We start from the raw sequence: 144,179 nt of genomic DNA, 5'->3' as shown, positions 1-144,179 counted from the left end.
AAAAATTATTATAATAAAAACATCTGTCAAAAATTATCTTTTAATTGTGTGACAAATATAATAGGAACATGTGAAGAGATAATCAATATACACTTTAGAATTACCTTTACTATGCCTTGTCCTATTACTTGTGACTTTTGAAAGATGATAAAGTTCACATAATTTGCCATTAGAACTTTTAATGAAAAATAAACATGCAAATGTACTTCAGGGTTTTAATTTTACTAGTCTTTTATATCCCTAAAATATATGCTTCATGTTAAATAGATTATATAACATGTATAGGAGTTGTCAGAGTAAATTAATCAAATATCTTGCAACCATAAATTATGAACACATTAAGAAATTTACCTATTACAGTAGGAATCAGCTATTTCAGTTTTTCAGTACTGTAGATCTCAAGAGTTTCTGTGTATAAAATATACTGTTTTCTCTAGAATTTTCAGTTAATTTCTATGCTAGAATTCTAAATATTTGTTAGTTTAAATATGGTTACTATATTATAAAAATATATTTTTGTTAGTATTTATTATATAAATATAAGTACATGACTATTATAAGAAATAGATTACAATAGGAGCTAATTTCTTCTGGTTTCATTTGGTCTCCAGGAAGTATTCTGCAATCCTCCCTCATTTTGACAAAATGACATAAAGTAATATAGTTGAAATATTAAGATATTTTAATACTAACTTCTTCTCTGGATTGATATATACACTGAAAACCACAAATTCTTTAGCAATGTTTGTCAATAATCACTTTATTCACTTGAGTTCCTGTCTCCTAGTTTCAAATTCAGAGTAAGGCTCTTTATTCTCTTAGAGCTTGTCCTTCTTTATGTAACTCCTACTTCGGTCAGTCATTCAGCACAGATCCATCTGACTTATATTACTGTAATTTTTGACCAAATCTCCTAATGTCAGCTACTTACTGGCCATAATGTCTACTTGTGGCCACTAAATCAGAATGACAAAAGGAAATTAGTCTTGCTTCATATGTATTTATACACATTTATCACTTTTTAACTTAAAAGAAAAATGTTCTGTTCTTAGATTTAGAGATGGCTGACTTAAGTAATAAGGTGCATTAATTAACAGTTTGCAACTAGTGTCTCTTTCTTCCATGAATCCAGGGACTGAAAAAGTAATATGTGTAAACAGTAATGTGGCATAACTGTTCTGGTCAAAATGGCAGCCTTAGAATGTAAAGAATATTATCCCAATTTACTTTGTGTTGCTAATTCTGCAAGGGTGATTTGCAAGGGGAAGCTTCCAGAGAGAAAGTCAGACTTCCAGACCTCCCTGATCATTTTACCAGTTGCAGAGGGACTGAAAATAAATTTCCTTTAGTCATCTGAGTAATTTATCACATTATCAAAGATGTATGTCTTGTTCCCACTTTTCCACCTACTGTGTCCACGTTGTCTTTGCTGTTTTTCCTAATCCAAAACTAAAAATATTTTCAAACAGAACATGCAACATTAGCACATTTTGGACTGAAAATGTAATTCAGAAAAGTTGCTCTAATTGATATTTTTGTTGAAAATTTGATTAGAGAGATCCGAGGAGGAAACAGCAAAAATGGAGATCAGATGAGCAACCTCCTCAGTTTAGAGCTAAAATAAACTAAAAGGCATAAAACAGAGCTGAATGGCTAGTCTAGAGTGGAGACAGCCAGACCTGAGATACCAGCAGTCTGACAATACTCCCTGCAGTGCATATATTCCATCAGTCTGGCAGCAATGAATTTATTTAAGGAGGGGCTCGTGATATGTGCCTGATTTCTGTAGCATGCATATGTAATTTGTTTGCTCTTGGCTAACAACTCTTTTTTTTTTTTTCCCCGTTTCTTGTTTTTTGTTCTTTCCACCTTATCTCAATCTTTCTTGAAACAGATGACTCTTAAAAAAATAAACAAAAAATACTGGCAGCTTTCAGGCTACCTTTCCATCTTGAACTTAACAGACAAATGGTATGAAACTTGTAAGCACAGTAGTCAAAGCTGCCTTTGCAATCTGTTGTTTGGCAATTTTCAGTTAGGGGGTGGAAAGATTTAAATATTTTAAGAGATGTAATTTTCTTATCACAGCTCAGCACTTCAGCTATGATCTTCAAAGAAAGGAGTGGGAGAAGCCAAAGAGGAGTAGAGTTTTGGAACTGGCCAAATGATCTTAACACTTCTTTTAAATTTTGGCAGCCTTCATGCCCTGACTCTTGCAGACAGACCTCTCAGCCCAGTTCAGGATTCCTGAGTGCAATATGTGGAAGGATCTTCTGGCAGGAATCATAGCAAAATCAATATCTTAGTTACAAAGGAATTACACATCAGGTCTTGGCTCTGTAGAAATTTCACAGCACCTCTCTCTTACAACCTTAATTCTACAAGATGCTAGAGTATTGGATGATGGCATGAAAACAGCACAAACCAGATCTCTGCATTTAAATCTGGGAAAATGTTGAGACTGAAGCCATATTTGGGTATATCCTGTATTGAAAGCTATTTAAGTTATATTCAGCATAAATAAATCAAACAAAGATTGTCAAAAAATATATCTCCAGATGGTCTTGTTAGGTCCTGCAGTTCTCATGCCCAGAGTGCCAGCTACTAGGAGACGCAGCATGACTGGATTTAGTGCCAACAGCTGGAGTCAGAGGCGGGGCATGGAGAACTTTGGCCGATGGTGATGGTGACTGGAAACCAGCTATTAGGGGCACTGCTGTGAGTGAAGCTAGTGAGGAGGTCAGTGCTGGTGGCCAGAGCAGATCTGCAAGTTGCAACAACTGTGTCCTAGTGCCCCTCCACCTGCTGCTGGAGCAGGTCATGTCTGTACCTGACCCAAAATGATGCATGATGGGGTTTGTGTGCTTCATCCTCTAGCAAGCTTCAAGTTTGATGAGCCAGTAGGTAAATGGCCCTTGGTGCAGCAATGAGTTTCAGAGCAAAGGGTCTGTGCTGGTATTCAGGGGGACCTGTGAGCATGGGATGACCATGAGACAAGTAGAAATTCAGTGTTGTTTCACTCTAATCTTCCCCAAGCAATCTCTTAAAAGCTCAGTTACCCTGCCCCAGGGATGGGTTGTAACACTTGCCCCTACAAGGAGATTGTAGACTGTAGCGAGGTCTCCCCTCAGTCTCCTCTTCTCCAGACTGGACAAACCAAGTGATGTCAGTCATTCCTTGTAGGGCTTCCCCTCAATATCTTTTACCAACCTCATTGCCCTCCTTTGGATGCTTTCTAATAGCTTAATGCCTTTTTTATATTTTGGTGACCAAAACTGCACAATATTTCAGTTGAAGCCTCCCCAGTGCAGAGCAGAGCGGGACAATCCCCTCCCATGCCCAGCTGGCCATGCTTTGCCTGAGGCACCCCAGGACAGGGTTGGCCCTCCTGGCTGCCAGGGCACTGCTGGCTCAGATTCAACTTGCCATCAACCAAGATTCCCAGGGCCCCTTCCACAGTGCTGCTCTCCAGCCTCCCATTCCTCAAACACAGCCTGGGTTGCTCTGTGCCACGTCCAGAATCCAGGTGTTTTCCTTGTTGGACTTCATACAGATGGGATTGCCCATCTCTCTGCAGGAGGTCTCCCTGCAGGAAGGAGACAACTTGTGTATGTTTGCACTTCTGTTGTATATGAATCTTGTATATAGGTGCTGTTGAGGGCAGCACCTCGGCTGTGGTGGTTCATGCAGCTGGCCATGCATGGGACACATGCTGAGCTTTGCTACTGGGTGAACCTGCAGTTTGACACCTCCATGTCCCCAGGTGTCCAGGACTAGGCTCCTACAGCAGGACAGGAGCAATTCCTGTGTAATTCCTGAGTGTTGAGCTGCTGAAACCAATGGCACTCCTAACATGCCTTAACAACTGGAATGTATTTTCATTCAATCCGTGGAATACATAATAAATAATAATACTTTCTGAGTACTTAAAAACTAAACCAGTTACAAATTTTAACAATTCAGAGAACAAAGCAACTGTTTCTTCCTTTGTCTCATAGAAGCAAGTGACAAAAGCTGTAGAAAAAGCCCTGAAAATAAGGAAGCAATTACTGTCAATTTTGAACAGTAATTCTGTTCCAAATATTAGAAAAAACTAGATTTTTTTGATCTAAAATATGAAATCCAATAGAATCATCCAAAATGTTCAGTCAATATAATTGTCCAGAATAAAGGTTGTTAGGATATGGGATTTTAGAAGATTTATCACATTTAATTTGTTTCTGTGTGGGTTAATGACTTTAAAATACTAAAAATAAAAATCTTATTTGCATTTCAAAGTGGACCTCGAATCCAAGAAAATTCAATGTATATGCATGGTATATACAGTATTATAAACAGATTTTAATGCCCTTTTAATTTAAGAATTTTTCTTATTTTTATTCTTCTGTGATGTCTTTCTTTGGGAAACTAGTGAGTTTCATATATCAGAGTGAATGCCTTTGGTCATAACTGAGACAATGTTTAAGGTAGTGGCTTATTGTTCTCAGCATATACGAAGTCATGGAATGTGAGAATTCACTTAAAATTTTTCTTCAAAGCTCCAACCTCAAAATAGCACCATGAGCAGGGAAGGGCCAGAGTCAGCCCTTGGTAAGCAGAAAGACACACAGAATAGATGTGGCTGCAGCTGATAATAAATCTGCTGGAAATCTCACACGGAATAAAGCAGAAGCCAAGAAAACATTTTAAACTTTTTAAAAGTTTATTTTGTGCTTCCTCTTTGGCCAGTCTTGTGTGCAGAATCCTATCCTTAGAGGCAATAAGATCCTATGAGGAGAAGCTGAGAGGACTGGAGTTGCTCACCCTTGAGATGACAAGGCTATGGGCTGACCTTACTATGCCCTTAGCACAGGAAGGGAGACTACAAGGAAGGTGAAGGACTTACAAGGAGAGCATGTACTAACAGGACAAAGAAGAAAGTCTTTAAACTGAAAGATAAGAGGCTAAGATTAAGTACTGGAGAGAAATTCTCTACTGTGAAGGTGGCCAGGCACAGGTACAGGTTGACCGGAGAAGCTGAGGATGCCCCATTCCTGAAAGTGTTCAAGGGCAGGTTGAATGTGACTTTGAGTAACCTGGTCCTGTGGAAGGCAGCCCTGTGTGGTGGTTGGAGATGGACAATCTTTGACATCCCATCTGACCCCAACCATTCTATGATTCTATGGTTCTATTTCATAATAGAACAGGATCTAGAATGAGAAAAATACAAAATTAAGGTTATTCATCTTATAGCTGATATGCATGTATAATCTGGCTTCAGTAATGTAGTTAACACTAAAGATTTTCTCTGGTTTCCCATTAGTAATTGAGTTATATAAAGTTATCTCCTAAATATAAATGCCAAGAAATACAGACAGAAAAAAGCATTATTTGCAATTATAAAGTTCAGTTCCATTTTTCTCTTTAGTGATAACATTATCCAGATTACTCATTAGCAAAAAAACTGTTTAGATCCCTGTACTTGAATCCAGACATATAATTTATTTAAAAACTTAGCCAAACATAATTTATTCTTTCATAGTTTAATCACCATTTTTTCTGTAACAGTTACAATGGCTAATAATTTCAGCTCTGTCTTACCAACATTTTTCAAAAAACAGAAAAAATACTGATGTAAGAGTATAAAACAGTAAATTACTTGCAAAAAAATATTGTGCCTTTCATATAATTCTGCATTTTTATGTTAAAACCTCTGAACTCACTAGCTGCAAATAGTAAGTAGATGTCTTTGAACTACTGCGCTCTGAGTACTTGATATTAGGTTGATATGGTCTGATCTGCAGTAAAAACAGGTGATTGATTTCTTTACAAAAGTTTTTTCAAGGATTTCACTATTTGTTGAAGCCCCTTGAACTGCTTTTTTATTGCATCAGTATGTCCTAAAATAAGCATTTTTTTAAGAAAAGGGTATTTCACATTACAGAAATATTCATATATGGAAAATTATATGCTATTTTTCCCATGTCTGGGAAGTTCAGCCAAATTTACTTTCATATCAAGGTTTCAGAATAGCAGAAATATTTTCTCCATTTTATTCCTCAGCTAATTTTTTTTCCCAACTGGCCATGGGGCATTCTGTCCATGGAATATATAATGCAAAGCCTATTAAACAAAAAAGAAAAAGGTAAAAAAAAAAAAAGGAAAAAAAAAAAAGGAAAAATGCTTTACTTTCATTCCAGTGTCACTAGCCACTTCAATCTGATTACTGAGTAGAATGCTTGTTTAGCAGACATGCCTTTCTTCTGGGGTATTGCACATGCCCTTAAGTATAGTACAGGAGAACAAGATCTGTCTGCGCTTGCTTGAAGCTGCAGGTAACAGTATATTGCTCTTTGATCCTTATATTTCTCTGTGTATTTCATGCTCATAATTTATATATGCAATAAATCAATACCTTGAGCGTTCCATTTTGATAATGTCAAACTGATTTTCTGTAATGCTTTTTTTAAAATAACTTTTCACCTAATTAGACCTGTCCAGTTCAGTTGTCGCCATGAATTTGCAACATTTCTGCACTTTCTCTCTGTTTCTAAAACAATGGGACAAAAAATCCCTCTTAGCCACATGAATAAATATGTTACTGGAATATTTATCCAGAAAAAGTTGAAAGTGTTGCATCCAGAGACTAATATTGTATAATACTAGGCAATGTTGCAAACAGTTGATAAGTATTTAACCTGTCTTATAATGAGAACAATGTAATGTATCATCCTTGGCCGACAATTGTGATCTTTGGATAGTCACATTTTTTTATTAAAAGTGTTTAGTCGTTTTTGTGGGTTTTTGTCGTGGTTTTGGGGGGGGGGGAGTTGTATTTGTTTGTTTGTTTGTTTGTTTGTAGAGTTTTTTAGTTTTTGTTGTATTTTTTTTTTTTTTCAGGGAAAGGCTGTGTCAGGGTTGGCTTACTTTCAGTTATCAAGATTGTATGCTTCCCTACTTGTTGTGCTCCTTCAAAATCAAGCTAATCTTTTAGGGTTAGAAGAACACCCAGAAGTCCAGACAACTGTTGCATCATAACACTTTGTGTTAGTCTCTTTGCGCCCTTACCATGCTTACTATTTTCTTGTAACTTTTTTCTTTTAATTATTCCACTTTGCCTCATATAACATTTGCATTCCACTTCTGCATGGAGAATGTGTTTCACTGGGTTTAGAACTCTAAAGACCCCTAATACCCCTACCAGCCGCCAGTGTAAATGGGAACATGATCACACCCTACCTGGGCGTTCACATGAAAATGCAAGAAAGAAGAATTAACAGAAACAGACCCTTCCTGAGATTCATTGCTAAAAGAAACAAATCAGCTTGTTGTGTCTCACTTCAAATCCTGAATGCTATTACCATTTAAACTGTAAGTTACTGCTAAAGCCAAGTTTAGGCATTGCAACAGTTGCTTCTGTCTGCTCTATATGAGAATGTTCCATTTGACTTTTCACCATGATCTAGAAATAATGAGAAAAACTCTTGACATCAAAAGAATCACCAGTTTTAAAAAGAAAGAACTAGGATTTGTGAAATGTTATAATAAATATAGCCCAAACATAGAAAGGGTAAGTGATTCTTTTAGGTACCACAGTATATCTCCTCCTGTGAAGAAAATAGAAATCCTGAAGAATACAATTTGTTGCCCCAAGAAAGCTATGCACCATTAAAATTTGTTTCCTCCTGCAGAATTAAAATAGGATAAAATCCTTAAAACTAAGTAACAAAAGCATTGCCAAGAAGCTGCAGTTGGATTATGTTTATTATTTTTGTATTTTTTTAACCATAAAAACTTTTTGTATAATTCTCTTTTGAAACCTGTGTAAAACCCCAAATAAATTAAATGAATAATGCCTCCCCAATAATTGCATGACGAAGTACACTTTCATGACTGTGAAATTTGTTTTGGAAAAATTAATCTTTCTATGTGATTGAAAATTTAAAGCCATCGTGTGGTAATATGTATATATTTTTCAGAGTGACATTGAGTTTAAGTATTTGACCTTTATCGCTGTTTTATCAATCTTGTCTTCTTCTTCCATTTTATACTAGTTCATCCATATAAGAAAAAGGCTGAACTGCCCACGATGCACATAATTCTGGCCCCAGAAAGCGAACAGACGCAGCTCTGAACAGTGAAGAATTTTATGATCACTGTGCATGGTTAGTCAGCATGTTACTACTTCATGAAAGAAGACTAATTACTGGGAATAAACCTGTAATACAAATCACAGACAAAACTATGAAAATGCAGGTATATACAAATTAGTAACAAGTCAAAATGAAAATTTCTTCAGCAAAGTAAAAAAAAAAAAAAATTAAGTATCAAATATTTTAAAGTATCAATATCTAAACCTTTCCATTTTAAACCAGAATTTTCTGAATTAAGGTTTTGGCAGGAAATGTCCACTTAACAGTATGGGACAGAACTTTTTTTTGGCATGACAGCTAAAAATGAAATGCATGCATTTTCTGCAAGATTTTTTTTATACATTAAAATTTTGTATATGACAAAATGTTTCATTGTTAATGTGAAGATAGAGTCTTGCATAATTTAAAAAAAGGATGTGTATATATCTGCAGTCTGTGACCTAAAATTAACCAGTTTTTAGTTTAAATCCTTTTGACTTGCAGGGTGTTCCCACAAATAATACTTTAACATTCCTAAAGTGTTATAAAATTTCCAACATTTGCTGGTTGCCTTGGTTGCAGGCAGTAACAGATGTTTCAAAACATAAGCCAGGTCATGAGCTACAGGACTGAATAAACAGCTTTAAAAAAAATAAATATATGAAATGCTATATTAATTATTCTAGCTAAGTTGCAAAATTTCCACTGGCTTGACTCTTTACTTTCTTCTGCTGTAAACAGAGCCAGAAACTTAGTCTGAGTCAGACAAGCCCCAGCTTACATTGTTCTGCCAAGTTGCAGATGTCATTTATTCTCTGCCATTAAATTATAAACAGACTTTTAATTTACTTAATATCTAGAAGGGAAGAAGTGTGGTCCAAAACATTTACTTTGGAGACACAGGTTCTACAAAAGTTTGGGATTTCTAGTAACCTTTGATCTCTAGAGGAGAGGGTGTTTTCCTCTCAAATGTTCAAAAGTGTGTTTTCCTCTCAAATGTTCATAGCATCATTTTTAAAATAAAAATAACCCATTTTCATGTGCTGCATCTTGGGTCATTCTTTTTTGGTTGGTTCTTTCTCTCACTTGCATATATGTATTTGTAAGTGCCAATGGAAATATTTGAATAACACCTGCACTATGTTTTATTTTTCTCCGCTTTTTCAGGTACCTTCTTGGTTCACAATAAAAGCTGCAATTTCTTTGAGTCTTACTAGAGATGAAAGTGTTTATTATTGATATTATATTTTAAACTCACAGTGTTTCTATTGGGGAAGCAGAAATGTTTATGAGGTGCAGTGCTGAATTCAAAGTATTGTAAGTTACTATAATGTTTTTCATCAAGTGATTTTGATATTAATCCTTCTTTGGAATTTATGTCAGGCAGAGGATAAGGTCAACAGAAAATTATTTCATATATTCTCCCTTTACATCTGTCTAAATTTGACAGAGAGTGGTGTTGCAGGGAATGACCCAGGGGTCAAAACTTTTAGAGTGCTTCCCTTCTAATAACTTCTTTTTTTGTATTGATTTTGTTGAAATTTGGAGGAGAGTAGTGGATGCTACAGGTCTGTAGACTTTGGAATGGAACCTAAAGGTGTGTGAAAGAGATTCTTTGAATCCAGTTGAAACAATTTTATCTGACCATTCACCAATTTGTCTTCACTGGTCATGAGCTGCCTGTGACAAAGTGTTTCCTCTTGGGATTGTGAAGATAACTCTCCACAATGCTTCTTCCAACAGTGTGAATATTGACTTGCACTTATAAAGGTCAGGCAGCTCCTACAATTATTGGAAGGGAGAACACTCACTCCAGCGATGTTCTCTGAGAAGAATTTAACCTTCAAATGACAAAAAAATGCTCACAAGAGCCAGGACTTCAGCCAGCTTGAAAGTTAACCTTCTCTCTAAACAGATATGTGAACTTGATTGTTGCCCCAACAAAAGAAAAATAAATAAATCAAACAATTAAGTGTATAAAGAATCCAAGAGTTGTGTACTTCTCAGGCATTTTATTTTTCATTTTAAAAGGTTGGTAGATGGTATGGAAAGAGTAATTTTTGGACTTCTTATCTTCCAAAACAAATAATGTCTTCAACTTTTAAGGGCATTGTGCAGAAAGATAAAGCATCCCATACATTTCTTTTCTCTATTGTTCTGATGTCAGATCAAAGGAGCTGATTCCCAGTGAAGCACAGCAACCTAGTTAGCTCACCTTTGAAAATTCTTCTTTATTTGCTATCATGCAGAGTCAAGCTCGGAGCACAGCTGAGGTAATTTAAGGTCTGTAGGAATCAGGCTGCTACTGATCAGGTCGTGTGGTACAAGGCAAGAAGGATGACAGTGTGATAGCAGAACTGCAAATGAGAATGAAGGCTCACTTTTCATCTTGATGGAGTGTAAAAAATAATATTTTTAATTTTTAATGCAACACATTTATATTGTGTCAGTTGTGGCAGTAGGCTCATATTGCATATAAATGAAGATGATTATTTGGTTTGTAGGAGAGTAAAGAAGACATTATGATGAAGAGTATACCAGGGATGCAATAAAAAGGAAGAAATGTGTGTAAGTCTTGGCTGTTTAGAAAATGCATTGCTTTCTGAGTTTGGGCACTTTTATTTTAGTGCATTATAAGTTTCACAGTTTTAAGTTTGATATCTGGCAGATTCAAGACTCTGTAAAAATCATCCTTAATGGCCTTTCTGCCTCATCAGTAGGGCCACCATTCAAGTAACAAAGTGCCAATCAGTTGCTCTTGTTTTCCTTTAGCTTCAAGATATTGCTGGAGAGCTTTTTGCAGAGATCATGATCTCTCTGCTTGATATACCATTTATTACAACTATAGTTAAAGATCTTCAGGCTTATCCCTTTTAACCCCCTAATTTCTTGACTGATTTTTTTTTCCAGAATAAGGCATAACTTGCTGTGTTTCATTTCCCCTTGACCATCTTCACCTTCCCTCACAGAGCAGGTTTTATTATATCTGAAAGACAAAGATAATAAAAAATAATAAAAAAGATAACTGTGTAGTTTTATTCAAAATATGAAAATAAAACATGAATAAACTGTTTATTTTAAGGTGTTTCATTGTACTGCTACAGACCTAATTAAATTGAATTTTTAAAATGAAAATGAAATTTCATGGTCAATTAGTAAGTGAAATAAATCACTTTATATGAAAAAAAGAATACAGTGTGAAATCAGAGAAAATATGTGAATTATACACAGTTCTCATGCTGAGTGAAGAAAATAACCAAGTTTGTTCCTCTTCTCTGGATGCTTTTTAAATCAATCTGTCTCAGTTATTACTTATTTTTGGCTTATCAAGTTAATTCTGCTTAGTATAGTCTTACAGTGCACTGGATAATACAAGTATTTCTTTTCAAGACTTGCCAAATGGTTTCATGCGCTTCTGAAAATTAACCAAAAAAAATACAATATTCTCTTGGTATAAAATTGAGCAAATACTGGTCTGATTTGCAGCCAATGCAACATGGCAGCCATTGCCATAATAGAGCAAGATAGTGCAGTTCACTGACACTTGAATTAAATGTAATAATCTTTATGATTTTTCATCATATTTGATAACACCTAATTCCTACAAAAATATAGTATTTAAGCATTTGATTAAAATTAAGTTCCAGACAGCTTTTTGTATTTTATTTTAAAACTTGCCTTATGGTTTACTGAATGGAAAGATGTGCTTTTATATACTGTTGTGAATAAAAATATCCTACTCAAATATTTATTTACTTGAGTGTGTACCAAAGAGAAACTAAACCAAACTCTCAGAATAAACAATGATAATAACTCTGAGTTATTCTATAAAGAAAAGAAAAAAAATCTGCAATGTAGGACATTTCAATTTCAAAATTAAAAATAACAGAAAAAAATTACCTGCTTTCTTCTCTTATTTTAAGGCCTAGACTGTTAATTTCTAAATATTTTCATGTTTAGGAGATTACACTGGAAGTGAATATAATAACATTTTATTGTTCCACACAAAAACTATTTATCTGAACCACCTGCCATTTATATTCCTCATCTTGACACCCAAGTTGAATCCAGGCTTCTTCACCTAAACTGTGACTTGATTTGTACTAGGACATACACCAAGAATAGATTATGTGAAGCACAGGAACTAAATTTCTTAATTAGTAAAGAGTTCTGATGCTAAAGAGTCAGCTCAGGATTCCATGAACCTTAAACTGCAAAATCCAGCTGAGAAAAGAGTTGCATCTTCCGTTGAATCCTAATTTCAGCAGCTTCGGTAGTTGATTAACACACCACCCTCTGCCCTGCCCCCTTTAATTATTACCTCACAATTGTCAAGAAGAATGGTAAAGGACAAAGTTATAAACTTTCCAAGAAAAAGGTATAAAACCTTTTTCCAAGAAAAAGGTACAAGCAGGTCTTCCTTGCTTGAATGTCATTAAAAAAAATTCACATAGTGTTTTACCCATTCCTCAACAAACTGGTCTGATATTTCTTTGATTAACCTGATGGCTTGAAGTGGTGGTGCATAAAACTTTGCAGTCTACTGTATCAAATGTACCTGAATTGATCAGGTAAACCATAGTGACTGGAGGAATTACCATCTTCTGTCAAGTGATGCAGAAAAGGTTTCAGAATTGCCATTACCCTGTTAGACAGAAACAGCTCAGAAATTTCGTTTGTAGGACTGCATTTCCTGTTATATTATAGCTTTAAAGTACTCTTTAATTTTAGTTATATTCTTACATCATTAGTTAATAGTACATTAAATGCATATGATTTAGGAAAGATATATCTTAAAGTGTCATTGAAAACTTGTGGCTTCCCTCGCTTTGTAATTAATTCTTAACTGATGAAAAAAAAGAACTGTGATCTTGTAGCAACAATTGAATTGATATACAGGGATATGTCATACTGCTGTTTAATAGATACTCTTGAAATTATTTAGGAAGGATTAAATTGCAACAAAGTCACTTAAGATGTGGCTTTTAGATTCTCTAATAATGTTAGAAAATTAATAATATTATTAGAAAATAAATAATTACTAGCTATTATAAATAATTTTCTTTAAGCATTTTCTAAAGGATAAATCAGTAGGCTTTGGTTCAAATTCTAAACCTGGGGGCTGCTGTTTAAATAGAACATGTGAGGAAGAGGATTATAAGGACATCCTTAATAGCGGAGACCAAAAGTCCATCATGTTCATTGGCTTCAGTCTGGCAGAGACCAGGAGCACATACTTATAGAAAGAATATGAGAACAGGTAAACATATGATAATAATGCTTCAGAGGAAAACTCGACAGTTTTATTAGTTTGCATTTGAGGTACTTTCTGCATGCATGACTGTAGCTGTGTGCTAACTCGTACTGGCTGGATTATTTTTTCTTCAATTGATGTAATTCCTTGAACTTCTAGTTTTCACAATAGGTTACAGTATTTTGCTCCAGTTTAGATATTTAATGAAAATAATAAAAAAATAATGTCAAGGCAATCCTTGATTGTACCATGGGACATTATTTTAATTTGATGTTTCTCAGGATGTTTTATTATTAGAAATAAATAGAACCATAGAATATGCTGAGTTGAAAGGGACCCACAAAGATCATCAAGTCCAACTTGTGGCTCTGCACACCATGGGTCTGAGTGTTATCTAAATGCTTCTTGAACTGTGTCAGTGTTGATGCTGTGACCACTTCCCTGGGGAGGCTGTTCCCGTGCCCAGAGAAGAATATTTTCCTATTCATCTCTCTGCCTCAAAACTTTGTAGATCTCTACCATAAAGTTGACTTATTGCAGTTGCACATCTGTATACTTTTTGGGTTCCTACAATTGTATAATTTCAGTTACTGGAATATCTGGCCAATGTCAATACCTGGAACAGTTTATGCTATCTTTAATGAAAATAGTGCTCTTCAATTTTTCTAAAGAATCTTTTTTTACCCATCAAAAAAGTCCTTTACTATGACACTGAGAGTGTTTTTGAATGCAGATACAAAGTAAAAAACTTCAAGCATTTTGCAGACAAAATGTGTCTCATTTCTATAACAAAACTATGTTTTCATATATAGAAACCAGTCATTCACAACATCTGGATATGAAAAATACTGGTGATTCATTTCATGTGTATTTGATATTTTCATTTTCTTCTTGTATTTGTTAAAGCTGTATTTAAAATAAGAAGCTTCTGATATAAAATACTCTCACTCTGTTTTTTTTTTTTTTTTACCTTTTGCTATTAACAATACAAGATTATTAAGAAAAGTAACTTTAAGTATGAAAAAAAATGGCATTTGAGATAGTACAGCCTTACTGGTGCAAATATGTTTTCATTTCCTTTGGTTATTTTTCCCAAGTGGTAGTTACTAAGTGACTCACTAATAGCTACATTACACCTTTCAACAGTACATCGATTTATTTCATTTGCAATGACAAGTTTATTCTTCATGTTTTTTGGAGTAGTCTACCCAACTTTCAGGTTCTGCCAGTTCAGCAAAACTTAATTTTTCTGTCAGCTACCCCAGAGGTTTTATTTTTTACAACAAATGCGTGGTTTTGTTGCACTAATAAAACAAGTTTATATAGAACTCATTTCAAAAACTACCCAGCATAAAATGCACATCTTTTAACTGACCTGAACATAAGATCTTAATATATTCATTATGTTTCCTTTATATAAATTTTCTGTCTGCCCAAATGGCTGGAGACATTGTAGCTTAAATGTTTAATTGCCCCTGTTCTCATTTATGGACCAGGTGCTTTTCTATGGCCAGGATCCCTTCCCTTGCTAAGCTATGATTTGATATTATGGGAATCCCTTCATATAGGATTGTAGTTCACGTGGGAAACTGGTCTACATAGGCTGTGAACACTAAGACATAAAGACTGCAATCTTTACAAAGGTATTATTTTTCAATATGTAATCTATTATTCTCAGACGTACTTTATCACAAAAACAAGTATTTTCATAAGAAACTTAATTTTATTGAAAAGCTGTTGTAATTTAAACTGAAACCCAGTATAAATAGAAGTTTTCCAACTATGTTTCTTAATCTTAGAGATCCAGGCTTAGCCTGTTAAAGCCTTCGTGCAACCTCATAGTGCACGTTTTGCAAAACAACTCCTTTTTCCTTTGATTTTTTTAAACATCTGTAAACACATAATTTGAAAAGATCTCAGAATACTGTACATATTTTAAATCTTTGTTTTTGTGTGTTCTATTTCTCAGTACACATGTGATTGCACTAAATATTATACCACCTCTATGATGACATTCTATAAGCGTTTGTCTATTCATCAGTGAACTTCTAAAATAACAGTAGATCACCAGTTATTTGGTCTTTTTTTTTTTTTTTTTTTCAAAAAGACAAATTGTTTCTTCCAATTGGAAGAAAATTTATGGGGGCAGGGGACAAGGGGGACAGAGAGAATAGGGAACAGAAATGAACACACCTTCTCTTAGATTTCTTTTTACATTGTTTAGTAGGAGGGTAATAGCTTGAAATCCTTCATTAGTTTTGTGTCTTGCAGATCCCGTGCTCAGAGGAGAGAGTGACGATCATTTTGACATTGAAGCAGTATCATGTACAGGGTGTAAGCAGCTATCTAACACCCCAGGTTCTGAGCTGGAGGAGAGATTTTTATCTGTAGGAATTCTCAAAGAACACTGTTACTAAATGTTCAAACCCTCTCTGTGTTCCCTTAGGCCCATCTCTAATACAGACCCAGCTGCTGAAGTGGAGAGAAAGGAAAGCACAAGGAAGATGTAGAACAGTAGAACTTCTACTGGCAGGAGTAGAACAGTACTCTGCAGCAGTGAGGAGGTGCTGTGGGGTTATTAGAGCTAGACTACAACATGTGCCAACATCAGATGGAGCAATCTGCCTCCTGCAGCATCCTAGAAATATGTATAAACATAGATGCTTTTCTGAGGACTAAAAAATACCAACTTGGCTTAGTGAAAGCAATCACATTACATCAGAAAAAAACATGTTACATTTATAAGATTGTTACACTCTATGCAAGATTGTACATGACTGCTGATTCTGCAAAAAGTAATAATAATAGATTTGCAGGATGTTTGGCCTTTTTGCTGAACAATGTCCAATGACTAGAGGACATTCACCATTGCTAAATACTTTCTGCTTCCTGTGAATACTGGCTTCTTGGTAGGCACAGTTCTGTTCAAATGCAAACAATACAACTTTTCCTCTCATGTCACTCATTGTCTCAGAGGAATCTTAAATATGTTTCTCAGGTGAACTCGATATTTTTTCTCTGCTTTGCACTATGCACTGCTTTGCTCCATAGATCTGCAGTCCAACAATTATTAGCATTAATCTGGCACCCTCACATAGAATATGTCTTTTCAGTAACCACTGGTTGTTGTATTTTTACTTTTATTCTGTTTATAAGTTGGTATTAACATTCCTACTTTCCTCGTCTGGAGAAGGACAACCAGAGAAGGTCCCAGAGGACATGGGACTGAACAGTGCATTTGTTCCTCTGCTGTGAGTAATCGAGGTGTGACCACGTGCAACTCAGCCAGCCACGTTCTGCTGCACTCATCAGCACTCGTGAAGCAAAGACCGTAAGAACATTGTTGGATGAGAAACCATGTATCTCTGATAAAATGCTCTCACTACTGCCTTTGTTTTACACTGAGAACTCAACTGCATCTTGAATAATGTAGATTTACATACAGGTAAAACCCAGGCCTTGTAGCCTCCCTAATGACTGATTCAGCTGATTATTCTGATGCCAGGTATTACTAACTGGCCAGTGGATCCCTCACAAGCTCTGTAAGTCCCTCTGAGAAAGATTTCTCGGCTGTCTTCAGAAATCTCAGTCCTGTGAGTGTTTCATTGTACAATTTGAACATGCACTTACAAATAAATATTTTCAGAAATACATGGCTTGTTTTTCTATTTGTTTTCTATGTGGAACTTCCATTTTAAGGTAACAACATAAAAGAGCTCTATTACAGAATTTACTACAAATTATTAGAGTAGTCTGAATACCAGTGTCACTGTGTCCAGAAAACGACTTGTTCCAAATAAATCTAAGATTCTCTTAGGTCAGTAGAAGAGGCAAAAGCTCTGCCAGACAGCTCCTCAGTGGATATAAGACCCTTGTTCACTACCATAGAGAGGATATTTGCACCACACCAGGTGCAGGCTGCAGGAAGGAGGAAACAATGCTCCCTTGTGAGGTTAAAGAAAGAAATAGTCTACTATCTCCTACGACACTTGTTCTTTGCCAAGAAGACACACTTGTACTGGGACCAAAGTGCTAAAACCAGAGGCACAGAGGGTAGAAGTATAATAGAGAAATCCTTTCAAAAAGGGTTGTTTCTTTCTTGCATTAAAAAAGCCTAGAAGTGTGGAATTGGCTTTTCTACTGATAAAGACCCATCCAGAAACATAATTTACAATGTTATTATGAGGCATAATTCAGGAAGAGATAAGAGAAAGACTTGCAGGGCCTGCCACTAGAATGGAAATCACACAGAGATTGATAATTTTGAGATCAAGTTACCAAATCCTCACAGAAAGAAAAGTTGTAAGAAGTTACACTAATTTCCATTGCAGCAACATTGCAGAATTTATGGTTAGATCTTCTCTTTGGCAGCCACTAGAGGACAACCTGATCACATACTTTTAAGCTAGTCTGACGTTTATACCCACAGCGGCACATAGGCACCAGAAGCCTTTAATCTGCTGCCCCTTCCCTCTGACAAAGCTGATTTCTAAATGCTATGAAAACCCCAAATTTTTAAACATATGAAAAAACAAGTGTCTCACAGGTCTGTGTGAGAATCTGTATGAACCTGACCCATAATTTTTGATCTTTAAAGAAATGTAGAGTTTTGCACATCTGTCAGGAAACAAAGCAAAGAAATTTTCATGAAAGTAAATAAACAGGAAGTATGGAATAATGTGACCTCTGATTTGTTTGGCCTGAACTGATTCAGGTATTTTGAAGTACATTCATCTTATGTTTTTTAATAGCATTTTAAAACTACCATAACTACCATTTTATAACTACCATAAGTAGTCTACTGGAACATATATATTACAGTATTGCCAAAAGGCCTCAATTTACCAGATGCAGCAAAAATGTACAGTGAGAGTTTCTTCTCTAGAAGCCCTACAGTCTGGGCAGTCAAGGCAGAAAAGGTGATAAAAGGAAAAGGATGTGTGGGCAGGGGAGTGAAAGGGTTCAGTGCCATGCACCAGCAGAAACAAGGGGATGAAAAGAGAGACAGTAATAGGAGATGTCCATGTACCTGGTACCTCAGAGGTGTCAGTGCAAGGAATAGCAAACACTTTCTCCCTGTAGAAATTTCTCTTAACTTTAAGGTATTTAGGATATTTATACTTTAGGATATTTATATATTCTGATTTTGAGAACTCATCTATATAGTTTTTAAATATGCCTGGGCTTTTAGTGTCATGCTCATTAGAGAGACTGGCAGAAGGAAAACCACCTGTTCTTCTAGCACCTTGAAACCTTCCAGTTTTCTCCCGTGTACTGTGTCTAAAAGTGAATTTTTCTCTGACTGCAGGTATCTACAAACTGTTATAAGCTAGGACAGTCTTACTTCCATATATTTACCCATATAAACCATATAGTGAAGTCTGGAACTTCCCTATCTCAAATATATTTCCTCCTTCTTCCCATTTTTGTCAGACTTTCCCTTGGAGTAACTTTCATTACATCCAATTTTCATCTGTCTACACTTTGCACACTGGGATCTAAAAAGGGCTTGTGTTTTACCTCATTTTACGTTGAATCAGATTTTTCTACAAAAATCAGGGCTTCTAGCCCTTAAAGGGTTAGTAACTAAATGTGCACTGAAAGCTCACTGGGGTGGGAGCAGCAAAGGCACAAAGCATTAAGTCAGAACAGCAACAGGGAAACAATGTCAGCACAAGGACAATAAACACTGTTATTCTTAGTGCTCCAGGAATAACAGTGATTATTGTTCTGGTTTAAACATCGTGTTGTTTTCATAATTTTTCTGGACAACAGCATAGTGTAACAGGAAGCACTGAGGTGACCTATAAGGAGATTTTAAAATTATAAAACAAAGAGGAAGATAAATGTCTTCTTGCTCATGTTAATTTTGCATTGATGGGACTTTAAGAATGCTGAAACCATAACACCTAGACAGATGTGCATACATATTTATTTATTTCTTCTTGACAATAACAGCTTCTGAATTACCACAGCACACAAACAGCCGTGCGTATGGCCCCATAAAGGATCCCTTTCCTCTCCCTCATCTGCCTCCTTGGTGAAATATCACTCCCTTACACTTTGCCTTTCAATGAGATTGTGAGAATTTGAAAGGAAGATCCTATACATAAATGATGCACCAAGCTAGTTGAAAGCTGTTGAATAAAGCAGCATATTGATAGTGTATCACTATTCCCCACATGAACACCAGTATTGAACAGGTACCAGGGAGGTATCTGCCTTTTATGTGTACCTCTATATTTACATTCACTGCCACTGAATGGGTGCTGTGAATCACTATAAATTTGTCTACACTGATACTAGCACACATTGTAAAATACTTGCAATACCTTCATAGTTAGACCACATCCAATGATGCCTCCCTGCTGCTCAAAGTCCGCCTCACCATTCTAAGGGAGTTTGCAAATTTCAGTACCTTGTTTGAGGTGTCCATTGTGCCCCACTGCATTGCCACTGGAGATGTAACAACACAGTATATAGTGTATAGCAACTGAAAAGTAACAGCTCACTTTTCCCAGTGCTATTCCAGAATGTTCTAATTCACATTTCAGCAACAGTTTGGACAGCTGGGAGCCAAGTGCCAGCTGCAGAAAACACCAGTTTCAGGCCTGAAAGCATAGGTCAGCACAGCCTGGGCTTCTAATTTTCCTTAATATCTTTTTGAAACACTTTTGTTAATGCCTGGTTCTATCAAATAACCTTCCACAGGTTTAATTCCTGAAATACTAAGACATATCTCCAGAGAAACCTATCAAAATAGGTTTTTTTTATAAAATGAATACATATAATATTTTTTTCATGTTTTTCTTGAATTTTGCAAAGTCACTTGATGAAACCAACCCCACAAGATAGGGCAATTAGCTCAATTTATTATCATATTGGGATGCCTGTTTCCCTTAGTCTCTCAAAAAATAGGCATAGGTATGAAGTAAGTCATTACGCATTCCAGCCAAAGGCTACTCTGCTTCTTGTTTCTTTCCAGAAAGTCCAAATTACTCCTACTATCTCATAGTGTTCTACAAATGCTTTGTCTTTGTCCCTTTTTATTGCTGCAGACTTAAAGAAAAGACATAGTGTGGACTGAATTATATTGAGGGAACTTTCACCTCCAGAAATATTCTAGCTTCAGAGCACAGTCCCTTCCATTTCAAGTCCCTGTCAGTAATCATATGAAGGAAAAGTATAACAGCTAAGGCCATGAACAGGGAACAGAAAGAAGCATCAAGGAGAGAAAAACACAAACAGTATAGACTCCACAGGCTTGACCAGAAAGAGCAAAAAGAGATGACTTACAAAAATAATTCAAACAAAAATCAAGCTACCTTTTTTTTTTTTTTCTTTTCACATGAAGCACTTAGACAATCTGAAAGTGGGATGGTTACACAACCCTGCCCTAAGCAGTATGGTCACTGCCATTCACAAGGCATGAAAAAGTCTTTGTGCAGGCCATACTGTTTCAAATTATGGAATAGAGGAAATGGTTACAGACGCAACACGAGATTTCATAAAGAAGGCACTTTATGCTTTTGCTGGAAAGCAAAACCAGCCATTGCAGGGGAAACATGAATCTGAAAGGACACATAACCTACAGCAGATCAGGACTCTATGCACTGGTGTTAAGCTGGACTGTGCACAAGAGGCAAATAACTTGCTAGCTGATAGAACTGCCTTCTCCAATACTCAACTGTTTATAGGTGAATCACCTACAAAAAGAGAGTAGGAAAAAATATTGAGGCTGACTTGCAATAAGTTTTGCCATACAAGAGTTTACTTCAAAATCTTGAGAACTGAGCTCAATCACATAATGTTTGTGAATACAGGACTCAAAAAACACCTGTCATAAAAAACTTTGGAGCACAAGTTCCTGTCTCCTTCAAGGCTACTGTATGGTTGTGGATATAATTGCCTGAGTGAGACAGATGTTTGCAGACAGTGGTCAAGCACATAGGTGTTTCTAACCTTTCATGACTGGAAGATACCCAGCAGACTGTATTGCCAGAAAGAGTACAACTTTGCAGCTCATATAAAGCTATCTGAGCTGGCACTAGACTGTTAGATTTCAATACCACTTTAATCATTACAGATAGTGGATCCAGCAACACGTATTTACCCCAGGGTCTGATGCTACTATTTCAGCTGTCCTTGCAGTTTTAAACTCAGATACAATCACATAATCACACCCTGACAACCCTCAAAACCTAGCAGCAATATCTGTGTAGGCTTCAAAAAAGTTCTTGCTTCCCAATTCATTCAAATTCAAGCATTTCAAAAACAGTTCCCCAGTTTGTACAGTAAATAACCTTGATATTATTTCTGGAGACTGGCAGAAACTAACAAAGGCTGACTTTTCATTTAGCATTTCCATTAGGTTGTGCCCATCTCTTATGATTAACTTTGGTAAGGCTGGCCAGACCATGCCAGCAATCACATGAATAATTATAGACACAAAGGGATTTTACAGTGTTAAATTAGCTAAATTAGCTGTTGGTGGTGAGAGCTGCAAGACATCTGTTATTCTTTCACTTCCTAAAAGCAATTTGTCAAAACCAGTGGTGTTTATGGCTATAAAATGAAACACTGGAATAAATTCTTGATTGCGAACAGTCCAGGAATATTAAATTATTCTGTGTCTACTTAACATTATCTCTGGAGAAATGAGGAAATGGCAATAAAAAACTATTTCTATTAATACAAGCCACTTAATGTTTCTGGCAAAGAAAATACAAAAGTAACTATTTTAGTCATGTGCCTGAAAGTGAATGGAGAAAAACAGAATGGAGGTAGAAAAGTAGACAAAGAGAAAAGAAAGTAAGAGCAATATTACAAGAAAAAGCAATAGTAATTGATTTTAAAATCAAATAAACCCTGGAAAGCTTCCAAATGAAACTGCTTCACAGAAACACAAAAGAGTGTGGAAAAAGAATGCAAATGTTTCAGAAATGACTGCAATAACCCCACTGGATTTTATGTTCCATATATCATGAAGCCATCTGAATAAATAGCATTATTTCTCATTTTTTCAATTGCTTGTTTGCTTTGCTGCTCCTTTTCATGCCAATCTTAGAACTGTGACTTTGGACAACTACCAGAATAGGACTTGAGTAGTATCAGCTAAAATTTTAACTTTAAATCATTATAGAATGTATCAGCAGGAGCTCCAATTCTAAGTATTTTTTTCTGAATCCTGTACTTTTCAATAGTTTTTCTCCTGAAGTGTGGGTGCAGAGGTCAGAGTGTCCTTTTTGGGTTGCTTTTACTCTGTTAACTGTAACAGAAAATGCACCAGCGCTTTCATATGTAGATAGATTTCAACCAGATTTTTTTTTGGTGGGAAATAATTACTGTTCTTTACATCACTTTCTTTCACTTTGATACAGTAAGAAAAAGGTCACATCTGACTTTGAACAATTCTGCAGATGACCCTTGGAACATTTTTTGTCAGACTCACTTAGCATTTCCTACCAAGGGCTGAGCTACACGCTGAGTTTGATGGGCTTTTATTACTAGTGCTATCCCTGTTGGATATCAAGTTCGTGTATCTAACTTCCTTCCCTATGGCAGTTTTTCCCTTAACTAAGTGTGACCCTGTTTGTCCCTACAGACTCCTTTTGGACATATAATGCTTCCTTGGTTTCACATAGAATGAAAAACTAGGCCTTGGAGGCATCCTAATTCATATGCTTATCTGAAAGAGTCCCTCCAGCAGAAATCACTCTCATGGTAAAAATGATACCATGGCATCGCATACCATATAAACATACTCCCAACATAATTTTTCCATCCCAATATTCATTTACTCATCAAAACAATTTTTATCTCGTTTCTTCTTAGTTCATATTCCAGTTCTAGTATGGCAAAGATAAATTCAACATGCATCTGATTTATTTTAGTAATGTGCTAAGTCCTTTTAAGTGACTTTGATACCAACTGAAAAATTGTTTCCCAGTTGCACATAGAGTGGTGTTTATACTTTGGTACCTCAAGGGTTTGTTGCTCTGCAGTGAGTTTCATTTGATTGTGCCAGATTTAGATTTCCTCAAGGCATAACAGGGTTTTTTAAAGACTTAATAAATGTTCACAGTTTTAAAGTTCAAAAATATTTAGATTAGGTATGAAGAATTAGCAAATACTTCTAAACATAAAACACCTGTGCAGGGCAGGAAATTTCATTGTCCCCTGTCCCTTAAATCCCATGTTCATCCAGACAGAGGGAAAATAGGGAACCCTTCATGTCATGCATTCTGTGTGTCTGTTGGCCCTATCAGTACTGTCTCAGGGAATGTAGGGTGGGATTTCAGTAGGCAGCTCTCTCATTCTCCCTTATATTCATCAATCTACTGATCCCCTGAAGCTCTGTCCCTAAGCAAAGTGGTTCTTCTACCTGGACACCACTAGTGCAACCTAATAATACCCTGTACAATCAGATATGATTAGATCAATTTTAACTCATGGAGGTTTTTGTTTTGCTAGAGATGAGTAATGAACTTTCCCCTAAGTTTGATTTTTAAATTTTCTGATAAAAGGTACAAGTACTGAACACTTTCAGAAACTAATGTGGAGTTCAAAGTGTAAATCTACCATATAAAATCTAAAGTATTTTAAACTGAGAAATTTACATAACTGATTATCTCACAACAAGAGTGGTACTTACTAAAAGTACTAGAAAGTAACACAATGAATGAAAGATTATGTGATTTACAGTTGTATTTACTTGCCTTATTCTTTTTTAAGAAGAAAACTGATCACAGAACACAATGTAAAAATTCAAAATAAAGAAAGTATATATCTAGAGCTTATTTCCTTAGGCTGAAAAATACCTAAGGCATATATCTGTGCAGTTTCAAATTCTAATTAGAGATAATAGGTGTGAAATGAAAATCCAGATTCAAACAACATTAACTAGCACAGAATATGAATTTTTATCAGACATTAAGTTTTCTGCAGGTACAAATTTAAATCTGTTCCACTGATAATATTTGAAGCCTTGAAATGTTTGTTTTTTTGGTTTTTTTTCTCAGCCTTTACTTCTACCATGGAGTGCCCTACACTTTTTTGTATTTCAGCATACCCTTGAGAGTTACAAGTCAAATCTCTTCACCACCAGCTCTTTTCCACCAGCTGTGTGTAGAATTTTAAAAGAACTTTTCAGCATTTGCTGATTTTTCTACTTGTTTTGCAGAAGAGTTTAAATACTAAACTACATATCTTAACTCTCATTTGTTATTTGATTTGGTTCCACAAATTTTTTCCTTCTGTCTCACTCCTTTTCATACGAATTCAAAGGATTATCTGGATCAAATGAAGAAATTAATAAATAAGAATAAAAAGTCTGCCAAAAACTCCTGCTGTGCTTTCACAAGCAGATGTCATTTCCACAAGAAATTCTTCTACAAAAGTACTCTTTTTTTTTTTTCTTTTTCTCCATTAGTATTTTTAAATACTTGAAAGTACATGCAGACCACACCATTCTAATACACCTACTGGCTGCAGTAGCTCTCACTGGCAATGAAATATCATCCAAGCTGTGTTTGGAAAAATGCAGCCTCACCCTGAACTTCAAGGCAAAATGGTGTTGAACCATGAAGTAGCTAATCCAGTGATTGCCAAAGCCCTCTCGTTTGCTCATCTCTAGTGGGTTGACCTTGGCTGGATGCCACCAAGCCAATGCATCACTCCCCAGTGGGACAGGGCAGAGAAAATAAGATGGAAAACAACTAGTAGATTGAGATAAAACAAAGAAAGAAAAGAAAAGAAAAAAGTTTGCAAGCAGTTGCTCCAGAGGGGAAACAACATAAAATAACAAATAGCCCTCCCCCCTTAGCTTTTTTATATCTGAGCTGACATCATGTGGTTTGGATTATTCCCTTGGTTAATTTGGGTCAGCTGGCCTGGTTGTGTGCTTTCTCAAGATCTTGCCCACTCCCCGCCCCTTGATGGGAGGGCTGTTGAGATATAATGCTCTGCCAGCCCTGCCCAGACGTAGCCAAGATACTGGTGTGTTATCAACACCTTTCTAGCTACCAGTACAAAGCACAGCACTGTGATTGCTGCTGTGGGGAATGAGCTCCATCTCAGCCAGATCCAATACGGCATTATAGCAGTAAAATGTGTTTTGGGACCTTCCAGAAACCCAGTACCCACATTTTGTTTTCAGCATATTTAACGTCAATGATGCTCTGGCTCATGTGTGTCATGGGCAGAAAAATGTATTGCTAATTTCCTGGAAACTGGAAAGGGATAATTCGAACAACTCCCTACACTTAAAAGGTTTTGGTTTGTGTCACAGCTAAGAGAGGAAGATTCACCAAGGGTGTGGACTATGGAGTCTAGATGAGTGTTTTGTCTATTTTTTTCCTTGTAGTAAGTTAATTCAGAGAGCAATACATACACTGTGAACACTTTTTTCCTATTGAATGGATAATATAATATGATAGATCCAAACATTCATTTGGCCTGCTTTATTTTTTATATTTAGTAAAATGATGAAAATGATTACTCTAGAAATAACAGCTACTTACAAAAATAAATAAATAGTCATCTTTGTGTCCAAATAATTATTTATCAGCATGAATTTGCTCCCAAAGCTAATGTAAATGAAAATAGATTGAACATTCTGTGTTGATCAGAGAGAGACCATGATGTACTTCTAACAAACCATAGACAAATACAGATGGGAAAGGGTCAGTGCATTTATATTCCTAGATGTTATTTAGGCAGATGGCCAGTCACTGCAGCTGAAATTTTTCCTCCTAATTTAAAATTAATGAAGTACACGAGATCCACTAAATTGTTTTATTTTTTAAAATATTTCCAGCAGAAATAAATTTATTGCTGTCTTTTGCCTCCTTTCTCCTACAAGCAGCATTTCTGTCAAACTTTGAAGCTGCTGATTGGAAAATTAGCAATTGCAGCTCTCGTGTATATGAAACTCATGATTCTAAGAAAAACACAGAATGCAAAATTTTGCCATCATTTTTACAGTGAAAAAAAATCTCTGTACTTTGGTGGGGTTTTAGGTGGTGGGTTGTTTTTTTTGTTTATTTGTAGGTTTTTGGTATTGTATGCATGCATGTTGTTTAGACTTGATTTTGACAGAGTGCCTTTGGCCTAAAACTGGGAAGAAACTGTAAAACTGAGAAGAAACTTCCAGATTTTTAAATGAAATTATAGTTTTCTGAATCTATTATTCTCTGAGAAAAGAGTTACATTTTAAAAATTCTATACTTCTTTATGTAGTCTTCTAGCCAGAACTGTTACCTCAGAAAGTCTATTCCCAGAACTATGTGAACATCATTGATGATGTAATCACAGATGCTTTTGACAAATAAAATTACAGTCATAACAAATAAGTCACATTGGCTGGAAACCAGGAAGAAACAGGGGAAAACCAATGTTTATTGGAATGAAAATAACCAAAGTGGACAAGAAAGGAATGTTTCAAAGATGGTTAAAAAGAGTGAAAAGAACAAATATCAAAAGTTCAAACAAGATCCCCGGATCTCATAACTTCAGAACTTAAGAATAATCTGAATTTGAATATTAACATATCAGACCTGTCTCAAGCCACATTTTATCTAAGTTCTATTAATAACTCTTAAACACTTGGTCCTTATCAGTCAGCATTTTTTTGCATATGATAGACTGATGTTATTTTATTGGCTACAGGTGAAAGTCATTTCGCTCAAAATCAAAAACTTTTTTCTCTGGCAATTCCTCTTTTGGCTTGCCTTCCATCTGAGTTCCACTTAAACTGAGCAGAGCCATCATCTTTAATAAACAGTAGCAGTATGGTTTCAATATTCATGTTAGATGGCTCCATGGTAGGTGTGCAGTGGAACATTTCTGATGCTGGATAGGCAACTTCAAGTGAACATGTGCTAGATTCATTTAAGGGGAGACAGATGTGTAGCAGCACCTTCTCTGAGTGGATTAAAGAAAACACTGATATTGTGGAAATAACAGTGTGCTAATGTTTTTTCAGGATAAAACTAATTGCATTTCTTCTTTACCTGGCTTAAAAGTAAACAAAAAAATTAAAAGAAAAACTTTTTTTTTTGAGATTTTTTAAAAACATCTCTGCCTATTAATGCACTGAAGTGAATGAAACAACTGTTCTCAGGTTGAGCTGTTTGATGCTCAAGGGAAAGTCCCAGCTATGTAATCAGAGTAGCTTAATATTTTAGACTAAATATGATAACAGATGAAGAACATGGATCAACAGTTAGCCTAGAAGGTGTGCCTCTGCCCATAAAACCACAGCAGGAACAAAAAAAGTCCCTACTAGGTTGGTAGAGAAACAGTTAATACAAGACAGCAAGCTCAGTTTCAGCTTAGTGTGTTGACACAGCTGCAGAGTATGACAATAAAATCAAGCCAAAGGAGGGGTGGCATTTTGCCATGATAACTTTGGGGTGGAAGCAGACTTTCTGAGGTACCTCTGTGTGTCACTGTTAGATGAGTGAAATCACTGGCAGATATTTTCAGCAAGCACTATTTCATGCAGTACAGTAAGCAAAGAACTTCTGTCTTGTGTTCTTACCCAGAAATGAGTGCATGTGATGGACACTGAGAGTAGTAGGACATTCAAAGATTTGTTTGGGACCTCGTGTAGGTTGATATGAAGGTGACTGACAATCAAGAAGTGCTCAGTAGCTATTACTGGGATGGAAGTTTGCATTATGAGAGACAACATTTTGCAAGGACCAGAGCAGTAGCAAAGAGTGAAAGTAGTGATATTTTCTTCTCTAAATAAGAGAGCCATTACAGGTTGTGGAGTACTTTCTCACAGGTAGCAGTACATCTGCCACAAGTAGTATGAGAGATACTATATCAACATAGTGTTGAGAACCAGAAAACATGTAAATACCTTCTTTTTTAATTGCTGAGATATATGGACTTTTTGGTCCATATTTGAAAAGTGTAAAGAAATTAAAAGCTCTGAGCACAGTTTAATAACTAATGAAGTATATTTATAAAAATTGTACCAACAGGGCTTTGTTTTTCATTTTCTTCGCCACATACTGAAAAAGAATGAACAAGTTGCATTTATTTCTGTCTAGTGTCAAGGGAAATTGCAAGTACAACATTAGCTACATTCTCCAAATAATAAATCCAAGTTTTTGTAGTTTGTAACTAGCCCTGTTTATCCATCATTTTCACCAGGTTTGAAATTGCAATGTTGAGCCTCAGATTAAAAATTGACTGTGTGCATGAGTTTTATGATGTTATGTTGATTTCAATGATCGTGGATAGAATCTCTGCTTCTCAACTGATGCATTTTTTTCCAAACACTGCTCTGAAAGCCACATTATTTTCAGCAGGATAGAAAGCTGAGTGGTACAACTTATTCCTTCCAACTGCTGGTGAATAGAACCTGGAGGCAGTTACTTCTTTTGTGAAATCTCCATATTAAAAAAGTTCTAGTCTAAACTCCATTTCAAGTCATCCTTCAGTGGGATATATAGAAGACAGTAGATTCCACAATGTTATTATAGTAATTATTGTTATTATTAGGACTATAATATTTGCTTTGTAGGGAAGAAACTGGAAATGGAGAACTTCAGTCTGTGTTACAACGATTCATCCTCTTGCAGAGCTACCTTCTACAACAAAGTAGCTCTCCCATGCCAGCAAATAATTCTGTTCCTCTCTAATTTCATCTTTCCAATTAATAAAGTATAGGCATCTGTCAGGATGAAAACTAATTTATTCAGAGTTAAAATGCAGCATTAAGATATTTTTTTTCTTTTTCCCTTATTAATCTGAAGCTTTGAGTATGCACATGGAAATTTACACACATGCAAACAGTAGTTAGTTACACATCCCATAAGATACACAAGTTCCTACCCAGTCAGAGGAATATGAAAAATAACTAAATTATCTGTACTTTATTTTACGGTCCAGTTAAGCATGTGCAGAAAACTAGGATTTTACCTGTTTATTTATCCTTTCTCATTATATTTTTTTTTTTACATTCACATTCTTAACAAAACAAACCAACAAAAATGCTTTTTATAAAATACGTCTTTACAAGATACTGAAGTGCAACTCTATTTAATGCAGGTTTTAAACCTCTAGTTAATGAGGTAGAATACATTTTCAAAAGGCAAAGAAAAATCCTGCAAGTTTTCTTCAAATAAAATGACAAACAAGCTTTTGAGAGAAATCTCATCACCTCCAAATTTTTTTAAATGGAGAAGCAGAAACATAGATGACTTTTCCCATTATCATGCACATTTACAGTAATTCTTTGGAAACCATGAACAAAAATTACAATATTGAAGTTATGATTTCATGAAGAAACTTTCCAAAGCCCTTTCCACAATGCTTCTCTAATCAAAGCAACACACTGCTGCTCAAATTGGAGTAAAGGATACATACAGAAAACACTTAGGACTGAGGCTGGATCTATACTGTTCTCTTAAATGCCTCTATTACAGAGTGATTTATTTAGGAGCATTTTTTTTTTTTAATTTGATTTGCTCCTGAAGGATCCTTGAAGCTTTAACTACAGAAGACAACCCTCATGAAAAGATCCTCCAGGACTGTTCAGCCTTACACATTTCTGAGGCCCTTTGGTTATGACTAATATTCAAGGATATCCCTCCTGAAAGAGAAAGCAGATTTCCAGTTGGTGGCCAAGGTGGAAAACATATCACATTAGGTACCACTATTTTTCTTCAAAAGTTCCAATCCTGTAATTTACTGACCTTCCTTTCCTGAAGTGATAGAAACATAACAGGGTTGCAAGAAAGATGCCCTCTGCATCACAACGGACTGATACATTACCTCTCCTGGGGTTTAGTTCCCAGCTGTCCCAGCCCACGTCTTTCATCATCTCTGTAATTTATCCCTATCTTTTCATAGTCCTAAGAAACAATGTTAGCAGCAAAGCAAAAGGTATTTGACCTTTGCAATGGATAAAAATATAAAAGGTCTTCAGCTTATCTAGCCTTGCTTTTATTTATCTATTTATTTATTTATTTATTTCAGAAAGTCATCTCCTTTAAAACTGTGTCCCTAGTGCCCAGAAATGTGTTCAGCAATCCTTTCCAGGGTAACCTTGGACAGCACAGACCAATTGCAATATAATTTTTTTGGCCACTGGTGTCCACCTGAGCATCCTTGAAATTACTTCAATAGCTGTCGAATAGAGAGACTGTCAATGCTCTGGATGTCTTTCCCTTCTCTGATTTATGCTGACTTTTCCAACAATATTATTTTGAACAGAGAAATGAAAAGAGTGTTTGTGATTATAAGTAGCTATATAGACAAAAGTCCAAGAGGTCTGAGTTTTGACCTTTATTAGGAATAAAATTATCTCTGTGCTTTACAGATTTTGCTTTCTTTGCCTGTCAATTTCCTGCTCTCCTTCATCCCTATCACATGCAACAGAGGTAAGCACAGTGGATAATTGTCTCTGTTGAACAAAGTGACAAAACCAGCCTCAGGCTGCTGGGCTTTCCAGTAGAACTATCGCCTTTCCATTCATGCCACGTATTTTCATCTCTTGATGAAAAACAGCATAGAAAAGGTAACAGGCCATTGATTTGGAAAATAACACCAATACAGTAGTCAGTATGTAATGTTTCTACCATCCCCATTCCACTCGTGGCTGAAGTATAAACACAACCTTTCCATCACCACACCTCTTGAGCATTAGTAGTTTTGTATTGTTTAATTCATGTGATGGTGCTGTGCTCCTGGCAGAGAGCCATCCGCAGCTACTTACATAGTCTGTCACTTCATCTGTAAATCTGGAATCATCCATTGGTTTAGTTTTCTCTTCAGGCCTGGGAAGGTTGCATTTTGACAGACTGAGAGTATTCCTGCTGATTCTACTAAACAGTTTGACTGCTGTTGTTTCACTGAGTCCTATTGTATGGTTTTACCACCTACATGCTTACCCCCAGAAAAACTTCATTTTGTATAGAAGCTTTAAATATTTTTTTAGAAAATAGCTTTATTATGTGGTTTGGAATACGCTTTCACACAAGGAATATATAATTTCAAAGCATGCTTGGAATAGAAAAAAGTCAATGTGAAATCTTTAAAGACAGCCATCCTACACAGCCATAAAACTTTCTGAGTTCTTTCACAGCGCATCCCACCCCTCTGACTATCTTCCCGAAGGAGGTGATTGTCTTCTATACTGTGTGGTTTAACACTCCCTTACTGCATCTGACTGTAGGATCCTACCTCACTCTCCTCCAGCAATATGGGATCATAATTTGGAAATTAAAAAGTAATGTGCTTGCAATAAAGGGTGGAGTAAGAGCTTTTTGCCTTTTCACAGGAAATGAGACTTTTATTCTGATAAGCCTACATGCAGACTGAAAAAATATTCAGACTCTGCCCAACAGATATTGGATGGTGAAGAATCTGACTCCAAATGCCCAGTGAAGGCATATGATGTGAGAAAATCAGAATTACAGGAAAGCAATATTTTGCAATATAGTTTGAAGTACGTACCATTATTTTATATGTATTAATGAACTCTGAGCTATTTTATAATTCTAATATATAATATATATTTTTTACTAATTCCGTAATATAGAACAATATAAAGTATTAATTTATTGATGCAGGGCTCCCCCAGTCAGGGAATATTGTGCTCTGACTCCATGATTCAGAAGGCTGAACAAATGCTTTATTAAGTTATATTATATTACACTAATACTATACTAAATTACATACTGAAGAGATACTATACTACAAAGATGCTAAAGAATACCAAAGAAAAACCCATGACTGTCTGGAGATAGCCAGGACACAAACGGATCCAATTGGTCAAGGAATCAAAACAACCTTCACTGGTGTCCAATTAACAAATCATTTTGAGTAAAAAATCTCCATAACACATTCCATGTGTGCAAAACAACAGGAGCAGTGAATAGAGATAAGAATTGTTTTCTCTTTTTCTCTGAGCTTCTCACTGCCTTCCCCAGGAAAAGTCCTTGGAAAGTTGTGCCTGCTGCTCTCTGTGAAGGGAGCTGTGGCCAAATTAATTACTACTTTTTTTTTACGTTACACATTTACTATATTACTGTATATATACCTGTTTAATGTGTCTCTTCTTTGAGTCTTCTAAGTCTTCTGTCCATGTGTAATAGCCCCTGCTCATACTGAAACTCTACCATTTTTTTATTTTTTTTGTGTTCAAACAGTTCTTCCTGAGTAATTTACCTCTGTTAATATTCACTTCCACTGTACAAGTTTCATAAATAGGTTTAGACAGTACAGACAGAAGACTAAAAACAATACAAATCAAATAATAATGTCTGTTGCAGGTAAGTTCAAGAACTACAGATAGAAGTTTTGCTCCAGCAAAACATGTAAGAGTGTGCTGAATTTCTTTTTTTTTTTTTTTTTTTAGTATACGGTTCTGTTTCTGGTACACTTTCCCCAAGAATGTATGACTTTTTCTTCATCTATGTTTTAGTAAGGCTGGCATTACTTCTCTGACCTAATAAATCCATTGCATTTTTTTCAAACTCTAATTTAATTTTTGAATTTGGACTGCTTTGATCATTAATTCAACTCTGATGCAGTATCCATCTAGGCTTCCAACTAGTGTTAAATGTCTTCTTAGCTCATCTTTTCTATGTATCTTATATTCTTATTGAAGAATTGCAGGTGGTCTTGACATGCTTACAAAAAATCTCAGCAGTAGTGAGAGCTATATAGCAGAAAAGATTTATATATTCCAAATGTAGAGGAGAATAATATGTCAAACAAGCGAAGACTGACCCTGTGTATTATACCTTACATAGTCTGGACTATAAACTTCTTCAGCTTTAAAAGGTTTTCCTTATAAGAATAATTATATAATTCTTACAGTGCCCAGTCTTTTGTAGGTATGGCTTAAAACAAATAATAAATTATAAGCAAATATATATAACATATACTGACCCTACATTGAAATAGGAGAAGCAGAGAGTGAAAGTGCAGAGACTACATTCATATCTACAGACATGATTTAAAATTAGATACCCTTGCATTAGGAGTAGAAGACCTACAAATCTGAAAATCAAATCTGGAAATGTAGAGGGTGAAAGGAGATTAATGTAAATAGCAGAGAAGGTAGATGGTGTTAAACTGAAAAACATCAAGACAAAATATATCTCTGAGGCTTTGGATAAATACTCATCACTAAAGATTCCCTCATCTATTATTCTATCTATTGGTATCAGGTATTCACAGGCTGTTTCAGATAAAGCACTGTTTTAGCGTGTGTCTGTTGTAAAATGGTTGTGGCTTTAAAACCAGAGTGAAATCAGTGTTCTTTATAGCCTTGTTATTAGGTTTCAAAGTTTCTGCAACAATGAAAACTGCTCTTGAAAAGGAATTAAATTTAATAATCAGACTATTAACCAAGGATATTTGCTGCACATTACACAGAGACAAATTAAAAAGATTACTAAAGCTTCCAGAAAACATCTGTTAAACAACGCCAAATTGATGATAAAGAAAATTGAGTTGCCTTTGCAGTTAAGTTTAATTCATCTGTACCTAGCATAAAAGAGCTATCAAAGACAACTATTCATCTGTTATTACTTCAGAAATGTTATATCTGTGAATCCTTAAAACCTGAGACCTAACTTACTGCCAAGTTTTTCCCTATCTGAATTGATGGAAACAAGGATAGATGAGTTAAGCTCCTCTATCTAGAGGATAAAGTTATACCTTTATAGTCTGACACTATACAAAGATATGGAGCCAGGTTTCATTTTGATTTGACTAAAGAAAAAGAAGAAAAAAAAAGACAAAACAAGCAGCAGGGGAAAAAACCCAACCAAACAAACAGAACACTGCAGCCCCAAAGAAATCAAACCACAGATGTTTTATTTTACCTAACCTTTTAAAATATTGGTAATAAAAAAATGTAAGATTTCACACTGATGAGCTATTATCTGGTTTTCAATCTTCAATTTTTATTTTTCTTTTATAAGAGGTGTTGTAATTTCTGGAAGCAATTGGTATTTCCAAGTCAGCAAACAGTACAAACCAATGATAAGACATTGACAGAGTGAAAGTTGGTACTAAGATTTATGTTCCTGCTATATGCATTTCATAAAGTTTGACTTTGGATGGCTTCTAATTCAGACTTGTGGATTGAGTGCCCATTAGTAATTAAATGGAGGATTTTTATTTAGTTTGGTCCCAAAGAAGTAGAATTGGTAAGTTTGAAAAACAGTCTGCAATGTGTAACTAAATGAAGTGATGGGGAATGAACAGGAAACTGTCCTCAGACAATTAAAAAAACACTGACAGAAAAAGGAATCTAGTATAAGTACTTCATGAAAAATTAGATGCTATTAGCTCGTGCTGGTTCACACATTTCCCTACAAATAGAAACATTAATTTCACAGGTGCTGGGATGGAAAAATGAACCTCAATCTCCCCCCACTCCCCCTTCCTCCCTCCCCTTACTTTTTAGTTCTACACCTATAGTTCAATTTGAAGACTTTCTGATTACCTTTTGGCTCTTTTTCTTCACTGAATTATTGTAGAATTTCTTTAATGTGAACAACTGGTTTATGTATCCACTTATTCCAGCCTACTCATTTGAGTAACAGAGAACAACTGCCAAAAATTCTAGCAATTTTACATATTGGAATTGCATTTGGTTTAAGTTGTCCCTTGAAGAAAGTAGGTTTTAATAACAATCTCCTGCTTTTGCTTACCAGTAGCAAGAATTAATAAATTTTAGTTAACTTCTGAAGACATACCTTAGATCTTTAGATTAAACATCATTGCCTCTTTTTTGATCTTGAAAAGTATTTTTTCATTAGTCTTCCCCATTTTTTCTTCTCAAACTTAATATTGATAAATGAAATACTAACAAAAATTAAAATCTATAAACAGAAAAAATAAGAAAGAGTTAAAATAATGAAGAAATGACACGCTATAGAACTCTAGCACTATAAGACCAGTTCAGGCTGGAAGGGACTTGAGAAGGTCTGTCACAGGTGGGTCAGATGTGAGGTACTTCCAGGCTGCTCAGGGCTTTTGCCAGTGTGGTCTTGAAAACCTCTGAGAATAAAGATGTCACAACCTCACTTAGCAACCTCTTTCACTGCTTGATGCCTTCATGGTGGAAGAAAAAATTTCTGTTAGGCTCACTTTGGACCTCTCTCGTTTTAACCGGCTCTGTATTGATGATCCTCTTGAAAGCATTGGGAGGCTGCTATTAGCTGCTTTTCCGAGCTGAACAAGAAACTTCCTCAGATTTTTCTCACAGAACAAGAGCTCCAGGTCCCTGACCATCTTAGTAGTCCCCTACTGAGCAAATACCAGTTTATTAATACCTTTCTTAGATTGGAGAAGCCCCAAATCTGGATGCACTATTTTAGATTAGTCTAAAAAAGTGCAAAGTAGAGAACAAAGATTTGCATGACTGTAAGCACATTCTCTCTTCCAGGAGCTTAGTTTTCTGAGTCCCACTGCTAGCAGCCGCTGTGGAGAAAGGTGGAAGTGGGGATCTGTTCCTCCCTCCCTGGGAAGTTCCTTTTCAGCTAGAGGTCTCACAACTAAGCAACACTGCAATTGTGTAGCAGCCAGATCTATTCCTAAGCCATGCTGCCTTGATTGTACCTCAGCCACTGATTTGCTTCCCAGATTTACTTCGAACCTGCCTCACCACAGTGAGCCACAGAGCTTAGGCTGACTGTCTAAACACCATCTTCCCACCTAGCCTGATCCTGGCTTACTGACTGAACTTTATGACTCCTTGTCAGTGAGGTCAGTGCCCTTTCCTACTGCTCTGCAGCCCTCAGGTCCCAGCTTGCCCTTCCTTCACAGAGCAGTCCATCACTGCAACTCCTTGATAATCACTTCTACTGAGCAGCCGGCTTGGCTTCTGCCATGCCGGAGCTCACTGGGCTCAGCTCACTGCCTGACAAGATGCTTAGTGAATCCCCACATTCCGCTGCTGCAAAGGGATCTGCCTCTCCAGGTGCAGCACCTTTCATTCATCCTTTTTAAAACTTATTGGCTTATTTTAAAAACAGCACAAACTATTTGCATTATTTCTTAAGAAAACAAACACATATAAACTAAAAATTAAAGACTAATATTTTGCAAACAAGCAATTATTTTTTAAAAAAAGTGTTCATTAAAATGAAAAGCCTAAGACAACAACTATATTCATATATTACACAAAAGAGGCCCACTTTAATGGCATTCATTTCTGTGATACAAATTGCCTTATGGAAAGTAAACAGATCAAAATGGAAACAGCAGCTGTGGCTTAAAATTACCATCAAACACCAAAAAAATCACTGAAAATAGCAATTAAGAGTGAAAATCTATTGGTAGAGCTGACAAAGCTTCTTGCAATGTTAATATCATTATCAAATGCAAGAAGAATCATGACAAATACATCAGATTATCATGGCTACTATTTTATTTCCTGTTTTTAACTTTTCTCATTTTATTAAACAAAAACCTCTAAAATTTGCAGCCAGTGGCACTAAAATTTATGCGTTTTTTAAATATAGTCATATGACAGGAATGTTTTGAGTGTTACTACCAGGAGGGGTGGTAGGTACTAATTCAACACTAACTTCAGTGAAACTGAAGTTTTACAAGTATCCCACATTTAATGGGGTAGGGGTATTAACAAACTTACTGTTTAACCTTTTTGAAGTACTTTGCAGAGCCAAACCCTTAGTGATCTACACCCCTTAAGTATATAGCAAGATAATATTTTGCTATAAAAATATAGGAAAATGTTCTTCCAATACAAGAAGCCTATAAGCCACAACACCACTACTCAAAGGTCCTGGCTAACAAGACACAACAACCGCCCACATTCTCCCCTTCCCACAACAAAGTTCAGTATGGGTCAGAATAAGACAGACCCACTTTGCTTAGAGAGCAAGGGAAGAAAACAAGACAGAAAAGGGAGAGGACAAGGAATATTACTAGTCCTTAGATCTCACACTTGTCCTGCCACATGGATGGTCCAGAGCTGGGATACACAATGAGAACAAAAGAGAAAGAGAAGAAAAAGAGAGAGATGGGTCTGGTCCTCTTCCTTTCATAGTTCATCTGTTGCACGCCTCTCATGTAAACTAGATTTTTTGCATTGTTTTATTCACATTTGCGCAGCCAATTCTGGAGGAAATGTGTTAGAGAGGGATAGAACTAAGCAGGACTCTCAAATGGAGAGTCTCAGCTGGCTCAGAATAGTGCTGCCCCACTTCCATGGTACCCTCTCCTCTGATCATCCCTTTCCTGTAGCAATGCTCAGAATATTTGAGAGAAAACATGCTTAGATCTGGTTCTCTACACAAATGTATGCAAAAACACATGTGACAGATTCATTCCTATTGTCTTCATGGGAAGAATTTCCTTCCTTGGCTTTGTGATTATTGGACTGCAGACAATATCTCCGCTATCACTTATTGACATAAAAATAGAGTTTATGTTGATATAAGCAATCATTTTAAAATAAACTTTTTTTTTCTCAATTCCTCACTTCACTGACTCACAGGTATTAGGACCATAATGACAATTTCAAATTAAGTCATGGATACATGGGATTAATTTGATGTATGGAGAAGGGACAGAGACATTGTAGTGCTTAACTTTAATGCATTTGAGCCTAAACTCTGAGTGTAAGAATTATGCATTTCACAGACGAAATCCAAAGATTTATAGTCTGAATACAGAACTGCAAGCTTTCCAGCAATAAATGATAAGTAAAAAAATGGTATCTGATAAAAAAATCTGAGAGCTGTGAATAACGTTTTTGAGATGATACTTCTGTCAACAGAGGAAGGAGAACCAGGATTCTCACTTACAGTTAATTTCAAAATGCTGAGCATCACTTAGGTAGTCTTGATATTGAAATAAAATTAAATTCTTCTGAACCAACCCTTTTGAAGCAACTTGCAACCTAAACCATTCATCCAGAGAAAGGAAAACTTCAGTGACTTTTTTTCTTAACCACAATGATACAAATACAATTCTCAAACCATACAAACCAGAGCTAAATGCTCTATTCTTGCCTTTCTTGTAAAGTGTATTCACCTGCCCAGCTGCAAGATTCGTGGGGCACAAAGGAAAGTGACTCTGGAGCTTGGTGTTTACTGACAGTGTGAATTCTCATTTTTTTAGATCCCATTTCTACATCCAAGATAATTTTTATAATTTTCATCCAGTGTAGATGGATACAGTATAAAACACATAGAAAGCAGTAAGGTAGACAACTGGAGCATCCATCTCCTCAATCAGTGTTTCAAGATATCAAATGACCTAACAGTAATCTACAGCCACATCACTGGTGATATATCTTTCTTTATTAGCTTCCTCAGTCTTGAAGTCTTTCCAATAAAGACTTCCAGAGATGCAGCTGAGAAAATGGTTGCTTTTACTGTACTGTAAGAAAATATGGGCATTTATGACACTTCTTCAACTGCATTTCAAAAGTTACATTATTATCAATGCTCAGAAGACAGCTTCTGGCCCCAGAGTTTCCTCAACTGTCTTGCATTTCAAAACATGAGAGTCAAAGTGGTTTGTGTTGAAAGAAATCATGATACTACCACAACTAAAAATTATTAACTATTTAACACTTTTATTATCTAAAGCCTGAACTAGGAATGAACAGTATGACTAACACATCTGTTTTATCAGATCTGTTTCTGAACTCTTTTTTGCTACAATGGGCTGATCCACCAGCCATTTCAGCAATGGCTTTTATGAGATTTTCAAAAAACTTCAGAGAACTTAGTGACATTTTCTAGCTGCCTGACATAATACATTGAAGTCTACACCACTTGGAGCTGAGAGTTAAGTTAGCTCCATCAGTTGAACTGTGGCACAAATTTGGCTCTTCTACTAAGAAGGGTGACTTCAAAAGTAATTTTACCAGGAGAAGCCTGATTCCACATGCAAAAGAATGCAGAATTTTGACCCTTCATAAACACTTTAGCCTTTAGAGTACTGTCTTTAATTTGTGCTCATCAGAACACGAATTGATTCTTTTACATCAAAACTTAGGAAAACTTTCATTAGACTTCATCTTTTATAATCTATCCCTCCTTCTCATCAGTTCATTTACAAGCCCAATATTAGTGTAATATCCAAAAATAAAACTTGAACTCCAAACAGTCAACATAAAAGCCTACACAGCAAACACTGAGGTGAAATTTTGATGCACATAAATTAAGCTTTTCAAAGCTAGTTTTTATTTTTGTTTCTGTTTACTGTGTAGAGTGAAAAAGAAGGTTTGTTTCAGTTCAAGTCTTTTAGCTATAGAACACAGTTTTTTTCACTAAGTTAACAAAATCTGAAGAACAGATATTTTTATGGGTAGATGTATCTTGAAACAGCTGAACAGCTTTGTGTAATTTTAAATATATTTTTGTTCCTATCAGAGAAATATCAAAGCAGATGAGATTTGGTCACTAGGTGTCAGCAGCATGTGGAACTAAAAAAAAAGAATGACAAAAGTGGAACTTCCTGTTATAAAAAGACAAAGAAATTTCCAACATAATGAGATTTTCTTTTAATTACCTATTTAGAAAATTCTATAACCCTTATCATAATGATGATGTAGTTCATCAGTGTATACGAACGTCATCAACATGATAAATAAGACAGCCCTTAAGTTAGAACCATACATTTTTTAATGTAATTTCAATATACTATTAATTATTTAATTTTCAGTCTAGAATGTTGTCATTATACCCACTAATAGGTAGTTTCTGGCAAGAAAGTTCTGCCATCTCTAAAATAAATTCCTACTCTAGCTGCTGAATAAAGAAACTGTTTTCAAACTTTTTCATGGCTTCGAAAAGTGTTATGGGTTTACTTTACTTTATTTTTTATTGTTCAAAAGGGACACTTAAAAGATCTGTCCTTCTTATCATATGCTAGAGGTAGAACTGCAATATTCTTCAAAACTGGTATAAGAACAAGAAGTGTTTCTGCATCCAAGAAGGTCCCGTATTGTTCCTATTCTTCTTATTACACTGAAACCTATTTATTTATTATTACAATTACACACTGGTGTACTTTATTAACACTCCTTACTGTAGGCCATGTTCCTGTGACGTGCTTCTGCTTAATCTGCCTCTATTAATTTAGGATCTTGATCAAGATAAATCAAGATAAAGAAGGCTAGATCTTACAGAAAATGCTATTTCCAAATAGAAAAAACTCAGGAGGTTTTGTATCATTAAGGTGAGGCACAAATACAATGTTAGATTTTGTACTTCCTGTGCTTTGAGACTGATGCCTGGACTTATTTCTGCAACTTTTTTTTAGTTAGAGTTTAACCATTTAGGCCACACTTAGAGTGATTTTGGGCTCAGTGTGGATGTGACAAGAAGAATTCCAGGTTATATTTGTGTAGCAGCAACATCTAAAGGGGAAAACAACTTTCACTTAATATCCTGTTCAAAATAACAATGTCAAATCTTAAATTGTGATCATAAAGAAAAAATCCCCCATTGAAATGAATCTATTTTACTGTGTTCCCATAATAATAGCATGCAATATTATTTTGTTCAATTTCTGACATATCTTATGTATGCATATATCCAATTAAAAAAGAAATTACTTATCTTTCCTCTTCTTTTACATTTGCAAATACATGTGAAAATGTTCAGCCAAAGTGTCTATAATTGTGTCCAGTGAATAGAGGGTCAGATGGAAAATGAGTAGAGTCTTGCTACAAGTAGCATGGTACTCTTTCCACAAAAACAAGACTTTTATGTTTGTAATGAAATATTACCAGTAAAGGTGCAAATTAAACAGTATCAGCCTTCATCAGAATTTGTAAAGTGGGAAACAATGCATCATTTATGGCAATTTTTCAAAATGGGGATTTTGAATTTATATCTGGGCTAATCCTGGTACCAGAAAACATCTACCACCTTCTGACTGCTTGCCATGACATTTTTGAAATACGATTATTTTTGTAGAATTCAGCCAGTTTGAATAAAGACAATAAAAAAGCACTTCTATATAATGCAATTTTATCAAACATTTTATCAAACCTATCAAATATCTTGTCTAACACCTTGGACTTTTATTTCTCTGCTGTCACCACCTTTCTGTCATTTTTCATGCTTTGAAGCCAAGAGTCATACTGTACTTAAAACCAGACAGCATAGTATGCATAAAAAATGGTAATTCCATGGCCCATAGCAACATTCAGTGTTCTCTTATAGTCATGATGCAAAGAGAATGAAATAGTAAGCTCCTGACATATCACAAGAAAGTATTTTTTAACCTGTCTAGTTCATTTATATATTTATATTTTTTAAAAACACATTTGGGAAGGGTAAGAGTTTTGAACAGTTATTAAAACAGACATGAAAAAAACACGAAAAACTGGGGATCCTCTATAGGTATGAACCATGTTTCATGAAAAATCAGAGGCAGCTTCTGCTACCACCTAAGCTAGAAATAGTTTGGTTTTTGTGTTGGTGGATGCTGCATTAGAACCTGTGTGACCTTGTTAGATCTAATTTCTTGTCTAATACTGAATAAAACTTCTTCTTGGCCACCATTGATTTTAACTAAAAGAGCAAATTCATAAAATAATTGGAGGAAACAGGCACATATGAGCTAATGCTGTTACTGGCAGCTTTCCAATATGAAACTGAAATTATAATTCAGTGAAAAAGAAAAAAATGGAGAGAGATCCTGATTTCAGATACAGAGACAGGCAGATAAAGAAAGGCAAAAAAATTAAATAAGCTTTACTTGTGTCTGTTTCAAAGAGAGTTTTTCTAAAGTAAATGTGCTGGTGCAAAAGTATTATTAATGATAAAAATAAAAATTTTCTTGTAATTCTCTGTATTTTAGAGTAACACAATTATAACATACCTAGTAAATTAAAGTCCTTAATCATCTTCTATATTTTCCCATTTTATCTAAAGATTGCACTGTTGTTCATCTATAATATTCATCCCAGAAATAAAATCATTAATCACCTTGACATCCAGAAAAAAGGGTTACATATTATTTCTTATGCTATCTAGGGTACAAAACCTGAGGAAGACATTAGTTTTTAATAATTCTACTCCACTCGTTGGGATTTATCATGTTGAATAAGCAGGTAGTCTTCTTGCAATAAATTTCAATGTAACGCATAGAAGCAAGACACAATTCAATGTTGTTTAAATATCGTACATCATAGGGTGTTTTCCCTCAGCAGGGTTAATACTGAATGAAAAATGAAAGGTATTCATACTGACAAACTTTAAATTTTAATTACCTGTGTTATGAAATAGATTCCATGGGCTTCAGCAGTTTGTGGAGAAAGACAAAATTTTAAGAAAACAATTCAGTTCATATATGTTAGGTCTCTGACCTGAAACATTCTTGAAAAAAGGTAGCAATTGTACACATTAAAGGGATGTAGGGAGACTGACTTCTGTCCCTAATGTTTGGTATTATGAATAGCTCCCCAAATTTTTCTCTTACAGAACTCTCTTTCTGCTGCTCTATTCTTCAGCATATTAGGTCTTGTTGATTGTGGAAAATTCAGATGTGGGTAGGTCATATTCCAGAGCCTGTCTTCCCACAGAACTCTGGAAGATTCCTGTAAGACAGCTGGGGGAGAATTGAAGATAGGTTAATTTCAGCAGCTTTTATCTTGGTATTTCAGGAAGAAAAAAATCAGAGGCACACAAGTTTTTGCCAAGATACTTCTATTTCAGAAATTAGGATCCCAAAGTTTTCAGGCAAAGCTGAGAGTATGTAAGTAAAATACAAGACACCTTTGACTTTGGTTCTTTTCTAGATGAAGATACAGAGATTAGCAGAAAACTTTTAGTGGGAAACAAAAAGACAGACATATAACACCTTTCCTTCACTCTTCCCAGGTTCCAATTCAGTCCTCTATTCCAGTCTCTCCTACCAGAGCAGTGGGTTGTGGAGTGTTACAGTCAGTACACAACAGTTTCTCTCTGTTGCAACTTTCGCCTCACACTTTCAAGATGACAGCTCCTTAGTCCACAAGCTGCAGGGGACATCTGCTCCAGCATCATGGACCACTTACTCCTCCTATTATTACTTTAGTGTTTCTTCGTTCCTCTTCTTCTCACTCTTTTTGTTCTCTTCCCTTCTGTCCATCCAGTATTTTTGCTCTTTCTTAAATATGTTTCCATGTTGGGCCCATACTGGAGCTAGCTACAAACCACCTGAAGGCTCTCTCTCGCTCAAGCCCCTTTCCTAATTCTGCAGTTTATATGTAATGAAAAAAATCATTCCATATGGTCAGACTTCCCTACTGAATTGTTTGAGTTTTTAAAATTTATTTTTAATATTCAAAGTGTTAATTTTTACTTTAGTATCTGATGCATCTGTTGCCTCTGAGGTTTAAATAATTTTCTGCTTCTTGGAAAAGAAAATTGATTCAGATTTGTTGGTCTTCCAACAACTCCAGGGATAAGCACACTACAGAAAATATATGAGTAACTTTCAGAGTGTTTTATTATTCCTGTGCAGACACTCCTGATTTTTTTTTAAGTAAACTCAAGTAATTTTAAGAAATATGTTTGCCAAACTTCAGCAGCTACAGAAATCATTCTGCTCACTTTTGACACCACTGCTTACAATATAAAGTATTTGACATCATACTGCAATATGAAAATTATTGCCAGTGGAAATGGAAATACAAGAAATAACCATAACGAAAACACCCAAATCACAAACCATTAAAAAAATTGACCTCAAACATTGCAGACACAGTTTTCAGTAGTATTGTGATATCAAGCCTGTCTAAGTAAAGAGAAGACCTACCTCCTGAACAAAATGGAAGGATGCTCACTGTTCCAGGAAATTCAAAAGGCATGTTAACGTATTTTAGATTATGGACATTGGGAAAATGAATTCTTGTATACAGTCTCAGCTGCCTTTTTGTGATTTCTATCCTGCATGAGTAGATTAATCCTATGTTTTCTTTCAGCCTGTACCACATGGATACAGTGCAGTGTGTGCATGTACCTTTTCTGTGTGTGACAAACTTTTCCATGGCAACATTTTCTGTAAGAAATTACACTGTTCTCAATACTAGGTAGCACCCTGATTATATTGAAAAGAAGATTTATCCTTAAATAAGACATGGAAAATATTTTAGCAGTCTGGGGGTTGGTTCTTCCATTTTCTTGTGTTGCAGGTTATCACAAAATCATGGAGTCATAGATTAAGCTGACTTAGAAGGGACCCACGAGGATCATTGTGGCCAACTGGCCCTGCAGAGGACACCCCTGGAGTCACACCCTGTGCCTGAGAACATTGTTCAAAAGCTTCTTGGACTCTGTCAGGCCTGAGGCTGTGACCACTTCCCTGGGAAGCCTTTTCCAGTACTCAACTATCCTCTGGGTGAAGAACTTTTCCCTGATATCCAGCCTAAACCTCTCCTGACTCAGCTTGATGCCATTTCCTCCAGTCCTGTCATTTGCTAACACCTGTATGAAATGAGCACCAGGCACCACCATGTTGAACTAATGGCTTTCTGTGCTCCCTTTTGCAGGTGTAAATGACTGCAATATCTTTGGAATTCTAGTTTTCATCTCTGAACAAAAAAAAAAAAAAAAAAAAAAAAAAAAAAGAAAAAAAGTAAAAAAAAAGTCAGATTCCCATTATCTAGCAATTAGATCTCACTGCAACTGGTTGCCATAGCTACCAGTTACCTGCTTAGGACTGTTGTTTTTTTGCTAGGATTTCCTTGGAAACCTTGACACAAGCAGCAGCAGCCATAGCCTCAGTTCCTGCCCTCTGCTGAGGTCTGGCAACCCTATCTGGAATAAGGATCTCCCAGTCCCCTGGAGATTTACACCTTTTATTGGCTGCATCTGATAAGAAACCTGTCTTTTCCTGGAGAATCAAATTTGCCTGCCTGGTATCCTCCAGACTTCTCAAGCCCTAGTAACCTGGCTGGAAGTCATCACTTCTCAATTAATTGGATAAACTTCTCATAATAAATTGTATGCATTTGTTCAAATATAGTGACTTCATTTCTTTTTTTTTTTTTTTGCTCTTTTGTCATTTTACTATTCTTTGTGTCTTCACTACTTAATCAGAACAAAACCTTAGTTCCCACAGCTGAGCATACATGTGAATTTATATACGGGGGGGATGGTGTGTTTGTGTAGGTGTATATATATACACTTATATATATATATATAGAGAGAGAGAGAGATGATAGTACAAGTAAGCAGATATTATAGGTCAGATCTTTTTATTACACTTTGAATTGCTGACACCATCTCAGATAGGTAAACATCTTGACAGTTAACTGCTAAATGCATAAGACAACTAGTCTATTAAAGTGTTTATTAAAATAAAAAGCAAAACCCCAACAAAACCCACTACTCTCTTCCCCTAAAATACTACCAATAAAACAAACAATCAATCAAAAAAACTAACCCACCACCAACTTTAAAGACCATTGATGCAACTGTAGTAACAGTTGAAGCAAAAATAATAAAAAAAAAAAGAAATATAGAAATAGCCATTTCTAATAAGGGTAAGAATCATATAGAGGAAACATTTCAGATGCTGCAGAGAAGCAAGAAATTTTTTTGCTAGGAGGAGGCATCCTCAGTACATATAATTAATTATGTGTTAAAGATGAAAGACAATGCAGATAATAAGATATGGCACTTCTAACTAATCTAGTGAATCTAAATAAGTTTATAGCCAGGCTTTCACGTAGATTAAGAATATAACAGTTTCAATGCATAATACTTCAAAAAGAGCTTTTGCCTCCTCTTATTGTCCGAGTTGCTAAGAATTGTGGGAATTTGATGGTATTTTTATGGAGATATCTTGCTAGAATCCTGATTAAAAGACGGAGTTTGGAGAGTTCAGTGTCCAAATGAAGATGCTATCAGGAACATTAAGTTTGATAGAGAGAGTCAGTTCCTGTACTTAATTTTGGTGTTTAGATTGAACTATAAAAGTAGATTTTTTATTATAAAAATACTCTTTATCCATAATGGAGTATTCTCTGAAATCTGCAAAAGATTTGATGAAAGAATATGGATAAAATACTATAGTTTGCATCATGTTGTTGATGATTTGATATTCCTTTTTAATTCATAATATTCTGTCTAGAAATATTTTTTAAAATTCATATTTTTCTTACAATGACTGGGATGTGAAAATAGGCTTACAGAATTTCATATGCATAATTCTACCTTTTATACTGTTTCTTGGTTATCCATTGCATTTCATGAACCAGTTGATTATTTATAATTATTTCAGTTTTTTATTACTTGTACACTGGTTGCATCAAGAAATTGATGCTTATATTGTACTTAATTTTTTTTTTTAATCTTTCTTACAGATGACTGCTAAATATCTATTTTTGGAAAAATATATATGTTAGAAAAACTATACTAAACAAACAAAATAATTCTGATCTTGGTTTTTACAATAATGGAAAATCTTTAGCTTACCTCAGGTCACTGTTTATCTAACAAATATGAACAAGAAAAAAGAATTTCCTTTGATGACTGCTGATTCTTTCACCTCTCTATCCTTCTCTTTGTTTTGATATGTACACACACATATCAACCATAAAAAGCTGGGACTTTTAGATTTCCTGTTTGCTCTCCTCACTGCTGTCTTTGCATTTGATGGCTCTCAGGCACATGGTGTGACTGGGGGATGGTCCTGTGGGGCATGACTTGGACTTGATGATCCTTGTGGGTCCCTTCCAACTCAGCATAATTTGTGATTCTGTGATTGGGTGATTTATACTACATAGGCTCCATTCACGAAAATGGCTGCTCCAATGGTCAGGATCATTTTCTTTTACTATGTCTCCATGTCTCTGAAACTGGATAGTATTTTTAATAACAGAGGTGTTAGCCAGTAGTTTCAGTATGTACTGTGCAGAGTATCAAGTCATGACCACAGATAAACACCTTTTATGACATTCCTATTCATCTCAAAGTTGGGCAATGGCATGGATTGTGAGCTGACTCATCGTTGGGAAAGTAATACTTGGTTTCACTTGCACTGATTTTTCATTAAAGCCCACAAGATCACTGCACTACAACTTTCAAGAGCTAATAGAAGTTTCAACTGCTTCCATCTAAAAGTTATGTTCCCCATTTATTTCTGATATTGCGATACAAACAGTAATACTGACATTTGTGTCCTCTGTGTCCATTTGTGTCCAGTTCAGTTTCTGGTATTACAGATTTTCAATAGATTGATTGTTTCATTCCAATGTCTCAGAAATCAGTAAAGAAAAAAATTGGAAAGATAGAATTATTTTTCTAGTTTTATTTGCATTGCAAATCAAGTGGATTTTGAAGGTAATAAATTTAAGTGATGTTTCAATCAGTTACATGAACAGTAAAGGAGAGTAACTCACATGACAGAGTGACTTACTGCAGGCTTCAGTACATATGCGCTATGTAAATCAGATAAGTTGCACCTACATATATATCTAAAATTAATTTGACACAGAAGGTGGTAGGATACAGTTTCTCTTGATCAGCAAATATGTGTGGTGGAGACCTCAGGGTAATCATATATCTCCTTTCCCTCTTAGTGTAGCACCAACCAGACTGTGAGTTCTAGATTTGGATGAGTAATGCAACCTGAGTTCTTCCTGTTTAAAATGCATAACATACACTATGTCAGATATTTTGGATAGTAAAAGTATTTTGTTTCACCTACAAAAAGGAAATGAGTCTAAGAAATCCTATGAAACTACTAAAAATCAAAATTTTATAGAAAATAATTCCAGAATTAAAAATATTACTGAAATTTTTTTTATAGTTTTGGAAAACTATTATTTTATCTGTCCTATAAATTCTTGCATATTAGCAAAGTCTAGTAAGCTCTGCTTTCTGTCTTTTCTTTGCTCAATTTAGGCTTCATGAAATATTTCTTTTAGGTTTTGTATCATCTATTAATATTTACTGATTACAAACCTGTGAAGGACTGGACCCAGTTATTTTTGTGTTTTGTTTTATTTTGTTTTCAATTACCTCATGTAAAGCAAACGGCATTACTCACTAGAGGGAAGTGAAAATATTGTGGTATTTTCCACTGATATGCAGCTTAACTACAAAGCTAAACTGCACCAAAACATTATTATGTTAGTGTGCAATTATCTATACTGGTAAACTATTATTCTCCCCCCTGAAGGAGAGTTCTTCCTATAATAGCAGCACTCTTTCAAATAATTATCAGCAAAGACTTACAGATAATTTTAAATGGATTGTTTATTTTGCATGTAGGAGTACAGGAGAAGAGATGTTGGCCATACTGAAATAAAGATATGGTATAGCAACATCAAACAAATATGCAAATAAATATAACCAGTTCTCTATGACACCTCATTTAGCTACTGTAACTGAATCCCTTTTCTGATTTTTGTTTTCCTTTTATATATAGTTCTTAGATTATATTTTACAAAGTTGTGTCACACTGTATCTGTATAGCTTCCATAATGGATGGCAGCTTTCCTAACTACTGCATAATCCCTGTAATAAGAGGTTGCATTAGGAGGGTGGGGATTTTTGCGTCCATAACACCAGCAAGGTAATGGCTGTAGTAAATAATACAGTTCATATGGAAGTACAACTCTCTGGTTGAGTCGTGAGAGACTCAAAATGTTATTGCATTTTCTTTAATTGAACTCTTTGGTTTGCTTAATAAATCAGAAAAATTAAGCATGTGAGTTACATATCTCCACAAATGTTAATGCCAAATCTGTAACGAAGTTTACAATCAAGCAGGTTTAGTCTCAAGCCCTGTTGCAGACATGCTGTAATCTCATCCAAGGTGCTTAATCTCAATAAGTGAAATATATCCAGAATATCTGCTGTCCTTTACAAAGAACAGCAGATGAAATAATTCAACACCAATTTCAGTTCCAAATTCCAACAAGCAAGCCTATCTGAGGGAAGAGTTGCAATCATATGCAGTTCAGTTGTTTGGAAATATTGTCTTTTCCACAGGCCAGCTGATACTATAGAATAACATGTATCATTCAAGTGAGAAATTCATGACTAATGCATAAACCGAATTCTTAAAAGGAAAAAAAACACTGGGGGCCAAGAAACTGCAAAGAAAAATCAGAGAATATACTACACCTTTCTTCCTTACCCATGGGCCATTTTTACACCAGACTGTTTTAAGAATAACTTCTTAGTTATTTTAGCAATAACTTTAGCATAACTCCAGTCATTTTAGCAATAAGTACAACCCTCTATACCCTGACAGTCCCGTGAATCTGCTGTGGATGACAGCTGTTAGCTATTAAAGTGGTTGGATTGCAAGAAAATGCAGTGGTGATAAAGTGTGTATCTTTAACAGCTCAAGGTGGTTTTGTGTCCTCTCATGCACCAGTTGCAGCAGGACCTGTCCTGCACAAGGACATCTCCTGCCTAATTGAACATTGTTTATATTCTCAACCCCTGAAAAATTTATTGACAGTAAGTTCCACATGCTGATTGAGAAGTCCCAAAATTACCAGACTTCCTTGTTTTATATCTTCTAATTTCTTCATTTTCTCTTAGTTCCTTCAATGTAATAACATAATATGTAAATAATGAAAAAATTTTTACGATTCATCTTTTCCAGGCTTTACAAAATTCAGTCATGTCTCCCATCCCTTCCTTTTTTCAATACATGAAATTCACATTTATGTAACTTCTGTTTTTAAGAAGCCATTTCATTTTTTTTCATTTTTTCTGCCTTTCTCTGGACATCTATTATTAAATAACTCTGAAGGATGAGGACAAGAACTATACTTTCAAACTATCTTTACAATGAAAGTATTATTAAATAAAAATAGTGCTGTAGAGCTTTTCTCTGTGCTTTCCTAGGAATTACTGATATCCTATTTACTATTTAACAGCTACTGAATTTTGACTATTTTAAAATGTGTTGAATCCTAAAATTTTCTAAAAGCTATCCTCACTGATTCTGACATCTTGTGTGGTAATAGACAACTTAGAGTCTGTAATTTAATTCACCAGTCATTTTATCATCTAGCTAAACACAAGCTATCATGAGATGTTCTTGTATCTTACCTCTTTGCAATTAGCTCTGTATTTGATTTTTTTTAACAATTTCATGTCATTTACAAATTTTGTTGCTACAGTATATAGTCATTGTCCCTATCAACTCCTGTGAAGATTTTTCTCTAATCTGTTTTTTATCTTTGAAAGATTTCTCTTAAATCAGATTAACACAGTCCCTTGTGTGATTTTAGAGCTTTGTTTCCCTTAAGGAGGGTTTTCATGAGATTTTATTTTTTTAGGAAAAAAACTCTAAAGTCACAGAAACTTTAAAGTCACACATTTTCCTTGCTATGCACGTTTACTTGCATGTATTTCTATTGAAGAACTATAGCTTCTCCCCTACTTCATGACCCACAAGAGAGGCACAGGTATACGACTAGACCTATGACCACCTGAAAGTAATCCAGGGAGGAAACCATCACAAAGAATTCATTGTGTTCCAGCTGCTGAAATAAAAGTGGAAGACCTTCAGAGATCCCACCTTCTGCCTCTCCAAAGGCTCATTCCCAAGCAGCTGTGTAATTTGTTATGCTCTCTCCATGGTAACTGATGGATCAGAATTTACTGTAGCCACTGGCATCGTACAGAACAATACTCTGAACCCTTTGTATTTCTATTCAAAGCAACTGAGTCTTAAATATATGCACAGACAGTACATACCTCAAAATATGTACTATGTAACCATACTTCTTTTTATGTGGATTCCTTTATTCTGTCTCCATTAATTACTCAGAATACCTTTGTTATACAATCCCACTTCCATATGCCTATAAGATAACTTTCACAGCAAAATATGTATCTTGAATGGATAAAATATTTCCCTTCCACCTTGTACAAAACATAGTCTAGTACAGCATGACATAGGTTTCTGAATGTCACACACTGTCCTTGAATTTATCTTTGACTAGACCATTAATAATTATGAAGGAATCGTGAATAAAGAATGGTATTTATCTTTCTGCTATAATGTTATCTTGACCCTCAGTGCCACAGATAGTGTTGTCTCTGTCTCATTTTGGTCATTCCGTATTCACCTGTCTCAAGGTCAATGGGATGATAAAATAATGAGAAAGTAGAACAAACACTGTCTAATGGAAGAAGCATTTCATAAAAACCTGTGATGGCATCTCAACAAAGACAGCAAAGGAATGCAGCTTTTTAGCTGAGCACTACCTGACAGATTCAATAATCAGGGGAAAGACTTAATTGATGACATTTCATTAGCATAATGAGTTGAAGCTGGGAAAAGAGAGTCTCTTATTAATTAATCAAACAAAGCACGAACTGTTTCAGTCCCTTACTCTCTGCCATTTTCCATTAATCATAAGTCTGTGTATTAAACTCATTTGAATTCACTAGGTGTTGAGTATTTCTGTGGGGAAAGTACTGGCAGAGTGGCATGCTCAAGTGAACACACTTGCGTAGCTATGAAGCACATTAGAAATTCATGTTTGTGAACCTAAGCTCTCATCTGTGCAGGAAATGCTGACAATATTTCTTAAAAAAACACCAGACCTCAGTAGCCATAAGTATACAGATGAAAGTTACCCCCACTCCATCCACTGGTTACTTGGCTGCAAGTGTTGAATCCATCAGGGTGAGTTTTCAGTGCAAGAGGGAATGCAGGGACTATGGTGACCGCTGCCAGAGTAACTTTTTTACATATCTGCCTTCCATGGGAAAATTTTCCTTATTATTCCCGGTTGTATTTTCTTTGTATTTTCCTTTGCATTTATATAAATAAAGAAAACTAAGAGGTGTTCAGGAGTTCAAAAGGGCTAGATTTCTGCTTGCTGTTGTTGTTGTATTTATTTGGTGGAGAACATTTGTAGTCTGTGATGATGACTACTTCAACATATTTTTAGTAGCTTGGAAACAGGGAATAAATCAGGAGTCTTCTGTGATCTCAGCAGAAAGTTATTTTTGTTTTTCATCTTTAGTGTGCTTTTTCATTGGAAGCGAACAATATATCTGAATACAAGAGAGAAGCAGATTTTTGTCTCTTTTTGGTAGTGTTTATATTGGAGAAGACACATTTCAAAAGTCTGCATATTTAATTTCTACAACTTTATTATTAACTTTATTTTTAACTCTGTAAATGACAGAGGCTTTTCTCTTTATGCAGCTGGTAGTTGTAATCATAGGCTTGAGAATCCTGTTCTTTCCCTGCAAATCTTGAGTTCTTTCTTAAAACTGGCTTAACATCAGTAAAACAGTGAATAATTTTATGCAGAGAGCCCTTTGTAGCTCAGTCTCTCACAGAGGTTTCTTTGGATACTTACTGATGTGCAGGTGCTTGAGGTGATATCAGATAAAAGAGTACCTGCTAGCTATCAGATATTTTAGAGGAAAATGGCCATCATCCTTTTGAGAAAATATGTTTGTTAGCTGTGTTTTCAGTGGAGCTCTCCTCTCAACACACATTGATTTCAAGCTCAGATACAGGGTCAGACCTTTAAGGGACTGTAAGTAGGTTCTTACTATGATTTGGTAATTACTCAGTCCTTCCAAGGTGACTGCAGAACAGAAAAAATTTAGGCATACAAATGTTTTACTTATAAAAAAGTAGTTGCAGAAACTTTTAAGAGCTTGACAAAGTCATGCTTTTAGATTTAATCAGCCGCTTATTCAAATATGATTTAGCATCTAAATATCATTGGAAACTTTGACACAAATATTTCTCTACTTGATAGGTGACAAATTTCTCTTCCATTTGAAAATAGAATCAATAGATTAAGTAATTTCTCATAAACCTTAAATTTAATGGATGAAGACCACCGAAGGAAGGTGGTGGTGAGACTGCAGGCACTTGCTGGGACACTTGAATATTATTTCAGCAGATAATAAACTTTGACGACAAACTTACAAGAATTGTTTTTTCATAAGTTAGTATTAATTAATTTAATACTGACAGGATTAGTACAGTAGGTATATTCTGTAGTTAGCTAGGTTTGTTTTCAGCAGTAAGGCTGATGCACTTCAGTTTCATAGTTAATGCACTGCAGTATAGAACTAAATAAATATTGCAGTGCTGCAACCTTTTTTTGTGCTTTTCATTTTAGCATATACACTTTCATGATTATCTTTAGTGCCAGAAACAATACATTTTTATTAAGGTCTTCATAGTCATTGTAGAATTGTATTTTAAGCTTTGTTTCAAGACTTCTGTTTAAACTTTGAAATCTACTACACTACAATTTCAGACCACATGTCTGTTTCTCTATATTCACAGTCATAACATTCTGACAATTCACATGGAAATAAATGATATCCACACAGCTATTGTGTAACATCTTTTTCAGCTATACCATCAATGGATGTGAAGAAAGAATGTAGAACTGATCAACAGATATAACACTTTCAGCTAGAGGAAAAGAAAAAGTGAATCAAGCAAAAACGAATACATTATTCAAACTTTGTGCATATTTCCCATGGTCCTTAATCTAGTCAAGGTTCCTGAATGAGGCTTATGTATGATTTAAAACATGATTTTCTAAATATGAATCCAAAATATAGATATTAAAGAAGTGAAATTTTTTTTCCTAATAATAAGAGAGAACGTACTCCATTTTTCTTTATTTATTTGTTAATCATTTTATGCTCTGTAATAGTATATGTTAAAAAAAAAAAAAGCTCTGTTTTAAAAGTTCATTGTTGGGTGTTCTTTTGCAAGAAAAGACTGTATATGAATTTTTCTGAATATTTCTATTACAAGCTAATTAAGAAATCTATCAAATTCTGGTAGTTCAATATCCAGCTTATTCTAGTATTAAAATATTAAATATTCATACTTTGTAAATAGGGATTAGTACTATCAGTGAAAATATTAAAGCAATACTGACAGGAATGTGAATATTTTAAGACTTAAAATTACTTCCTGAAAATTTATTTTTTAAAAGTAATTCTAACCACTATGGAATCTGGGGAGAATTACAATGAGACAAAAATCACACAATCAAAGAAAAAAGGCTATGTTTATCTGAGCAGCGTATTTTCCTGAGGCTACGGGAAGGTTTTGTGGCCATCTCGTAACAGGGGGTTGCAGATATCCTCAATTTGGATGATTCGCACTAATGGCCATATTCCAGTACCAGCCTCAACATAGCTCATAAAAATAATGCTGATTTAAATTCAAAAGCAAATTAATGAGATCTTATTGAAGTAAAAATCTATGAGGAAAAAAAACATTGAGTGAAATTAGACATACAATAGTGGCAGATTTTATAGCATTCTTCCAGTTAAAGTTCTTGGTCGTACTCAGTTAGGTGGGTCTGAGGACTTAAGAGAATGCAGTTGAATGTCTCAGAACTCTGTCAGAGAGGGAAGTTCCCATAAGACAAGTCACCACAATGGAACAGGGGACAGCAACAGCAGTAAGATGGTAATTCCAGGCCTGGTAAAGCAGATTGGGGTAATGCATCTGGACAAAAATTCACACGGTAACAAACTGGGAAAGAACACACATGCTGGCCCAAGTTCTGGAAGTGGCATCTAGACCCCATGGATAGCCAGGACACAGAGTGTATAAAGGTAGTACCTGCAGAAGAATGACTCCAGGACTTCTACCACTGAAGTCCCGGGTGAAGAAGGACCAGTGGATGCCACAGGAATTCACATGGTGGTGACATCTTCTGCTTAATCTCTCTCTTTCATTCTCTTTCTCTCCCCACTGCTGTGGTTTCTGTTTCTCTACCTCACATTTACTGTTAAATAAAATCCGCACACTTGACTTCATTTATGGTCTTGTTTGCATCTTAATTTGGACAGAGACATCTCATAATTGGATCATGTCAGTGGGTTACATTTTCCTACTGGTAGATTATTATTAACACACGCAGCCACCAAAGTGTACAGAAAACAGACACCAAACTAGAAAAGGCCTTTCCCATATTTTATTCCCCATATTTAATTCTTAATTAAGAATTGGCAATTCCTAAGTAAAACACCTAATTTGTTGACTTTGTATAGGAATATCAGCACAATCCTCAGAAAACTTTTTTCAAAGACCTGATTTCACAGGCGTAGTGTGAGTATGGACATAAAAGTAAATAATTTGGGAAAAAAAATAGCTTGAATAAAATTTTTACAGAGACTTCTATTTGAAAAAGTTTTAGGGTTTTTGCATGTATCTACTGGCAGAATCAACGTTCTCATGAAGGTTTCCTAACTATGGATAGTGAATATCTACTGGAGGACTGAGCTTTTAGGCTAAATTCCTTTTGCAGCTTTAGCCCAGAGTGATTTGTTACATTTTAATTGTCCCTGTGAAGTACTGTACCACTCATTTGTTTGTAAGGCATGTAGTAAAAATAAATTCATAGTTCCAGATGTGACCCTACGTTTTGCTATTTCTCATAGGAACTTAATTGGAATTATTCTCTCACCCTTTCTCAATGGGCTTTTATGAAAATACCATCTGTACGTCTGTACAGTTAGTTTTGACATTAAATATAAATGCACATATTAAAGGAAAAATTTAAACATTTAAAAATATATTTTAAACAAAGTTTTGCCAAGAGGTCTAATTATGGAAAGAAGAAAATATTGAATACATATTAACCCCAAATCTGTACATGCTATAGTATGTTCTAACACAAACAATGCAGATGGCTAAAATCAGTGCAAGACATCAGAAATTAACATTTGGATATCAGAACGTATTTAGTTCAATGAATTCTGAGAAATGAGATATAGCCAAGAATCACTGAATTTGAAATACATGTAGCATCTCTTGTCACATGGAGTGTGAATATCTGGGTAGTAACAACATATGAATGAAGTTGAATTTCTTTACTTTTGCATTGTATTATATTTCAGGAACATGGATAACCTCAATATGTAGTAATAAAAAATTGCATATGGGTAGACCTGTTATTTCTGGAGCATCCCTCTACTGGAATAAATAACCACTGAATAATTTCATGGAGTATAGAAACAGTGAATTTGGCATATTAAGAATGACAAAATAAACATTAAACATTGCAAGCACACATTTTCAAGATGAAATATTTCAACTTCTCATAACAAAAACATTTCCAATAATTGAATTTGTAAGATTTTTTTCTATTCACAGAAAACCAGCTTCTTATAAAAAGTAATTTTAAATATGTCTGGATTTAATTTTTTTTCTGCATATACAGTATTATGTTATTTATTGCTGTTACAATTCTCATCATATATTTTCTGCAGAATGTACATATGATGAAGTCTTGATAATATGATTTATTTAAAGCAGCAACAGTTTTCAACAACTGCTTTGGAAGTAAAATTAAGTAAAAACAATTACCTTGCGTCTTAAAAAATACCTTACCATAGCAAGAAAATCTAATACTTCAAACACAAACATATTGAATTAAACAGTATTGCTGAAGAATATGAGAATAGCCTGTTGACAAAAAAAAAATACATTTATATGCAGGTTGTCCTTATACCTAAACTAAAGTTGGTAGAACTGAGAATACTCATCTATAAATATGGGCAAATAATCATACATTTTCTCATGAGAAATAGTTTATTAATTGGATGCAAGATAACATCTATTTACACTTGACAAAAAATACTGGGATATATTTAATACAACATAAACTCTTTCCTGGTTAGCAACTGATTATAATGTGACACAGAATGTATACAGTGTATTTCCATTAGCAAAAAAAAAGGAAAGACAATTTTATCCATAGAGAAAAGATGTGTATGACTTGTGCACTACATGTAGAGGTCTTAATAAAAATGACAAAGATATTTGAAATAGAAATTAATAAAAGTAATTATTTTATTTTATTTACACAGAGTGAAATGTTCTACATAAACGCCATTTGTAATCTGACCAGATTCTGTGCTTTTTTCTGACTTGTCAACATTTCTGTGTGACTTCAACATATAAGTTTGCAGCAGCTGTTGCCTGTTATCACTGTGCTTAGTAAGACAGGCAACTGAAGAAATGGCCTCATAAATATTTCTAATACAAATTTTTCAGTGTTTGCTTTTATTTTTGAATGTTATTATGATAACCACTTATGAGAATTATGTTAGCTTGATTTCACCCAGACTGTAACCTCCTAGAATTTTTTGGCACATGGTTAATTCTTTTTACCTGGTTATTTATCTAAGTTCCTGTAACTATAAAACCCAAAATTGCTTACACTTCTTAATGTTTCCTAAATATTTAATCACAATTTTCTCCATAGCTGAGCAGCATATACAAAAAGAACCTTTGTCTGAATCCATTTTCTATATCTAATTAGGTGTGAAGTTTTTATCTCAATTATGCTGTTAGTACCTAGATGTTTGGAAACAGAAAAGATGATGCCTCAAAGAGCGGTATGAGAAAAACACATAAGGACATTAAATTGACTAAACTTGCAAATGACTGAGAAGGGTTTTTTTTAGATCTCACATGTGCTGTGAAAGAAAAATGGAATAAAGCCAGAATCCTGACTATATAGAACATTAATCAAAGCATTCTGACTCTATATTCTAGTCTGATTTCTAACTTCATAAGAAAGTTCAGCAGAACTTTATGCCTGAAATCATGGCAGTGTATCAGCAAACAAATGAAGTAGAAAAAAACCTAGCCTTTGATGTCTGGAACTCAATACAGAGAAAATTATGCTAGCCAGAGTGAAAATCAGACAGAAGCCATATATTCCCTACTCACCAACACATCTATACCCTTCAAATAACAACAGCTGAAATGAGCATCTTATGAAAGGAAAGAAATTAAGTCCTTTCCATCTCTAAAATATGACAGTCCCTACTGTCCCAGACATTCTCAGCTTGGCATTACACCATGCTTGGCTTAGTAGATACATACTGGTTTACAGATCTTATAAATATAAGAATCATTAATTCTGTTCTGCTAATGGGTGCATGCACACACATTATTCACAATGTCAAATGTAGTAGCTGTTCTGTCAGTGACCACTAATGACAGAGCTGATGTTTTACCCTCACTCTGATGCATTTATCATTTAAATGAGGAATCTCAAACTTAGAAAAATAAATTTCTCTTAGAAGGAAACATAATTTTTAAATATCAACAAGAATATGTAACTGGCAATGAATTTCTTGAATAGCATTTTTTCTAATAATATCCTGTGGGTTGGAGGGCAAATCTTTAAAAGATTAGTGTCTTATTAACCATTATTCATCCTTTTCTTGAAGGATGTGTCTATCTGTACTCAGGAATTTTTTAACCATTTCAGATATGTTTATTCTGTCTCATTTCCTAGCTTTCACATGTGATCAAAGCAGAGATGTCTTCTATAAAATGCCTTTGGAATGTATTGTTTAATACATAATTGCTAAATCAGTACACTCAGAACTGAATAAACATGATCCCATTCACCATCTGTCACAATCCCTTCAGATGCCAGCTCCAACTGGCATATTGACTGATGGTCTGAGAATGTCCTCTTGGTTTGCAAAGGAACCTAGAAGTCAAGAAAATCATGCTATTCCCAGGTATCCCTAGTGTATTTTAATTTTAATTAGAATAAAATAGTAGTCTTTAAAGTCTTCAAAGACACATTTTAAGGTGATGTTTAGTTTTTAAATTAGTTTTTAAAAAGTGTTTTGAGATGTTGATATGAAATGTTTTCCAAGCTCAACACTTTTTAAATAAATGCAAAATGTTGTCTTTGAGCTCAGCTTATTTGCTCTGAAGTGAACCTGAAGTACTTCTTATTCTCTCACTGCATCTGTGATCTTTTTTCTGTGATTTTTAGGTTGATATGCAACTTTCTTCTATTTGTTCTCCATTACCCAAGTCCTGCTTGTGGATATTTAGGCTCATCTTTTCATGCTCTTATTTCCTTTCTTTTCAAATTAGTTTCCTAAACAAAGGAGTCATATGTATTTTCACTAAAGTTTGGATTCTGTGTTTTTTAGAGTATTGTGTCCAGGAGATATAAAATAATAGTTTTGTTTTTCTAGAAGTCAGGACTCCTGCATTTTAGTCAAGGCAGACAGATAATTAGGTATGAGGGAAGCTGCACCCAACTGTGCACCATCTATAAAGAAAAGACCTGTTCGTAATTACATTAAAAATGAGAACTGAAATCATGCAAAGATACAAAAAGGGGATCCTGTCTACAGTGCCATCAGTGTGTTAGAGGTACACCTAATGTAGTTTTAAACTAGTTAGATCAAGTAATAACCTAGCTGAAGCAGCACAAGGCTGCAACCTTTTCCTTTCTATGACTGTTATCAGCGTGTCAAGCTCTCAGACAGCAACTGTCCACTTCAATGCCATACTGAAGGTGTGTTTTGCCCTTCCTTTCTTCTTAGGAAACTTGGTTTGTGAATTGTTTCAATAGCTCCTTAGCAGCCTAATTGATACCAGGAAATTGTTGCAGGAAATGGCTGCTTTTCCCTGAGAATCTTCTCAAGAAGCAGATAATGTTATTTCAGCCTTATTGCATAAGAGGCTTCATATCACCTGCAGTGCAAGAAAAGTTTGAGATGACCATGTATCAGACCAGAATAACCCAAAGCAACTTCTCTGCCTTTCTTAATATGAAATAGTCTTTTATCTTCTCTGCCTTACTTAATATGAAACCTACACAATAAATATAATTATTTACCATAAAATTAATACAGAAACATTAATATTAGGAAGGCAGTTTTAAAGTAAATTTTGACAGAGCATCTACTGGCTTTTCTCCATTTATTTTTCGATATATTTGGACAACTATATGCTATCCCATTTTTTCTTTGATTTTCATTGAAATTTGATCTTTATTTTTCCTTCTATGCAAATATGAAACATTTCCATGTCTTTTTACTCCCTTTTTCTGCCCTTCCCTTTGCCTGATCTGTAGTCTGCATTTTGGTTCTTCTATATCTCATCATATCTGGCAGTAATCAAATTCCAGTACTCTTTCTGTGTGAAAATCACAACATTCCTAGTAGGGCTGAAACAATACTGATGTTATTATTAACTTCTCTTGGTAAACTTTGAACATGCTTGGTTTTAAATGCTTCCATGTTCATGGCTGATTTACCTGTAAAAATATTGTGAGGCCTTGCTTTAGAGTGACCATTGACATCCTTTTATATCCAAGCATGATGTAAATTGGAAGTCATTCCAACAGCAGAAAATGGTCCATCTGCATAGTTTAGTCATTAATTGGTTATTAATCCGTACTCTTTATGGTCTGGGTTTTTTTTTTATTTCACTATTAGGAAAAAGAAAACTGTTGGTTGGTATTGGCAATAGCAGTATGGTATTATAGATTTCCAACGTTATAATTCTACTTTCACAACAAAAAAAAGGATTCTTAGATTATGCAAATCTGCAATAGTTCCCTTGACAACCGTGGTGAACGTGAATTTGCACTGCATACATGTTTTAGCTACAGTATTCATTGATGCAGCAGTGACTCTGCATATAATTTTTTCACATAATTAATTTGCTTTTAATGGTATTTTTTAGCTGATCCTAAATGTAGTATTGATTCAAATATTTATATTCCTACACTTACATGTTCTTAGATCTTACTGTTAATGTTGTCCCGAAAAAAAATCTGGAAGAAACTGGTACCCATTTTAGAAAGAAAACAAAAAATTCAATTAGAATCTCATTTTGACAGCAACTTTCTTGCTATTGTGAGATCTTCAATATTATAATTTATAGATTTTCTTTGATTTGCTTAACTTTAACTTAATTTCTTGCTATGCAAGTGACGATCTATGTCAAATTTTGAATCAATCCAATCAGAGGGTTATATTTATTATTCTGACTCCACAGTCTTCGATGTCATATTATCTTAATGTGAGAAATTTAGATGAACTAAGTGTTTTCTTAATTTGCAAGCCTAACTTCTTTCACATACCAATCAGATTAACATAACTTGTTTGATCTTCCTGTGGAGAACATTTCTTTGTGCTATTCCTGTGTATTTCTGTGTGTCTGTCCATATGGTTAACAAATCTGGGTGAGTTCATATTTTGTTCACAACCATACTGTATTTTAACATTTACTATGCATATATGTTTGTACAAGGGGAACAATCTGCCTGAAAAAGACCTATTGAAGATACTGCTAGCAGTTGGTTTGGAATTCATGCTGGGAAAAGTATTGTTACACAAGATGCTGGAACAGAAACGGTGCCAGATAACAACCTGTCATTACGTACAGAGATTTCCAACTATTCCTAGTTAGAAAACAATGGTTTTACAACCGCCTGAAAGGAGTCAGCCTAAACAAGAAACAGTCAAAAGATATCAGTTTTTCTGATTAGAGGACAATTATTAAGCACATAAAACAATGATAGACGTGATCAGTTTTAGGGATTTTTGTACTACTTTCATACCTCTCTGCTTGATGAATAAGGATTTATGGCTTGACCTGGTGTTGCAATCCCGATGGAGCATTAATTTCATATTTATGGAACAAGAATACAAGTAATATTATTTACACTAGTTCTATCATTGTAGGATATAGATTAGATTAAGTTTGTACTTTTTTGCACTAGATATAGAGACAGTTTGATTCTGGCATAAAAATTTATTTGAACCTACAGTCAATGATAATTTTGCCTACATTCTCAAAAATCTATTAAATACTTAGGACAATTTTATAATAACTCCATGAGAAGCATGTCAGAAAGTGACTTTTCCATATTAAATATATTTCAACACAGACTGCCTTATTCTTTCCTGATAATCAGATATTCATGAGCAGATAATCATGAGCATTTCAGGGTTCACTTAGATTCAGAAACTCTATTTCAGCCATATATGTAGAAAACATCATCTAAAAACTGGGCTTTTTCAAAAGAGAACACTAATGTCCTTCCTGCTATTACTTATCTCTCACTGTAATCTCGTGTCCCTACAGGAGGCACCACTCCACCATTCTATATAATGACTGCTGTTGGCAAATGAAAGCAATGGAACAAATGCCAGCCCTTCCAAAGCCAAATCCTGTCAATGCCTGCTCCCTGGTTGGCAGAGAGCACCCTACTCAAATGCTAAGAGGTTTGTTGGCTTCACTGTCTGCTATAATTCACCTTGTTACGGAAGAAAACAGCTGTCCCACGATCATGTCCTGGAAATGTTCCATAACAGCTCACTGAGTTAAAATCCCAAGTTGACTGCTCGTACTAGGATTCGGTGTCATGACTGCTGGTGGATGAATTGTAGAGTAATCTCAAGGGGATAGAGCGTAATTGATCACTTTTTAATTCTATGTCTGGAAAATGGTCTGCACTTGAAAATATTTATTGCATGCACAATTAGCACAGCTCTGATCTTTTATGTGTTCAGAAAGCAGAGAAGTCAAATGAAACTTTTCATTACATGCACAATGTTATGCACACTGCTAGGATTTGCTATCCAGTTGTCAGATAGAGATACTGACTGATCTACCCATGAAACCCTGAGGGACACCAATACATAGCTGTAAAGTGAAATAAGCCACCTTTATCCCCAGGAGGCATCTTTCTACCTTCTTATCTAATACGGACATCAATTCAATATCACAATGTTCTGATAAAATGCTTTGCTAAAGAATTTCACTCTAGTATTACATAACCAAATGGATTCATGTTCTGAGTAGAGATATATTAATTACAAAAATATACTTTAAGATAGATTTGGGCCCCCCAGTGGCTTTAATCCTCTATCTTTTTCAGTTAATAATAGCCTTTAATTTTAGGAAAAAAAGAAAAAGAAATGTCATAAAGAACAACTCAGAATAAATCTGTTCCCAGTCTGAAGGTCACCTATGAACTTTTTAATTCCCTGCAAAATATTCCCAAACTATTTTCAAAGCACAAACTTTCACTGGAATACCTGACTTAGTTTTCACAGTAAAATAAAAATATGACAAAAAAAGGAAAACACAAGAATTTATAAAAGAAAGAAGACTGAAAAAATTACATAATGTCACATAAATGACTGTCAGTTTATACAGTTAATTTGAGGGGAATCTAGGTATACCTGCAGTCACATATGCAGATTGACAGAATATCATATTTCTTGCTTTGACAAATTCATTAAATATAAGAACCTGAATATGGAAAAGGAATACATTTTTACAGATATCTATTTTGTCTCTTAAATAATTTTTTCATTTCTTGATAGTAAATGTAGGTTCTGTTTTGTCTTTACAGGTGTGTAATTTTGTAATACAAATATTCTCTAAAGCTTCTTGGTATGAAAAAGTGACTTGTACTTTCTCAATAGAGAAAGGAAAAAATGTGAAAAGAAGTGAGAAATATTAGTTTGTTTCTGATGATTTTAGTAAAACCCACTGAAACTACTTGCATAGAACACTGCTACTTTATGTGTAAAAAGTAATGGAATTTGGACTTTAGCACAAATATTTCTTGCTCTCTGATTAGTTTTTTTTGATTTTACTCAAAAACGAAATCTGTATAGTATTATTACAGGTTCATATAAAACCCATAAGTGACACCACCCTGGATAGTATTCTCTGAAAGAATATCCAGACCACCAGATCCATTCAGTTCTGTCAGTCATGACAGCTGACCAGTGCTTTGATCATAATTTGTGACTCAAATGCTCCCTTGTCAGCTAGTTACAGGCTAGCAGGCTGGCACCTTGGAACCCAGAGCAAATGATTCCACTGATATGACAATTAAGAAGTCTGCTATTGTTCATAGCTATGTAGGACACACTGCATGTGATGAAGTCTGTGTCTTTATGCAGAGTTGAAAGTACTCTGAAGGTGTTGGGTGCCCAATACACCAATATGACGGCACCTGACAGGAATCTGAGGCAGAAGGTGCTGAACTGCTTTCCTTTGATCTGCCCAGCAGTGCTCAAGTTGAGTCCTTGTTCTGGTTCTGTAGTACATTTCCCTGTATTTTCTTTGAGTACTTGTGAAAATACTAAAATCTTCCTAATCAGTACTATTTTTAATTGTGACAGTGAAATTGCTAGCACACATATTCGTTGCTAATGAGCAAAACCAGTACTGGCATTTGCCAATGAAAGCAGATGTAAAGAATGTTAAAAAATTATTAATTTGAACATTTTAATATTATTTTTATACTAAATTTTCAATAGTACTTTGCAAAGGTATTAGTTAGAAGCTGACAGTGCGCAGACTATACAGGCAAACAAAACGCCTTAAATCTCAGCTGCAGCTCAAACACTGGTCAAAGACCAGATGCTACAGATGAGACTGGAATCTTTCACAGAATACTGAACTCCCTCCGCAGTGATGCTTAGGAGCCATAAAAACCACCTTTTCTGCAGTACTAAATACCAGCAAGAAATTGTACTCATGGATATTGTAATCTGCTTTATTGAACAGAGTTTTATCAATTGCTGTATAATTTTCTTCATGAGAGGCTGATATATTTTACTCGCATTTGATTTCTCAGGCCAAAACATATAGCACAGCTTCATTATAAATGAACAGTTTAGCAAACTTTTCCATAATTCCTGTTATTGTTCAGTACTCTTCTTCATAAAACTACAAGAAAACAAAACTACAACCCAAAACCTTCAAAAATTGTAGTATCATAAAACAGAGGCATTAAAATAGCTTTAGTCATAGCTCAATAATTTTCTAATTATGAATTGTCATCATCATATTTACAGTGTCATTTTTAATAATATATTTTTTTAATAGTGAAATAATGAAATTCAGTTTTACTAAAAAGAATATTTCACATTTGTCCATGGAAGTGGTGATACACAGTTTTTATGAACACTTTCATCTTTTATTTAATATTTTTAATGGGTGAACTTTCAAAGACTGGACATTCCCAAGCAAAGGGTGAGTAGATGGAGTTAATATGACCTTCAATCACCAAATGAAGATCTGCAAAAGTAAACCCTGATCATCCCCTCATTCCCTTACTAAACAAGAGTCTTCACTGATAATTTATAAGGTAAGTAAAGGTGGTTCATGACATAGAAGGGTCATCAACAATGAAGCGTCATACATGATTTACATTAAAATTTCAGGTTGGCAGTGTTGAAAATTATCAACACAAGATCAATTGACTAGAAGTTTGAGCTTTCTGCCCTGCAGACTCCTAAACTTGAAAATAACAGTAATTTAAAATCTTTAGCTACAGAGGTCTAAAATTGAACTATAGGCTAACCTAAACCTTCTACATTTGCTTCCAAGTTATATCACTTTACACAGCATTAATGAAGAACTACTTCAAAACAGATATTAACTAGGATGTCCGAATAAATGAAGACTTCACTGAATTCAGTCAGATCATGAGATCTTTCTTTACTTGTGAGAGCTCAAAAATCCCTCATAAGTCTTTTAGTTCTTTCTTTGCCATTGTAATCAGACTATTTCTTAGGGTAGGGAGTGAAAGTGATGTGGACTCTGAAAGACAGATTGAAGCAGCCAGGTAGTCTGCATTAAATAAACACCTAGTAATCTACATGCTAGCTAGCTCTGGATACGTGTAGATTTTGGTGTTTCTCTGACACTTGCACAGCACAGGCCACTCCTATTTGGAAGTTGTACATGGCTACAACACTCAAAAATCTCTGCAGTAGCTGATGCTGCCTGAAGACCAATTTCAGAACCTCCAATGAGAATATAAAACAAAGTCTGGCTATCAGTGTGGTCAGGCAACTAGACAATATTGTATTATGGGAGAGCATATCAATACACAAAGCCCTTTCTTCACTGTGAATATGATTTTCACACCTAAGTGAAAATGCATTAAGACTAGTATAGAAAAAGATAAAAATTCTGTATATCCTTGTTGTTTACAAGTGCCTGCTATTTCTTTCAAATTTTTTATCCTTTCCCTTTTGTTACTGTGAGAAGGAAGACATGCACAGCTTATTTTTTCCAATAACTGCATTCAATGATATTTTAAACACTGGATCTTATAATATGGTTCATACAACTGCAGACAGATCTCATGGGTCTATTTTGGCAAACTTACAATATAATAATAATACATCTTGTCTTCATCTTTTGTCTTTATTTTATCTTACAGTTTGGCTTTCCTACAAAAATGCAGTCTCTCTGACAGGGTGAGACTATTTTAGTTTTCCTTTAAAATCAGCAACCACAAGTGTTAAGTTGGAAAGGTAGGTCATATTTCAAATAATGACATAATCTTGGCTTTTGTGCCATGTTCAGGGATATCTTTTACATGTGATGAACCTATGGAAATACATATTAAACCTCCTTTATCCTTCTCCACTTTTTTTTCACATACTTGGATGTAGTCTGTGTTTACCTGAAAGCAATGCTCTGACAAATTTAAATGTATGTTACTCAGAAAAAAAATTGGTGATCATATGGCTGTTTTTCCTCCAGACTCTGGACCTATAGATTTGACCTTTGGTTTAAATGTTATGTTTTATTTGAGAGACTGATGCAAAATAAAGCCATAATTTTTTCATATTTTTTTGTTCCTGATATGACTTTCTCTCTTGAAACCATTAACACTATGCCATTTATTCATCTAGACTCCTCAGGTTATTTATTGGTAATAAGCATTAAATATTTCTCAGAAGATCTTTATTTGGTATAAATCTACTGCTGTATTAGTTTCATTGGTGCTCTGTCAGTGTACACCAGCAGAAGTTATAAAGCACAATATTTAATTATAAGAGCATGCTTGAGAAGTAATAAGCACCTCATCAAAAGCCCTCAAGGTCTTTCAGAAACATTAACTGAACAAAATTTATTTCACCAATGTGTGGTAGACAAGCATTATTAGATTCCCTGGTGTTTTCTTTATCAAAAATTTGAAGTTGTTATGTTTATAAACTGTTTCAAAGGAAGATAACTATATTTTAGGGAAACAGGATAATAAAATGTTGTGTCTTAAATAGCATTTCTAAAATAATTACTGAAGTTAACAGGAAAGTTCACTCTACTTCAACTCATCCCAACCAGCACAAACTTCTACCTGTAATCTAATTACAAAGGTAACATAAAAATATTTTTATGAAGAAAGTTCAGCTAAATTTAAAAATTTGCCAACTGCTTTTTAAATCCTTGATCAGATTCATTGCATTGACCCAGAGATGTGTGGGGGCTGCAAGGTACAAACCACTGCTTGAATGAGGGGCTATGTGGTGTATGTGTGTGTGTGTGTAAGGCTGGCAGGGTTTTTACAAGCATATTTTAAAAGAATGGTGCTTAGACCTCTACTTAAATTTAAGTTGGATAACTAAGAGAAGACTCTGATCTTTATGGCCCTTTCATGAACCAGGAGGGATGAAAAAGTCTTGCATCATGTCTAACAATATGTTACCTACTTAGAAGTACTTTCACTGTTTCCACAAGTCATCTTGATAATAAGATTGCAAGGTTGCAAGGCCAGTTTCTTTTATCATCAAATGTGCTTCTTTATCTACCTTTTCAGGTTGTCTTGAAAATCAATTTTCTATCTTTCTCACTATCTGTGTCTTCATATCAAACTACTAGTTTCTTATATTCAATATTTCTTCCTAAATAATCTCCATTATGTTATCTCTACATCTATACACACACACACAAACATGTATATATATATATATTTCATTTTCTCGCTCTAATACTTTATTGTGCCTAATTCAAAAACCACCCTTACAGTAATTCAAACCTCTATAAGAAAAAACTGTTAATTTACTAACTGACCTCCTCTTTGGTCAGTTCTCCCCTTTAATCCAATGTTTGCAAATGTACAGTCTTATTTCATATCTGTCTTGTTTTCAAATAAAGAATAAAGGCGGCATTTTTAATTTCTCTGTCTTGCCTATCTTGCTCTTATGGCATACTGAATGTCTGTATCTCTCACATACTCTAGTTTCCTCTAGCACTATTTTCCTCAAATACATCTCCATTCCTGTTCTCTCCTGCCCTCCTGGGGAAAAAAAAAAAAAAAAAAAAAAGGAAAAAAGAAAAAAAAAAAAAAGAGAAGTATTGTTTTACAATGTGCAACAGAGCAACAGAAGAGACTGTAAAACAACCTGTCTGGTTTTCTCCCTTAATGGCATAAAATGACTCTGCGCACTGAGATCCTTATCCCTTTTCCCTCACCAAACCATGGCTTTCTAATGGCTTAACTTTACAGATTCCATTCTGAACATATGACTATCACTCTTGGTAAAGAAAATCTACAATTTGGGGCAACAAGCTATTACATTTGCTCAGTGAAATAAACAAACTGAATATATTTTTAGGCATGGTTGGTTTATAACCTAATTTTCTCTGTTTACAAAGGTGACCTTGTTTTAAAGCTTTTACCACCTGACATTATAAAAGTGAAATTCTTTTCAAATCTCCTCTGTTAATGTGTTCCTGCTCTGAAACACATGCAAGGTAGCATTAATATTCTTCCCACAAAATACGTGCTAATTTGCTTGCAGTGAAGATAGAAAGCATTTCATTACATATCACAAACTTCATTTACGTGGAATGAGTCACCAGGCTTTCTGAAAAGCCAAATGAGTACCTAATCTCTAATGCTGCCTTCAGCTATAACATCAATCCTCCCTGGTTCCACTCATCTTTTATCAGCTATTCAGTTTCTAAAATTTCCATTCTGTTACAAAATTGTGTTGTTCATCTGTCAAAACAGCTTTATGGCTTTTCAATATTAAAGCATCAGAAAAAAAAAAAAAAGCCCACAGTAGTATACGATTTTTTTATTAGAGAAAATTGAATCAGTGTAACAAAAAATTATTAACTCAGTTTTACACAATTTTTGACATAATTAACTCAATAAAAGTCATACTACTGATAATAAACTCTGGGATACTAATCGTATGCATTATTTTCTGACTTGTCTTCTGCAGAGAACATATTATAAGAGGCATATGATGTATACAAATAAATCTACATATATGGTAAATTATTTACAAAAAATATAAGTGATCCATAAGCTCTATTTTTGCTTATAAATTAATAGAACCTACCATCTGTAAGTTGTCGTACAGGTGCCTGAGTCCATGCAAATGGAAAGCCTAAAATGTATGAGAAATTATTTTGGAACTGGTCAAATTGATCATTAACAGTATTTTGGCAAATAGGTTACTAAATGACCAAAGCAATTTATGGTGACTTCAAATTAATTGTGTATTTTGGTTCAAGTTCCCTGCATAACCTTAGCTGAGAAATAGTCAGCTGAAAGTGCGGAAAACAAATTTCATTCTGAAATCAAGAGCAACAAGCTAAAAGACTGGGTGGCTCATCCAAGATGTGCAAAACTCAGATTCTGTTCGTCAGTTTCCTGAAAGGACTTTAACTCATATTGCCAAATTTTTAAGTCTGTGACCTATCGAGTAATAATCTATAAAAGAAGTAAAAGAAAAAGGAAAAGGAAAGGAATTGGAACTCACATGTCCAGAACTACAATTCTCCTGAACAGAAGGATATAAAATCACAGAATCAAAGAAAAAAAAAAAAAAGGTTGAGATGGGAAGGGACCTTTCAAGATTATCTGGTCATTCTTTTTGGATTACTAACCAGGTTAAGTTTTGCAAGTTAAGTTTTTGGCTGTTAAGATTTTTGCAAGTTAAGTTTTTGGCTGTGAATATATTACGCTCCAATGTATTAGAAAATACACACAGGAGACCAAATTTGTTTTCCCTCAGGCAGAAAGGGGTCCCTGAATCTAATTCCCAGTCCACTGACCTAACCAGAGAAAGAACCATCATCTTCCACCTGATCCATAAGGGCTCTGTCTTCTAATTTTAGCTACATTAAAAATAAATAAATATTATTACCTTCCATGAGAACTAAATATTGCTATTTGATAATACATGGGTCACGTATTTATTTCAGTAAACAACACAAACATAACAACAAAATGCTTGTTTCTGTTAGATGTAAACTACTACAGCAAATTTTCAGTTGTTTTGCATATTAAAAAAAAATATCCTAGGGGTCTGCTGGCCTAGATGATTTTTTAAAAAAAGATTCAGTTTGTTACTGCAGAATCAAGAGAAAATACAATGAGAAATTGAGAGAAATAATGATCTTGCACAACCACAAATAAACCATCGAGGAAAAAACACTGAGAGAAATAGCAGCTTTAAAATTTGGAACCCTTTCCTTATTTTTTCTTCCATAATATCACACATACATGCAATATGCATCATAATTAATTTTATCATTGACAATGAGTGTTTAAAGAGTTATTAGGATGTATAGTCTTTTGACTCTCCTGTGACTTCTTATAAGAAAGGGCCAACGCACATCTGCTAAAAACCAAGGTGTTAGAATGAGCAGGTTGCCTTCTTTTAAGAAAGTCTTCTCTAGCAAAGGGCACTGCTAGTGTAAACTTGGATTTTAGACCATCCTTTTAGGTGGGCTAGTTGCCTTCATACCATGCACAGGGTGAGGAGATAAGTGTTAGGAAGGGGCAGGCTGAGGAGCTATCTCTCCTCTGCGCTCAGAGTATGAGGAGATCATGGGACACTGGTGACCTCTTAGTTACAGAAGTACAGACACCCTTGTGGTGCTCCTTTTTGCCAGACCCAGGGCATAGGTCTATCAAGACAACGAGAGTATATCTGGCATTCCTGTCAACTGTGTTGTCAAAGACAAAACAGATACCTGCCTAGGGCAACAAATGAGCAGCAGTAACATGTCCATGCTGCTTACTTTGCCTGTGTTTGAGTGTGTTGACAACAGAGTTGGGAATTAGCAGAGGTCACCAGCCACAATCTATTCTCTACTCCACAGTTCCTCTTCTGCTGTATTCCAGCTACACTCTTGTTTTCTCCCTCTTGGGACAGGACTCCAGAAATTGACTGGTTTTAAGAGTTCTTGTTCTGTTCAGTTGCCTAGTCTCCCTAGAAACAAGCACTTTTCTCCAAGTACATTTTTGGCTGAAGTTTCAGAAGGGACCATCATCCCTACACAGTATTTTGCCCAGCTACATGTAACTAAATACATGGAAATAATGCTTGATGGCTGACTTACAGCTTTACTAGACAGTGTGGAAATACCATGGAACCAGAGTGGCAAATCATGGCTTTCCTACTCTCATATTTTAGTGAGGTTCTCATCCTCTTGAGGAAACTATGACTGTATTACCAAAGTCTACAATACTAAGCAGTTTTACAATATTCTTTGAAAGTTCTGACATCATGTTTTGCTTACTGACTGGGAGTGTTTGCTGATGAACTTGCAGCAGTTCCATGGAGTCAAGACAAACTCCCTAATATGTATATGCAGTAGCAGAAGGATGAGGAATACACACTGTGTGTGCTTCACAGACTAATAACATATGTTAAACGAGCTCTTGCTAAAAGTTGCAGAAGAGTGAAAGGGTGTATTGACAAAGTTTAACTTTCTTAGCTTTCAAAGGAAATGCAGACATTTCCTCTTATTTCTGATTGGTAATAGCCTGTAAGAACACCTTGAGTGAGAAAATGCTTTTCTAAGAGCATTAGCAATTAAAAGGTCTTTATTGATGATCTGAAGAAGTGCAAGTGGTATATTACCCTCTAAAAGTCATGCTGCTGGTTGCTATTTTTAAACTAATGTATTGATAATCAAGAAGAAAAAGTGTGTTTTGATTTAAAGACTATAGTCTTTCTTTTGTGTCAGTCAGCTGCATTAAGATCATTTTGTTTTCAATTATCGTCTTTCATTGAGCACCATTATCACTCATCAGCCCCTGAACAAATATCACACTGACCATCTTCCCAAGCAAGAACTATAATTACTCAATAACTGCAATATTGATTCTGGATAAACCTGAGTCTTGCTGGCTGGCATACCAAGTTACTTACTAACTCAGAATTACAGCTGGGGAGAGGTTTTGCTAGTGCAGTTCTAAGCAAGAGGTCACTCCAATTAAATTTAAAGCTTTCTCTCCTTATTTTATGCCTAATGTTGTGTTCTTTAATCAGATTTAAAATCATATATGAACTGAAAGCCTACAGTTTTGTAAAGCTTTGTTGGAGGCCTGCAAAGCTTGACATAAGCAAAATCATGTCAGATGCTGCACAGCTTTTCAGAACACATCTGCAATGTACTACCAAGACATCATATTGTGAAACATCAAATCCATGAAGAGGCATGCCAGAGCAGAGCATCACACAGTCATGTCCAGTACGTAGGCTTTGCTTTCAGCTTCTCATTTACAAACCTGTTCTCTCACTCTTGCTTCACAGAACTTTATCCTCTTTGCAATGCTTCCAAAGGCAAGCTAACAGCACAAACCACGTCTAAAATGGAAAAAATTTATTCAGTACTTGCATGTGATAGGACGTGGAATCCATTTTTGAAAAGTCTCACTGAGGCACTCATACTTTGGCCAAATATTCTCGTGTAAATTAAAAGATCGCACCAAAGGGTGTCTGGGAATCTCACTTTGTAGATTTACTGCAACTGGGGAACTGTAATGCATGCCAGACAGGCTTGGAGACTGCTACATCTCCAGCAAATTCATGACAAAAGGTGTTTGTACCTGAACCATGCTATTTTAGAAGCTGCCTTTACTGGATGAATTCCTTTCTGATTTTAATTTCTCTGAGTGGGCCATTGAGCTGTTGATTGTTAACAGTAACACAATACAATATTTTTATGCAAAAACAAGAGTCATGCAGTGGGACCTACCTGAAATAATTTCTCTTAAAACCTGTGAGCTGCTGTCATGTAGTTTGGGTGTATGGGGAGGTAGAAAATGTTCATTCCGTTTTGCAGGAAAGCTTCAGCAGTCATTGATCTGGTTATCACTGATTTAAATGTCAGGTTGATTGTTTCAGAATCTTCAGTTTCTCTTTTTTCCTTGTGCCTAGCTCCCTACACACTGTCTCACCTCACAAACTGCCATTTACAATCAATATGCACTGAGAACACCTGACTCTCAGAACCATTTTATCTGTCCTTGCTGCCAGTATTTTTTAAGGCAATGACAATATATTTAGTATGACTACAGAAACTCTGAGAGTGCACAGTGTAAATGGACTGGCAAATGCACACTGGAGTGAACAAATCAGTACTGTAATCTCACTTCATTGTCTTTATACAGCAAATTCTGTAACACTGTGCCACAGCAAAACTGACCCACCACTGACAAGGTCAATCTTAAGACTCTCACCTGCTGTGGAGGATTTTGCATTTGGGAACCAACACAGAAGCCCCATAACTATGATACCTACTAGAAGTATGATGTAGTGTCAACTGGGACACGTTGAGAGATGGACCCCCTTTTGGCCACAGCTCTATACCTACATAATCATGCCTGTGACCTTTTCTGAGTAGTTATAGCTTATTGAAATAGAGTGGTAATAGTCTTATTTTACTCTGTATTTTTTTTTCTCCTCAATGTGCATTGCATAATAGATACCAACAAGGAGCTAGAATTCTACATGTACTCTTCTCCTGACTCACTTTGTTTGGATCCCACTGATGTTCTTCAAAGGTTTCTAGGGACTTATATAACTGTGTGCTCTGAAGATTTTGCTGCTTCTATAAATTATAAACAAGTGTATGTTTATGTCATGTCCCCAGTGCTTCCGACTGCGTCTTGGAAATTACCTAATATTTGTTAATGTTGCTGTTACCATGTCAGATTCATGTTACAAATTTAGATGTAGAAAGAAGGTAATTTTTATTGTTATTAAAAAGTACATACATACATGAAAAACAGATTCAAATTCAGCTCTTTAAAAAACTGACCATGTATGTATTAGCTCCTTCCACATTCTGCCAAAAATAATAGCCAAAAAGAAGATCTTTTCAAGAACTAATTTGAGCAATTATTATCACCACTGGTGCTTCAAAAGGCAAGTCTAATTCTTGCTTTTGTACTGATGAAATGCATACCTAAATATATTCTCATTTGGATGAAGTAGCAATACATGCACTTGGCCAAATCCCAAGGCTCTATTGTATAATATGGATGTAGGCAGAGATACAAACTCACCATTATTCATTATCAATTTCATTAAAATATTTTTATTTCTTCACTTAATTATTTTCATGTCCTGATGGCTTTTCTGTACCTTCAGTGTATAGTAATGCAGAGCGTGGTGGATGGTGTGTGACTCTTTAGAGTCAACATACCAACACTTCTGAGGTAGATTACTGAATATGCATATCAGCAGCAAGTCAGTAAAATATGTTACTCCAGCTGAATTTCTTCTGGACCTCTGAGGACAGTCTAGTTCCAAGCAGCAGGTAGCTTTTCTTCACAGCAGAAGCTAGACAGGATTGTGACTGATGAGAAGTAATGGTCATGACTTTTTCAGGAGCCAGCATGGTCTGACTGTGAAGAGCCTGAAAATCCTGAAACATGTTGGCATCCACCATTCAGGTGCAAATCTGCAAGCTCTAACTCATATGTTCCACTGCATGCCAAACTCATTGAGATGAAGATGTCCTCATCTCTCGCAAGTGAAATATCTCTAGAGCTCAGAAGCTTCAAAACTAGCAAGAGCTGGAATACGCTCTCTACCAGAGATGATAACTCCTAATTCCCAGCATATTCTAGTTCAGCAGGAGCTGCGAGGAAAGCAAAATACTTCCAATGAACCTGAGAACGAATGACTCTCATCTCCTGTTGAGCTCTTGCTGAGCTGAGAACCTTAATAAACATGATTTTCCCCCCTACCATTCAGGTAATATTAGAATTCTGTACTGTGCTGTTGGGTGACTCAAACTCCTGCTGAAATCAAGAGAAATCTTTTAAGCTGCTTCAAAACTCACTGTGTCAGGTCATACATCTGTGCTAAACCAGATTGTGCTTTAAAACCTCCCTAGCAGATAACGATTTCTTAATGTTGTTTTTTTTTTCATTTTTTATCTCAGGGTATCACTTTATAGGAGAAAGTGACAAGATTTATGAATTTATGAATGTGAAAAGCACCTTCTACTTCTGGGTAAAACTTCCTTACAAAAAAGGAATTGTCTTTTTAATGTTCCATCTGATGTCCAAAAACAACCACAGAGCTGAAAGGTTTTTTTTCCACTCAATATCATTTACATGAAAACTAAGGGCATCAGGCTAATGAGAGATGAGAAGACAATAAACCATTCAAATCATAATAGGACAGAAAACTAATCCAGTGCCATATAAAATTGTTTTGTTTCTGTTCTATCAGTCTATACTGTAATTCTACCTTGTACTCTTTATCATACAATTTAATTGCTTTTCTGGGTTTCCAGGGTATTTTTTTGTTTATTTGCTTGCTTTAATTTCTGTGTTCATTAACTGGCTGTGAATGTTGTTTTTGGCTAGCTGCCTCTTTCCTGCCTTAGGGAGTATTTCTTAGTGGCTAACAGTAGGTGCTGAGTCCTGAAGTGTCGATTCAGAGCAGCAGAGACAGGTGGGCCGTCAGCAGGAGTAGTAAAGTGATATGCCACCATAAATAGGAAACAGTGCCAGCCTGCAGAAACAATCTATTTTTCCTTTCAAACTTCAGGCGTAACAGCTTCTAAACTAAAAGCTAGATGCATGTAGGAAAAACTCCACCATAGTTTAGAAATCAATTTCTTACTTAAAGAAATTTTCCTCTGTTGTGATATGTAGGTATGTATGCAGGAACAGTTTAAAAGCAAGAGACTGTGGTAAGTTGCAACATGTGGAAATTCAAAGGGCTGCATTTGGCAAAAGCTTCTCCCCTCAGCCTTCCCCCACTTGGGGACAATTGCAAATGAGATAATGTTTCTCCTTGGGTAAACGACAGTGATTTAACACATACTAGATGATAGCCTAGATAGGAAAAAAGACTAACACAATATTATTTTCAGTATTACTAATATTATGCTATCATTTGAATTTTGTCATTTTTGAAGTCTGCAATTGTTCTAAATGAACTTTTCTTCCTCCTCCTTTCTCCTAATTCTCCCATAACTTGCATACATTACTTAACTGTCATCAGTGCTGAAGGAGAGGAAAAAGAAACTCCTCCACCCTGAAAAAAGTTTTGTTTTGCTTATTTTTTTAATGGAGTGTTTAAAGATATATTCAATATTTTCAGTATCTTTAAAAATATTGATTACTGCATTTCAAAATGCTAGTAAACCTTTGAATAGTTAGTAAACATTGGAATGCTAGTGAGATGAAGATGGAGGGGTCCCTACAGGCTTTGTTAGTAAAAGCAGGAAAATGCTGTTGTGCCACAAGCAAATATTCACTCCCTTAAGTATAAACATTCTGGTTTGCTTGCTAAAGCAGTAGAATGACAGCTTTTGCTATTCATTGAGAGCCCCTCTTCTATGTTTGAAGTGCACAATTGCGAAGAATATTACTTTTATTTAACATTTTCATAGCTCTCCTCATGTTCTTCTCCTGGCTGGGGTATCTGAGCAATTAAAGTTACCCGTAGATAAAGTGGCAGCAAACAGGTAGTGCTGTGGCACCACTTAAACAGGCAGTGCCACTCAGATGGAAAAGAGAAGACATAAGGGAATGGGGTCAGCCATGAAAGACCGTGGGGGAGATACCTGCATTTCACCAGCTTCGCTCCTTGAACCTGTTATGGTCATTTAGAAACACTAGAAAGAAACAATGTTATTTCTAACAGAAAGACTTGTGAAACTCCCTCTGAAAAAAGGCTATTCCATCAAGTAAAATAAAGAGCAAGGGATATATCAGCAATTTTCTTTCACAAACATAAAATGAAAAGCTTCATCAGAAAGAGTAGTAAAGTGTGACACTAAAAATCCATCATCTTTGAATATCTGTGAAAATTTGCATCTGAAGGTTTCTGACACTTGCGATGTTGTTCCCAAATAGTAACTCAGGAAGTTCTTTCGTATCTTATCTACTTGAACCTATACATCATATGAAGTCAGGATTCACTCTTAAAATGCATCAATAATTCCAAGAATGGACCATTATATATGAAGATATTTTCGTCACTTAGCAGGACCCAAAACAAGATAAAGATTATTTATAATAGAGATATTCCCCTTGTAAATTTAAAGTAATGCATGTAAAAATAAGTAGATATTCAGCTACAGAACATTAGAATCTTTTCAATTCTGTGCAAATAGAACCCTCAAGATAGACTGGACTTTATTAATTGAAGCCTGGTTTCTGCTATTCAGGTTTCTATTTTTTTTTTCTCCTACTTTTTTGGGTTTCTTTAAAATTAATACTCATTCCCCAATTTAGCTATAATAATAATGCTAAAAAACAAATCATTATGCGTGGTGCTTGAAATGTTAGAACCTTGGGATACTTAGATACAAGAGCTTAAATATTTCCTGCTCTGGTTGATGTTGAACTCAGCATTATTGCATAAGAGCACTTAATTCCATAACACAATATTTCATCTGTTCCTAGAAAATAACTGCAAAGGCAAAAAGAGCTGTAATATAATGTTGCTGTGTTCTGTTAAATCAGTACTCCATGCCATTCCAGACCTGGCAATTCACTGATGTGTTTAGTGATTCTGAAATACTGATCGAGTAGATACAGTTCTGAAAGAGTTTCTGAAACACCTTTAGGGTACTTTGTGAAACATTACCCATGAATATAAACTCATCTACTGCTATTAGTCTCAGAGAAAATGCTGTTATGTATAACTTCTGCAATTATACAGAGACTTTCAATTTTCAAGTTTCATAGATAATTTTGCTGCATGAAAGGTAATGAAAATTTGCAATAGTCATCAATGAATATCTAGAGTGCAGCAAAATATCTCACATATTGGCCATCAATCAGAAAGCATAATATAACAAATAATTCACTGAAATTAGTCAGACATCCTAGTACAAACAATAAATCCAATCTGATTGCAAAAATATCACACCATAAAGATGTCAAGGAGAATTTAGTCATGTAAGATTTACGCAAGTATTAAATTTACCCATGTACTACAAATTTCACTCTGTCATTTGCATATTCTAGTATTTGACTGCATTTATTATTGCAGCAAGTTTTCAAATAATAAGTTGTGATTAAACTGATTGGAATTGACTATTTGCATTTAAAATTTTTCTTTTAGCTAAAAATATGTGGTCTGATAAGTATTATTAAAAGATATAACTAAATAACAAATATACACATTTAAGCGCATGTATACAAATTCGCATTATGTAAACTTATTGTAAAAAATACATACATTTAGTATAGACTTGAAAGCATAGTTGGAAAATACACATTCATATATAGAAGTTCAGGATTTCCCTATTTCTCTCACAGCAAAGAGGACAAGTGGCAGAAGAATATGTGGGATTTCCCTCACCACCAAATAAATAGTTTTCTGAAAAACTTTAATCCAATCATTGTTCTCAGAAACCCAGATGATTTTGACCTTTTAATAGTCTGCCAGGAAGGCTCTTTGTCCCTGCAACCATAAGAATTGCCTGTGTCAATAACCTCTGACATGCTGATAAGGCAGGTTGGAAGCTGCTGCCTACATAGTAATAATGAAAAGAATCAAAAAAGCTGCCATTGTTCCCTTCTGCAAGAAATATATATATTTGTTTACTCTAATTTAAAAATTTTCTGCTTGAAATGTTGATTTTGGCCATTACTGTCTGAAAGATAGAAAATATCTGTCCAATTGGGTTGTATAAATCTTTGGTAAGTAGGTGTATTTTTGACAGTTTCAGAGAATTAATGACTACTGATACAAAGGTAACAAAATTAAGCCTAAAATTTGTATAAAATATTTGGGGAATCCTCCCAGGAATTTTGGTCTTCAAATTATCAAATGCTGGTAGCTGTATACCCAAACACTTCAGTAGTCAAAAGCACTAATGTAAGAGAAGAACTCTATTTTTTTTAAACTATCGTTATTAAGAAACTATGTGAAAAGTAGCCTGTACGTACATTGTTTGTAGTAATTGGGAGTGGGGCTGGGGCCAGCCTCATGCCCATGGGCACAGCTGTGAGCAGCAGGTGAGCAGCAACTATGATATATGCTGTGACAGGAGCCTGGTAGGGTAATTCTTTACCTTACATGAAGAAGAATGTGGAATGATTCATGTGTTCTCTAGTGGGAATTTTTTCCTTCTAAAAGGAAATTTCTACACTGTAAATATTCTCTTGACTTAGAGTATTTTTTTCTAGATTTTTTTTTTCTTTGTACTTATTTTTTGAGATCTTTTTGCTTGTTTCTTTTTGGTTTGGTTTTATAAATATTTTAGGGCTAGAGCTGAGCAGTTGCAAATAAAATATCTAATGCTACATTAACAGTCTAATGGCTCATCTGAAATGATCTCAGTAACTTCTGTGATCACACCATTTCGTGGCTGTAGGTGGCTGGCTAGAAAAGAAACAAATGCATCATGTTGACTGTGAGTTGCTTCAAGATACATCTTGGGAGGTCTTTATATCATGCCATGAAATCCAGCTTGGAAAAAAGGCTCAAGAATGTGATTCTAACCTAGGGTTCCCCAGGGGGTCACAAAATTGCATTTTCTAATGTCTACAGTTGGCTGAAAATTATTAGTTTTCATTCAAAAATGTTTTGGGTTTTCATTTCCTGCCAGAAACTCAAATATTATGCAGGACAGCAGGAGAAAAATTTGGATGAGATTTGTTTTATTTAATTCTTTTTAATTAGGTGTTGTAATTTTATGTCACTCAGGTATTACTATCCCATGAGGAAATCCTTTGCTACCTGCTTAATAAATCTTTCTGTTCAGTTTCTATAAAAAATATAGTGAAGTATTATAGTTAAAACTTTAAAAGGAAACAGAAGGGTGCTTATAGGGCTTAACAGTTAAATAGAAAAAGGATATACAAGTTGTTTTACAGAGGTAAAATAGAGCAATTTGTACTACTGCATTGCTGGAACTCTGAGACCAAAGTCTGGAAGAGAGTATTTGTGGTAGAGGTAGGGGGTCAAAAAATACAGATTCCCTTTCCAAAGAGCTTACAATCAAAATAGAAAACAATTTGCCAAGATTAAACTAAGTAGTCTGTGGTGCCACATTAAGTAGTAATTTCAGAAATTTTGATAACTGATGGTAAGTTGTTAGTCACTGAAATGAAATGGAACTAAAAATAGGCTCCTTTAAAAAAACAAGAAGGACTACTAAGTTATGCAACATTAAACATAGACATAAGCTCCATGCCAAAAGCAAATCCCTGTTTCAGGTAATAAAGATACATTAACTTCTGGAGTGGGTGTTATGCAACTAACAGTCATAAGAAAATATGATGAACTGTGAATTTAATGAAAACTTTTAGATTGTTTGTACTGAATGCAGTGTCCTTAAATAGGTGTTGTAACACAGGTCTTAACTTGTCAGAGAGACATCTCAAACAAATTGTGACTTGTCCTCATTTAATATTAACAGGAAAATCATTGCCATCTTTGTTCAGAATACCCTGAATTCCCTGCAGGTTGACAATAGCTTTATTGTTCTTCCTCACTCTGAATTCCTAATAAACTAAGGAAAATATTTGGATTGAAAATATGACATGGAAATTCCAAGTTTTGCCAGTATTTTTTATTATTATTGTTTACCAAAAAGGAAAGCATGTTCCCATTGTTTTACTGTCCTTTTTAAGCCTTGATTTGTCTTAGAGTAACTCAGCTTTTCTTTCTTTCTATTTGATACATGTGGCTGGAGATAAACTTTCATCAAGACCAACTTTCTCATCTTGGTACTAAAATTTCCTCTCCCTAAAAGGTTAATTGAATTACTGCTGTAGAAGCAAGTCCTACAAGATCCTGGACACTGCATTTCTCATTGTGAGAATCTATTTTGTGTTTTTTACATGGTCTGGTATTAAAACTTTATTTCTATAGACAGGTTTATGAAAAAAACCTAGGCATAGACTTGTCTCAGAATCACAGAGTGGCTGAGTTTGAAAGGGGTTTCTGAAGATGATCTGGTCCATCTCCACCACTCAAGCAAGGCTACCTAGACCCAGTTGTCCAGGCCTGTGTTCCCACAGCTTTTGAATGTCTCCTTCCCAGGTGCAGGACTTTTTACTTCTTATTGAACTTCAGAAGATTCCTGTCCACTCTTTCTACAGGCAGCCCCTGAATGCTGCTTTTTGCTCAAGAAAGCTTTAATCATGGCAGCTCTACAGACCAAACTCTTCTGATCATTCCTACAATGTGTAAAGAGTATGTGCAAATTTACCCTAACCTCAAATACAAGCACAAGGCTCCAGGAGCTGTTGAAGAGAGGACAGTGTGCTCTATGGACCACATACTATGGCATACTACAATTCTGAGTATAATGGAATGAAAAGCCCAACAAATCAATTATTCTTCAGGTCTGTCAAGCTTTAGCTCCTTATATAATCAATCCAGAGGAAAAAAGTAATATTACAATAAATAATTATAATTCCTTCACAACTATGACTCTCTCACATACAAGAGATGGTTTTAAGACATTTTAGTGTTTCCATTAAAAGCCAATATACAGAATCTGATTATTTTAAAGTATTGATCTTTGCCCAGTCTTGTGCTGTTTTCTGAAAAAAGCAACAAATTCCCAATGAATTATAAGCCAAGGAGAGATGTAATGTTTGGGGTATTTTTTCTTGTTGTTCTTGGAAGTTCATTGTTGGTTTGGGTTTTGTAAATACATAAAAAATTTAATAAAGCTTATTCTAACCTGTTTCACATATGAATTCCCTAATGGCCCCTGCATGCTTGGCATATAAAATCCTGGAGGAAGGTTTCTGAAAATATTCTGAAGGTATTTGTTTCCTTGTAAATGAATACTTCAGACTTCTTCATGTATTTTATTTCTTATTTCACTAAGCTAATTTTTAATGTCTGCTAAAAAATGGTATCTGAAATGTAGAATAATGCTGAGGATGAATTACAGTAGCCTTTCTTAGTTTTGGAAATATAATTTAATGAGAATGACATAAAATTAATTTATATAGAGACTGTTAAATTTGGTCCAATGGTCTTAAAATTCCTTTGCTGGGCTAAAAATTTCCTGCAATGACAGTGGAATCTATTAAGTAAAATATTCTTCTGCACAAAAAGAGACAGCACTTACAAGTTCCAGAGAAATACACTAAATATAATTCCTAGTAATTTTTGTTATACATATGCACAGATACCCCTAAAATATACAGTTATTGAATACTTTGTTGAATGCTGTTAAAATGTCAAAAATATATCACAGAAAATAATAGAACCAATATTAATTTTTGTGAGAGACTGAAATGTTATGGTTAATGGCTTAAACATTGTTCTGAAGGATTTTTTTTTGCTCATTATGTTAAAAGTGTATAAAGGATTCATGGAATGGTGATATTTTCTGCTTAATCTGTATTTGTCACTCTTTTTCTCTTCCCTTTCCCTGTTTTTTAAAATAGGTAATTTTTTTGTCTGTCTCTCCAACCAGCGGTATTGCTGCTGTTGGAGAAAACACTCAAGCAGTCAACCTGAGACAGAATTAGCTTTTGTGCCAAACTAAAACATTTGGTAAAGCTAGAAAGCATTGAAACCATATGAAATATTGGATATATTTTGGTAACAACAGAGGACTGGTTTTTTGTACATTGTCCTTCCTTGTGGTTGTTCCTTGGCCCATTCATTGTTTTAAGAAACACAGCTGGTGCAGAGTTGTGCTGTAATGTGCTGTGGATAGAGGTAAAAAGAGGAGGGAGGGAACTCCATTGCTCATAGGAGGGAGCTCTGCTTCGTGAGCCCTGTGGCTTAAGCGCTACTTTTTTTTCTGAGCTGCGACTAAAAGTACAAATTGGTACACTGAGTATAACATAACTGAAGAAAACTGAAGTGATGGACAGTTTTATCACATATATCAGAAGTGTCTTGAGTCTCCAGCTACAAAACATTTGAATTCATCTTTTGGGGGGACAGACTGCTATATCTTGAAATTTAGTTTTCACAGCCTGGAAATTTGTAGGGTCTATATAATACTATGTCTGATCCCAGAAAATCTGTTTCTTTTGTGGCAGAAGCATACTGGTGCACTCAATCATATTTGAACCTGAAGATCTGGGACAGCTTTAGCAGAAAAAAAAGCAAAAGAGAAACATGACACTGGGTCAATTCTGACAGCTTAAAACCCTGGTATCTGAAAAACCAATGAGATCATATGATTTCTCAGAACATGCAATGGATTATAGGAGAGTACAGCCTGCAGGCACACTCTTTGGATATATGCCCAAGACAGACAACAGCATATGTTCAAGCACAGGGACATCCGAGTAGTGGAATAGAAAATAGTTGTGTACTTATCATGAAATGTGGGAAAGCAGACAGGGGCCTGTTTTCCCTGGAGCTACTTCTAGGAGCTGGTGTTTGTTACTAGGTGATACTGGTGCTTGGAACTAGGCTTCCTATGCCATTTACATGTGGAATGGAATATACAAGAGGAGCACTGGATCACCTTGGAGCAGCAAGTACTCCCATCCAACAAACACCGAGAAATGTTAAGGGCTAATAAATTGTTTTGATGGATCAGCACAAAATGGTGGGATAGGTGGTCATGTAATTGTGATTCATTTGAGGAAATGTTTGGTGACTAATGGCCCTCAAACTCCTACATCTATCTGTGCACTGCAGTTGTTGATGTTACTTATCTAATTTTGTAGGATGGAACACCCAATTTTTTTGAGATGTGCTGAGAGATCTTCCTTTTGCTTTGCATTTGAATTTCTTGTTTAGGCATAAATCTTTACTCGGCAGAAAAATGAGACTTTTCGTAAGAGAAATATTGGTGGGGTTTTTTTTCAGTTTTATGCTCTTAAAGAACAGTCTGTCTGACCTCTTTCTCTTGCACTCAAATACATAAAAGCTAGGGTTGATAAAGCAATGTATTTACATTCTCAACAGGATAGACTTGCAAAAGGAGTCAGGCAACACCTATAGCAAAATACAGGGATAAAGTTCTCCTTCCTGTACAAAGGTAGAACTACCTGTCTGAGAGAGGGCTTCTCAATCATCAGAAACTCTAAAAATCAAATCATCTTCAGCTACAAATTCTCATGTGTGTACTGTTTCTTAGCTCTGTCTAAAATTAAATATCTGTCCTATGGGAAAATGTCTCCTCCTGCTTGGAAAGAATAATTAGTTGTCTGTCTATGCCTCACTGCACTACTCCTTGAACATTCCACAGGTTTTGTAGGCCAGAAGAGGAAGCAGTGAAGCATGGATTTGAAGATTTCAGTCATTCAAATAGAATGTAGACTTGGAAATCTTTAATCTAGAATTCTGAAACAAGTTTATAATATACTGTCAATGTACTTGCTGTCTATAAGCAACCAATTGTGCAGAGTGCCTAAAATCTCCCTAGTAGGAAATAAAACCTTCTTTTGGGGGTGACAGCCCACACATATGCTTTGAGCAATCCAAATTCAATTACTCAGTGGTGTGATACAAATTCACGTTTCCCACCTCACCTAAAAAAGATCTTTAGCTACAGGAACTACTAAGAAGCTCTGCAGGATGTACACTTAACCCAGTCTGTTAAAGTGCTCTACTTGTATGGCATAATTAAAAAGACTTGTGAGCCTGTCTCTCAAACTAAACAAAAGCTTGGAGGGCTTATCTGGAACTCTCTTTACAGAGTACGGAGGTACTGGTCTCTGAGCTAGGAGGGTAAAAATATACATAAAATATTGTTCATGCTTTTTATATTTTCCTGTAATATTTCCTATAGAAGATTGTGTTATACTTAGCTGAAAAGAACTGATCTTTTTTATTACCGCTGTCAGTGAATATATTGTTTGCTATGTGCATTCAATGAGTTCATCAGTACGGCAAGCAGAATTCAGACTAATTTTGAGGTGGCTGTTGCAAAATTCAAGATGATGGAAGAAAAGAATAATATTAAAGTTATCAAGTGTCAGGGTGAAAGGAATACACTAACAAAGAGGAGTTTTTTCTTCCCCTGCTACACTGGACCCCTTTTCTACTGCTTAGCAACGGATAAGATGCCACTTATTTTGAGACAGGAAACAGAAACAGCAAGAAAGCTGCACACAAAGCTGGTATCACTGCAAGTGTCCTGTACAGCTCATTGGTGCACGGAGATTTGGCCTATAATGAAGTTATTTGCATTCACATGCAGGCCCGGCTGTGTGGACATCAGTCCAGACTCTGGGAGCTGTTGTTTCACTGAGTCAAAAGAAATTTGCACATGAAAACCACATCCGCATTACTTAACGCTGCAGCTCACTCAGGGTTGCCTTCCTTTTAGACCAAAGCAAATCTAAGTGTATGATTAAAGCTTCAGAAGATTTATTTTATTTCTTGTGGATAGCTGCTAGACCTAAGAAATGGTGAACAAACTGTGCAAAAAGAATTTGAGGAGGTGCTACGCACTCTCATCTCCCTTAGAGTAGAGCCACATAACTGCAGAATTTTTTTTTCAAATCTCCCCAGCCAGGTTTTCTGCCAGTTGGCAAGGTGAAGGCATTCATCTTTTCAATATCTCCCATGCCTCTCCAATTTTACTGCAAACTTTATTCTAATGTGCAACTAAGATTGAAAGGAACAGGCACGCCTGGTGTTAAACACTGATTGCACTAAATTGAAAAAAACTAAAAGTTGTGCCACTGTCAGATTGATAATCCAAAATTAAAAGTTATACTACAAGTTAACTCTGGACCACAGCATACATAAGGCTAATTAGCCACATGGTCAATTCTTTTTTTCTGTCAAAACAGATGTACAAAGTACCATTTATGGTTTTTCAGTAGTAAAAATGCATTATGATTCTCCACAGATCCTGACACTGATACAACAATTTGCACTTGTTATGGAGGTCAGCCTGCCACCATTGTATTTCTGATGTAAATTTATTTTCTCTCTCAAATAAATAAATAAATGAACATGGAAGAAAAAACCTCAGAGTAAGCAATGTCTGGGGAATTTAGTCACAAAGTCTTTGGCTTATTCACCAGTTACAGCCCCAGCACTGACAGTGCAAATTCCTTTACAGGGTCCTGTTAATGCACTTCAATCCTGACCTGAAAGAACCTCTATGGCTGACAGGATAGTTTAATTTTCATGCTCATTCAATCTTTGGCCTCTGCATTAAGACTGCCAACAGGGGTGCAAATTAACACCAATTATTCTGATGTTTTATGTACTGGGCTGAGAGCACCAACTCATTTTACACAAGCCATCACCCAGCTGTCAGATGTTAATGACTTTTGGTTACTTCTGTCCTGCTTCAGATTCATCTGAGTAGCTCAGAGTTGAAAGGATCTCTGTTTCATTAAGAAGAAACTGACCTGTACAACCCTCTTATCATTCCCTTTCACAAATTCAAGTGTACATGTTTATTTTCCCATTAAATAATAACAAAAGCCTAGCCTGTTGCAAACCCAGTGGATTTATGCCAGTATAGAATTTAACCTAGCCAGGTCAGCTGCTTTAGACATGGGCAGGATTTTGCACCTCAAAGCTGGTCAAGTAAAGGAATATATATTCATATATGCTCATAATTTTATTACATTATATGCTCAAATATTTTATTCTGAACACTTGTCATTTAAAAAACACGAGTATAACAGCTGAATAATATGCCATTATTTCCTAGGATGGAGAAATAATAAAAGCATATTTAGCACAAAATTTATTTATTTCACATTTACTATGAAAATTATTGGTTTATGATATTATTTGGTAACACTACTCAGTCAGTGCTGTGTTGTGTGGATGTACCTTTCCTGTACCTTAGAGCACGGATGGCTTCAAGATGCTCTTTCCTTATAATTGCCATTAACAAGGATGACCTGTGCCCAGAATAGTCTCTGAAGAAGCTGATAGAAGTGCAGTTTTGTGGGCCAATATTTCTGAGATCTTCCTCCTTTACTTATGTGACAGAGGTTGAGTTTTGCAGTCTGCAAACTTATTATGAAATGAAGATATAATACCTGTTGAGCACAGTGTCAAGGTGTGGGAATGACGAGTAACAGGACAGAATGTACAGCACTGCACAGAATTCAGCCATACAAAAGTCTAGGCAAAAAGAGGTTTCTAAAGGCACTTTACATGCACTTAGGATTTACTTGTCTTCAAAGTGGTATATTATTTTAGGATTTTAATAAGGTAAGCAATGTGTGCAGTGACAGTTAGGACTTAGTTGAGAGAAAACGGCCAAACTCAGTGACTGTATGTACTGAGCTTCTTTGCTCTGGAGAATTCTAGAGACAATGCAAGAGTCCAGGTATTAAAAGGAGCTTAGTCTGCTTGCTATACCAATGGTTGAGATGAGAAATAAGAGTTCAAATTGAAGAGAAGACTAATTTATACTTCAGAAAAATCTTCTCACAAGGCATTTTTAAGAATACTTTAGAAAGGCTGTATCAGGAAGGTAAGGAAAAAACCTAGATTAACTGAATGTAGATTCAGTTACCTGTCTTAGAAAGCTAGATTTAACAAGATAAACTTTGAGTTGCCTAAATTTCATTATTTTGTCAGCTGACTATAATGAATGAGGTAAGATAACATTGCTTACAGTATTATTTGTCTGCAGACAATGTTTTACATCCAGCTGCTCTCTGTTTAAGCCCATATTCTAACTTAAATGTAGTCCCTAGATCAGATAACCTCAACAAACAGGATTTGTCTCTAAATTTGAGGTGCTTATTTCCAGAACTTACTGAGTTGAATGTGGGTGTGTGCCACAGGAGCCATGATTACTGCCTCTTTCAAAACCTCCCAGAAAATCACTGGTAGCTTAGATTACTCCATAGATTTGGGCTGAATGATACTCACCAGAATGAAAACTTTTAAAACACTTTGATATTCATCCATATCTGGGGAGGGAGGCTTAAAGTGATGCTGTTTGTCACTAACCATATTAAACCTTAAGAACTGACAGAGGTCTATTCATATCCCACCTCATGCAGGAAATAGTCTCTAAGACTAAAACTTTGCACTAAAAATGGGTGAATGAGCTGCAGGTTCCATATGTTAAATTTGCTTGGCACTAATGCAGTATCTGCAGTAACTATAAGACATGTTTGAAAACAAGCAAATGATGAAATGTTTTAACTGCCACTCTGATTAATTTAGATTTTATTAAATGAGGTATGTGGGCAAAATAATTACCTTTGGATTATTCAAATCTTATTTATTGAAGATTAACTCTCCCATAGATGATAATTAAAGTTGTGTGAAGCAAGTAATAGCGTTATAATAGTTTTTATATACACATACACAACCTTGCACTGTATCACAGCACTTATGGCTGCAGAAGAATGCAGCATACAATTTTGCTGCGTATAGAAATACAGAAAGAGAATATGAAATAATAATTAACCATTACCTTTCAGGCATTAAACTGTGTTCTGCTGTCCTTGGTCCTTCTTTTTTTTCTTCTGAAGCTTTTCAAGATTTTGAGGAAAGTATTGTAAGAAAAACTTAATGAATAACATCAGTGGTGCTTCCCAGTGAGGTACTAGAATATATCTGTAGAATTTATGGTGTCACTGGTAGCACTCTTGACAACAACTCCTCAGCTGTGACAAAAGCTTCCTGACTTGCTCTAGAATAAGAAGACGTGGTAAAAGCTTTTTCACTGCTTTCAGCATTTCGGACTTCAAAGTATAAGGTTTAGTTATGGGGCCACCTTAAGCAGATATATTGCAAAGCTGTGTTGCATTAAAAATGTGGCATAATGCATTTATTTGCTAAAAATATAATTAGTATTCAGCCTGATGCTCTCCACTGTCTTCCTCATAACCACAAGTACCTTTCCAAATTTGGATGTAGTAATTTTTTATGCTGCTGTTCCTCAGAAGTATAATCATGCATATCACAGCAAAAAGTAACCCAGCACTCCTTGAAATGCTTCAAAAGAAAATGAGGACACTAATAATCATTACTTTTGATCATCCAAAATCTCCAGCATGTGAAAGGGCTGCTTGTTTAAAAACAAAGCACTTGGGTGTTGAGTTTTCACATGCAGCAGGACGGAGAAATATGGATACTGCAAACTCTTTTTAACTTAAGAGGTCAAGTTTGTAATTAGTCAAGTTTATAATTAGTAATAGTTTGTATTGCAATGGGATCTGAGCATTTCCAAGTCAAAGACTTTCTTTTAGGTACTGTGGGGGGTAAGAGTACAAGAAAGCTCTTGCCCAAAGAGGATAGGAAAATATACAAGAGAATAAACATTTGACAGTAGAAAACATTTAAATAATAAGAGCAGAAAGTGCCACTAAAAATTTAATTTCAGTTTTCTTATTTCTTTGCTGCAGCCACAACCAGAATTTGTCCCTAATAAACTCACTCATCTCTATCCTGAATACATGCCAACCAGAAATCTGGTTTTTATGATTTTTTTTGTACTTTTAATGATGCATGCTTTTGCATGCTTTTTAGAGCCAGATAAAATTATCATCTGGATTTTTCCATTTAAAAAAATGATTCTGAATGTTTAAGCATACTGACTATTTTGTAGGCTTAGAGAATCTTATCTGAATCTCTAAATGTTCTTTATTTTTGAGTTTTCAGCAATAAATCCAATAAATCTCTTAGATCTTTCCTTCCAATGCTTGTTTAGTAAAATAAATAATGATTTTGATCAAGGTTAACCAGCAAATTTCATGTAGCTCTATGCTTATGAAGCTTTTGTGAAAGTTTTACAACATGAATCATTGATTAAACTCTTTGTTCAAAGACTGGGAAATACTTTTTCAAGATGGATAAAGTATGATGGACAGCTGAGAGCTGGACTTAAAGCATGTGTATTGGGAGGTAAAAATGCTTTACCAGAATTAGGCCTCTTCAGGGATTTTTGGTAATATAAGCAAAGAAATTGCACAGTTTACCACAATTTTTTCAGAGTTAAAAGGCATAGGAAGCAACCATGTTAGGGATAATCAATAAATCAGTGAGAATTATCACTGTCTATCAGAAAATTCAGGGACTTTTTACCTTCTTTAGGCTTGCTACAATAAATACAAGGCATATGCAGAAGCCCACTATATAGCAACAATAAGACAGTATTCAGTTATGATAGCAACAACTGGAAAACTGTTTTAATGGATTGCACTAATAATTCAGAAGGAATTTGCAAACATACCAAACAAGAAGTAAATCTAACAGCCTCTCCAGAACTGGTCCATAGAAATTTTCAGAATTTTAACTGAGGTTTAACTCTAGCCACTGACCATGAATAAATTTTCCCCTTTGCACCTATGCAAGATGTTGATATGGAGATAATGATACTGATTCAGTGCCCTGTTTGCTATTGTATTGGGTCCAGCTGAGATGGAATTAACATTCACCTCAGCCCTGACAGCGCTGTGCTCTGCATTGGTAGGTAGAGAGGTGTTAACGACACACCAGGGTTTTGGCTACCGGTAAGCAGTGTGCACATAGCAGCAAGGCTGTCCCTCCAGCATTCCTTCCTTAAACAACAGGCTGGGTGTGAGCCAGATGTTGGGAGAAGGCATAGCTAGCACACCTGACCCAAATGGACCAAAGGGATGTTCTGAAGCACATGACTTCAGTTCATACATAAAAATGAAGGGAAAGGAAGAAGAGACAGGGGCATTATTGTGGCCAGCATCTGTCTTCCAGAGCAACTGCTGTGCATATTGAAACCCTGCTTCCCAGGAAGGGGCTGGACATGGCCTGATGATAAGTAGAGAATAAATATTTTGTTTTCCCATGCTTCCATGCAACAACATCTGCTTTTGCTTTATTAATCTGCCTTTATCTTGACCTAAAAGTTTTGATTTTTTCCATGTTATTTTCTCTAGCCCACCATTCTGAGGAGTGGAGTTATAGAACCATGTGGTGTGCACCTGGCATAGAGCCAAGGTCAACCTACATTTATTAAGCTAAAAATGAATACAGTTTTTATGTTAATTTTCATATTGGAGGAAATTAATTAAGGTATGTTTAAATTCCTATGGCTTTAACTGTATTTAAGATTATCAGAAACAGTATATTTCCAGAATAAAAATTATTGGGTTCTTTTTTCTGCTTATGATTTCTTTTTAAGCAATAAAATTACAGAGCCCTGTATGTCAGCTGAACTCTAGGTAGATTATTCAAGTTCTATCTCATTTCAGAAACCTTGTGTCTAAGATGTTAACCTGGAGACTCACTGAAAGTAGACTTTGACACTGAAGAGACAGAAATCCCTTTTACTTTTTTATTTCCTTTCAGTAAGAAAGCTTCTGTAACTTCTGTTGTTTACTTCATTTTGATCTAATCATAGGAACATGCAAAAAAATTCAGGCGAAATTAGAGCTCATAAAAAAGTGTCTGGCTCAAAACAAAAAGTTCCAATATCTGTAATGTAAAAATTCAAAAAGAAAAATGTAAAAAGATGTTTCCCTTTTACACAACTGGAAATGTTTGAAAGAGTGCATGAATATGCTGTAGCACAGTGTCCAAAAACTGAGTAATGGCACCACCTGGACGCTCAAGACTGACTCATGTGTATGGCATTTCTTGCTTCCATTGGAAGGAACTCATCTCTCTTAAGTACAGAAAGTACTGTTTTTAACTCAGGAAGGGAATGACATTGCCTTGACCTATTATCCAGCTGCCCAGAGAGTAGTTCACACACAGGTCTGAGACTGTTCTCCCAACCAAAAGGAAGCTTTAGATGAATTGCTCATTCATCATTCCAACATCATTAAATCAAGCTCTTCCTCTGTGTTGTTGCTTTGTTACTCCTCAGTACTAGCAAAGAAGCCAAGCTTAGCTAAGGCTAAGACAAACAAGATAACTTTGTACTCCAACCTGTTGTTCAGCTAGCTTTCAATACTTATCTGTCTTATGGTAAGATCCTGACTGGAGAAAGATGAATAGAGTATGTGTTAAATTTTAAGGCTCATGTGTCTGTCTCAGACTGAAAGGGATTTGTGCTTTTTCCCTTCTGCTCTGCTTTATCTAGTACCTTTTTTTCATGCACGAGTATTCAGGATATAATCAATCCACATACAAAGAAAAGTATGTAGAAAGAAGAGATGCTCAAAAAACCCCACTCCAAAACAGTAACATAAAAACCTCAAGCATTCTATATTCTGTGCAGAAAAGCAAGACCTCTGTATGTACAACTGCAGGTCTCAACATTCACACCAAAGAGCTGACTTTATCTTGTAATTTTTTTCCTCCATAATTGATCAAGAATCACTTAATGAAGAAGAGGTTTTAGGAGCTGAGCTGAAGATCTCATGAGTAGTGCAATAAAAATGCAGTAAGCTATTCATGTGCTCTAGATTTGAACGCTTGGACATTTAAATGGGATGTGTATTAACTTAAAAATGAAACGGAATATTTGGGTTTATTTTCTTCTGGTATATCTGGCTTATAAACATCTCAAAGAGTCCAATTGCTTATATAAATTTTATTTTCTGCTTCTGGGAAATGTCAAGTTTCACAATATCAAATAAGAACAAAAAAAACCCTATGACTCTTAACATATAAAAATTTTCTTCAAGTAATGAACAAAAGATGGTACTAGTTTTCTTTGGAAATCATTACTTCTTTTTTCTTCTTGTCTTTAAAGAACTGATTGCCTCAACTACTGTGTCAGTATGCTATAGAATGTGCATTTTTTTTTGTTTTTACAAACTGATTTAATATACTTTTCAGTTTTAACAACATAAAAAGTACAAATGTCCATTAACACACTTCAATCATCACTTAGGTTAGTGCTGGGGAAGGGCAATTTCACCTGTAGCAATACAGCACGTCTGAGCTTTTTTTTCACTGAAATAGAAATGAAATATAATTTTCCTGATAGAAAGAAGTTTTTCCTTACTTATTGTAGAAGAACGTTACTCCCTTTATATACATTGACTATCTGCGATTCACGTGAACAGGTTTTTAATGGTTCATAACTGGATTGAGAAGAAATTTTTCTGAATGTCTAATTAAGTGGAATAGATATTTTCACATTGGATCATAAGTGATCTATCGGCATCATCTTGAGTTTTTCCCACAGAAACAATTCTATGAGAGCGAAACCTCTTTAGGCATTTGGGCATTTCCACTTTGTGGTTCTGCCATTCTGGGACACAATGATTTAACTGAATATCTGAATACTGTTTCCAAGCAAAGAAAGCTGAATAAAATAACTCTAATAATTATCCTAAATAAGAAGCACTGTCATCCTTTATTAACCTGCAGTCTCTGAAGCTAACAAAATTTGGAGTTGGATGATCTATTTTTCTTGTTCCTTTTTTAAAAAAAACATGATTTTATTTTTCTGAATTATCCTTTTCACTTTTCATTACCTAGATTTTTATTTACAGTCTTCCTCCATACGTTTCCACTTCACTTTTTGTCAAAAAGTTCCCTAAGCTTTTGTTCTCCTTATCTATGAATGTAGGACCTTAGCATGTTCCTCCATTTCTTTTTATCTCTAATAATTCCATAAAATCATTTTGTAGATAATTCACTTACTCTTCACTCTCCAAAATATCTATTTTTTCTGGTACCCTTATATTGATTTTCTCACATTTCTTTATGATCCCAAAGAAGGAATTACCTCCCTATGTTATGTTCAAAATCTAAAGACTTGAAAAATGTGTGTTTGAAGTTTTTATCCTCCTCTTTCTTCCCATTTTCCTTTCTCTCATCCAGATTATCATCTAGTTAAAAATATCTTTGGACATTTGTGCATAAACCATTACTTCATCTCTTTTCTGCGAGTTAATCCTCTAATTACATCTTCCTTCACATCCTTTCCATTCAGTTTATTACATGTCATCTACAAAATACTCTGTACAAATCCACAAAATGTCTGTACAAGTTTTTCAAACAGCTTTCATATACTGCTCTCTTTAAGTTGTGTGCAGGGAGAAAGAAGTTCATGGTTGTATTGTATGGCAGGAACACAAGTCAGACTTAGAAAGGGAAAGTATTCTCCTTGTAATTTTTACTCCCCTTCCTGGTTATTAGCAGACTGGGATTGTTACAATGGACAATGTTGAGAAGGATAGGAGGGAATATGCAATAATATCTTCAGGGGCTCATTTGGGGGAAGCAAGGTCTCTCCTTCAGCAAGCTCAGAGTTTAGATAACCCTTGGGATTATGGAGCTACAATGTCTCACAAAGGAATAAGAAATCTAGTTTTAGGAACATGCTCCTCTTGTTGTGAGAGGCAGAAGATCTAAAGTGGACTTCTTCAATAGGGGTTTTTTGTCATGATCTTTCAGGCACCCAAAATCCTTTTCCCAGTAGAAAGGAAAATCCAACTTTTGAAAAAAAGAGAAGACATAGAATCCCTAGAGCCCAAGCATTAAAGCTGAGTTCTGGGATTTCTCTCTCTATATTTTATTTTCATTTTGTCTTTATTTCTGAATATAATTTAACTGACATGACTAATTTTTTGCTGACATAATTTTACTCACATTATCCAGACTGGCCTAATCTCAAAAACAAAAATGTTGGATGTTGCTGCAAGATCCATAATCATAAGAATTAATAGATCCAATTGATAACAATTAATAGATATTTGAACAAGGAGTACAGACTATGCTATTTTGACTGTGTTTCCTCTGGTTACAGTAATTGTATTCAGTTGAAGTGTCTCAGATTATGTTATGCCCAACATACATTCTCAGTGAGAAGGCTGCATTTTGTAAAACGGGAAAGCCTCTCAGTAAAAGGAAAGGGCTCTCAAAGCTTTCAGCTGGCAGTAGTGCCAGCAGCACACTGCAGCAGCTCAGTGTGTGTCAGCTGATCACCACACTGACAACCAGGCTACATGTCCAAAATACCACAGTCCTTCTCATCTGCTAGTAAAAGCTATTTCCTTCCACCTCTATCCTCTGACACTTGTAGTCTAAACCACATTAAAATGGAGGCTAATTCTTTGCAACCAGAATCTGTAGAAATAGCCCATGTTTTTAATAGGCAAATAGCCCATGTTTTAATTACTGTAGATAAAAAATATTATGTGCTTGGATGAGTGTAACCCATTCATTGGTTTGCAGAGGCACAAGCCTTCAGAGAGAATTGGATATCTGCCTGATGCCCCAGCTGCTGAAGCTCACATAAGTATCTGTGTGTTAGCTGACAGATGCGTAAAAACTCATGTAGGTAGACATACAACTCCCTGCTAAAACTGCTCTTCAGCACAGGTTTGTGTGACTTATTAATTCCAGTACCCAGATTCTGTTCTGCTTATGTGTGATTAGTTTCAGACTGGGGTAAAGGCAGGCAAGCATGCTGGACTCAAATCTTTCGCACGCTGGGTTAGCTTGGCACACCCTGTAGAATGCTGCACTCCCAACATTAACTGTGACCTAGCTCATGTTTACTGTCAAAAGTGCTAGATTGTGAGTGAACACCTGCATTCAACTTTTCCTTCCATAAAAGTAATGAAACAAACTCTCAGCTTAGGTTACTTGTCATAATGCTGAGGGGCTCGAAGCAATTCAGGAACATCAGTTTAGACACTAACGGCTGTCACTGCCAGTTCTGTTCAACACGCCCTGTTGCAAGCAGCTGGCACTAAACATCACTATAGCCTGACTGATGTAGAAAATGTGGCCTAGAGTTACATTATAAAGACAAATGCTTTCATATAAAGGAAAGCTTAATCATGAGAGTAAAATCTGGCCTGTGAATGTGTTATTTTTTTTCATCTTAGTACTATAAGGAAATTGTCACATTTTTACATTCAGTAATGTAAAGTATGATTTTTATTTCAAAATGAAATGTGAAAGCAATGCAGGTAAGAAGCAATGTATTCTAAACACCAGATCCAGAGACTTAAGTTATTCAGGGTTTCACTACTAACAAAACCTGTGACTTTACAAGACATTTCACTCAAGTATTTAAAAGTAAATTATATTTAATGCTATTTCCCAATGGTTTAATATCAAAGTTCTCTTTTTAGTATCTAGAGTAATAACCACATAAGCTCTACTCAGCGTTGACATCTCAATGAAGCAGTAAAGAAGAGTTTTCAGGAAAAAAGGTTTAGGAGGAAAAGTAATTTGAGGAAAAGCAAGCAGATTTGTATACAAATCTAAATTAATCCTGATATATAAGCTTATAGTTTTGATATGCAGTTATCTAGTAAGGGGAAGTTAAATAAAGCAAACATATATATTAATTACAAAAATTTTTCAAATTTTGAATAACACAGCCTAAATTATCGTGGTTTAGGAACGGTATTCCCCTCTTTAGTACTCCCACTAAAAAGAAAACCACAAACTCTTCCCCTCCCCATCCTGTGAGAGACAAAATGCAGAGATCATGGGTTGAGATAAGCGCAATTTACTGGAAACAGCAATGAGATAAGAAAAATTATCACTAAAGTCAAAAATACTGATTACAAAATCATACAAAGGAGAGGGCGATTGGCAAGCAAAATACTTACTAGGGCACTCTGGCAACAACATACAATGGCTGATGTGTTTCCCCCTCCCACCATGCTTTTCTCAACCCCAAGCCATGCCCCTCTCCCAGGAAGGTACCTCCAAGGATGATGTGCCTGCTATAGAATAACCTGGACATGCCCATATAGCTCCAGGCTCTGCCCTCTCACAGCTACAGCAAAAATTTAACTCTCTCCTGACAAAAACCAGGGCAAGTCCAATGAGCAAAAAGGTACACAATTATTTTAACCCTCGTGCTTCATTAGTTCACAAATATAGACATGTGTTGACACATATTCGCACACATAAATCTAGGCTTTCAAGTAATGTCTTATTACCTTAAGAAAATATTCTTCTATTCTGTCTATTTTTTTGAAAGAATACTGATAAATATAGTCAGTGGAGAATCAAACAGATTTAGCTTCTTGCAAAAGAATTGCTATTGCTATAACCAATATCTTTTTCAAGTTCTCTCTGCTGCTGCTTCAGCTGTCAAAGTCAGTGGTGCACTGCAGCATTGAAGGTAATTTCCATTTCGTCATAAAAGCTGTTTTTCTCAATTTTTTGCCTTCTTTGTCTTTTGCCTTTTTTGTCTTTCTACTTGCCCCCTATCCATCTAATACCACTCAGATGTCATTGGCACACTCACGTTTACCACACCCTGGTGATTCCTATCCACCTATATGAAATGCCCATAGCACAAATGCTGATGATGCATTATGTGCCCAGCACTTTTTGTCGCAGTGACATTCCTCAACAAAGTACTGCCTAGGGGCAGCTGCTGGTTCAGAGTCACTCTCTTAAGCAGCAATTACTCAGTTCGATTAGATGTTGATGATAACCTATTAAAAACCACTCATGCAGAACCTTTTCGTTACCAACAATCATGACATCCTTTTTTTCTTTCTGCCATCTAAAAATCTAATTGAGAACAAAAAAAAACCCAAACAAACAAACAAAACATAAACAAAAAGACAAAGCAAAACAAAAATTCTGACAGGTTCTCAAAGTACTTGGGTTAGTACTTGGGTTAGTTAATGGATATGTAAATATATCTGAATTAGCCATAGTGTTTCAAAAAGAAATGCACAGACAAAATGAAAGAGGGAAAGATAGAAAATAGCTGTATTCAGAAAGTCAGATTCTCTAAAGAGCTTTTCTCTTGTGTTTTCAAATTAATTCGCAAAAGGAAGGAAGATAGAATGCATGCAAATCTTATATTGATGCATTAACAAGATATCAAAGAGTCTAAACAGAATTCTGGTGGGCAAGGTAAAACTCAAAAACAGACCAAAAAACCACCTCTGCTATTTAACCAGTACCACTCCATGTGTTACACATATCTGCACTACAGTGAAGGAAAACCACAAATAACCACTCTTTTTCATAGAGACAGCATTGAGAAGTCACTCTCTTGATTTATTGATGTGTGAACTGGAATAAATGAAAAATTTCAATTCATTAGAGAGTTCTATATCTTTAAAATGGAAGAAGAAAAAAAGAGAGCATCAAAGGAAAATGGTGCAGATCTATAAAGAGATCTGATATTTAAATCTGTCTATATTAGAGATGTAACAGAAAGAAAGGACCATAACAATGTCAAATAAATTTTAGCTATATGGCACTACATAAAACTTGGGTAATCATTCAATATGTTATTAAACATGAAATTAATGTAAAGAAATATTTGTTCTCAAGTGAAGTAAATTAGTAAGACCTTAAAAGCTGCTAGTTTATCGCAGGCCACTTCAAGCTAAAATTGTCAATAAATAACCAGTGTTTTAAAACAATGAGCATATACTATTAGGACTTCAGATACATAAAGTTCTTCCAGTCATAGCAAAATACCCTGCTTGTTTAATCTGTATTAAACATTGGATTAACCTAATTATGTGCATTAGATGAAGATGAATTCTCACTGTAGGCTAAAATCTCCCAGTGTTCTGTGTTGAACAATACATGAAGTAAAATACAAGAGGTTTTTGCAGGACTAATTCTTTTATGTTGGAATTTCATGGCTCCTAAAAGAGAAAGAAGGCAAAGAGCTGCCACACAATCAATAGCCTCCTGGAATGGCAAAATAAAGTAATAATAATTACAACGCAATAACAACAATAGCAACAATAACAACAACAATGATAATAGTCATAAATGGTTAATTAATAATAACAAAAATAATAATATTATAGTAACAGAAGGAATGCAATTTGAACTAGGTAACACTTAATAACTTCACTTTCACTATTTGAGTTAAAGCTAATTAGCTCAGTAAAGGTGCAAATCCATTCCTTAATAATTGTAGTTTTATGCCCAATGTGTAATTGTACAGTGCAGCAAATTTGAAGAAGATTACACAAACAAATGAAATATCTGAAGGCTGGACATTGCAAGGTTAATTTCAAGGGTGTGAGAGTAAATTTATTCTTGAGTCCCAAACCTATGAAACAAAGTGATCCTGAGTTGAAGCCCATAGTTAACACCTCTTTTATGGATATTTACAGAAGCCATTCATAAAATACGTCAGCTTTCAGGTAAGCCATTTTGTCATACAAACATCAGTATCTGCTTTGATTCCCCTGTCCTATTTGTAACCTGATTACAAGACAGACTAGCTGCTCTACCAAGTGGAAGAAAGGAAAACCATTACTGAAATGTCACTCTGACCCCTTTCAAAGAATCAAAGACTTTTCAAAGAATCAGGTCTCCAGGTAAATCCTAAGATGCTCAGCTTTTGATTAAAGCAGTTTTTTTCCTCCTCTTGAAAGAGCTGGAGCCATAGCAGAAATAATGAACTGCTCCTGCTACTGTGCATCAGCAACATACAGTAGTTTTGAGCTGAATACTGTCAGTAGAAATGAACTGATTATAAAAGCTTTATCAGCCAATTCAATGTTCTCATCTCTCTCTGTATATATGGGTGCAGTATTAACAGACCACAGGGAGAAGAAAGCTGGACCACATAAAGTCATACAGTGTCACAGGTGGATTGTATGGAAAGGAATTGCTTGGTATATTTATGGAATTCCTTGTAGGATCATATGGACCGAACACTTTTCCAAAAGGTTAGAAATCAATGGGTTTTACAGATTCAGCTGTAGGTATATATTTTTATTACTGGAAAAGTATGGAAAAAACATATTTACATCTAAAATTAATTACAGATTTTAAATGAGACAGAAATCTTTCCTATTGTTCTAGAAACTAGAAGAATTAAAATCAGAATACTCTAAATTTAGAATTATATTACCAAATTTTTTCTGCATACAGGAGAAAGCAAGGTTGTCTTAGATGTCTATTTTTTATTTCTTTAATTTTCTATTTAGTGATGTATGCAGTCAGATTAATTACAGATAATAATTATTTTCTAAATTAATTCCATAATTTTATTTTTTTAGTCAAAGATTGCTTAAAAATCTGATTGATTTTCTACTTTAATAAGTTTGTAATTTATTGGCTTCATATTTTCCTAAAGTTTGTGTAAAGGAAAAAAAACCTAATATGGAATATGAAACAAAATTAATAGGTTGTAAGTCCATAAAACTTAATAATTTTTAAAAAACCCATAAATTCAAATGAGGGTTTGGTATTGTAATCATGAAGAAAAAAAAAATAAAAAGAAGACTGATCTAAATAATAACAAAGTGCTAATTTCTGATACACTATTTTTAGTTCAAGTTAATCTAAATTATAAAAAAACAAGACATTGGGGTACTTTTTGGATGGTTTTGGAATACGAGAAGATAATTCAATATTAAAATGATAAGCAGACTCTTTAAGGACTTTTTCCCTTCTGTATGATTTCTTGGTCTTCAGAGAGGTATCCAAGGTTCCCAGTGTTGCCTTCGTGCGTGCTGCCTCTTGCTGTCGTGCCTTGGCATTTCCATGCTGTAGGCAAACATGCACTGCTGAGCCAGCAGGCTCTGGAGAACCTGATGGCTCTCTAATGGAGGCAGAACAGGGGAAAACTACAGCCAGAGTGCTCACATGGATAAAGAGTGAAAAAGGATGGGCTTTGCACAAAGTTATGCACGGCTCACTAAACTGCAACCCCTCATCTCAGGCAATACTGCCTTGTTAGGGGAAACAGGAAATTGGCTAAGTGAACTTTATATCATCATGACTATGCAATAAATACTTTCAGAGCAGAAAGTTCTGACAGTCTATCTGAAATAATAATATCTGCCGCAAGAAGAAAGAGATATAATCTTCCAAGATTTTTCATCAATATAGTTTAACATTATATTTGATATTTTAAGCTGTTCTTTGCAAGAAAATGCTTGGAAATGTGACAAAATACTTATTTAATGAAAAGGTCATAATGCTAGATTGTAGTGAAAAAAATATCTACTTGATAAAATTCAGCTTCAAAGGTTTTGAAACAGAACTAACTAAATACATTTTTTAAATAATAATAATAATAAAGAGTAGCTTACTCAGATGGTAATTTGTACCACCAGCAACTCTATGGCTAATAGAATGTAAACTGAAATATATAGAATAGCAATGCAGAAATTTCTGTATATAGCTCCTCTGGGTAAAATCTTTCCTTAAAACTTAAATACATATTTTTAGCTTTATCTCATACTAGATTGACAGTGAATATCAATCTTCAGGGTAGTAAAACTGAAACTCAGCCTATCCTCAGGACCCTAGTCAGCTGTCTTGCTGCCAGTAACTACAACTTACGGCAATAAACACTTATCTTAGAAGTTTTGTGCCCAGGAACAAACATTTTTTACAGTTATTGCTTCTACTATATTAAAAAACTACTTAGAAGCATAGAATTTGCATGCAATGCAATACAGCTAATGCTTGTTCCTTGTACTCTGCAGTTCAGCTTTCTTAAAAGGAGTTTTTTTCTGCAGGTTTCCTTAAACTTCAGCATTTTGGAAAGGAGAAAGACTGAGATATCAAATTTCCAGTTATACCATATTTACTAAAATGGAAAATACAGCCTGGGGTTTTTTAGAAAATATAGTTTGTTGACTTGGATTTAAAATACATGCTTAAATGTCTGGCCACAAGTAGAGGCAGGAAAATTAAAATTTAAGGAATGTGTTTTTATTAGGATGATGAGGATAATCGAGACAGAGAGTGTAATTTTCTCCTCTTTAGGATAGGTCAGGGAAACAGCTCATCTGCCAAGGAAGCTGTAAGCCTTTCTGAATAAAAAGCAGGAAAATTGCTTGTATTCCCCCAGGATAACTAAATCTATGGAAGATGCTTATGGCAGCTGAAGTACAGCTTTGTGTAACATTACAAATAAACTGAATAGTCTGTTAAAGACAGTCAAGAAAGAAATTGGGGGAAAATTTACAGCTCATGGCAAAGAATTTGAGTACTTGAAATCTGAGAAAAGAAGTTTAAGGAGCAGAACCAGCAGTGCAAAGCTCAGCACTCTGCCCTTACAGATGTTTTGCATTCGCTACCTGTGGTACAATAAGTTCGGGCAGGAAGAGCTAACTGATGTATAAAAGCAAGTAGTATTTGAACAGGGGAGTTAGGGCAGTGAAAGGCAATTCAGATAGAGTCAATGACAGGATAAAAATTAAATGTAAATACCATCAATTGAGAAAGATCATTTCATCATTTGTTTCAGATGGTAGCGATATATGTAGAGATGGAGGTATTGACCTTAGGATTGGGATAGATTTCCAGAGTGCCCAGCAGTCCATTCCTAGCACATCTGTACTTTTCCTTCCATGTTCCCTCTGGAAAAGAGTTAGCACAGGTGAATAGAAGCCATGCTATCAGCTTTGGTGGTCCTGCATGTAAGAGAATAATAAATGATCAAGGAATTACCATGGCAGTTGACCCAGGCTGAGATCTAGGCAAGGCTGTGCCCCAGTCCTTCAGAACCCAGAACCCTGACCAGTGGAATGGAGTAGAGCAGACAGGCATTCCCCATCCTAGAAACACAAGAAGATGTATTTCTAAGTAGGTCATTTTGAGAGCATCTGTTACTTTCTTAAATTGGACAGTAGTGTAGGAAGCATTTAAAGTCTTGTTGCAGGAAATAACAAGTCTGGCTCCCAATGACAACTTCATTGAACTCCCAAACTCAGTTGTTTTGCTCAGACTAGAAACTCAAAGAGGGACTTGGCAGTGTTTAAGAATGTAGAAGATACAGTAGTTTCTAAATTTATGCAATTTTCTGATTGGGACCTTTTAGAATTAATAATTGAAACACTTACTTCCTCTTGCTGGTCTGACTACGTCAGGGTAGTAATTCAATGAATGGATGCAGGGAAAAACATTTACATTGATCTACTCAACTGCTGATAGGTCTTTAAAATTTGGCCACATTCTGGTCTCCTTTGTGCTGAGATAAAGTCAGCTTTGATACTGTTGTGATCAGTCACACCCTGTATTATTCCTTGGGTTTCATGGGACATCATCCTTACCCGTGTCCTTCTACTTTTTTATTTATCAGTATCACACTGGAGCAAATTGTAAAACACATTACTAGTTCTAGAAATAATAGTGAATAAAACAGTATTGTTGCCATATCTCAGTTAGCAAGTAGACATCAACTTCTGAATCTAGCAATTAGCAGGGAGTAGTTCATTCCAAACATGCAAATTTTGATGGTCAGTTTCTGTGCCATTTGTTGTCTCCACAAACTGGTGACGTTTTTATAGATTCTGACAGTGATACCTACCAAATATATTTCACACAGATGGATAAGCAAATTTGTAATTAGTGAAATCAAAGATGTATATACTAGGACATAACTTATAAATGCACATCTTGCTGTTAATGAATAGCAGAGGTTCAACATTTCAAAAGCCTAATTTTATACACTTAAATTTAGAAGTGCAGTAGTGGCAATAAAGCAATGTTTTCTAACAAAATTTATGTACAGTAAATTTGCACAGCCTTGGAATTAACTTCTGCCTTCCTTTATGTAGTACTTTAGTGCTCATGCTTAAATTGAGAGCTGGAAAAAAAAATACTGTATGTTCTACAACCTACCCAAATAAAGATTGTAAGAGGAAATGCAAATCATAGCTATTGAAAAACTACTTTTCATTGTCTGCAATACCTAACATGATTTCCAATACAGTACTTGGCATTTTAGTAGTTTAAAAAAAAACTACAATTCCTCATTCATAAGGATGTTTTATCACTAGTACAGCAAAGTATATTCAAGTCCAGGATAGTTCATGACTAGCAGATTTACCTCTTTAAAAGGCAGGTGTGGAAGTTAAGTATTCGCCATAAAAGACTAAGTCTTTCACAGTAGTTTAGTCTTTCACACTCCTGGCATGAGAACTACAAAAGTAGCCAACCTTTAGATTGTAAACGCAATAGCTTAACAAGGAAAGATTGGTGATGTTACTGAATAATTTCTGCACCCACAATTTCTGAGACACGGAACTTTTTAGATGTTGCAACTAAGGATTATAACAAAATATGGCCCAGCAAAATAACTGAAGTGGCAGGTTTTGCTTAGCAAAAAGACAAGAAATTTCAAAGAAAGCTTGGAGATTTCCTTTTATCTTTGGGATTCTCAGGAACCCATATGTGGTTCTGACAAATCTCATCCTGTTCTAGATAGCCTTCATAAAGGAGCAGACAGACATAGGAACTAGAACTAAGACCACTGTCCCCCTGAAATCTTACTAGTTCATCACAAGACACCCTACCATAACTGAAAGTTTATCAAGTAGATGAAGCTGTCTTGCCAAGTGGGAAGTCTTGAGCTATTGCAAAGAACAGAACTAAGTTGTTAACAGAAACAATTATTCTAATCCCTGTGCCCATGCAGAAAAACAGAATGTAAAGCATACAGAAATACCTTCAGAATACTCTTCTTCTGTCAAAAACAAATGAGATCATGAGGGCTTGACAGCTAAGGCGTTTAGATCACCTCACCAGAGACAATTGTAACCTTAGGAGACCTATCACCACATTTATAGACTGAGCAATCAAGCAGGAATTAATTTAGGTATTCATATCTATTTTTTAAATTAAGGGCTTGATGGAAAACACACAGGTTGCCAGTTTCTCAAAGCAGATTCCTATGATGGAATAAATATACAAGTTCCATAGCACTTTGAAAATCTACAGGGTCTTCCAAACAGAATGAGTAACATTATGGGAACCAACTATATGCATGAGTTTCTCATATTTTGGTAGCTGCCACATAGATATATTAAGACATACGGAGTTGTAGTTGTTCATTCTGGAGACGACAAGGCTCTGGAGAGACCTTATAGTAACCTGCTGGCACCTAAAGTGGTTTATAAAAAAGAGGTAGAGATATGTTTACACAGATGAAATAGACATCAAGGGGTAATGGTTTTTAACTATAAGAGGAGAGATGTAGGAGAGATGTTAGGAAGAAATTCTTTACTATGAGAATGGTAAGACAATGGAGGAGGTTACCCAGAGAAGTGGTATACCCCATCCCTGGAAGTGTTCATGGTCAGGTTAGCTGGGATCCTAAGTTGATCTAGTGGGTGGAATCTAGTGGTCCCTTCCAAACCAAGCCATTTTAAGATTCCGTGGTTCTTGGTATTCTATCCTAATGTAAGAACATTACATACACCATAAATAGGATGGGGAAAAATAATTGAAGTGGTGTTGCTATGCTGGTATATCGTTGGTGCATAAACAAAGACTGTTTTTAAAATCATGAGTGTGTTCCTAAGTTAGAAAAGATGCTTTTAAATTTTTTCTAATATATCATCTTGCTTCATATTTAGCACCAGTTTTCTCAAATTAATGCAAATCTGCTTCATCTGAGTTTCATAGTGTTTTGTTCCAAATATGATTCCTCCTCAAAAAGCTGCTTGGGATGCATTGCCCTACAGTTCTGGTGCCTTGGTAAATATGGCAAGTGCTCTAGTGTCTGGCACCTGGTATGTTTCTGGGTGATTCAGTCCAGCCTACTTCAAAAGAACATTCACTTTCATGATTGCTTCAGATTCTACAGCTGTGGCCTGATTGCCTGCAGATAGACACACTGACGTTCTTTCTCAGTAAACCAATTGTTGGCATTTTTATTAGATCTACATATTTATTCAGCTTGCTATTCCAAGATATTTTTGGGAAACAGTGTACCAAACTCCTAATATTATCAATATACACTGTAGAATTTTGTACATTAGAAATATATATAATATTCTGTATACTGCTAACCTTCAAGACAAGAATCAGGTTGCTTTCTGCAGTTTAATTACTCTGCATAAGAAGAACAGATGTTTTCTATGTTTTCTTAAGTTTTGTATCTTTTCTTCATGCCCAGATAGAAACTCAGCTGTTAGATTAAAAATTGTCCTAATTTTTATCTTAGATGTCGAACACAAAAATGTTGGATGAGTATTTTGAAGCTCAATTCTCTTTTATGCAAATTAAATTAATATTTCTTTAGAAAATAATAACAGCAACATTCTTATGTTTAGTTCAACCTGCTTATTATTTTATGTACCAAATGTAATAATAGGATTAATACAAAATTATGATTTTTGGGACTCACTCAATAACTGATCATAAATGGAAATCAGTTCCAAGCCTATCAAACCTAGTACTCCAAACCTCTATATTGTAATTTTTTTACTTAGAGCTATCCTGGTATTGACATTATGGTTCAAATTAACCCTACTTTTAAATAGTCACTTTAACCTAGTTCAAGATCAAAGTATTCATTTGCTTTCCCAAAGGCCAATTGTTATTGAGTAGTTTAAAATAGTAATGTAACTTTACAAGATTGAACTCCACATGACCTTACCATAGGCATATGGTCACAATAATAAAAAATTAAATATTAAAAAGTAAGTATTTTTAACATGCAGCTGTTTCATTTCAATCTTTTCCATTCAGTAATTCTGTCCCTTTCCAAATTTGCAGTACATTAAACCTCATTAATAAACCATAAGTGTAATGTTAACTTGGCTTCCTTATATCTTATAGAAAGTTTGAAAATTAGGAATAAAATGTGAAAAATGAAAATAAAACATTTTCAGCTGGGCAAGTGTGAAAAATATGCCAAGTTCTGTGACAAGATCCTAATAGACAGATCTTCTGGGAATACTTTTGTAATGTTAACTTACTTTAAAAATGTTGGAATTAAAAATGGTTGGAATTCATCTTGAATTATTTTCTTGAATAGGATATTTCAAACAAGGGTATGGCTTTTTCACATATTTTCTTTCAGCTGTTATTTCTTTCTTACTGTTGCTGCAGACTATTGGGACTGTGTATTTCAGGTAGTAATGTGCTAAAAGGTAAGCATTATTGAGTGTAAATAGGTTGCCTGCCTGGAAAGGGGGTTAAGATGCTAATACTACCTTATCTGTGCAGTGAAGTACACATAAGTAAGTTACAAGAACTCTGTCAAGGGTACAGAAGATCTTTGTAGTTTTTTCTATATCTCTAAAGTTGCAATGAAAGTCTATTGTGTGAGAGAGTTTGTAGAGCTGTAGCTTCACTTGTAAGGATAAAGACATTGATTGGCTTTCAAAACATTGCCTTCAATAAATATTGTCCTTGTACAGACTCTTCTTTTCATGATTTAGCAAGTTATTTATGGTACATAATTCCTTACCTGGCTATCTGTGTTACAGTCCCACCATTCCTCATAAAATTAAAGAAAATAAAGCACACTGATATTGTCAACATTTCAGCACACACAATGATGAAGTGTAGAGATAGAAAAAATCTTTTTTCTTATTACAAGAGTTATGTGTTAAGACAGCACCGAGGTATGAACTCAAAAATATCTAGCGTAGAATAGGTATTCACTTCAAAACACTTTAAAATCAGGCAGTAGGTTTCCTTTAAAATATATGAAGAGGAATATGAATTTTTGGAATGTAATTCATCCTGCCCTAAGGTATGCAATTATATTGCTTCCAAAAGTATTTATCTCTCCTTGTTGACTATAAATTGGAACTTTATAGACTAATTTGCATGCAGAAGACTAATCGAAATCTAAAGTTAGGTAAAATTAATTCCAGATCTCCCATCTAAGTCCATTATAAGACACGGAAACTGGAATTATTAAAGTCTGTGTGTTTAGCAATTTAGCATATAGAAGATGCATTCCATGCCTCAAAAACTGAGTGATTCTTTGCTAGGTGTCTATAAGAAGTAGAGTTTTTATCCAATAATTAACTTCTCTATAATGAAATCTTTAAGATAATCTTTAATGTCCCTTTAAATGAAACCATTCTATGATATTCTGATTCTATGAAACATAAATATATATTTATGTGGAGAAAAATCATGTGACTATGAGGAGTATCCAGATACTGAGTATCCAGAGGACCTCAATGACACTGAGACTGAGACTGAGGGTTAGTATCCAGAGTAGGAAACGTCATAGCTGGGGTTGATATTTCAGCATTACAAAGATGATCAGACTTCAGACCTTTGCCTATGAGGAGATGCTATTCCTCATATTTTTCTTTCTTACATTGACTGTGACGATACTCAAAAATCATCTAACCTCTGGCAAAATCTCTTGCTCCACAGGTGTTTCAGAAAGCCAAGAAAACAAACTCAATGAAATAATGGCAGCCTTTTTGAATAACCCTACCTGTCTTAGATTAGAAAGTGTGTTGTTAACCAGCATCTCTACCTGTACCTAAATTCTCATTGTTAATCTTATGACAAATGTGATTGAATCCTAAGTGTTAATGTCAGGATATAGAAGAATTTCTTAGTGGAAGAGATTTTTCTTCAAGTATTTTTATATTCTTTTTTCATAGAAACATGATTTTAATTGCATCACAAATCCATCTTAGAAATAAATTTCTCATTTTAGTTAGTGTGATGTGCTAGAGAAAATATGTACTAGGATATAATACTCAAAACCTGAAATGAGAATTTTGTTTTTCTATGCATGTGCTGTTGCTCACACAGAAAGTGTGAGGCTGATGTAAATTTTATTGGGTCATGTAGGTTCCATGACCTACATTTTATGTGACATAAGATGAAACAAATGGCTCACTGTGCTCTGAAGTCACTTGCATCAAACTCTTATCAGTAAACCTTTTAAGGATAGTCAAAAAGCATTGTGCTATATTTTGAATTTTTGTTACTTCAGATAAAGTGCATTAGTATTTACACCATCTATTTATTTTCAGATGCAATCTATTTCCTTTGTGGACATGATTACATATAGAAAGCACTATGAAATACTGTTTTAAAATGAATCATAAAAAGAGATGACTCTCTATGGTTTATACATTAAATTTATACACGGTAGTGTTGTGGTTATATTATCAGAACTGCATATATTGTACAATGATGTGTTCATTCATACAGACAAAGGTCTGCCATTCTATCACAAATATATACAAAGAAGTACTAGAAAGCATGACCTTAGATAACTTCTAGCTCAACTGAGGTTAATATGCTTGTTTTCAACGTTCTATGGAACTTGTATTCTGTCCAGTTTTGTTCAGAGCGTGCTAACAAATGGCATGCAGAACTCAGTTCCAGATCTAGGATCACTGGTCTATAGCACACAAATTGCAGCTCCAGTACTGTGTGAGCTGTGTGTAAATGCTGAAGTGCAGAATCTCCATGACATGCTGTATATGTGTAACAATATGCAGTCTGTGTTTCTCAGGTTGAAATGGTTGCCTACACAACCAATCAATAAAATAAATGTATTTTTTCTCCTTTTCCGAGTTATCATCTCTCTGGATTGAATACACTTAATATAACATAAGTAGGACATTAAAATTCTTTCAGTTTCCTCATTTGGTAATCAATGAAGCAATGAAAGAGTAGAGAAATCTTTGGATTTCTTGTCTTTACCTTCTGTTTTTTTCTTTAGATCATTATCTTCAGTACACAAAATGCTTTGTTCATTTATGTGTTACTTTAATATTCATCATTCTTAAAAATATTCCTGTTAAAGTTCAAAAAGATGATGTTTTTCAAAAGAAATGCTAACATCACAGTATGTGATTCAGAGATTCTGTGTTTACTCACAATATTGGTAACTTTTATAGCACTTTCATGTGGTTATCAAGGTGAGCCATTGGAATGTGTTTTGCAATTTTTGGAAGAGAAAGGAGCTAGGCATGTTCCTAAAACACAGAATGTCCATCTCACCTGACAACTGCAAAGAAAAATGTACTGACTGTAAAAGTGCTTCATTATGAATTTGAAATTTTTGCCACTTATGTAAGAATGAGGGTTTCGTGTGTTTTACTTCCTGATAATTTATTAACTGATTTAAACTTCTATTGCAAACAGTAGTAAAAGTTCATATTTAATATAGGGACTGTTGAAACCTGATCCTGCACAAGTCACATTATTTACTATATCAAAGAAAGCCCAACTAACTATACAAGTAAAACTACAAAATAATTTTAGCCTAAATCTAGTAATTTTCGGAATTTAAAGCAAGCATAACATTATTTTTACTATTATATCAAAAGTTTTTTGAATGTGTGAATGATAAAAAAAGGTTCTGTCTCACTGACACGTAGGGCTGATTATTTCTGATGAAAATTATTTCAAGAGGGAAAGAAAATCCCTTTACAAGGGAGGTAAAAAAGCTACGTTAGCAACAAAAGTGTGTGACAACTATTTAGTCCAGTAAATCAACACATTATTCTAGATATTTCAAAAAATATTTCTCAGTTTAATTCATTTTTACTCACTGCTGGTAGCTGAAAAATTATATTTATTATGTATGTCCAATATTTAAAAAAACAACCAAACACTCACAATATTTGAATATTAATTTGTATCATAGAATCATAGAATATCCTGAGCTGGAAGGGAACCATAAGGATGGTCAAAGCCCAGTCCCTGGCCCTGCACATGACACTCCAAGTCACACTATGCACCTCAGAGCATTGTGCAAATGCCTCTTGAACTCTGGCAGGTTGATACTGGGACCATTCCTCTTCTTCTTCTTCTGTATATGAATGTGGATTGTGTTGGAAAGTTTAAATAAAATTATAATAGCCTCATGTGATCCCAAAGTTTTATTTTCTTGGTTTTTTTTTTTTTTTTTTCAATTTTCTGTCTCAGAATTAGTTTTCAACATTCATGTCAACAGATCAGTGCTAGTATCTGATTCCTTACTTCATGACATATCAAAGTTCTTTAGACAAAAATCATTGAACTACCAACAGGTCTCAAAACTTTGACCTGTGGTTTGTGTTTTCAGTTGGGTGAAGTGACTGGCTTTGAAAGTAATATCACTATGAAGAATATATATGAAGGAGTATAAAGAGTACTTTAGCAAAAGTTGAAATATTTGCTTCTTGGGATTTTAAAACAGATTAGACAGCTAACCCTTTCCAACTAATGATTAGATGCTTTTGCTGTTGGAAAATTTGCTCTATAGGTAACAATACCTCTGACTGTCTAAATTCAATTAATACTCAAATTTATATAATTTAGAATATATATTTCTAAGAAAGCTTTATTTGGCATCCAAAGTTCTCAGATCAATTTCTTTTGCAGAAGACTCTAATATATTCCACTGGCATATACTCATGCATTTTCAAAACTACTTTCATGTAGTTTTAAAACTCAAGGCCAAGTAAGGCTCTTGCTTATTAAGAGTGTTTGTGGAAGTGAAAAGAAAGAAAAAAGTTTCTAAAGAAAGCTCACAGTACAGTTAAAGATTTTTTTATTTAAATATGAATTTAAATGCATAGATTTATAAACAGTTTTTTACAGAAAGTTTACAGATTGTGAAAACTGCAGCAATCATGAAATGCCTAGGGACAGTTGGCAAGTGCAAAAAAATTGGAATGATAGACATAGATACATTATTTAGGAGGGAGAAACATGAGGAGAAAATTACCATAAATTACAGTAACATACTAAAAAGCACACATTGTAACTATGGAACTTCTGTCACTGGATGCTCAATATTAAGCCAAAGACAATATAAATGTCATAAGCACAGTTGACTTTTAGACAGGAGAATGAGATGAGCAATGTCCTAAAGTCATTTTTGTATCATAATTCTGCCTAAGTCTGACTAAAAATAAAGTACTCACATGGTTTGAGATGACAATTTTTTAAGTGACTTATGGTTTTCAGCAACACTGACTGCAGAATGATATTTTAGCTCCTGTTTAATTTTGCCCTCTAAGAAAATTTGACCTTGATGCTAATCACATTGTCACGATTCAGTATTACCTGGTGGCTTGCTCTTACCTGTTGAATAGGTATGAGCAGCAGACAGACTATATACACATGACATTTAGTTCAAGTAGATTAATATTTAACCTATTGTCCCCAGGGGATGTTAGACACACCTGAGTCAAAAAAACCGTGTCTATTTAGTGTTGCATGAAATAGTTCTGCATACCAGCTTGCTATATTTTAAGAAAATACAGCTGTTTCCAGGTAAGCAATAGTTTGGGGGTTGCTGCATTGAATCTCCATGGACCACTACTGGGCATGAACAGCAGACACCTGTCAGAAATGTGCAGCATTTTCTATGTTGGTGTTTGTAATGTTTAGCTCAGTATCAGTTTTGCTTGGTCCATGGCTTCTTCAACAGCCCAGCATGAAGCACTGCAGACTACTTTTAGAAAAAGCAGTAGAATAATGGAATTTATGAGAATTTGTTCATGATTATTATCATGATGAAACTCATCATATGCTTTAAGGTTTCCTTGAGCTTTTTTTTAAGATCAAAGAGAGTATTTTCACAAGAGAACATATAATGATAAAGAAACTTCTAAGCTAAAGAGACCCTTATATAAAAAGGTTGGGATTAGTACGGAATTAAATGCTGAATTTTATTGATGAGTATTTTTAGCAATTAGACAGTGATGTTTTGCTAAAAATTTGCACTCCTTATACTGTTCACTAAAAGGACAAAATTTTACATTCCTTATGGAAATTCCATCTTGTAGCTCCTGAATCATAAAGTTCCTCATAAACATATGACCAAATAAAGCTATAAACTAGTTAATATAATGCACTATAGTTGGACAGCAGAGAACAAGTAAAGATACTAAAAGGATATCTAACTGGCACTTCATTTCTAACCAGATTAAATAAGTACCATAATAAGATTAAATAGCTTGTTTCGCGCATTTATTCTATGTCCTGACTTAGATAAATTGTTTAAGAGATTCTTGAAAAGTCAAAGTCTGGTCCATAAAATGTTTTACTATAAATACTGTCCATTTAGAACCATGATCAGTTCTTGAGTAGAAAGAACATAGCACCTTGGCTTGCTGGGGAGAAACTGGCTTTTGCTTAAAGAGCATTTGTGTGTACATAGACATAAGGTCATTAATTAAAAACTTTGCCTTATTTTGGTGGTCTGTATAGTTTTTCTAGTGTTACATAGCAATAGATAGTGTAATGAATTCACTGTTACAATATCCTTCAGGAATTGCTTCTTAAAATGTGTGGTCAATTTGAATAAAAGAGGAAGAGTATCTTTCCACAATAAAACTATATATGTACCTTTAATATTCTGATTAAGTAATGGCTTTTTCAGTCCTTAATAAATGTGAAGGAATTCGTATAGACATATGCTGAGATGACTTGACAACTTTTTCCAGGCTATTTTCTTTGATTTTTTGCCCTAATATTTAAGGACTCCATTGCAACAAAAAAACCCATGCATAATGATTTCACATAATAAACAGATTTATTTTGTAAAATGTGTGCTTTCTGCCTCAAAACCATAACATCAGAACAACTTCTTTAGTTTGAAAAACTTAGGAAGCAAAATAGTTGACGCAGTTGGTCTTCTAATTATTTCTCTTAATCTTCTTATGTGTCAAAATTTGTAGATTATTTGAAAAATAAGTCTTTTTTAATAGGCTTTTTTTCTAGATAAATTTACTTCTAAATAATATCACCTACAGCTGTATCATCTGCTTACTGTTGTCCAAACTATGCAGCTGGTAGGGAAGGTAGTGGGAAGGATAATAATCTCAATTAATGGAATAAATACAGAGATCTGAATTTCAGTTCAGTTTGATTCAATGCAGGGTACTGCATTCTTTTCCTTAGTAACTACTTAACTGTGAGACTTTTTTAGATTATCTGTCATTTAGTAATAGAGCACTTGAGGATTAGAATTAAAATCTTATCACTAAAATACAAAATATATGATGAAAAAATACATTGTGGAATAGAAAAGAAGAATTTTTATAAGATTCCCGTTTCATTCTTTGACTAAAGTCTGAAACCTCCTGACTCTAACTGATTGAATCAGGCCCTTTATGTTCAGGTGTCATCTTTTATTTGTATTCCCCAAGGCCTCTTGTATTCTTAAATCATATCTTGCTTTCTTCAGTTTTATTGCACTCATTCAGCTCTGAAGTAAAAATAAATATTTGTCTCATTTGTAGGATTTTTGTTGTGGTTTTAAGCCCAGCTGGAGAAGAACACCACCAAACCACTTGCTCAACTTTCCTTCACTTCCTTCCAGCCTGTGGAATAGAGAGGAGAATTGAAGTAAGACTTCCATGTTGAGATAAGAACATTTTAATAATGGAAAACAAATTAAAATGCAATAATAATGGCAAATAATGATGGATAATAATAATAATAAGGAATAATAATAACTATAGTAAAAGGTAAAACCCAAGTGATAAAAAAAAAATTGTTCACCACATGCTGACCAATGTCTGATCCACCCTTCCCAAATCTTCCAGTTAATTCCCCCCAGTTTGATGTTCTATGGTGTAGAATATCCCTTTGGTCACTTCAGGTGACCTGTCCTAGCTATGCTCCCACCCAGTTCCTTTTGCAAACCTCTTCACTGGCAGAGCATAAGACAAGGAGAAAAAGTCCTTGACTTAGGATAAATACATTTTAGCAAAAAACCAAAACATCAATGTATTATCAACACCATTCTCATTCTGAATCCAAAACACAACACTGTAGCAGGTACTGAGAAGAAACTAACTCTACCCTGAAACCAGGGCAGTGCAACTGTTAGTTATTTAAATGATGATAGTACACAGCTTTGGACTCTCCAGTATCTTTATTCCCTTTTTCTTGTGTTGACTATCTTAAATCATTCCAGAACTCAAGACTTGCTTGCACTTATGGTAACAGTAAATTTTTTTAGGATTGCGCAATCTAGATGGTAATTTTATACACACATGTGAAGCCCTTTGTACTATATGTGGCATATAAATATAATTATTAAAAAAGAGTGAGACAGTATTCCCTAAGATCTTCATTGGAGCTTTGGCACAGAGGCAATTAAATGACTCAGAGAAAGTTCTGGCTGTACTTTTTACAGCTTGGCTCAATCCTGCATACATACTTCTTACCTATGACTGAAGGAAAACCTTTAAAAATTTTTGCTATGTTAGTAGTCTTTTTTCATCAGTCTGCTGTACAAGGACTGTAGTCTGAAAAAGATTCAAATATTTCTAAAATTCTCATTGTATGTTTTGTCATAAGTAACTTTTACTTCCTGAGAAATTTGTATCTCAGTAGGATCACCATTTCTGACTGTAGCAGTTACTTTTGTTAAACTGTCCCGGAAAAGAACCCTATGATCAATAGAAATAATAATAACTAATAACAGACACAATTTTAGAATTAACTGATATAAGAACATTACAGAAATTTTTTGATCAGCTTTATATTTAAAATTTGGTATTAATTAACAACCATACTACAAATCTGATAAAATAGGATGCTTTAAAATAAGTATGCTAAATTTTTTCAGCTTCACAAAATATTTAACTTTTTTTTTGACTTTTTTACTTATTCAGCTAGCTGAAATCTTTTCTTTAAAAAAAATTTCCTAGCAGATTTTTTTTTAATTTTTTATTTGTTAAATTTCAGGAAATATTCCTTTCTCTGTAAATAGAAGACAAAACTGTTCATCTCTGTAAAGGGTGCGAACATGCTAGCACATGCCAACATCCATGAAAGGTTACAAAATAGAAAACATCTGAGAAGAATCATAACAGGACAGAAAAAACCATTTAAACATAGAGCTCCCATTACTATTATTATTTTGCTCTATTTTTCATATACAGTACACGGTACTGTTTATCATTTAAATAGTAGCCTGAAAAACAAAAATTGAAAATATGCATGATACCTAGTCTTTAAGTTCTCACTTTTTAGTGACTGTGGCACAAGTACTGTTCCTAGAAGGAAATAGAATCCTTTCTTTAGTATGACTGTAATTATTTAATTTATTCCCTTTTAGGGCTGCAATGGCTGGAGCTGCCATGAAATGTAAGGTGGAATTTGTTGTGGAGTTTGGAATTTGGATTTCATTTCAGCAATATTTTGAAGAAACATAGGAGTATTTACACAAAATTAACACAACCAAATTCATGAGGAATTAACTTTTGAAAAAAAGGCTCGTGCCTTTGGTCATCTACTGCACTTATTAAAACATTAATTGCATGCAGCTTTGATATAATGTTTCTTAAAGGCAATGTTGTGATGTTTTGCGCTGTAAAAGTGCTTATGACCTTTGGAGAGGTATTTGGTTCTTTTCCTGAAGTGGTATCCTATCCTTGTTATTAGATTTGGCTTGTGAAGAATTCCTCTTCAGCTGAAATGGGGATCACATGCAGTCAAGTCAACAACACTGACTTATAGTAATAGCAAGATCTTTTGTACCAATCTAGCTGGTAAGGCAACAAGGTGCTGACATTCAGGAAAAGCAGCAATGAGTGGCAAAATGAAATTGTTTGGATGATATACACCCTGGAGGTATTGTGGTTTGTTGTATTATAAATAATGCAGTTCAAATTATCCCTCCTGTGTTTCTGCAGCGTAGTGGAGCTAATAATGTGTAACTGATGGAATTTATAATAAAAGTTTATTAAAAATGTTTGTTCAGCAATCCTATGGCCCCTTAGTTCTAACTTCTTGTGGCTGATGGTATTGTGCTTACAATTCCTGACCAGCTTATGTGTTCTATTTTGTTTTGTAACACTCACTTCACTGCTTATTTACTCCTGTTTGTTAGCAACTTGTCTTGATGAATTCAATCAAAAGGGTGTGATAATATGTGCTGAATGTTTTATACCCTTATTTAACAAGTCTTAAAAATGAAGAAGCACAAAATGAACATCCTGTGACAAAGGTTACAAAACTCCACTTCTCTTCCTAATGCTTAACGTATTTGAACTAGAGGCCTGAAGTGGTTTTGTGTCTCCATGGACACATAGAGAATGACCAGCTTTTGCTCAGATTCAGAAACGGCTTTCAAGATATTTGCAAAACTTTAACACTTGCCACAGTAGAACTTGCTTTGCAGGCATTCCTGAGGGCACCGCTCCTTAACAGAAGAGACTGTGCCACAAGAAGGCAGAGCCAGGAAAGAAAAAGCCTCTGCGTTAAGTACACCCTCATGAGGGAAGTACATAGCAGTCTCAAACTACATCCATTAGAATTCAACAGGAGATTTCTTCCCCAAAATCTCACTGACATTCATCTTAAGTTGAAAGCAGTGACAGTTTTGAGAAAACTATTACTATATTATGAAAGAAGTGTCAGTGGATTTTCAAATGCCTTCTTCTGAAACTAAGTTATGTGCAAGTAAAAAATAAAAATGTATTTTCTTTTGAGTGAGCTCATAAACAGTGTTGCTGAAATTTGCTTGAAAATATTTTAAATATGTAACTATGTTACCACAGTACACAACAATATTAAAAAGCAATTGCTCTGCTGTGATTGCTTTGTATAGATGCTTTCCTAAGCTTGGATAAAAACAAATGCATGTAAATATGAATGAAGGCTATATCTGTAAACATTTTGCTAGTTATACATGAGAGATGAAATTACCTTTCTAGCAATATGGCCACTCAGAGGAACTGAATAATTTTCTACACTATACTAATGCTCTGGAAACAAAACAAACCAAACCAAACCCCAACCAACCCCAGTCCCACCCCCCTCCAAAATAAAACAACAAACAAAACTCCAAAAGAGTAAAGTCCTCAGACTATTGATGTTATCAATAGGTAAGGGCATTGAACAATTGTTCAGGAATCCAAACGTCGAAATGTAGGAATCTACAATTCATTTCAGGAGTCTTCAAGTCATGTACATATGCTTCAGTGACTACAAGATCTTCAAGACCTTTGCATTCTGAGTGCCATTCTGCTAGACCCTCATCAGTTTTGTTAAACTGTACAATATATACACACCAAACTCAACAACAGGTTTCTGAAGGATGTCAGTTGAGCCATACTGTTCTCTTACACAGAAATACAAGAAGGAACAAAACCATCCACAGAAGGAATGTGGATGTGAAATGATGGCTCCCTATACAAGGAGGACCACATTCCCCCCCATTACTTGTTCAAAAGAAACCAAAACCTGATTTACCTTCTGTAAGTGTCTCTTTAGGATGTTAAAATGAAGAAATGAGAACATTGGGAAAGCACTGGAAGGAAATCATCATCAAAACAATGAGAAACTCACTGATTTCTATTTAGTGAACATCCTAGTTCTTTCCAACTCATGTTACCTAACAAAAACAAACTCACCAGATGGTGAATAAGAAAATCAAATAGATTATATTCAAACAAATGTAGAAACACATTGAACAGTCATATCAAGAACAGCCACAATCTTAACTTTGCCAAAATGAAAATACATCCAAGAAGGAAAGCTCAAGATGAATTGAGTATCTATGAGAGACAGAGGCAAAGACTAAAAGGAAGAAAAATGAGATTCACAATGGAATTCAAGCCTCAGTGCTTCAAGCCAAAGACCAGGAAGCTAGCCAAAGAAAAGCACTAGAACAAAATACAAAGAAAAATAAAAAAAAAATGGAAAAGCAAAGAATAATAAAGCAGATAAAACACTGCAAATATGTCTCGTAGTGTGAAAGCACTATATGAAAACAAATATATGGCAATAGTTGGAAATGCAGAAAAATCCTGAGTTTTTTATTATTTCAAAAGCTCAAAAGAAATCATATTTCATAATGTATATAAAACTTGAAGAAGAACAAAGCTGAATTTAGGACCATTAAATTCTACATAGAATAAAGTTCTTGTTACAAGAATACTACAAATTATTTCTCAAGAATTAGTAGGATTATAAAGGTGATCAGTATGCAACAGATATTTGTTAGGCCTTTGATTTTATAGGCCAATCTGTCTGATAAAGTAGACTCATATTTTGAAATACCTTTATGCCATATGAAGTCATGAGAGTTAATGTTCTTGGGAAAAGAACATATCTGACCATGAAGACTAGCATCAAATGGGTCTGTTCTCTCTTTCTATCATTTCCAGCATCTAGAGCATAAAGAAATAGATTAAAAATACTTTCATATTGTGGACAGATAACTGGAGAAAAATAATTTTCAAAACTGAGGGCTCAGCATTATGACAATGCCTTGAAATAGTAAAAGAGAAAAAAGTGTTTAATATGGTAGAAGAGCTCACCAATCTCAGCAGAATTTTAATGATGTGTGGAAACCTCAGAAGTGCAGTAATAGTAGGGTGAGAAAAGGTATAGGTGGACTCAAAAGTTAAAAATAAAAATTCTTGCTGACACTGAGACATTTCAACTCAAATATGTTGTACAAGAATGAGAGTTTTAATGTTCTGTAGAAATAACCACCTCTTTGGGACAACAGCTGAGATACACCTTGCCTGCCTTTTTGCAACCTTTTTGCATAATTCACTTATTTAGCCAATATTCCTCATTGTGAAACCAATGCTTTGAAATATCTCTGTGAAATTTTCTCACTCTCATTAAAGAGAAATAGAAATCATAAAATCATAGGAGTTGAATGGTTGTTGTATGGGACCCACAAGGATCATTCAGTCCAACTCCTGAGCCTGCACAGCCACCCCAAGAATCACACCATGTGCCTGGGAGTGTTGTCCAAGCTCTTCTTGAACTCTGGCAGGTGGTTGAAACACAGACAGCAGCTAAAGAAATTTATGTGCATTAAAGCAGACAGAAAATCTACATTTTGTTCTTTAAGACTATCAATTGTTTCTTATATGTGGTTGAAGTTATATTTCAGCTCTACTTTTTATTTGACTTTTCAGTACATGAAATGCAAATAAGTAGTTTGGCAGATAGCTAAATAAATTATGTCTGGGAAATCAGTTATTGCACTTCAACTCTTAATGTATGCTTAAACTTTAGACTTGGAAACTTTATAGTTGTTCCTTGTTTTTCACTTCATTTCTAGTTCTAAAAGTTTGCATTATAAAGAATACTGAAGATGGCTATTGAGTTCAGTTATTTCTGAGAAGGCCCTTAGATTTTCATGGCTGTCCCAGTCCCATATGGAACTGCCTTCTCTTTGACTGAGGTTCCCTGCAGTTCCATTTGGCTGTGTGCTACAGAAGAGTCACTGGGTTTCACTATAACAAAGACTGCATTTCAGTAGTTTAAAAAATTGATCCTTGTTGTTACAATTTAAAAAAGCACTCAGATGGGGCTTTGTTAACAGCTATTGTAAATTTTTTTAATAGTCCCACTTGTATAGAGGAGCCATCATTTCACATTATGAGCACACAAGAGTGGAGCTCAGGCAGTGGGATATGCTGTATGTTTAACACTTCAACTCTTGTGCCTCCTATCTAATCAGACAGATTTTAAAGGGCTCACACACAGTTGATACAAAGAAAGAATTTTATCTTCCAGCTGGCTTATCCTCCCAGTACTTAGCCTCTAGTTAGCTCTTGCTCTTTTTTCAGTCTCTATCCCTTTGAAAGGTTTAGAGAAAACACTTCAAAGTGCTGTTTTCAAAGATGAGCTACTCAAGATAAACTCCTCTCCAGTCTGACCCTCTCCTCATATTTCTGCCTTACAAACATCCACATTCAGCTTTCTTTTCTTCAGTTTGCTGCTGTTACATGCAGCGGCCAAGCGTTGTACTCATTTTGCAGATATTCAAAATATATTAGAAAAAAAAAGAAAATAAATAAAGGGTGAAATGATATTTCATCTTCAGACTCCTTAAAAAATTTCCTAGTAGTTCAGTATTAGCAGTCTGTGAAAGAGCAAGAGAGTTCAACACTAAAGATGCACTGCTAATGTATTAATACATAAAATAATTTAATTTTTTAAATACCCTTAAAATAGAAAAATGTGCAATTCTAACTTAATTTCAAAGGTAGCTAAAGGAAGATAAATGTCAATAAATTTTCTGGCTATTGGAAATTTCACATATTACTATAGCTATCCCTTATCGTCATCTATCTGATTTGCATTTTTCCATTCTATGTATGTGTAACACAGATTGTCTTGTCCTTTTTCTAGGTTGAAACTTGTTTTGTTATAAACATGTGAGGTGGTCCAGTCCAAATCCCCTTAGTTCCAGTCGTGTGCCTTACAGTTCAGCATCCAACCCTGTCTTCAGAGTTCATGTCTTTGTTTTATTTTTAGAAAAACACCCTCACCAATAACAGAGACAACCTTCCTCAAAAACACAGTTACTAAGTATTCTGGCTAACAAATAATGCAGTAACAAAAATTTGTTCTTCATCCTTGTTCTGCTTCATTTTCCCTTGGATTTCTAGCCAGTTCAAGCACATTGCCACTTAGATGACACTTGAGGCAGGATTTGTGTCAGCCAGGACAGATCATTGAGACTGATAAACTATTCTCAATAGTGCCTAGTTAAATGTGTCAGCTTTGTTAATAAATTGGTGCTATGCAAAACATGTAGGTCATGTTGCCCCTAGCCTGCTCCTTTGCATGCTCTCAAAGTTGGCATGGTGTCATCCCTGCCACCTGCTTATTCGTTGGCAGGACACAACAAGATGATGTGTTCTGGCAAACGGATGTCCAGCAGCTGAATCACTGCAGTGAAGGCAAAAACCCCCGAATATTCATGAGAAAACATCCTAGAGGGAAGATCCCTCGTGACTGCCAGTACTGGCAATCAGTCATTCCATTTCATTTCTCCTCTTTTTGCCATCTATGGAGTCATGTTACTCAGTATCTCTGACTGGCTTAGTATACTCTTATAGATTGTGTATTTGAAAGCTTGACTGGATTCAGAATGGTGCTGATTTAAACTGCTCACTGGCTAACTTCCAGGTCACCGTTCCAAATACTCTGATATCTTGTCTTAGTAATGGCATGGGACATTTAAAGAAGGATATTCTGCAATGACAGTAAAAACAGTGCCATTTTCATAGAATTTATAACACATTTGTGTTGAGTACTCTTACATAAACTTACTGAAGCCAGAATATAGAAAAGAGCAGAAGTAAACCCTATCATAAAAACAAGATTACAGGAAAGAGATCTTGCCTTCATAAATGTCATTCATCCTGAGATTTGTTTTTCTTTAAGGAATCACTTTATGATCTAAATAAATTATGGCTCTGATTCAGAAAAGCACTTCAGCACATATTTAACTCAAGCATGATTTTGGCATGCTCAGTTCTCAGTGCTGGCTTGTGATGATATTGCTGCAACTGAAGAGGGAAACCCTACACCTTTTATTCAGTACACAGCAAAAGTATACCTATCAGATGATAGCTCAACAAAATAAGTAACCTTTTGGCAAGTATATCCTCAGTACCATAAAATCTGTGGTGCAGGTGAGTTAACAACATTGTTTTCCCCAGCTTCTCTCTGATGAATCTTGAAATATCCCTGTTGCATCAATGAGTAGAAACTAGATTTATTAAACGAACACTAGCTACTACAGGTGTCTTTGAAGGGAAAAAAACCCACAATTATTTAATTAAATAGGCAATTCAAACTTAAACCGTCACCCCTACCCAAGCTGGAAAGCAATTTTTTATAAGGAAATTGATCTAGAGCAATAAAATATGGCCAGAATAGGTAATTGTGTAAAAGACTGAAATTTTAGTTGTACATGAATCTAAACATCTTCTGCCCATCTAAGCAATTAGCAAATAAATATTTATTTAAGTTACAACAAACCTATCAATAGTTTTAGAATAAAAAATGAAAAAAGTCCACAATAATATATCAAATCAGAACCTTTTTAATGTATAGCAGCCTTGATGGGAAGTAGATATCCAGCTACACTATTACTCACTCTAGGCCACTCTTTAAAAGAACTGCTTATGTTTGCCTTGTTCCCACTGCCCATGTTCAGTGCTGCAAGAGGTGCAATATGGACAAGGAACTAGAGGAATTTCAAAGTTTTTTTGCTTGTTCCTTCTCTAAGAATTAAGTCACTTAAATAAATTAATTCTTATACCACAGAAGCAGCAGTTTTTAGAGCAGGAAGTGTCAGTGAGCTTTTTTCCTAATTGAAGCTCAGTCATGCTTCACTTGCTTTTAGGAAATTTGAAGGAAGTAAGGAGTTTTTACTGCAGAATGAACAAACTAAACATATGTTTAAACTCCCCTTTACAGGTCTAACTATTTTTCAAGTACATTTTTCTTATTATGTGAATCTGAACAGGCAGCAGTGAAAAAGGCAGTATTCCTTAGTGAGACATGAGCCTGTAAAAATGTAAAAGAGAAATGAAGTAGCAAGGAGAAATGCAATTAAGTAGAGACTCTGAAGGCACAATAAAAGTTCATAAGGCAAATATTGCAAAAAAAGTTCTAGATGGAAGTATCTAAAATCTGTGTGACTACTTCAGGCTGAATCCCTTAAACAATTTCTCAGCAAGAGCTTTTTTTGTTATTGCAGAATATTGTTTCCCTAACGTGACTTTTAAACTCTTGGATTTTGACAGCACTATGAGGTAAAGGTCTTATCTGACTCATTAACTTTCCATGTTCCAATCCCTGCTCTTAAGTTGAAAGTTTAAGGATTAATGTGGCAGCAAAGTCCTAATAACAGCACAATGATTTATGGCCAAAAACTATTGAATAACTTCACATTCGAGCACACATTGGGATTTGACAGAATCTTTATAAATAGTGTTGAAGAACAGTGAAAGTCCATAAATAAAATGCATTTAAGGCAAGAACATAAATAACATGAAATGCCTTGTATATAATACTGTACAAGAAAACCAAATTCTTTAAGAAGAATTCAAGATCAGAATCTGATTTCAGCTGTGATATCATCTTATTTAATCACATTATTATTTTTTTAACCACAATCAGTTTCTGATCTATTTGTGTACATGTGTGTGTATGTGTGTGAGAGAGAGAGAGAGAAATTTTACACAAATGATATGTGGTTTTCTATCTCTTCCTGTTCCAAAAATAGAAATTCTTGTAAGTAATGTAGCATGAGTACTGCTTGCTGTAAAGGTCTAACTGGGCCTGTCATCTGTCACTTTATCCATTTTATGAGAAAATCAATAAAACTTGTCATGTTGTTCTTTTTTATGGCTCATTGAGCTCTTACCAAACACTCAGTGAACTATTGATTAATGGACAAACTGGGGACTATCAGCTTTTACTAACCTTGAAACACTTTTTCTGTGAACAGCAAGACCTGAAAATGCAACTTTTCAGAGGTTTAGTTCTAGATTGTGAATCATACATGGAATTTCAACTGTTTCAGTTCAGCATCATCAGTTATTCATCTCAGTGTTCTGGTCTGTGAAATCTGCAATTAAAATCAAATGCTAAACAGAATACTAGTGCTTTTATATGGTAAGTCAGGATTTTTTATTCAACATAGGTCACTGCAGAAACACAAGTGGGATCCATCAAAGCATAAGTTTTATTTGTCTAAAGAGATTGTATGTCAATTAAGGGATTTATTTTTTTTTTTTTTAATTTTTGCATCTGATGAAAATGAATTGAAGTTACTCTGGTCTGCCCTGAGTAAAGACAAGCTGGAATTCTTCTTTCCAATCACAATTTTGAATTACTACTTGTACTTTTTTTCTCTCCACTACTCCAGACCCCTGCAGTCTTCATTAACCTCCCCATTTATGTACCCAACAAAGGTTGAAACACTTTCTTTGTGAAATGTCAATAATTTCACTGTAGCTGCTGCTGAAGATAAGTTCCAGCAGTTGTTAGGTTATATATTTATATATATGAAAATTGGAGAGATAATTGTTCTTCAGTATACATACAAAAAACTCAGGCTTTTAGTTTTTGATTTTTTGGTGCACCATTTTTAACAACTCTTCTTCTTGTAATCAGTAGTTATTAAGCCTATTTTGGTTCTGCATACATGGGTGTATGATGGTATCCAAAAGCTCACAAGAAACCTCTCTTTACAGTTGTTTTTTTTTTCCTTTGGTGTTGTGTGATGTCATAGTAAGGTTTCATTTGCCCATTTTTTTTCTTTAATTTTTAAAAATATTTTTATGCAATTAGCCTGCTTCTTCCTTTCAGTAAAGCTGCAGCATAGAGACACCTACTGGGAAACAAATGAACAGAAACAAATGCAAATATCAATAATAATAATAATAATAATAATAATAATAGCAATAATATTTTTTAGAGTTTTCAATATAGTACTGGCTAACCTTATTGATGTTTAGTATTTTTGATTTCCAGAGAAACCATACTCGTTAGATCCAGAAACATTCTAGACAAGGATGTTTAATTTGAATATTCAGTCTAACAGACTATAACAGTGTTTAAACTATCCATGGAATTTCAAATCTTTCCACATATCTTTCCCTTTGAGAAGCAATCAGACAAAACCTTTGTGATAGGACCCAGGAGTAAGAGATGCCATGTGCCAAATTCTGTGCATTGATTTCAGAAGTTTAATCATTAAGGAAAAGCTAGAACTAGATCTAATTATATAAAGAAAAAAAAAGGCAGTATGACAAAATAGAAGCTAGGGGACATATTATTGAAATCTATGCTCTTTCTAATATTTTCACACAAATGGATAGTTTCAGGCAAAGCTTCATTTCAATCTTATACTGAAGTTTTCATCTCTCATTAGATTATAAACCCCCTATCAGCAATATCATTCGGGAAATTCTTCATTAGTCAGAAAGTCAGAATAATATATTTGGCCGATTGCTGTTTAATTACTGTGTAATGATTTTATTCTTAAAGCATATATTATATACTGAATGTGTTATTTAATTAGCCATCTAAATAATGGTAAAGTGTAGGGGATGTTATTGTTTACTCTTTTCTGTAGTTTCTGTCATAATTCATAAGATTATATCTTCCTCCTCTGCTTCAGAAGTCTCCTGAGGATAAGTGCTGTAGCACATGCTTCAAAATATTTACAATGGTGTTTCTATGTACATATAAGTTAATACATTCCTGGAAAAAATCATTCTAGCAGTTAATATTTTGTGAACAGTTTCTTAAGAAAATAAATGATATAAAAAAGTTAATATGAAAACTATTAAACTTTTGAGTTTTTTTTAATTTACTACCAGTGGGAACAAATAACATTTTCCAAATGATTGCACTCAGGAATATATTTGTAAAGGTATTTTAATGCTGCAATGTTTTGTATTAAATGTTCTTGGCTTGAGGCATCTTGCTACTGGTAGAAATGACAACATTGAATTAGCTTTTTCTGAGGAATGACAGCTGAGGGAGATTCACCATTCACTTGAAGGAATTCGACCATGTTTTACCCTCTCTCCTAGCTAAGAATGCTGATCACCAGTCTGCAGGGCAGTCTGGTACACTGCCTTCACCCATCCTCTGCTTTCTAAGGAGCCCAGTCTGGACTAGGGGGGACAATGTTCATTAATGGAAGTTCAGATATTTTGTAAACCATTTAATCATACCCTTTAAAACTAAGACAGTTTAAAACTGTCTTCTAAATTCACAAATGTATCTTATTATACCCTGGCAGGTTTTTGTTGCTTAATTTCATTTTTCTATGTGGATTTTCTGACTCCATTACTCCCTGATATTTAATAAATACCTGCGGAAAGGATGATATTAATTGCATTCCCCTAACAATCTAGGTGTTACATGCAAGTCAGGACTAGAGCAAAGAAATAAGTTCTTGCCCAACCCAGTATTTCTTGAAAAAAACCTCACATAAAGGGAGATGCTATATTGTTACATTTGGGGGAAAATTTCATCCAGTAATGTTTGGTCTCTCTATATATACACTTGCAGTCTCTCTTTATATATACTTTTTATATGGGTTAGTGTTCTGGGTCAGCTATTTTTTATTTAAGTTGCTCATATTTGGTATATTTCATTGTGTTTGGTTTTTTTCTTTTTTTCTTGGAGGGGATACAGGGGAGTAATTTTTACCTGCTATTTATAGCCTTTGCATGACATACCAGTATTTTTCTAGCCTGTAGCTCTTTGGTATCATTCTACATTCTACCAATTCATGTGCAATTTTTTGTCCCAGGTTGCATTGACAACTACAACATTACATGTGTCTTAGAGACATTCTAAGTAAAAGACTGAATTCAAAGATATATTTTTGTCAACTCTGCTTCAGTGCATAGTTTAAGTGGACTTCCCAGATAATTTCACTTACTTCCATCAGTAACCTAAGATAGAAGCTTAGATATCAAGAAATTAAGACCACCGAGTAACTTTCCTAAAAACTTTGAATTCATATTGTTCCTAATAATCTGAAATTCGAAGATTGATGACAAGCTTGTGTTCCTTGTTATCAACTGTGTTCATTCTGAGATAATATACAGATTTTAAGTAAAATGGAAAGTTAAAGATTAGTGTACACTTATCTGAATATGCACAAAAACATATGTGTGTACACAAGTACACATACTAAACTATAACTAGATACATGATGTTTGTTTTTTTGGTTTTTGTTTTTTGTTTTTTGGTTTTTTTTTTCTCTTGAAGAAGGTAAAAAAAGTATTTGTCTCCAAAGTCAACTAAAAAATTATATAAAACCTAGTTTTAAACATAATGGGTAGTTGATTTTGAACTTTGACCCATAACATACTTTACAAAGTCCATGTGCTTATTCAGAAAAAAATATTAGAGACACATTTTTCCATATTTCCATGGGTTTTATTAAATAAAAATCCTTTCCACAGAATGCGGGTGGAGGCTGTTGGGAGTATGAGTGTCACTACATAGAACAGTTCTTTAATGATTGAAGTGTATGTACAATGATTGTACCTGGACTGTTAAAACAGCATGCAACATTTTCAAGAGACTGAAAAACTGCATGTTTATTTTGACTCTCCAAAGAAACACAAGTCATTTTATTCAAGGCAATATAGGGTGACATATCTATACAAGTGTTTCTATAACTGTAAGCACACAACTGCAGAAGCTGAACCAATTTCACACTGGCTTTAGCTTATCTTTTGTTTACTAGCAGAATCAGTTTGATACTTACATTTTCTTCTAAAATATAAAAAAAAAAACCAGTACCTATATCACTGGATTTCCATTTGCAATGGCATTACTGACTGCAAATAATTCTTACATTGATGCCAAAAGAACCAGCAGGAAGAAAAGCACAGGAGGATGAAATGAAGTAACCAATTATTTTATGGTATCAATTCTTGCAACAAATAATGCAGCACTGCATAATTTTAACCATGACTTTACACCTGTCCTGGATCATGCTGGTGGAGGAGACTAGCTTATGTGTACGTGTTTGTGTAAATATATATCCTTTATTTTTAAACTCTTCCTTTAGAATAGTTTCTCAGGGTTATCCCAAATGTTTTTCTGCAATGTTTTCAGTCCCTCCTAAGTTTAGAGGAAAAAAACAAACTTACAGGCACAAAACCCCCTTGTTTTCTAAGTCTAACATATTGAAAATGACAACTTATGTTTTCAGATTGGATTGGCCTTGGGTTAATGTACTAATTATAACACATTAGCATGTGCACACATAACACAGAAAATATGTAAAAACATGAATTACAAATTCTCCGCATATAGATGTCTCAGATCTCTAGGAAATAACTCACGAGAAAAGGAGAAAAAGCAACATTCTTCATTTGAATTAATAGTTTCTTGTTGTGTTCTAATATCACAATTAGGAGCTCCCAAGACTCAAAGCAGGATACAAGATAATATTGTGACTGATAACTTTTCTTACCAGCTAATTGCAAGCTAAGGAATAATGTTGTGATTGGGGTTTTGTTTTGGTTTGGTTTTTTTTCTTTTTTTTTTTTTTTTTTTTTTTTTTTTTTTTTTTTTTTGTTTTTTTTTTTTTTTTTTTTTTTTTTTTTTTTTTTTTTTTTTTTTTTTTTTGTTTTTTTTTTTTTTTGTTTTTTTTTTTTTTTTTTTTTTTTACCTGAGGGAGGAAAACTTCTGCTCATGGAATCTCTGCTGCACAAAGGGCACTTCCAGAAAATTATATGCTTTGAAAATCAGAACTCAGCACTTTATTTTGCTATTTTCTTTTAACTACAGCTATTATCCAAACCACATTTTTAACACCAGTTTTAAAGCATATAAGCAGCTACATCATATGCTATCTTTAAACATTAATGCGTATATATCTGTCTATATGTTTTATAACTGAGTTGCTAAGAGCATCAACCATAGCTCAGGAAGGACTTATGAAATTAATGTTCATTCTCATATAAGAATGTCAAATGTCAGATTCGGGATGTCTTACTGAAGTAAGCCTTCTGGGCTTTCCATTTTGTGGGGACAAATCCAAACAAATCAATAGAAGTTTAACTTTTTGACACATTTCACAAAATCAAGTAAGAGGGGACTGGAAGAGGTCTTGGGAAATTTTCATGTACATTTAATGTTATTTTCTACTAAAACAAAACTACCGGACACATTTTAAATGAAATACTTCAATGTTTAAAAATAAGAATTGCACTGGAATTGAGTTATGGAAAAAATTCTATTTTCTGATGGGTTTATTAAACATGTTTTTCTGTACCAACACATGCTATGTTTACATTGCAATTTCGGTTGAGACTGTAGGACATGTTCACAATGCTAGTACAGATAATTATATTCCTAACTACAGATTTGCTTAGATGGATATTCAAATCTTGTTTACTATTAGGATGTATGTTTTGAGTCATAACTACTTATTTCAGCCTAGATGAGCTTCTATCTGGCAATATGTTTGTGGTTTTCATAGAAACTCTGTAGTTGTATATTTCTGAAGTATGCGTTAATTTTTAAAATGTACAGTAAACTATATTTATTATATTGGAACACATAAATTTGTAAATAATTATGAAGCTTCTGCATGCACTTAAAAGAATAGCTATATGTTCTCAAAGTAGATATCTATCACATTATAGATCAATTCACCATCTATCACATTTTGTTGCCACCACACTAGTTATATCACACTAGAACTGGCTCCCTACATTAATTGAAGACTTTTTATCACTATTTGTGCTTATTAACCCTCCACACACTAGATTTTTTGATGCTTCTACGTGTCTGCATAAAGAAATATGTTAATGCTAGTCACGGACTGATGATTTTAAGTTATATTTGATGTATGCAACTTGACTAGTGGCAGTCAAGTATAAAAGCATTTGATTTTGGCATAGTTTAGATGTCAGGGGCTAGTTAAAGAATAAAATATTGGTGCATGGGAAGTTTTGTTTCTCTCTATCTGCATCTATGCCATTTCTGTATGGTTAGCAATGTCATTCTTTAAGAAAAAAAAAAAATCTCACATAAATGAATAGAAGAAGAATGAATATGGCACTTACATCTTCTAGTTAACCAGGAAAACCATTAGCTTTGAAAGAGAAATGTAAGAAAACAGCTGAAATTGCCAATAGTACACAGGATGGATAAGAAATTAATTTATGGCCTGTAATACCACTGACTTTCTGAATAAACTCCTGAACTCAAAGGCATAACAAGTCAAACTAATTTTAGAAACACAAACTGTCAAAGCACCTGCAGTACATAACAGTTCACAATATAGATAAATAACTGATATTAAGTGATTTTTTCTCTGATCAGTACTTCTCAGGCAGCCAGTCTAAAGACATTTTCTTAGAGCCACAGTGAGCTCCAATGCACAGGTATTTCACTTAGCATTCACTGCTAAATTAGCCACCAAATAAAGGATAGTCTTATTAGCATGGCAGCGCTTCACAACAGAACAAATTAATTCCTCAGGGGCACATGTCTAACATACCTTTACTGGTTTAATAATTGAAATAGCTCATTTGGGGTCAGTTAACTCTGCAACTGTTCATTGTACTACATTAGAATATACTGTGACTGACGGAGCAATAAGTGAAAAACTGCCATGATTAGAGAAAAGAGTAACAAAATTTTCTGTCTATAGTCAGGATGTGTTTAAGCTAGACAGTACTTCAGGATTTCAGATTGTCAGAAGTAGATGGAAAAATCTACAGAAATTATGCTGGAATTCTGCGCTGCTTCTGGGTGAAACCAGGTTCTTTTTAACATCATGTTCTGCCCTAGCTGTGACTCTAATACTTTAAGGTACAACAATGTAAGTTAGCCATAGTCAAAAGCATCTAATGAAAAAGAAGACCCAATTTAAAAAAGAAGTCTATAAGAGTTCTGCAGCCAGCATCTAAAGCCCTGCTCTTTGTAATTCTTCTGCTGAGTTGACTGTGCTAGGAATTTCATGGTCAATTACAGAAGTTCACCAGTGGTAGAACACTTTTGACTGCAGAAAGAATATAAATGTTTGAAGAAATCAAGTTCTGTACAAACTGTGCAATCAAACAGTGATTCATGCTTTCTGATCCAAATAAACCCTTACTTTTTGCAGATTTAATTTTGTCTTAGCTTGAAAACTAATTTGTGTCGTTTGCCTTAATTCCTTGCTGTGAGGAAGGGCAGGAGAGCTGGAACACTTTTCCTTGGTTCTATTATTAAGCAGTTGGCTGAGGGAATAAGTATGTGTAGCAAGTCATTCCACGAGCTCCATAATATGGGCGTGCTGTAATGACAGATGAGATACACAAGAACTAATATTCTTTATGTAAATAGATCTGGGATGAATTATGTAACAAATTCTCACTAGTAGGAATTTTACAGCAATGTAGTCTTAATATTTCTGCTTGGTTTTTGTTGTTTTTTTTTTTTTTAAATAATGATGAGCAATTTGTGGTTGAAACAAACACAAAGAGTATATGTGGGTTGAATATTTAGTCCGTGTTTTTCTAGAAAGAGGTAAATAAATAATGATTTATAACATGTCCAAAATTACGTCAAGATGTAGAACAGGCAAATAGTATGAAAATATCCAAATTTTAAAAAAAAAATCCAAACCTTCAAGTTATTACTTTTGATTGATCTATTTTACAGCTGCAATTAAACTAATTTTATAAATCTAGCTAAACCAATTTCACAGAATAACTAACAGTATTTAGTTAATAGTTTTCAATCACATCTTTGAAGTGATTGAAAACCATACAAAATTAAACGTCTGTTCTCCCACTGTTTATTTGACTGGTCTATTTAGGCATTTTTAATTTATTTTTAGAAAATACAGTGAAAGAAAATGTTTTTTCTATGTTCTTCTAAGGAGCTTGTCAGTGGCCAAAGGTCAAAGGACAAGGGCAATTCATGGGGACGAGAATTAAGAACTATGTGAGAGTACCAAGTCTTTAAAGCAGACAATTTTTTTTTCTGACTGACAGGATGGGGTCCAATGACAGTGTTCTACATATAATTTTTACCTTAGTTACTTGTCTTCTGTATGATCTCAAATCACCTGAAAAGATAAGATGCACTTCATCAATTTTTTTTTTACCATCTTCAAATACTTGGTAGAAATAATGATAAAAAAGTGATTCCAAAGTAGTTTCAGATTAAAAGTATTTCATCTGAATTCATTAAGTGAGCTGTCTCTGTGGCACACGCAGGTAGGCACTACCAGAGGGCAATTCCTGACATCCTAAAATACATGCTAAATTTGCAGAGATGAATCATGTTTTAGAATATATTATTTCCTCCCTTTGGCTTAAGAAATGCTCATATGACTTGCTTAGAATGCATGTCTAATTTATAAAATGGCTACAGATAAATGTGATAAAACATATTTCCAATCAATTTTTCTGTAAATTTTTGAGAATTCTGTCAAAAAAGATATGAATTCTAGAGATGTAAGAAGAATAGCTTGGAGATTACTGTCCAAGTAAGTACTACTGCCAAAGGCAGATAGAAATATAATGTAAAATTTAATATATACTGTCCTGAGCCTAGTCAGGACTGGTAAAAAGCACTGTGATACAAATAACAATTTCATGTATTAGTCCTTAGAAAGAACAGAAATTACAATTATGTAAATCTATCCCTACAGATGTAAATGACAATATTTACAGGAAATTTCTTTGGCAAACATTTTGTTATTAGACACTGCTTGGGGATACAGGGAGTTTAAAACCTACATCATTTAGGGACACCAATTTGCCAAGAATACAGCTGAAGATTTGTTGAGAAAAGTACTCAGGCAATTTAAATGAGAATTTCAACACATGAGAGATGGTTAGAGCTCTAATTAAAGGGATAGCCAAGTTCTAGAGCTTAAATTAAAGCAGCAGAACATTAGTTCATGTAGTTATACATGACAATAACACAAAACTCTGACAACTCGAACAGCTGTCCAAATTACTGTACATATGTGCTACTCTGATTTTACAAAATCACATACATACATTTAGATTATGAGTCTGCAGAGGATTTTTTGAGCATGAGAAAATATCAGGGAAAGACAAAAAATTTCAGGATAGGGAAAAATTAGCATCATAGCCCTGGGGGAAAATATACATACTGAATACCAGAGCAGAAGCAGATTTGATGACTGAATATAAGCTATAAAATCGGTAAAGACATCAGGAGAACTGCAGAAAGTCACTGGAGCTAGCAGGAACTACCAGCACTAGAAGAAAAGCTTGATTTGTTCCTTCTTTCTTCTCCTTTGTAAAACCCCTTATAGTGTACTATTTAGTCCATTCAGAATCCCTCTGAATCTAACACTAGATCCTGTGCCAAACCAAGAAAGGAGCTTTCATCAAGGTTTGTTTTGATTTCTGTATATTATTTATAAATATGGGGGGGATGGGGAAGATATAAACAACATATTATGCATTTGGTAGCCATGCATTTGTAATGCATTATCTTTTAATCTAAAAATCCATTAGCTAATATCCAGTGTTTGGGCAAACTTTTGTAACATTGTTGCAGCCAAACGCTTACAAGGAAATTGGCTAAGCAAAAACAAGGATAATAAAACCAAAATGTTTTCTAAATTACTGTTGCCTGTGTCATTAAATTTCATATTGTGCATGGAATCTAAATACATCACTTTGTTCTGCATGACAAGAAGAAGTGAGCATTCATACATTACTCAGCCACTTAATTAAGAGACTGGGATATTTGCAGTTAGCAGAAACTAATAAGGGAATCACATTTATATTCAAATCACTCCTCAGGGTAGCTGTCTGCAACATAAGCAAGGCTTACTGGGTAGATGTTTCACTAAAAGCTAAGCTAAAAGCTTAGTTTTACTGTATGTTTGAGGAAAAAATAATTCTTTTTTTTTAATCAGGTGAGAGTAAAACAAAGAAATCTGATTTTAATTTTCAAGTTATATTTTATTACATCTATTTTTAAATTCCAGTATGTCTATTACTTTGTATAATACAATAAGGATGTGAGTATGGCTTTACTTGCACAAAACAAAATATGTTCTATAACAAAATAGATTCTATAAAACAGTCAGCTAGGATTACCCTTCAGATGATATTTCAAGATATTTTGAAGGAATAAGATCTATTCCAGACAGCAAGCAACTATCTTAGCAGCCTTGAGGAAATGTTGTAAAAAACAATGCACTGGTACATTGTGAGCTATGTCACAATTTAAAAAACTTATTAAATAAATGGAGTTACCTTACTATCAATTCTCTTTCTGACTACTACTCACTACTGGGCAACTCATTTTGTACTTTGTTAGGGAACTCCACCTCTTAAGGAATTTCAGAATTTAAGGAATTTTTTCTATAATGGGCCAAAAGTAAAGTAGCAAAGATAGTGCTAGCGAGTATAATTAAAGTGTCATTAACTAAGAATATTGTCAGTGACTATTTGTAGGTGACTCTGACACCATCTTCATATCATTGCTAGGGTTCTCACACCAGTTCTAATCACCCTTTTTTCCCCACTTTTCTCTAAAGACATTTATTTAAAGGATCAATGGATCTAAAATCTTTAAAATTCCAACAAATTCTCTGAAATTTGAATGGAAAATATACCCCTAAAAATTCCCCAAAGATCCTTTTAAAACACAATTTTCTTATGGCATTTCATATATATCTATATAAAGAAATTCATATTAGCCATTATCTTATTATTTAAAAATATTAAGGTAATGACTATTTCATTAAAAACCAGTCTGAATTCTAAAATTTTGGGACAGGAATATCAAACATTCATATCTGAAAACTCACAGGACAAATATGTTATTAATTAGTTTTCTGCTTTAAAAGTTGAAAACAGGACAAAAATAAGTCAATAAATTTTTCATTAAAAGAAAGTATTTTAAAGTAGAAAAATAAATTACATCAATTAAAAATATTTTTTAAAAGCTAGAAATGTAAAAAACAATTTAAAAAAACCCAAGAAACCAAACTAAACCTCAAAATTTTGATACAAATATTCAGCATGAGAAAAGTTGTCAATTCATAAATGTAGGCAACAATGAATATTTAATGTTTCCCACAATGTTCAGGTGCATCTGTATCACAACAGGTACATTCTTGCACAGCACACAAGCATGCTTAATGTAGCTCTGCATGAATTTGGTAAGATACTGGTACATTTCAGTGACAGAAACTTAGTGCTTCTAGCCTGGCACTGAATCACTGTTGCAAGCCATTACTGTTTCACTCCTTGCTGCCCATCCATAATGTACATGTTCCCTATTGGCCACCTCACCTATTCAAGTATAACAGAAAACATAAAATATCCTTTCTTCTGTGACCTTTCTATGCTTCCACTACGTATAAGGTTGGGGTTTTTTTCCTTTCCTCCGAAGTTATTTTCCCAAGGATCTTTCTGCTTGTCCAAGATTTCAGTAACTGAGACTCTTGACTTCTATTTTGAAGTATTACATTTAAAGTACTCAAATTTGGGTGATTTTTCAAATGGTCATTTATAATTCTTAATGCATTTATGAGGTAATTTACTACACATTGTTATTTTGACATTTTTGTTTTACTATGTCGTGCACTATGTTCAAAATCATATTATTAGTCTTTATTTTTATACAGCTTTCTTAGGTTTATTTTTCACCATTTAGTTTTTCTCTAACCTTACATAAGACATATCATAATACGTCTTGAAAAACCTTGAAACATAGTCTTGAACAACATTTTTACATATAATGCCAAGTACAGCCCAAACCATAAAAGATCCCCACTGCTTGAACTTCACATTTTTTTCCTTGGGTATCTTTCTACTTGAAAAGAAGGTGAGAAAGTACATAACCTTGTAGCCCAATAAAACAAATAACCTGTGAGTTATGAATAGACACTGGCCTGATGTTCCTCTTTCTTAGTGTTAAGTATTTTCAACCCCTTCTGACACTTGTCTTTTCTTCTCTCCAGTGTAATATAAAAAGAGATAAGAACAAGAAGTGTAGTTGAGCTATTTAAGAAAGGAGCCTTATCATTTGGCAAAGGAAAGAAATGTAAGCAGAAAGAATCTGCCTTCTCATTTTCAGGATTAAAAGAATGGTATCAAGAGCAATACGGAAGGTACAAGAGCAGAAAAAAGATATTCTGCTTTAAAATTGATTGATTTAATTTGGGAGTTCTTAAAAACACTTGATGTGAGAGAAGTGTGAAGATTTCAGAAGTATTTGGGAGAAAGTAGATTATACTTGACACTGGCTGTGCGATTCAGTCTTGCCTATGATCCTTTCCCAGGTAAACTTGTATGCACATGGATATTGAATTTTCACTGGTGTATAAAAATAACAATTCATTATATGAAGATACTTGTTTTCTTCCATAGTACAGTATTGCTGCAGAAAGACAACTTGGAAAGAATACTACTCATGAAGCAATGGAAAATAGTCACAGAACACAAAACAGGTTATGCAACCTGAGCATTTAATAATGGGTTTTGCGTCTACCTCTATCCAGAGAACATTTAATCAGACTTCCACAAAATAAATCATCTGCCTTTCAGTTTGCTCCTAAATGCTTCCTTTGGAACTGAAGGTGTAGAGAGGGAGAATCCCCACAGCTCTTCCCAAGTATGGCAAGTATGTTGTTTACTGAAATACAACTTATTTTCAGCTGCCATCCTCCCCAAGGAGCAGAAACGACCTTAACTGGACTTATCTGGGAAACACCAGAATAAAAAACCCATGAGATGTACACTGCTCTGTAGCAGGCTACAACTAGTTATAGACTACAGTTAACAAGTATCCCTTGATTTAAAAAATACCTAAAGTTTAGATGGATACTGCTAAACAAAATGCACATTTGAACAGACAAAAAAAATTAACATATCATGAAATAACTTGTCTGCATTCAAGTTCAATTCTATACAACAATTTACCTCACATAGAAAAAAATCATATCCATTAGGTCTGAGTCTGGTATTCTTTTTGTGAGATTTTATGTCTTTTTGCAATTTTTGTGTGTACTCAAGTTAATGGAAACACATTTCTTCAGAAATGCTTTTCTTCTGCATATGGGCTGGGACAACCCCCAAACACAAATACAGGCTGGGTGAAGATCACCCCTGACGAAAAGGACTTGGTGGGGCTTTAGTTGATGAGAAGCTCAAAATGAGCTAGCAATGTGTGCTTGCAGCCTAAAAAGCCAAATGTGTCCAGGGTTGCTTTAAAAAGAACCATGGCAAGCAGGTCACATGTGGTTCAAGTTGGCTAAAGTCCAACTAGAACTTGATCTGGCTACTGTCATAAAAGATAACAAACCCCTTTTTTACTAATACATAAGCAACAAAAGAAGGGCTAAGGAAAATCCCCATCTTTTGCTAAAAGTGGGGCAAACATAGTGATGAAAAGGAAAAGGAAAAGGAAAAGGAAAAGGAAAAGGAAAAGGAAAAGGAAAAGGAAAAAGGCTGATTTCTTCTTTCACTCAGTTTCTAATAGCAACACCAGTTGTCCTTAGGGTACCAGCCCTTTGAGCTGGAAGACAGAATGAAGCCCCCATAATCCAGGAGGAAATGCTCCGTGAGCTGCTCTGCCCCTTTGACACCCACAAGTGTATGGGGGTAGATAGGATCGACTCAAGGGTCATGGAGGAGCTGATAGAAGAGCTTACCAAGCCACTTTCAATCATTTGCCAGCAGCCCTGGCCAACCAGGGACATCCCAGTTGAGTGAAGATTAGCTAATATGATGAACATGGTGGTGCTAAGTTTACAGTTGTGACCTGTTCTGGCACTCAGGAAGTTCCCTGGATTCTCCTTGCAGAAGTTCTCGAAGATAAGTGTCACATTTGCTAATTTCCAGGCAACTGGTACCATCATGTATAATACTACCCAAAACACTCCCCTGAGGCTCTCTTTGTAATTGAAAAATACTTACAAGTACTTTTAATTGTGGGAGTTTTTAATATCCATGAAAAAAAAATTAAAAACGATCAGGAAAAGTATCTCTGGGAACATACATTTTTCATAATCAGTCCCTTTAATAATACTTGCAATGTTTTCTTCCCAATTCGTTAATCTAGTTACATGTAATTTCCATGACTTATCTGTCTCAAATGGAGACAAAAGTGTATTTCAAAATAAGGGTGATCCAAATATCTGAAAACCTGTGTTAGGTATTAATGTGTAAAAAGGCATAATTCCTAACAAATAGCATTTTGACCTGGTTATTATGTTAATGGCATAATCAGCTGTTCTATCTCACTTTTATGTCCACAGATCTCAAAGGACCTGAACAGCACTTTCTTTATTTGCAGATGTAAGAACAGAACCATGCAAACTGACAGTTGTCTTTGTCAGGTTAACCTGAAAATTCACTGCTTCTTGTATTTCTGAGTTTATCTACGTTGGTCTACAGTGATGTCTGGTAGTAGGGTGATTCTGTTTGTCTCATGGAATGCCACCTCCAAGGTGCTGAGCATAAGTCACTTATGGGTAAAGGATGTAATTATGAACATGAATTTCACCAAGACAATTCTCATGCATAAATTTAAGTCCAAAATGAAATGTGTGTATTGATGGCCTCTGTTTTATTTTATTTAGAAGGCCAGAAAAATATCAATGTACTTCTGAGATGTCACAGAAGATCTTGGAACAAACTTTAATGGTGTATTGATTCTCTGTCAGGGATGAAATTCAGTCTGTAGTTCTCAGCTCTAGGTAAAAGTCTTTGCCACTAGTATCTGCCACCATTAAAAAGTATTAGTTCATTGCCCAGTTCCTTCATTGTTATTTCCAATTTTACTGTTTCCTTATTTTCCAATCAAAAAACCCCAAACCAAAACCCAAAAAAAACCCTTTATTCTAGACATTTAAAGTCAGTTTCATTATCAGTACACAGACGTATTCTATATGTATTTATATCATCACTTTGATTTTATAAATAATTTTGCATACACAAATTCCAGTATGCAATACTGGCACTATACCAGGCACTATGTAAAGAGTAGCATTAAAGATATGTTAAATAATAGTTATCAAACCCAGTGCTATGGTACCTTTAGGATTAAATTCCATTCATTTAAGACTTCTTAGATGGAAAAACTTTACTTATGAGAACTTTTCTTCCTTTCTAAATTATTAGTAGTAGTCATAAAGAAGTTATTTTTGCCAAGTCCAGAAAAGCATGAGGAAAACCGTATTCCTAAAACTGAATAACCAGTTCTCACAGAAAATACGACTTTTTATCATACGCATTCAAGGACAGTATTTGGTCCTTGTAGAGGATCAGCATGTGATGTAACTTCTGCCAGGGTAGTACACATCTCACCTGCAATATGTCAGCTTTTTCAGTTGTGTCCCTGTCACAGAATAAGCCTTTCAGTTGTGGTAAATTATATGGCTTTTTTGCAAAGGGGACAAAACTTCCACAAGGAATTAGTCTGTGATGAGAACTAGATCAAAAACAGCTCACATTTTCTTATCTGTGCCTTTATTATTTATGTGTTGAAATAAATTACATAAAATCCAGAAAAAAATTTTGCATGAAAGAAAAGACAGTTTTGGGGTTTTTCATGCAAATGGTCCTTTTTAGGATGGTGAAGAGAGAAATCTGTTCCCTATCTCATGTTTAATGGAATTATAATAAAATATATGGGGGATTAGTGAGAATTGACATTGAAACTCAGCATTTTTGTTTCAGTTTTCAAAGGCAATTCCTCTTCATACACCTTTAAGTTCCTGAATTTCAAGGCAGGGACTTGGGAAGCGAAATCCAACCCATCTCAGGAGAAGATCAGATCTGAGACCACTATAGACCCTGTACAAGTCCATGAGACCTGATTAGATCTATCCTAGGGTCTTGACTACTTTGGGGCTGACAAAAAATTAAATCATGTTAGTTTTGTACAAATATCTCTTAAGACATATCCCTGTCCATGACGACATGATCTTTAAAGGTCCTTTCCAAAGGACCTATGAGTCTTTATCACTTTATAAGTTAACAGAGTTAAATAAATTAGCAAAAAACTCCTCAGTGGTGAGTTGTTCTGGGGTTTTCAAAATAATCTCTTGTAAAACAGCCTTTCAAAATTGGCAGTTGATTACAATTTTAATTCAGGGAAGCGAATAATGGTTTTTCACAATAAAATTATCAAATAAAATACTGCTTGTTGAAAGTAAGAGAACATCCGCTGCCATCTAAATCATTTTTATGTTGTAAAGATAGGTCCATGTAGTGAATGCCATACACATATAATTTCATCCAATGCCTTTCTAAATATTTTTACAAACTCTGTGGGTATAGTACATAATGATTTCTTGGTTTTTAGTGGAGGACATCAACGTTGTATTTATTGCATTACAGTACTCCTGAGAACACTTCTGGTGTGTTCATGACTGCAGGCTATCTCTTCTGTTACATCTTTAAATGAAAGTGATACATCAATTTGCAGGTGATTCAAAACTCTGCAGCAGAAGGGGACAAGACTGTATACAGACATTCTTGATTAATGTTTGTTTCATCACAATCATTTGATGTACTGCAAAGAAAAACACATCTGAGCAGAACCCTGCAAGTCCTATGTCACAGGCTGCTTCAAATTTTCCTGCTTCAAATGACTGATATACTCTTCACTATTGCATCAGCTGAAAAAAGTCTTTCAACATAACCTCCCATTTCATTCTCCATATGGTAAATACAGGCAAGCATTTTATAGCAGAGTTTCTTTTAGTTTTAATATAACTACACTTTAATTAGCTTTCTTGCACAAAAAGCAGCGCACTGTTCTACCAGCTAGTTAAGGCAAACAACCCTGTTAGGTTTACACCCGCTTGCTTGATGAGGCTTCTTCTAGCAAACCTGAAGTCAGCCTCAGTATTTGACATCAAGAATAGGGCCTCATAAAAGATGATTGAAAGAAGCCTCATCTGTGTCTATAAATATGTGAAGGAGAGGTGTCAAGAGGATGGAGCCAGGCTCTTCTCAGTGGTGTCAAGCAATAGGACAAGTGGCAACAGGCAGAAACTGATGACCTCTGTTCATTTTGAGTCAGAACATGAGCTGTGTGTCTCCTGTCCTGCACTTGTCTCATGGACAGAGACAAAAGACAGCTGGCAAAGCTGCTGTCTCAAGCACTGTCCCTTGGGATGCTGCATTAGCACTATATGTCCTCTACTCCAGAACATCCCAGGAATACAGAATTTTTTTTCAAATATCTTTTTTCCATCTCTTCTCCAGGCTGAACAATCCCAATTCTTTTAACCTTTTCTTGTAGGAGAGGTGTCCCTTTCCTCTATTATTCATGACCCTCCTCTGGAGTCACTCCAGCAGGTCCATGTCCTTCCTGTGCTGGCACCCCAGAGCTGGCTGCAGCTCTGCAGGTGGGGTCTTAGCAGAGCAGAGCAGAGCAGAGGAGCAGATCCTCTAAAGATGATTCAAATTAATTTTTAGCTTGTGTCAACATGACTGTGATGATTTCAAGTAAACCTAGTAGAGTGAAGGAGTTTACTGAACTACCAACTCCAATTTAACTGTAGGATTCAGGGGAGGAAAAGATGAAAAAAGAAAATTGCATGACATCAGAGAAGAAACAAGAATAAAATGGTTTACATATATATAAAAGCCTTAGTTGAAAGTAGTACTAGAGATGCCACAGAGATATTATGTAAGCCAACAATACAGCTCCACCTTGAATGCCAGTGATTTCTGGTCATCCTGCCCATAAATTATAAAAAACCTGAATATTCAGAGAAAAATGACAAAAAGGATAAGCACAAAGAGGGTCCATAGAAAGTGCATTGAAAATATGAGTTAAAGGCACTGTGACAAAGGCACAGAAAATGATGCTTCTATCCATGAGCTCTCAAAGCATATCAAGATTTCTGCTAAAATGAAATGAAAAGTTTCTGCAAGAGGAGATATACTTCTTAAACCAAAGGGTGAGGAAGGATAAGCATTATGCAGGTTATGACATTATTTTCTGGCAAAATTTTTTTTACAATTTTTTGGGAGAAACTGACCCAGGCCATCATAAATGAGTCCCAGGGCACTGGAAAGAAGAAAGACAGAACATAAAAAAAATATAAGATACCGTCTTATTTTTTTTTTCCTTTTGCTAAGGTTTATTAAATTATTATAATTTAATAAGTATACTTGGTGTGGTTTTGCTAACACATTAAGATTCCATAGATTTCTATATCATGTTACTTTGATATACTTAATTCAAATTTCTCTTTACTTTCCTCCTTTTTTTTATTTCTATTTCCTCAGACCCTTCTGTGAATTCCTTTCAGAATAATTGAAACTTTCAATACAGCTTGATAAATTCAGTTACTTTGTAATCAAATTACTGTATGGTGGCCACTTTGTCCTCCAGAATGGCTTTTTCTTTAATCACTATATAGGAATTAGAAATTTCTTTCTGCTGTTTGTCACTTTATTAAGTATACCCCTTGCCCAAATCCTTGAAATCCTTGAAATACTGTTGTTAAATCAGTATTGATCATCACAGCATCCTGTCACCGACTTAGTGGATATTCTCACTGAATTTGATAAATTTGCACAAACCTTTCAGAGAGCAAAATTCAGACCAGTGTAAAAAGGCTTGATACTTATGAAAGCTTCTTCTGAATTTTGCTTTATTAAAAAAAAATTAATTAATTACTTTCCTCTGTTTCAGGTATCAGAAAGATTGTAAAGTGTTAGTGGGTTTCATTGAATGAATACCCACAATAATTAAATAAAATGTAAAAAAAAAAAAAAAATCTGATGGAGAATGTTTGTATGACTAATTCTTTCCTGAAATAGCATACTTCACACATTATAGCTTTCTGTCTTCCACTGAGAAATAAAAGTACCAAATATTTTTAATTCCTCACCTTTCTATTCACTATGAGGATATATAGATAGAGTAATTTATTCCTACTGTGGTTATTTGTAGTGTTTGTCTCTTGCTGCTACTTTTCTTTCTTTCCTCGCTTCTTTCTCTTAGAGCTATAACTCCTCTTAATGAAATTGAGGAATACAGTAAGTAATTTCAGTGAGTGATAACTTATAAAGGATATTATTGAACAAGCAAGTGTTAAGAAAGGTAATGTGTTAATAAAATTTTTCTATATTATGCAACTTATTAACTGTAATAAAGCTACCAATGACAGGTAACATTAAGTGTTTTCATATTTCTTCCTGGCAGATTGTTTAACATACCTTATACCTTTTAATAAAGAAAACAGTAATTACCCAGGTGAAAATACATGACATTCGAATATTTTTATGACTTAATAAATACAAAGGTAGGGGCAAAGTCCAGTGAGGTCAATGAATTGACTTCTAGAAGGTCTTACAAAAAGAATTTGGTACAAAAATGTCAGAACCATGGATTAGATAGGTGTGAGGGTTTTGTTACTCTTAGAGTTTGGTTGTTGGTTTCTTTTTTACCCCCCCACCCAAAAAAAAAAAAATTTTAGCTAAGGATGACTAATCTCTATTAATTTCCAACATTTTTTCTCTTGGAAAATATTTCCTTATTAAGAAAAAAAAATATTGTTTTCCGTTTTTCTGCTGCCAATAGAGGCTTTTTAAAATCCCTGATTTATTTTTTTTCACAAAAATACTTCTTCAATATGCAGAATATAACTGTTCTTCTGTGTAAATAATTAGTCATAATAGCTGAAAAAATATTTTCAAATTCAGTGGGTTTCACTTGCTGTGTATGAATTCCTATATTATTTTCAGATAATATAAATTGGTTCTGCTACACAGACCTTCACAATTTACTCCACAGGCTTTTATAACATGGTACTTCTGAAATTGGTAAGTCCACTCAGAGAGATAGGTCGATAGATAGACAGATAGCACTTTAACACTGATTAACAGAAACCAGTTCTATTAATCTCCATAAATTTAATATTTGAGTGCTAAAAAGGCAAATCACCTTCCCTATTATTTATAATTAATTTAAGAATTAGAAAACCTGGAAGAAAATTTAAATTAATAAAATAAAAAATATTATGTATGGAATTATGGGGTTTAATTAAAATGTACAGATGTTTTTCTTTGTTTTCATACAGCACTTAGTGTTTTATTGGTTTTATCATCAGAGCACACATCCATTCAGAGCTTACACATGCCTAAAAATAGAGGATCAAGCAAAAAAATATTTGGATTTTATTTACTTTAGGATTTTATATACTTAAGGATTTTCTAGCACATAGTCTGACTAACTCCACTCACCCTTTAAAAGACAAGCTGTTTTAACCTTATTTCATGAAATAAAGAAATGGCAGTCTCTTCACTGATACCTGAAGCACAGTAAAAATCAGTTATTTCCAAGGTATAAATT

The sequence above is a fragment of the Pyrgilauda ruficollis genome, unplaced genomic scaffold (genome assembly GCF_017590135.1).
Source record: "Pyrgilauda ruficollis isolate IOZ18807 unplaced genomic scaffold, ASM1759013v1 scaffold63, whole genome shotgun sequence".
Lineage (NCBI taxonomy): Eukaryota > Metazoa > Chordata > Aves > Passeriformes > Passeridae > Pyrgilauda > Pyrgilauda ruficollis.
Note: the sequence above shows the minus strand (reverse complement) of the source record.